Genomic DNA, 144,179 nt, shown 5'->3' on the forward strand with positions numbered 1-144,179 from the left:
AGAAGGCAGGCTTAGCTCTCATCAGCCAGGGACTTGGGCTGTCGCTTTCTGACAGTCCTCCCTTGGTCTGTTCTGTTCTTCCACTTACAGCTCCTGGTCTCAGGGGCTCCCAAATAACAGGTGCCAAGAAGGAGCCCCTTCCACCAGGCAACCAGGGGGGCTGGCGGCAGGTTCAATGAGGGGAGGAGCTGCTGTCTGAAACCATTTTTTTTCCCCAGAGAAAAACACAGAGAAGAAAAATATCTTCATTCAATATAGTGAATGTTCCCCAAGGTACCAATTGACCATCATCTCAGGTTCCACCTGCCAGGTGTGGCCACACCTGACAAAAGGCCATCTTGTCAAAGCCACCCCATGCTGCAAAGTGCAATTGACAACCTCCAGGAGAGGAGGGCACTGCACATGCTACTCGGATGGTAAACAGGTAACACATCAATCCCTGTTTTTACAGCCTTCCAGGGAATTCTGAAGCAGGTCTTGCTTAGGAACCAGAGTGTATGGGGCTGGGGGGGGGCAGCCTGATACTTAGGCTTTAAAGAACAAAACGAGTTGTGTCATAGTAGATCAATGGGCTCTCCTGAGGGATTCCTGAAGGTGGGGCTGGACCTCAGGAAGGGGGAGGGGCGAGACTCGCCAGCTCTGAAGATCAGACCCCACAAGCGTGGGCACTCAAGGGCCCACCCAGGGGCAACAGCAGCACAACCACTGGAGGGATCAGCCAGTGGCAGGGATATTGGGAACATGGGACATCTGATGGTCTGTCAGGCTTGGGTCATGGGAACAAGAGACCTTCCAGAACATTCTCACAGAAGGCTCAGGCCCCACTCTCTCCATTACGTGCTGCTCCTCTCGAGGGCTTGGGCCTTACAGGCTTTGTCTCCATTCCCAGTGCTTTCTGTTCCCCTGTAAATCTTGTGTGTCTTCAACAGCCACCAAACCTATCTTCCTCCTAAACGGCCCTGGCCTCTGCACGTGCCTCTGTGCATGGCTTCTGGCTACAGGGGAGAAGATGCCTGAGCTCCAACCCAGCATCTACCTCCCCAGCGCCTCCTCGCCCTGCTCCCCCTTCCAGCCCCTGGGACTGGGAACCTCTGGGGAGAACCCATCCTTCTCAGACATCGGTTTTCATATTTAGCAGTAACATGCCTCGTACTAAAAATCCTAAACTTGTTACCCCCGCGTCGCTCTCCTCTAAGCTGGATTATTTTTTCCAGTTACATTAACCTGCCTGTTTTGTTCTTTTATGAATCCGCATCAGGGCCAAACAGGGGTTGAAAGGACGACTATCCTAGGAAGAATCCTTGCAGAAGGACAGGAAAGCCCCATCACGAAGGGACTTCGCCACAGAGACAAGGACTTGAATTGGGTCTGCAAACCCCTGTCCCTGTGCCCTGTTGACAAGGTGACCTACAGTCCCCTCTGACAGGACTCAGGGCTTCCCTGGGATAAAAATGTTTGAGTGGTAAAGCCAGAAATGTCCCAGACAATCTGGGACCAGGTGACCGTCCTTCTGCATTCAAAGCTGTGGGGACAGCAGGACAGTGGGGTAGAGGAGGGTGGATTCTGCGTGAACCTAAAGGCTGTGTTTAAAGTCCAGTTTTCCTACCGCTTAGCAAGTGACTTTGCTTCTCTAAGACTAAAACTGCTGCATCTTCAACATGATATGCCTGCGCTCTTCCTGCTAGGTACCATGGTGAGGAGTAAATGGACCTTGAATAGGCCTGGCCCAGCATCAGCCCTGGGCAGCTTCTCCCTGAGCCTCATGATCAGTGCATCTCATCAGCAGCAGCTGGGGAACAGCAGATGCTGGGATTGGCAAGAAAACTTGGGCTTTCCTTGAGACACAGTAGTGAAGGGGTGTCACAGACACTAGCAATCAAGATCCAGGTCATTATAATAAATGCAGGAAAAAAATCCATGATGGACAAAATGTCAAAATGTCAAATAAGGACAAGGTGAGGTTCCCTGTGGGTCGTACTGAAGCCCGAGACCGAAGGCACTGTATATGCCTCTGCATGTGTGCTCCATGGATGTCTCAGTGACCAAAGCTTTAACAAAATTGATTTTGATGATTCAAGAGGTCAAGAAAGCAGTTATAATAACATCTGTGTGGGGTATAAGTGAAGTATTTGAATTTAAAAATATTATTACGACTTTTAAGACACCTACTTTTTAATTTTTTTGATTTTTTTTTCAATTAATAGAATGTTCTGTGGAAAACTAACTGTGAAAAAAATCATGGAAATATCTACCCTTCGGATCTGGCTTCTTAAGCTAGCTGGGTGTTCCCAGGTTTGCCCATTCCATAGCACGGGTCTGAATTTCCTTCCTTTCCAGGGCTGGAGGACACCCCGGAATGTGGACGACTACCCTTTCCTTAGCCATTCTTTGGCTGAGGGATCTTGGGAAGGTTTAGTCCATGGTGACCAGCACTGCCTTGTGAGCCCCTATTTCTGACTCTGCCTGTGTGAAATGTCTAGCATATGTGAATCCAGAGGGAAAGAAAACAGACCAGTGAGGGTCAGGAGCTGGGAAAGAGGGAAGGGTGCAGAGGTACTGGCTTCCTGCTGAATGATGATGGGTCCATCATTTGGACTTGAATCCTGATTTGGTTTCATTGGGCTGATTTTTCTTTTCTGAGGCCTCAGGCACCTGCAGGATGAGCTGCTCCCATTGCTGAGTCCTTTGGAAAAACACCTAAGCCGCCCTCTGAACAAGGGCAGCATGTGTGTGGCTGAGGGCAGCATCTTACATCTCCAGATGGTGTTGGTCACTGGTCATCATGTGGCTGTGCTAGGTATGAGCACAGTATGAGCCTTTCTGACCACAGTGATGACCTAGTCATTTAGCACGAGCAGGGTCCACTCATGGGCGAGGCTCGATGTTTGTTCAACTTCAGGGCCAGTAGTACAGGAGGAGGTGGAGATTTCCTCTGCTCCCTAGAGTTGGTTGCCATGGCAACTGATGGACCATCGCTGCACAGTCCTGGAAGAACTGGGACAGGGGAATCAGTAGGTCTCAGAACACCCCAACTTTCACCGCGCTTCAAGGTCTGACAAGCCTGTTTGCCTCCCTTTGTTTTGCTGTCCTGGGAAAGGAGCCCAGGGCCCGTGCAGGCCTCCCTTCCCTCTGACAGATGAGGAAACTGGGGCTCTGGGGGGCAGGCAGCAGGCGGGGAGCCACTCAGCTGCAATCAGGCAGGTGAACATGCTGGGGACCATCAGAGCCCTCAGGGAGCTTGGGAATGCAGCCCCAGAACACTGCTTGGCTTCCGTGGAGATGGAGAAGAACAGGGAGGCAGGCCAGTCATTGCTACTCCAGTGTGCGAGTGCGCTGGAGAGCAGAGAGAATTCCTGGGGAGGTGTGGGCATGTGCTTTGCTTCTCAATTCACATCGTTTTCTTGTGAACATGAAATAAGAACTTAAGTAACAGCAGGGTGAATGTGCTTATGGCCCTCGCCGAGTTTCTACAACTGAGAACACCTTGTTGTATTCGCTTCCAAGCCTCCTTTTTAATTGCTCGCCATTTTCTAATTGTAGGTTGAGGGGGAAGTATAATTAGCACATCAAATGCATCCTTTCATGGGACAAACCATGAGTAAATATTTAAGTCAAGAAAACAAGTCAACTAAATTAAATGTATGAAACTGCAGATGGCTGCGTACCAAGGAGCACAGGGCCACCTGCTGAGAGCCATAGCTGAGTTGGAATGATGCATGGCATTTTTGCCAGAATGGAGTGGTTGAGACGTGAAGCCAGGGATGGTTATGTTAAGCTGTGTATACAATTGTATATTAGACCCCTGCTGTCCGCCTCAGGTGCTGGCTACTTGGGAGTTCTCGTGGGGATTCCTGGGGAGTTCTCATTGGTTGGAGAAGTGCCGGAGGAGGGATTTCCAGTTGGTATGTGGTGTGTCCCGGGAGAAGGCCATGTGGGTGGCATTTGAGGGAGAACAGAAATAAAGTTTGTTCCTTCTTGAGTGGCTGGTGATTTGTGCCCAGCCAGACTGTGGCAGCCACCAAGGCATCCTGACTGAATCTGCAGGACACCTGGGGTCACTAGGGCCATAGGCCAAAGGCTTTAGCTCTTGCTGTGGGTGTTCTCCAAAGTCTGTGGGAAACTGTGGTCCGAGGTGCCCAGCCCTACAGTGTATTTTATAAAACATGAAAATCATTCCTTCCAAAGGAACAACATACGATGTAATGAGCCAGCTGTTCTGCTCCGGGGTCAGGATGTGAGGGTGGCCTGCTGTCATCACTAGGCAGCTCTGCACTGGTCCTGGTCTCTGCCTCTTCTCCCCTGCCTGTTCTCTGTCATACTCACCTGAGCAAGTGAATGTCAGCAGCAGGAAATTTATGTTGCTCTACCCTAGAGGCAGGGCTCAAGCAGACTCTGTGTCCTTGCCACCTGTGTCCTTGAGTCCCCTGGGGCCAGAGATTTGGGTGCCTGTTCCCTTGCTAACAAGGGATCTAGAGCGTGGGTGGAACAAGCCTGGTCCTTGAAGAAGCTGGCCGTGCTGCAGCTCAGGATGACCTGCAATTTGTTCCCAAGGCCCCACAGTGACACCCTGAGACAGGCATGGGCTGTCAGAGGCTCTGCAGCCTCCACCTGTGCCTACAGGGGCAAGAATCTGGGTGCTTCCAACCGCCTGAGTGACCATAGAAGCACGCACAGAAAACTCAGCCCACATCAGCAAGGTCCAGAGCAAACCTGAAGGACCTTTCCAGAGTCCCCTCCCAGCAGGGTCCCACAGGATGAGCCTCGTTCCTCCAACAAGGAGCTGTGACCACTCGTGTTCAAGTTGCGTGTCAGGCTGCGCTTCAGAGGCTCAAGGTCCAGGGCTGTCCTGGACGTGGGTCACTCGGGCACCTCTGGAAGCAGGTGCTCAGCATGAACCACATTGTCAGTGACAGCAGTAGGGTGTACTACACCATCCTGCACAGAAGGGGTGCCACACTCTAGAGAACCAAGTCCCACGTGTCATGGAAGCCTCTTTCTGAGGGTGGCAGCCCCAGGCCTGCTCTATTAACTCCTGCACAGGATCCAGCACGGGTAAGTGAGCCATCAGGTCCAGAGAAACCTCAAGGACAAGGTGTCCTGGGAGTGGAGCCACAGCAGGCCTCAAAGTCACCCTGGGGTGGGGAGCATTGTGAGGCTGGGTGGTTCATGGGGAAGACATGTGCTGTAGTGAGCCAGCGGTTCTACTGCGGGGCCAGGACAACAAGGGCAGCAACCCCAGCACCTGCTGGGCAGCCCTGCTGGGCCCCCATGGCAGTCTGCTATGGTCCTGGTGTGTGAACAGCTCAGGACCCTTTGATTCAGGGCTGACCATCGCTCCTCTCAGCTCTTCTCCCCCTCCAGCCTCCTCCAAGGAGGAAGCCACACCTCACAGCAGGCCAGGGACGCTCAGTGGGTACACCTTGCCCCCGAGGCTGAGGGCAGCAACCCCAGCCTGCCTTGCCCTGGGCAGCACTCTCCTCCTTAATTCTGGGATTCCTGCCAGGAAGGTCTGACAACACCCACCTCCATTCTCAGATGGCACCACTGGACTGGAGACAGGGGGGTCCTGTAAGGGGGCCATTAAGAGATGACTGTAATTTAAGATCTCCTTGATCAAGTGTGTCAATCATTTGGAAGGTTCTAGGCCAGGGAATGTTTTGGATTGTAAGGGTCCGGCGGAGCGTCGGAGAAAGAGACCACAAGTGACTGGCTTCATGAAAAACACACAAGGGGATTTTTTAATTTAGGATCCAATTCAGTGCGCTGAGACTCTAGGCCCACTCAAGAAGCAAGAGCAGCCCAAAGCCCAGAGCAGGAGTTGAACAATGCTTAAGTACACCTTTTGGGGAGGACTGGGGGGGGGCTTTGCATACATCACAGTCTCCTTTAACAAATCACCTTACACCTCGGGAAAATCAAACAATAATTCTTAGACTTGATTAGTACATTTATTGGCGGGAACAGGGCTGGCTGGAGTGATAGGTCTTTCCTAAGGAGGGGGTTACATTTAAACTGATTGGTTTGGACCCTGAATATCTACGTGAGGAATTGCACAGGACTCCAGGCCATAATTCAACTAAATGGCCAGTGGAGCCTTGTCCTAACTGCCTCAGGAATTAACCCATGCTTTGCAGTTTATAAACTTTACCCTTTCAGGATTAGCTATCAAAATCTAAAGTTGGGGGCTGGGGCTGAGGCTCAGTGGTAGAGCACTCGCCTGGCAAATGGGAGGCACTGGGTTGGATCCTCAGCACCACATAAAATTAAATAAATAAAATAAAGGTATTGTTTCTGTCTACTACTTAAAAAAAATTAAAAATCTAAAATTCAGGAATCCTCATAGACCAAATTTTCAGATCCTCCTAATTCAGGCAGAACTGTGCCCTGTGGCCATGCCCCCCAGCTGCCATCCCCGGATAGTAGCAGAACCACCCCAGGGCCACCTGTCTGGCCTGTTCTCCACCAGCCCCTGCTTCCCTGGCTCTGAGGCCCCCTCGAGAGGGAAATGTGGGAAGTGCATTGCTGATCCCTGCTCTTTGGGCCCTCCAGTCCCAGCCTGGGCTGCTGACCCAGCCCTGTGCCACCAGGCTCTCCTTGAGTTTCACGAGCCTGCCCCACACCTGCCTTGGCATAAGGGAGCCAGCAGATGATGCCTGCTGAGACCTCTCCTGTCTACTCACACCCATTTCCTTATTAACCACCCTCCCTTGGGCTACAGGAGTCGGGCTAATGTGATTTCCTGAACATCTATCACATTAATCCACTGGCTGTCACCTTGTTTTTTGAGCCAAATGAAAAACATAAACTAATCTTTAATTTATAACAAACTAGTGACACCTGAATTTCATTAAACCACGTGGGACTGAGGACACCTTTGCCTTCATTCCAAATGCATGGGGGCAGGCCCACGGGGCACCATGTTTTCTCAGCAGGTGGGATGCTGGCCAAGCAGCTGTCACCAAGGGAGGAAAGTTGGTCATGCCCTCTAAAATCTCTCATCTACTCCAGCTTTTATTTGAGAAAACTTTTCTCATTTTGGAAAGAAATACCCCAGTACCCTTGGTTCTGGAAATACTGTGACAGCCCTCTGGGAACACCTTCCATCACCAAGTCATCTCTGCCCCTTCTCCTTCCACAAATTATTTCATCCGACTCCGGTAGGTACTAGGAACCATAGTAACACTGGTCACCCACCTGGAGCACAGGTTGTGCATAGCCACTGCCACAGCTGGTCCGCCTGCTGGCAGGTTCTGCCTCCTCACACTCAATCCTTGGCAGAGACAAAACAAAACCAAAATGCACTTTTGACTTTCTTTTTTGACTTTTTTTGACTTTTTGACTTTCCCTAAACAACGATTTATGTAGCACATGCATCGTAGTGAGTATTATAACTAATCTGATGCTTTGAAGCCCACGGGAGGATTTACACAGGTCCTGTGCAAATACATGGCCACTTTACATAAGGAACTTGAGCAGCCACACATTTGGCTTTCTGAGGGATCCAGAACGTGTCTCCTACAGACACCGAGGTGGCGGGGAGGAATGAAGCCTGAGCTCATGTACCCCTGCGTCTGTCATTGTGCATCACACACACTGGCCTGCATGGCCACAGCTGGGAGGAGCATGTCTCTGAAAAACTCTGAGCTACTAGAGCCCCATGTCCCCCCAGGTGCAGGTAGATAGAGGGCCTAGAGGGGACATCACCTTGAAAAGGGGAGAAGCTCATCAGTTCAGCTGTGACAACCACTCCAAGCCCATCTGCCAGGGGATGGGGACTAGAATGTCCCAGGCAGGCACTAAGAGCAGGTGACCAGTGGGGGTAGCCGAAGGAAGATGGGGACAAGAACACTGGGCCATTAAGCAGCTGCGGTTGCATGGCCTCCAGCTAGATCCCCAGGGGCATGGCCTGTGTTCCCGCCTGCTGCAGTCACTCAGTGGATCATAGCGTGATGCTGAAGCCAGATTTAAAGTTAGGTAGTCAGTGTAGTTAGGTAAATTGGGTCTAATATCGAGTGAAATCCAAAATGGAGGCCATGCTGGGAATGACTCAGGGAAAACACAGGACAATTCATGGAATGTTAATGAAGTCCCAAAAAGGCCCTATGCCAAAGTCCATCCCAAAGAAGTGATAATGAAGTCCTTCCTGATCAGATTACTTCTTTGGCCCACCTGTGTCCCACCCCTTGGGCCCTCCAACCTACATTCCATCACCAAAACTATAAAAAGGGGAGACAACCGCACTTCCACAGATTCCACCTCTTCAGTCCCCTTCTTCCTCCGGGAGAAGTCTTTTCTGCTGTCCTTTAATAAACTTCTAATTTCTACTCTGACCTTGCCTCGGCATGCTTCTTTGGTGTTATTCTTCAGGGAAGCAAGGACTCGTCACCGGCCAACAGTCACCGGTCAACAACACAGGACCTGTATACATATGCACAGGACCACGTGTATACATATGCACAGGACCACCCCTCTTTGTCTGCAGGGCCCCTGAGATGTCAGTGACTGTGAGCTAATCTTATTCTGGGTTCTGAGCACCTTCTCCAGCCATCGCACCTACCATTGCAGTTTCCAATCTGGTGAAGGGAAAAGAAAGACTCCTGTGGGGGTGTGGGTAGCAGAGGGCTCTTGTCATCCAAGACCCTTTGAAACAGCCAGTTATTAAGGCTATGGCAGTCCAGAGGGGGACAGAAGTGTGACTTCAATGCCCCTGCCCAGAGGACCCCTCAAGCCCCTCCTCAGACCTGGGTTCTGTATCATTAATTAGTTGCATAGCTTTGAGACATTTCTCTATGGATTTAAAAAAAAATGCATTTGTAAATTAAGGAGCTTGTCACGCTATTTATTTATTTGTTTATTTTATTTTTGGTGGTGCAGGGGATGAACCCAGGGCTTGCTTGCTGCCACTGAACCACATCCCCAGCCCCAGTATCAGACTTCAAGAAAAAGTAGAGCTTTTTTGATTGAAGTCCAGGGTAGGAGCAGGGGCAGTGTCCTTTCTCCACTTTTACATAGTAGCCCTGCCCTTCACAAGATCCTGAGGATTCCTGTAGAGCAGGGTTTGAAAACTTTCTTATTTATCTTTTTTTTTGTGGGGGAGATGGTACCAGGGATTGAACTCAGGGGCACTCAACCACTAAGCCACATCCCCATCCTTTTTTATATTTTATTTAGAGATAGGGTCTCACTGAGTTGCTTAGCACCTTGCTTTTGCTGAGGCTGACTTTGAACTCATGATCCTCCTGATTCAGCCTCCCAAGCTACTGGGATTACAGGTGTATACCACCAGGCCCAGCTTTATTGTTTATCTTAAGGTACCTATTTATCCACATTCTATCTCTGCAAATAGCCAATTTTTTTCAAGCCTGGATCCTGTCCTAACTCTGAATTTACTTCATTTGTGTTCATTTAGCTAATTCAGCATTTCATTATACATAGCCTTATTTTCTTCTCTGGTTAATTATATAAGTAAATCTTGTCTCAAGAACCTTGAGAGCAGAAACCTGCTTCTAGAGACAGAATAGGCATTTAGGGTTAGGATTAGGTTGGGTTAGGGTTAGGGTTAGGGTTAGGGTTGTTAGGGTTAGGGTTAGGGTTGTTAGGGTGAGGGTTGTTAGGGTTAGGGTTGTTAGGGTTAGGGTTAGAGTTGGGGTTGGGGTTGGGGTGGTTAGGGTTAGGGGGTTAGGGTTAGGGGGTTAGGGTTAGGGTTAGGGTTAGCATGTATTATGATTTTATTCCTTTTTATTGGTGAATTTACAGTATTACATTGTATGGCTGTCTCATGTTTTATGTGCCTATTCACTCATTTGTTGGTTGACATTTGAATTTTGGTTATTATCAATAAAACTGCATTGAACATTCATGTCAATATTTTATGTGGACACATTCTTCATTTCTCTTGAATAAATACCTATAAGTAGAATTGCTGAGTCATATGTTCAGTTTGTAACTTTTTACAGTAGCTGTCAAATTTTCCAAATTGGGTGTACCATTTTATATCTCTACCAGCAGTATGAAGGGGTTTTCTGTTTCTCTGTATAGCAGCATTTATTATTATTTTTTTGATTGTAGCTATTATCAGTATACTTAACTATAGGTTTAATTTACATTTTTCTAATGTCTAATAATGTTGAATGTCTTTTCATATGCTTATTTTTCCCTCTGTAAATCTTGTTTGTGAAATGTCTGTTCAAATCTTTTACCTATTTTTTAAATTGAATTATCTCTTACCTATTGAGTTGTAGGTGTTCTTTACATTTATGTGGTGCTGAGGATCGAACCCAGTGCCTTGTGCATGCTAGGCGAGCACTCTACCACTTAGCCACAACCCCAGCCCTGATTATTAGTATTTAAACAGGAGTTGAAAGCTATACTTTTTTTTCCTGACAAGAATCCTGCTTAGGGGCTGGGGCTGGAGCTTGGGCTTATTGGTAGAGTACTTGCCTAGCATGTGCAAGGCACTGGGTTCCATCCTCAGCACCACATAAAATAAATACATAAAATAAAAGGTATTGGTTCCAACTACAACTAAAAAAATAACAAAACAAAACTATTTAAAGAAAAAAAAGAATCCTGCTTAGGTTGATAGCCACATTAAGCAAATTATATGTAGAAATATTCAAATAAAGAAACTATTACACTATAACTTCCCTGAACTCAGGGATGTATAGTTGACATTGCTAAGGGTGTATAGACCATGAATTCCTTTAAGAGTCCACATAGGTCAGCAAGAGTTTAAAAAAAAGAAAGCAAATCCAGAAAAAGGACAATGGGCCATATTTATTTGTACCTTCTTCTGCATAAGAATTCATAAAACTGTGAGACTGTGAGTAAGTGAATGACATTTTAGGAAAATATATTGTGTGGTTTCTAGCTTTGGAAGCAAGTAAGTAAATGGATGAAAATTTGACTAAGTAACATGGTGGAGCTATCTTAGCAAATGTTAAGATTTCTTGTAAGAATTTATTGCTTAATGATAAAGGATGCAGACTTTTCATAAAGAGGATAGAGACCATTGAGAATACTACTTGATCTTTAAGGATATGATTGCATAGAGTAGAACTCTTATCTAGTACTTGTTTTTTGGAACTGTGATAAACTCTCTTTTTTAATTGCCTTTTTCTAGCTAGCACTTGCTGCCATTCCTACTCCTATACCTCAACCAAAATAGCAATCTTATTTTCAAAATCTTTTGCTAGCTTTTTTCTTGCATTTTTTTAGCATATACCATAAAACTCACTATTTTAATGTGTACAGTGAAGTGGTCTTTAATGTATTCACAGTGTGTTATAACCATCACTATTGTAATTCCTAAAAATTTCTCCTACTCCCAGAAGAAAATTCATACCTGGTGTCAATCATTCTAAATTTCTCCATATCCTGGCAACCACTCATCTGCTTTCTTTCTCTATGAATTTACCTTTCCTGGACATTTCATGTAAATGGAATCATATAACATGACCATTTACATCTGACTTCTTTTATATAGCATAATCTTTTTGAAGTTCATTCATACTGTAGCTAGCATATTATCTGAGTTTCATTCCTCTTTATGACCGAATAATATCCTACTGAATATATGTACCACGTTTTGTTCATCCATTAATTGATGGACAATTTGGTTGTATGACTTTTTGATTATTACAAATAATGCTGCTATAAACATTTGTGTACATGTGCTTTGTGCGAACATTTATTTTTAGTTTTTTGGATATATCCATCTAGGAGTTGATGGAGCATACAGTTCCTCTGTATTTAACTATATTAAACTTTTCCACAATGGCTGGCACCAATTTACATTCCCATCAGCAATGCATGAGGGTTCCAGTTTTTTCCGTACTCTCCCTACGCCTATTATTTTCTTCATCTCTATTTTTTTTAAATTATATCCATCTGCATGGGTGCTAAGTAATTATTTTATGATTCTGATATGCATTTCCCTGATGTCTAATGATACTGAATATCTTTTCATGTGTTTATTGGCCATTTTTATATCTTGTTTAGAAACATGTCTAATCAAATACTCTGTCTAAAATTGGTCTTTTTTTCCCCTCTTTCTTCATAAGAGTAAATTTTTGCCTTTTACTGTCTCAGAAATAGCTTTGGATCTTCACTGTTGAGCTTGGACTAGCATCATAAATTCATCCTGGAAAACTCACTCAAGGCCTACCTGCCATTTTTAGATATGATGATAACTGGGCAAGCAGTATTTTCTGTTTTTGATTGGTGGACGGCTTTTCTTTATTTTCCATTAAAAATGTTTCAAAAGCATATTTTGATGGAGTTATTGTCATGGCTGTAATTTGGATTTGGGCAAATCTTATTGGGAAATTAATTATGATAGAATGATAACGTATCTATGGTTGATACTCTTATCGGTGCTCACTGGAAGTGTTAAAGTAGAATCTAGAAAACTATTTATTGGTTGTTTATAGAAGAAATTAGTGCATAATAAAGAAAGTTGAATTATGTGCTTTTTGAGATTCTTTTCAGCTTTAAGATTCTGAAATTTGTCCCAGTGAAATGGTATGAAAAGTATCTTATTGCATCATTATTTTGTACAAACTTTTTTTTGTAAAAAGTTTGATTCTCAGGGTAATGTAGATTTGCCTTGAAAATGTGTAATTACTTCAAAAACAGAACGAAGTATTATGTACTTTATTGTTTTTAAGAGATTTAATTTGTTTTACTTTGTTGCAGTTGAGATAGTTTGCTTTCAGTCCTTTTAAAAAAAATGTTTTCTTACAGATTAGCAAGACATCTACAAAAAGCGGCCCAAGCTCAACACAACAATTCTGAATTCACAGAAGAGCAAAAGGTACCATCAAATAATATCTAGATATATTCAATTCCAAATGAAATTGCTCTTGAGTCCATTAAGCAGAAAAATAAACAAAAAACTGTTATATTTAAGTAAAAAAAAATCAGATTGATCATGCTTTGCCTAACATTAAGTGAACATTTATACAGATATATAACTTATCACTTAATGAATTTCTTTTCTTAACTATTTAGGCCTTATTTAACTCTAACGGAAGTCATCCACACTTTAGTTGAAAAGCATGGGTAACCCAAAGACTGGAGTTTGTTCCGAGTCACTTGGAAAAACAGAAGGATTGGGAATAAGTGCATTCCACCTCAATGCTTAACTCTGAATTTTCATAACTCTTTATGTATCACCTCTCAAAGCAAAAAAGAAAACACACACAAAACCCCCCAAACCAAAAAACAAATGGAAAAAAAATTAGGTCAAGTCAAGAACTTGGCATACAGACCTGTCAGCTAAATAAACATATAAGATTGCAAAATGTTTCACTACTGTTCTTTCTTCCTTGAATTAAAATTTTTGTATGTCAAGTTGATTCCCTGATAGAGATTATGTAAAAGGGGATACTTTAAAGTAACTTATTCTAAAAGAAGAGAAGAAATGGGAGGAAACAACACCCATTTTCTCCTGGTTCAGAGTAAGTAGTGTTAAGTCAATTTTTAATCTTGTAGATAGTGAAAAATATGTGTTAGTCTTTTCTTCATCTCTTTTTTTTTGAATAAATTTTATTTTATTTTTATTTATTTATTTATTTATTATTGGTTGTTCAAAACATTACAAAGCTCTTGACATTTCATATTTCATACATTAGATTCAAGTGGGTTATGAACTCCCATTTTTACCCCAAATACAGATTGCAGAATCACATTGGTTACACAGCCACAATTTTACATAATGCCCTATTAGTAACTGTTGTATTCTGCTACCTTTCCTATCCTCTACTATCCCCCTTTTCCTCATCTCTTAAGAAAAGGCAGTGTGAAAACCCTGGTGACCTAATTCAGTCTTATTAATACTTTTCTTTTTTTGCACAAGGGGAAATGGGAGTAATTTTTTGCATAACTTTTTAATTAAACTTAAGCAAGTTTTTAATCCATAGGCCTGTGTTTATTGATTCTTAGTTCCAGGAGTTTGGGGAGAAAAAGCCCCCAGAGGGTTAGCTGTATTTCTTGCCCAAATATATTTGTATTTTTAAAATATTTAAAATCTACTTAAAAAAAATTATGTTACTACAATTTGAAAGGGTGTTTTTCGTTTTTCCTTAGTAAGTGCTAATATCCACAATAGATTTAAGAGACTTAGGATGTTAGTCCTGGAAAATAATTATCACAAAGGAAATAGCTGATATGCTTAAGGAAAGGAACAAAGACTATACACTATCCCACTTCTGTAAGATTTGTGAAATCTATCTAGGAACTGATTAGGAAGTGATCAGCTGGCATCATTGAATTAAGACTTAAAATATCTAAATCTTGATGAATAGAATCTTAGATATCCAGGTACATAAATTAATAGTTAATGAAGTATGTTATGAATATGAAGACAATAAAAAATGTAAAAAAGTTTTAATGATCCCATATTTTAGTCACCTATTTGCCTTCAATTAGTTAGATTTCTCCAGCATTTGTTGCTTAGGAGTAGAACATGTGAGCCACATGGCCTGAGATTAAAGTCTTTTGACCTCCTAAAACATTTTAAAATTACAAAACAAACAGGTTAATATCAAAAAATGAACCTTGTTAAGTGATGAGGAAAAAATTAACTTTTTCTTCATTTTCTTTATTATTCTGAGACTAGAGTTGTTGTTGATAATGCTATTGATTCTTTAATTTATAGCTGTCCAGCTTGTCATTGGTTATAAAAACCCCCAGATCTTGTACTCCAAAAGATCCAGGAGGCTGCAGGACCTAGGGGAGAGAGCTGAGACCTAGAGTCAGAAGACTTAAGTCTTGCATCCTGGCTTTGGATCTGGGCCTGGTTTTCCTTATATAAGAAATGAGAGATTAGAGAACTCTTAAGTGACTTTAAAAGGTCTTTCCTTCCTAAAACTCCAGTGACCTCTACCTGTGAAGTGGTCTGTACCTCCTCCTTTCCTGGAAGCCTGATTTCTGAGGAACATATTATTTATAATACCTGCCCAGGAGGCATTTCTGGCTGCCAGGTGTAACTGCAGACCATATCTAATTAAATTATATATAATTAAATTATATATAATTAAAATAATATATAATTAAATTATATATAATTAACTCATATCTAGACCTATCATCAAACCAAACTTGATTTAGAATTGGTTGTGGCATATTAGTTTAGAAGAGAATATATACTCATCTCTCTCCCACTTCTCAGCCCTTTGTCTTCTGATTCTCTTCTCTAAAATCTGCAAGGTGCTAGAAAAGGAAGATTAATTTATTTAAAGAAGTATAGATCTCTTTTGTAAATTTTTTAAATTGTAGATGGACACTATATCTTTGTTTTATTTATTTATTTTTATGTGGTACTGAGGATCGAGCCCAGTGCCTCACACATGTGAGGCAAGTGTTCAACCACTGAGCTAAAATCCCAGTCCCTATAGATCTCTTATAGATAAAAATTCTTGATTTTAGTAACTGACAGTTAAAATTATCTTGGGATTTATAGCATTTTTTTCCTACAGAAAACCATAGGCAAAATTGCAACATGCTTGGAATTGCGAAGTGCAGCTTTACAGATAAATGGATTTTTTTAAATGAATTATTCTAAATTATTCTGATAAGATATTAGACATTCATGCCCAAAGCAATATTATCTCAGAAGGGTTTTATAACAATTGGAATTGATCAGTTGAACTCACACTTAAATGATTTAGTTCATACTTTGTAAACGGTAGAAATAAAAGATATGATTCTAATTTTTTCTGTTTCTATTAGCTTGAATATTCCAAAAATCAGTTTGGAACTTTTCATTTTCTATCTTCAAAACAAGAAATATATTTATTTTAAATATTTTATTCTTACCATTTAAAAGACATAGGGTGCAGTGAAATCTTTGTAATGAAAAGATATAATATGCATATTTTAAATTTACTCCACACAGTCCCAGGAAGAATTTAAACTGGAGGACCTGAAGAAGCTAGAACCAAGTAAGTTTTGTTTTATATTTTTAGTGATATTTTTTTAGGAAGAGAGTTTTGTCTGTTGTGAATATTAAGATTGTTTAGCACAGAAAGTGATTGGATTTATTTCTCTTATTTTTTGGTGCTTTTAAAATTCCTACAATATTTGTATTTTTAATTACCATTTGGATTTAATCTTTATTATAGAATATATATGTTGTACTTCATCTAAATATCCAAATTAACCTTTAATTTGTCTTAATGGCTTTAATAAGATTATAATTATTTTGATAAACATTTTCAGTAGAGTCCAGTAGAGAATATAAGGTTACAGTCATTAATGCCCATTCACATTACATGTTATTGAAAACTACAGTCTGAATGTTGGGAATGCATTACAAAGTGTTTTTTTTTTGTTGTCTCCATTTTTTCCCTTCTTCAAAATTTTAAAAAGTAAACAATTCCTTCAGTTATCTTGTTGGTTAGGATATTCCCAAATAAAGCCTTTCTGCTGCTTCAAATGATTGCTCTCTTAGAACTGTCTGCAGTATGGGCAAAGGCACAGTGTGAATAACTGAATGAATGTAAGTTAATGTAGCCTTTTTAAAAAAAAAAAACTTTTTTAGTTGTAGACAGATACAATACCTTTATTTTATTTATTTGTTTTTATGTGGTGTTGAGGATCGAATCCAGTACCTCACACATGCAAGGCAAATGCTCTGCCAACTGAACTATAACCCAGCTCCTGTACTCTTTTTTTATTGAGATAAGATTGCACATCTCAGTGCATTTATGTGACTAGGAAATAGTAGATTTTATTTATCCAACTAAGTAAGATTTTTAAGTAGGGAATCATAAAATCAAAGCATTTTCAAACAGAAAGGAGTCTCAGACTTGTGATCACATTCTCTATTGAGGAAAGAAATGAAATGATTTGTTTGTCCTGTTTCACTTCAATCTCCAGTAACTGAGCAGGGCCTAAATCTCAGAACATTTGTCAGTGTATCTCAGTTCACACTAGTGCAATCCTTTTAATGTAAACATGCTTTGAGTAAGAGATAAAATATTAATTTAAGAACTAAAGAGAGCCTTGCACAGTGGCGCATGCCTGTAATCACAGCCGCTCGGGAGGCTGAGGCAGAAGGATATCAAATTCAAATCCAACCCTAGCAAAGCAAGGCACTAAGCAACTTAGTGAGACCCTGTCTCTAAATAAAATACAAAATAGGGCTGGGGATGTGGCTCAGTGGTCAAGTGCCCCTGAGTTTAATCCCAGTACCCCCTGCCAAAAAAGAACTAAATAGAATGTTCCTATAAATTCCACAAACTGCCAATATCTAATTCATTATAGCAATTCTAACAAAGACATATATTATTGAGATAGCTGAAATGTGATTGTATTGCAGATCCAGGATAGAAAAAGGATTCTCAGAGTATACTGAAGGGGATCTGATTTTCTGTTGTTTGGGTTGGAAAAGAGAAGTTAACAACAACAACAGACAACAACAAAGGAATGCATAGCAGATTTGTTGTGATTCTGGTGGCTTTTCCACAGTTTTAGATGATCATATTTCATTTCTTCAGAACACCATTCTTCTGAATATGGCAAGAATTCTGTCATTTTAATAGTTTTGGTTTCTTTATGTAATCCAGATCATAAAGTTTTGTTTTCTTTGTGGTTCTGGGGATCAAACCCATGACCTCACACATGCTAGGCAAGTATTTCACCACTGAGCTACATCTCCAGCCCTAGATCATAAGAGTTGGAGATGTTATAAGAGACACAACTTATATTCAGAAATAGTTCTTATGCCTATATCCAATGTATATAAGGATACTAATCAATGTAATATTTCTCACAAATTTTGGGGTTTTTTTGTACCTAAAACTTTATTTCTCAAAAGCATTAATAAATACTTTGTATAAGATTGAGATATAATTTATATAAAGCACAATTCACCAATTTAACGTATCATTCAATTTTTTTAGTAAATTGGAAGAGTTATGCAGACATCACCACAATCAATTTTAGGACATTTTCATCACCACAAGAAGAAACCCTATTCCCATAAGCAGTCATTCACTTCTTGCCATCCCCCTAAAATCCCTTCCAATTCCCAGCCCTATGAAACCATTAGTTTGATTTCTGTCTATAAATTGTCCTATTGTAGACATTTTATTGAAATGGACTCATATGATATATGATCTTTTATGACTGACTACATATAAGATTATTTTGAGAAAAACACATTGATGGCTTTAAATAGAAGATTGCAACAGTTGTTTATATGGTGGTTCTACTGAAAATTATGTTTGTGTGTGAGTGTGTGTGTGTGTGTGTGTGTGTGTGTGTAGAGAGAGAGAGAGAGAGAGAGAGAGAGAGAGAGAGAGAGAGAGAGAGAGAGAGAGATGATGCAGGGGATTGAACTAAGGGCTTTGGGCATGTTAGACAAGTGCTTTACCATAAACTATGTCACCAGCCCTCAGTTTTTTATGATAAAAATTATTAGGATTTTGGCTTCTTATTCAGTCACGATTTCCTATTAGTTGTTTGTTTCCAAACAAAATTTAAGAATCTTATAGATACACAGAGTGGCCGTAAAGACTGTGGATGTTTATTTCATATATTTATTATCTCTTCTCTTCCTCTGAGCATACTCAAGTACTTCTATTGCCTCACAAGATCTTTCATTAATTGCCTTTTTTTTTTTTTTTAGAATAGCATCTATATGCTAAGCACTCGAATCCTCTAAGTAACATTCTGCTAAGGACAACACTGACACTAGCTTGTAAATCCCAGCAATGAGTTTTAGGGTCACCTGGATTGGTTCTTTCACTATGCTGTTAGTAATATCTGTAGTGGTGCTGTACTACATCATTCCTAAGTACAGCTCTCCAGTTCAAATTCCTAAGAAATTATTGACCCATGTATTAGTCGAAGATCAGGTTAAAATCTATTACTTTTTTGGCTTTTTAAAAAAGATTTGGAATAGAAATGGAAAGAGTATTTTGGAGATTCACTTTATTATACTTTATATAATGTTTTTCATTTGTACTTTTCCCTTCTTGATAGTTATCTTTTTAGATGATTTTAATTTGCTGTTGCTTCTCAAAGAAACATAAGTGAGTATTCTGTATTTCAGTAGGGTAGACTCTGTAATTTGGAATTTATCCAAGCAGGGCACTTGTTGTGAGTAAATTATTGAGTTGGAATTAAATATTTTCTACAAATTGGTATTTAGTAATATTTCAGATTAAGTATACTTATTCAAGCTTTCTTTTTAAAATGTTAAGCCTCTTCTAAGGAAAATAGTGAATTCTAACTTTTAATATGTTGAACTTAACTGGTTTCCTTTCTTTTAAAAAAAGGTTTTTTTAAATTTAATGCGTGTGTGTGGTGCTGGGGATCGAACCCAGGGCATTTCCCATATAAGGCAAATCCTCTACCACTGAGCTACATCACTAGCTCTTGGCTGGTTTATTAGGCTGATGTATTCTTTACTTGAACATTTTGAAATCTTTTAAATTCTGCTGAAAATACTAAAACTATGATTGTGAAAGTCTGAGCCATTTTTTCTTATGTTAATTGCAGTAATGTACTGCTGCTTACTCAAGCATATCTCCCCACCACCACCCTGCAAAATTCCCTTCTGTTAAGCCACCCTTCAAGGCTTCACAGAAATCCCACCTCTCCCTGAAAGCTTTCTCTGCTGTCTCTATAGAGGCATAATTAAACTCTGCCTCCTCTCCTGTATAGAATCATTTTAACTATCCATTGTCAGATTCTCACATGTGTTATTTTCACTTGTATTTGTTTTAGTCCTCAAAGAGATTTGAATGAACTCTTCCCCCACCCCAGAGCCTATTGAATGCTTTAAGTGTAGTATGAACTTGGCAAGATTGTGTTGAGTTAAATAGATTTGAATGTTTTGAAGGAATCTTTTCCTATAATTTAAAAAATAACCTTTCAAAATTGAGGCAGCTGCCCATTTTCCTACCACAAAAATGAAACGCGTCAGTCACCAAAAGCAAAATGCATTTTGATATTTGCCTGTGTGTCATCTTTTGAGGGTTAGCTTCAGGAGGTTGGTAGGTCTGTGCTCCAAGAGAAAGGCTGGGAGTGCTGAATTTTCCATGGTGGAGTAGCATCAGATGTCTGCCATGTAGTGATCCAAAGTGTGTAAGTCCTACCAAATCAGCCAATGAATCTCCAACCCATGACATGCTTCATACTTATGATAATGTCTTTTCTAAAATTCAAGCTCCTCTTCAATTCCTCCTAAGACATCATTGCTAGTATTGGTATAAAGAAAACTCTATGTAAAGTTTAAGCTATTTTAAAAGAACAATAGAATCTGTTATTCCATAGTTGTTGAAAATGTAAACCTATAATACAGTTATAGAAAGTAAAACAGAATTTGTTTTAAAGCTATTTAAATTTGTTCTAAAGCTATTCACATAAATTAAATGTTTCATAGTACTTTAACTTGTAAAAATAATATAACAAAGCTATTATTCTAAAGCAAATACTTCCTCTTCAGAGCTTTGATACCAAAGAAATGAAAATACTATTTAATTATTCTGTTACAATACAAATGCAAGATAACCACTGAGCCACATCCCCAGCCCTATTTTGTATTTTATTTAGAGACAGGGTCTCACTGAGTTGCTTATGCCTCACTTTTGCTGAGGCTGGCTTTGAATTCTTAATCCTCCTAAGCCTCTGGGATTACAGGTGTGCGCTACCACACTCAGCCAAGATATTCTTAATAACCAAGATATTTTTCAACTTTTTTGTTTGTTTTTGACGTACTGGGGATTGAACCCAGAGGTGCTCTACCACTGAGCTATATTTCCAGTCCTTTTTATTTTTATTTTTTAAAACATTTTTAGTTGTAGATGGACACAATACCTTTATTTTATTTATTCATTTCATGTAGTGCTAAGGATTGAACCCATTGCCACATGTGCAAGGCAAGCACTCTACCACTGAACTACAACCCCAGCCCTTTTATTGTTTTATTTTTATTTTGAGACAGGGTCTCCCTACATTGCTTAGGCAGATGAACTTCTAGTCCTCCTGACTCAGGCTTTTGGTACCTGGGATTACAGACACATGCCACCATAGCAGGATCAGCTTTTAAAAATTATTGTTATATACATTTTTAATGGTTGATTTTTTTGCTCATTTCATTAAACTCTTATTGCAATATGATCATTTCTGTGTGTTTGTTTCTGGTATGAGTGAGACATGATCTTTTTGTTACCTGCTCCCCATTCTTGGTATCTATTCCATTGTTGTGTAAGTGATCAATATTTATTAATATTACTTATTAATATTGAGTTGATTTAATAGTTTAGTAACAATGATCATGCAGAAGTATAGAAAATATGTTCTTGTATTAAAAAATAAACAGTACTTCTTAGTGAGATAAGAAATATTAGGATTCTAGTCAACTAGATCAAAAAGGTCATGAAGAGAGTGAATGTCCATTTTAGATTTTCCCTTGCCATTTTGTATACATTTATTTAGGCTGTAATTCTCTCAATAGCCTGTAAAGGAAGTAGCATTCTCATTTTAGAACTGGGAGATTAGAGTATTTATGTAAATGTTCAAGTTATTGTTGTAATTGTAGGGCTAGGTTTTGGTTTAAACCTTCTACTTTGATCTCCTGCTGCTTCCCCTTTGCTTGTCAGACTTAAGTTCCCACAGTCCTTTCTGTGCCTTGAATAAGGCAAACTGTTTCCTACTTGGAACCTTTGTTGTTGCTCCAGCCTGTTCTTTAATACCTGGGAAGCCTTATGCTAGAGCCACTTATGGATGATTCCTCTCATCTCAGGTCTTGGCTCAAATGTCTTCTTACAGTTTAGTTTTGAAAGGCACCCTGTCTACCTTAGCTACTCTACCAGGTTCTCTCTGCTTTTACACAGCATCCTGCTTGTATCCTTCATACCACTAATCACATCTTACATTATCTTGTTTATTTGTTGGCATATTTATTGTCTACTTTTCCTTAGTAAGGTCTAAGGTCCAAATATGAGTTCTTGATTACTGTGTATCTTTAGCACCTAAAACAGTGATTGGAACATTGTGAGTACTCGGTATGCATTTGTTGAGAAGAAGAAAGAGATAAAGAATGAAGAAGAGCTAAAGGGAGAGAGAATAAGAGTGAGTAATGAGAATCTGGGTACAAGTTTCCAACTTCTTTCTCACTGTATGATTGACTCCTATTGGAATAAGTTATGTAATTACAACCTGTTCTTTTTGAATTTCCTTATTTAGGAACCCAATATGCCATACTCCTTTTAACTGAAATCTGCAAGACTCCAAAATTAAAGTCTGAGTAATTAGAGTAAAAACCATGGGTTGCCCAATTAATAATGCTAAATATTCACCTTGAAATAATTGCAGGTAGTCACTAGGAACCCATAAATTGGGAAATGAAACAATAAATTTCATAAAATACTTTTCCAGATACAGATAGAATTGTAGAACATCTGTCTGTAGGCTTACATGCCAGAAAGTAATCAACCAGGACACAAGAGGTGATAGCATTATGTTGTTTGATGACTTCCCTGAGGAGAAAGTCTGCTGTGTGTGTGTGTGTGTATGTGTATGTGTGTGTACACACGTGTAAATATATATATATATATACAAACACACATATATATATGCATGTATATATGTGTGCACACATATACAATAAATTTCATCATAAAAGGAATATTGGAATTATAACCTTGCTGCTACAAACCTTACCAGTGTGATAAGTATTGAGGGAAATCTATTTAGGATAAAGAATAAGATGTGATTATCTATTTCTCTTTAATTAATCATCTTCAGTATCAATCTTTTAATTAAAATACTTCAGGAGAAGAGGTATTCTCTTTCACTGGTACCCCATATCACCTAGGACCTTGTACATTGGAGAACTATTTTATGGTTCATTTTCTATGAGGGCTCTGAGACTTTCCTTGGAGATCTTACAGTACTCTGAAAATACTGGTACCTGCAGTCCACTATGGACATTTTTATTTTGCTAAGACACTCAGTAGTCAATTGCAGAGTCTTAAAATGATAGTGAAGCTCAGAATTTAAAATACATATATTAATGTGTGCTTAATACACTATAAAATAGATTAAAAGTATCAATTTAAGATATAACATATAAGACTAACTAATATATAAGACTTACATAACATGTAAGACTAAGATATAAGACTAATGTTTGTCTATGTCTTTATTCTAGTCCTAAAAAATATTCTCAAATATAATAAAGAATTTCCATTTGATGTTCAGCCTAGCCCATTAAGGTAAATAAATAAGCATCCATATTTTGTCTTCTGATTTTATTATCTATTTTATGCCTGTTTTTCAAATATTTATGTATTTTTTCCCTATCAAATTTGGTATTGGTGATATGACTGGTAGCAATGAGATGATTGACATTGACATTTATATCAACATCAACCTAATAATCAGCATCTTATCTGGGAAGTTAGTGGCTATGAGGGTTAGCTGGTGTATTAAGTGGAGTAGCTCACTAATTTTTCTGTCCTTTTTTATATAGGAGAATTTTAGCCCCTGGTGAGGAAGAGCATTTGGAATTTGAAGAAGATGAAGAAGAAGGTGGTGCTGGAGCAGGGTCTCCTAATTCTTTTCCTGCTAGAGTGCCTGGTGGGTACAAAAAATGTACATTATATAATTCAAGGTCAGGTGTTTGGAACTTACTTTTGTACTTGTTAGTGGCGGGTAAAACATCTCCAGGTTTGCCAATCTTAAGCAAATTATCATGGCCATTCTGTTAGCGGTAGCTATCGGTTTATTGTGAAAGTATCTTACTATTTGTGTCAGGGATCCTCAAAACATCCCATTTTAGTGATTGGCTAGGAATACCCACAGGACTCAGCATATAGCTGTACTCACAGTTGTATTCTGAGTCATTACAACAAGAAAACACAAGAACAAAATCAGCAAAGGGTAAAGGCACACAGGCAAATTCCAGAGGAAACCAAACTTCTAAGAGTCCTCTCCCAGCAGAGTCAAATATGTATTTGATTCTCTCAACATTCTTTCACACCTGTGAAATGAAAAAATATTGTCTATTGGGGAAGCACTGTAGAGATTCAGTGCACAAGACACTTATTGGGGTTAGCATGAACCAAAACTACAGACTCCAGGAAGAAAGCAAGTGTTCAGCACAAACCATATTGTTTGCATGGACGGTTTAGGCACAGTGATCTTCTTAACAGGGCATGATGGGACTCCTGCTGAAATCCAGGTTCCCAGATGCTAGCCATAGACCAACATTGTAAGTAGGCTTTCTAGAGTAACTGTTTGCTATGTTAATTCTTTTCTTTATATATCTAGCTGTTCTTTAAATAATCATATATGATTGTGAAACCTGGACCTGGAGGAATAGATACTAAACAGTTGCCCTTAACAGGGAAATAAAGAATACATAGCAAGTCCTTTTGATTTTTGGAAGATCTTGACAAGGTTGTAAAATACCCTAGTCAAGCACCCTGAGTAAATTATTTGCCTCTTCTACTTCTATACTTTCTTCTGTTCTTATACAGTGCACAGTTTTTACTTCTGATGAATTAGTTCATTTTTGGAAGTGTAGAAATAGCACTGTACTATTGTGATGCATTTTTTTAAAAGACTCTATGCTTTATGGTATAATTAAATATAATATACATATCATCCAGAAAACTTCATAATTAAAGTCATATTTCAGTAATTTAAATACTCTTTGGTAGAAGACGTTTGAAATATAAACAGTATAGGCTTAGACCAATAACATACCTGCGCTTTTGAGTCTAACATCTGCCAATCAGTAGTTAAGTGACTGTACTTAATTCTTTATAAAAAGAGATGTTGACAATGTCTAATTCATAGGGTTACAATGAAAATTAGGCACCACATACAAATCATTTGGCATTATACTTTTCATTTGCTGGGGTAGTGGTGGCTACTGTATTTTCATTATCACCTATAAATGATGCTAACAGTCCTACACCATAGGATTATTAGAAAAATTACAATCACTATAAAATGTTATTGTTAGTGTTTCTTTGGTACAAGGTAATTATTTCCAATATGCTTGTCTTTATGAATAAAGAGCTATATTTTACTTGTTATATTTGTAGGAAATTCAAGATTGCTGAGATGATGTGGTAAATAAATTTGCTAAAATTTTTCTGCATTTTTTATTTCCTTTTCAAACCACATGCTGTAATTGAAATAGATTCCAGTTCTATAAATTTCTGGGTTTGGTTATTTGTTCACTAGTTATACTTCTGTAGCAAACAAGATCCTTAAAGCAGATGATGTAAGTCATGAAATGGACAGGTCTTTATGGGGTTCAGGTTGCTGAGTTGAAAAGAAACTCTGTAAATTAAGTCTATTTGCTATGAAAGATTAAGCCCAAAGTAATTACATTTTTTTATTCTGATATAGCATTTTGGTATTTTATTTCAGAGATACAGAAAGCTAACTAAACCTTTCTATTCCATGAATTATTTTCCTCAAAGTAAGAAAGAGTACATATAGTTCAATTGGCTATATTTGATTTTTGATCATATTTTCCAGGGCCTGTGTCATTATAAAATTGAAAATGTCATTGAAGAACAATTTGACCTTTAACTTAATTATAGAATGGGAAAAAAATTGTTATACTGTGGACATCCAAGATTTCATTCGTGATAAGGCTGTTGTGTCTACATTATCATGGCAGGGTGCTTCTAAGAATTATAACATTTTTATTACCTTTATTTTATGTAATTTATATAATTGTAAGTTTGTTGTACTTTTTTTTTTTTTTGGTACTGAGGATTTAACACAGGGGTACTTTACCAGTGAGCCACATTCTCAGCCCTTTTTATTTTTTATTTTGAGACAGGATTTCACTTAGTTGCTTAGGGCCTCACTTAGTTGCTGAGATTAGTCTTAAACTTGGGATCCTCCTGCCTCAGCCTCCCAAGTCACCTGGATTCCAGGCTTGTGCTATAGCATCTAGCTTATTGTGATCTTTTTAAAAAAAGATTTATTAAGGTGTCCCTTACATATATAAAAGGCATCTTTTTTAATGTACAGCTTTATAAGTTTTGACAAACACACATGGTAAACACTACTACTGTTAAGCTAATGAGATAAAGTATAATATATGAATATGGTATGATCAAGAGTAGTTTATTCCCATTTAAAATCAAAAATGGATTTTTATCCAACCTTTCTTGAAAAGAATAAAAAATTGTTGAACCTTTCTTTGACATTATTATCATTTTCAAAGCCTTCAATTCTCATAAGACAGTAACTTTTTTGTACTGCTTTAAACACTAACTGGCTTAAGTCCAAATAGTAGTTTAATTTTCTTAAGGTAATCTCAGTAGATTTCATTTAAATAGAGGATAAACATTTATAACCTATTATTTATTACCTGAAAATTTATTTATCATGTTGAATATTAAAGCTTCTAAATGATAAACCAAAGTAATACAAATTTAAAAAAAATAGCTGGCCAGGATTATATGCTTATAATCCTAGCTACTTGAGAAATTGAGGCAGGAGGATTGCAAGTTTGAGGCCAGTGGGGGCAACTTTGTCTCAAAATAGAAAGAACTAGGGATGTAGCTCAGTGGTAGGGTGCTTGCCTCACCTGTGTGAAGCCCTACATTCATTTCCTAGTACCACATGCACAAATAGCCATGTCACAATTTTAGACAAAATTTAAAAAAACGTTTCTGAGTGACCTAAACATAAGCCTAGCAATCTCAACATTATTCTAGATTTGTATTGGTTATTCATCTTTTATATAGTCTTAGATATGTACAAAAAATGTTTTTTTGAAACTCAAAATGAAGAGTGAATTTAACTTCTTTAATATCAAACCTGTACTTGTTTCTTTCCTGCATAAATATTCAATTCTGAGTTGAACTTGAGAGTTAAGCAAATATGTATTTCATTTTCAGCTAAAGTGCAGTTTTTTTCTTACCCATGCATATAGGAAGTTGAAAACTGCAACAAAATATTCATTGCTGTTCCATGAATATTAGGGCATCCTTATTTCACAGAATTTCAGAATATATTTAGGGTTAAACAGTAAATACCACCAAAGTGTGCAGATAGACTCTGGCTCTCCGAGCACATCCTTTCTCTCAAAGTCTCAAATTCTCAGACTGAGCCAAACAGTCAGAGCCAGAGTCCCTCATCCAGTCATGTACTTATATTGAAAGGAAAGGAAAATACCATTCAATGTTATCTGGTAGTTCTCCTAGCTGTTTTTCAATAGTTTTAAGGCTTATTAATATTCTATTACTCTCAAGCAGTTTTGAAAGATTTCTTTTTTATAATTTGTTTCTACATGTTTGTTTGTAGTACTGGGGATTGAAGTCAGGGATGCTCTACCACCTAGCTACATCCCCAGCTCTTTGATTTATTTTTTTATTTTGAAACAGGGTTTTGCTAAGTTGCCCACGCTGGCCTCTCTTGCCTTAACTTGCCAAGTTGTTGGGATTACAGGCATGCAGCACTATGTCTGGCTCAGTTTGTTTTGTTTTGTTTGTTTTGTTTTTTAATCCACGAATCTTGTCACTTGAAGTCAAAAGGTTTTCTCCAGAGCTTTGCAGAAATTGGTTCATAGGAAATGTCTATTGAGTAGGCTCTTCATCAAAGCTCTAAGCAACATCTGGCCTGCTTTTTCTTTCTTTTTTTTAAAAGAGAGAGTGAGAGAGGAGAGAGAGAGAATTTTAATATTTATTTTTCAGTTATCGGCGGACACAACATCTTTGTTTGTATGTGGTGCTGAGGATCGAACCCGGGCCGCAGGCATGCCAGGCGAGCACGCTACCGCTTGAGCCACATCCCCAGCCCCAGGCCTGCTTTTTCTTGAAAGTCCTCTGGCCACTCAAATTTTTAACCCAACACCTGTAGTAACTCTTCCTTGCATGCTAAATGGCATCTGTGTATGAAGCATATACCCACTGATTCATCTTAGGTTTTGTGAGAGTATTTATTATTTTTTTCCAGATATGATGGTGACACTTAAGAATTCAGCCATTATCCAAATCACACATTTCTGAACACAGAAAAATACATATTTCTAGTACCAGTCAATAAAGAAAATAAAAACAAGAATATACTCATATAACCTATATACAAACAACTTTAATAAAGTATAATTTTTGACAGACCTAGAAATATTATTGTTTGAATGCTAATGACCCCTAAGATTTTTATCAAACTTTTAATATAATTTCAAAGTGAATAAACTTCTTATGATTTTACTCTTTATCTTGAAAGGTTGGAGCAGTTCCTCAACTACTAATCAGTTACCAACCAAAAGAAATTGTGCATGTGTTTTCATATTTTCACACAATTTGTATGTGTGTACAAATTGCAGATGTGCAGTACAAATTGCAAAATTTTTCTCTTGCTAGATTTTTAAGACCCATTTCATGTTTTGTGCCATTTACAAAATGTTATGACCAAATAATGATTTGACAATACCATTATTTTAAATTATGTTAAAATTATCCCAAAATAATAGAAAATATTATTTTATATATATCCTTTTTATTGGATTTTAAAATTACAAAGAAATGTGCACTTAAAAAATGTGTGTGACAGACTTTGAATTGGTAGTATCAAACATCTGAATTTAATTGCAAGTATGATAAATCTAAAACAAAGAAGACATAAATATATAATCACACACATATGATAGTGCTTAGTTTACATTTTAGATATCATGTCCATCTCTGTCCTAAAAGTATGGACAACAAATTTTGTACTCCTTATTCATGACATTTAATTCACCAAGCACCAAGGCAAAATGAAGACTGACTCACCTCTTATTGAAGTAAATTCCTGTGACAAACATTTGTACAATATCATGTAAAAAGCAAATTCAAATCAGTGTTTTAAAAAAATATAATCTTTGGTAATTTTCCTCTTTTAATGTTCTTACCTAGACAATAATGTACTATTTTGGAACAAAGACTGTCATGCCATTTCCAATTTTGGACTAGAAATTGTCCTTATGGTATGATATGAAATATAAACAATAGAAATTTTTAAAAAGCAAAAATAAAAAGTTGAAAGAAAAGAATGACTTCCTCTTCTGCATGTGAGGACAGGGCCTTAAGGATCCCACTGACCTTCATATCCATGTCACTCCAGACTCATCCTTGGGTTGGTGGTCCTTTTATTGTCTGATTCTCCATGATCTCTATGGCTACACAGAGACTATTGAATGTGAGGCCATCCTACTTGATACTTAGACCTTCATTTTTCTCAGCACCCTCTTGGAACAAAGAAGTTATGTGCGGGGGGGGGTGAGGGGCTTCAGATGTTCTCCCATTGTTTTTCTGTACCTGTTGCAGGTACAGTGGTGTTTCATTGCTGGGTCTGTGTCAGTGCTGTTGGGTGCCCAGCAGAGGCAGAGGCCTTACTTGCACAATTCCCTTTCCTCTCCACAGTGGCAGAGGCTGTAACATTCTTGGCTAGGTCAGATGTTTTTACACAGTTTTTAAAACATTCTTAAGCAAACTTGTCTATGTTTAACAAACAGCCATTTGGGGGATCCATAGCTACCTTCATAAATTATTTTCCACAGATGAAGCACAATGAAATAGAGCAACCTAAGTTTTTACCCAAGTACCACCTGTTAATAAACAGTTTCCATCAACAAGATGGACTTTTTGGTATCCCCTATTACAGTAGTGTGGTAAAATGGTTCCAAACCTTCCAATTCATTGTCATTATTTTATCAGAGTTGTCTTTAGGTTTAGGCTTAGAATCTCCCTCTCACAGAAAATTACACTGAATTCAGTAATTCCTTCCAACTCTTTTTGACACCAGTGAGAGCATGCTTACTCTGGTTGGTGCATAAGAGGTGGTTGGGGGCAGATAAGTCAGAAAAAGACGTGCTTTCTGTGTTCAGTACAACTTGGGGCTCACCAGCTACCAATGGCTTCCTTTGTCTTGCAGTAAAAACTGAAAGTGGAATTAACCAAATGAACACAGTCCTGCTGCTCACTGCTATATGAGTGTTAAAGACCTATCATATTGCTATCTGGGCTACTCAGTCTCTGTCCATTCCTGTGAATGTGCACTGCTCAGTGTACAAAGTTCAAATGTTACTATTTTTTAATCAATCCCTTACTTGGGAGTTCTTAGTGACAGCTCAATAACATCCCTGGGATGTTATTGAAAACTTGGTTTGGACAGCTGTAGCCATTTAGAGTTTTCCATATTTAAAAGTATGAGGCACAAATAGTGGCCTCACAAAAATGTCTATATTCTAATCCTGGGAACCTGTGACTGTTATGTTTACATGGCAAAAGGAACTTTGCAGAAGCTTGAGATGGGGAGGTTCTCCTGCAGTTCCTTTTAAGGCTTTAGGGACAATTAAAATAAAAATGTTAAAATGAGACATGATGGTTAAAAGCATGGACTCTGTAGCCAAACTGCTGTGTGATTATGGATAATTTGTTTTTCTATGCCTCACTTTTCACCTCTGAAAAATAGAACTAAACTATTGTTGTGAGGATTAGATGAGAGGAGTAGGATAGTATGTAGCACAACACAAATACTCACAAGTGTTAGCTATTTCTTATTTACATAGCAGTTCCATTTGGAAGAACATTTCTTCTGATCTTTGCTCTAGATCTGAGAGCAGATGATCTAGCTGGAATAGCACAGTTTACACTGGATTGTGTGTAGTTATTTCTTTCTTATCCTTGTTAGTCTTCGAATTTTATGAATGTAGTTGACTTGTTCTCATATTACACTATGTAATTGGATATGTTAATTCTTCACTTAGAAATCTTCCTTTTAATGCATTGGCTCAATTTACAACTATCATGGTTCTATCTTTGATGCAAAAACATGCACCCTTTTTCATCTACCTGGGAGCTATAGATGGTATGGTATTATTCTAGTATTTGATCTTCTTTTATGTTTATTATTTCTTCACTCATTGATATAGATTCTCTAGCCATTTGTTTACTAGAGCATGATAACCTCTAGAACTGGAAATTCAGTCATTCATTCAATAAAATATTTCTTCAACAAAGATCTGTTTATTCCTTGTGCATACCACAAAAGGAACAGTTCCCACACCTTTCAGGATGCTTATTGTGTAGTCAGCAAGACAGAGCCAAAAGCACATGATTATGATTAGAGATGTGCACCAATGTCGTAGGTTGGCAAAAAAGAAGGGCTGAGGGAGTTCAATAAATCTGGCCAGATTTAGGACTCACTGAGTATGTAAGAGTTGACCATGTAGAGAGAGCACATCATAGAGCATTCTGAAACACCTTAAATAGGCACCTTTCTATGTAATCTATGATCTTAATTACAGTCAGCTTCCTTCATTATGGAACACAATGTTTGACATTCTACCTTGAATTAAACAAGAAATTCAGACTTGAAATCACTGCCTCCATATTAAATTATCTGAAGCATAATGATTACATTAAACCTTACTGTGTAGTCTCAGGCAAAAAGATTGTTGGTAAGGAATATAGCATCAGCCCTATCATTTCAACTGAAAGATCTAGATAATGACAGCTTATAAAATTGACTCACCCCAAAGTAACAACAAGTTTAATATCAACTTGGCAAAAAATAATCTTAACATCAAAAAGACTTTGAAAGTTGTAAAGCAATCATCTTTTGAATGTCAAAACAGGTAGTAAAGAGGTAATACATAAAAGAGGTAACATTCTTGGGGGTTTTTGGGGGTGGGGTGGGGTGGGTTCTTTTTTGTCTTTTTTAGAACTGGGGTTCGATTCCAGGATTTTGCAAATGCAAGGCAGACACTTTGCCACTGAGCTACATCCCAACCCAACATTCTTAATGTATAAAGAAAAATGTTAATTGTAATAACCAAAGCAGAATACATGAGAGGAACAGACAATATGAGCAAGCGTGTGAGCATGCACACACACACACACACACACACACACACACATTTTAAAAATACCCGTTAAACATATAAAAAGATACTCAACTTTATTTTTAATAAAAACATAAATTAAAGCTACTGTTGGAGAGTCTTAGGGGAAATAGATACTTATTAATCACTGGTGGGAATAGAAAAATGGTGCAGTTCCTTTGGAGGGGAATTGAGCATTCTCTAACAACATATAAGTACATATTTTTTCCTTAGCAATCCCATTCCTGAGAATTTACTCTGAAGATGCACCCCCAAAATACAGGAAAAAGAGGGGAAAACATATGCAAATACACAAGATTCTCTGTTTAGGTGTTTTTTATAATGATAAAAAGTTAGAAATAATGTAACTGCCAAATGAAGATTGACTGAATAAACATAGGATGCTGTGGAAAATAATTCAGAAAATCTCCCTGAACTAATGAGTGATTTTTCAAATTATTGTTAGCAGAATTTATCAAGGTAGTTCACATTAGCAGATTAAGGGGAAAGATTTCATAAAGTTGTCAACAATGCAGAAAAAGTTTTCAGTTAAATTTGAAATACAGCCTTGATTTTAAACAATTCTTGGCAAAGAACAGAAAAACATCCTTAACTTGATAAAACATGGCTACATGACATTTACAGCCCAAAATCATTTAATGATGAATTTGAACAAAACAAGATTATCTATTACTTCTTTTCATCAGCATTGTTTTGGAAGCCCTAGCTACTGCACTAGGACAAGAAAATGAAATATAAAAGGGGGGATGTTCTTTATTTGCATATTTATGAATATATAGAGAATATATGCAAAAACCTATTCATAACTCATTAATAAGATAATGCGGTTCCTGGATATAAAATCTGTACAGACAAATCAATTCTATCTCAAACAAGTAATAGTTGCTTAGAAAATGAACTATTATAATATTTATAGTAGTATTAAATAATATCAAGGACCTTATTATAAATTCAACAAAAGAAATATAAGAATTTTATGTAGAAAATAAACCTTTGTTGAAAAAATAAAAGAATATCAAAAGAAAATGAAACTGGAGCCATCTTGAAATTAGAGAAAAAGATGGAAGAGTGACTTAATAATTGTTATGGTTTGTGAGATGTTGAATTATACATTCTCTTTTACTTTTTTTCATTTCTCTCAATTGAATTGTTTATGAGAATGCATTTTATAAAAACAGTGAAGTCATTATTCTTTTTTTCATTTGTTCATAATAGTTATTCTTGACATTAGATTCATTTGGACTAATTATAAATGCATGGAATATAATTTGCTCCAATTCAGTCCCTTCACCCTCCTCATCCTCCCTCCCACTGTTCCCTTTCATCCACTTTACTGATATATTTATTTACATTTTTTAAAATTAGTATCTTATAGATATTCAAAATGATGAGTTTCATTATTGTATATTCACATATGTGCATTGGAAAGTTAGTTTGGGTTCATTCCACAGTTTTTCCCTACTCACTCCCCATTCCCTTCTTTTTCTTTTATTGATTTTATTTTTTTTAATACACGACAATGGACAATTCTTATTACACATATAGAGCACAATTTTTTTTATCTTTGTATAAAGTATGTTCACGCCAATTCACGTTATTCATGTACTTGGTTTTTTTTGCATTACAATTCTTATTACACATATATACCACAATTTTTCGTATCTCTCTATATAAAGTAGGTTGACACCCAATTTGTGTCTTCAGACATGTTCTTTGGATAATGATGTCCATCACATTCATTAGGAGGCTAATCCCCTGCCTCCTTTCTTTCCCTCACTCCCCTCTTCCCTATCTAGAATCCATCTATTCATCCCATGCTCCTCCTCCCTACCCTATTATGAGTCAGCCTCCTTATATCAGAGAAAACATTTGGCATTTGTTTTTGGGGGATTGACTAACTTCACTTAGCATTATCTTCTCCAATAACATCCATTTACCTGCAAATGCCATGATTTTATTCTCTTTTAAAAACGTTCATAGTGTATATATGCCACATTTTTTAAAATCCATTCATCCACTTAAGGGCATGTAGGTTGGCTCCACAGTTTAGCTATTGTGAATTGTGCTGCTATAAACATTGATGTGGCTGTGTCCCTGTAGTATGTTGTTTTTAAGTCCTTTGGGTATAGTCCAAGGAGAGGAATAGCTTGGTCAAATGGTGGTTCCATTCCCAGATTTTCAAAGAATCTCCATACTGCTTTCCAGATTGGCTGCACCAATTTGCAGTCCCACCAGCAATGTATGAGTGTGCCTTTTTCCCCACATCCTCTCCAATACTTATTGTTGTTTGTCTTCATAATAGCTGCCATTCTGACTGGAGTTGTATCTTAGTTTTGATTTGCATTTCTCTGATTGCTAGAGATGTTGAAAATTTTTTCATATATTTGTTGATTGATTGTATATCCTCTTCTGAGAAGTGTTTGTTCAAGTCCTTGGCCCATTTTTTGATTGGGTTACTTGTTTTTTCAGTGCTTAGCTTTTGAGTTCTTTCTATACCCTAGAGATTAGTGCTCTATCTGATGTGTGAGGGGTAAAAATTTTCTCCCAGGATGTAGGCTCTCTGTTCACCTCACGGATTGTTTTCTTTTGCTGACAAAAAAACTTTTTAGTTTGAATCCATCCCATTTATTGATTCCTGGTTTTAATTCTTGTGCCATAGGGGTCTTATTAAGGAAGTTGTGGTCTAACCCACATGATGAAGTTTAGGGCCTACTTTTTTCTTCTATTAGACGAAGAGTCTCTGGCTTAATTCCTAGGTCCTTGATCCATTTTGAGTTAAGTTTTTGTGCATGGTGAGAGTTATTAGTTTAATTTCATTTTGTTGCATATGGATTTCCAGTTTTCCCAGCACCATTTGTTGAAAATGCTATCTTTTCTCCAGTGCATGTTTTTGGCACCTTTGTCTAAAATAAGATGATTGTAATTTTGTGGGTTAGTCTCTGTGTCCTCTATTCTGTACCATTGGCCTACCAGTCTGTTTTAGTGCTGAAACCATGCTGTTTTTGTTACTATTTCTGTGTAGTATAGTTTAAGGTCTCATATAGCAATACTCCCTGCTTCACTCTTCCTGCTAAGGATTTCTTTAGCTATTCTTGGTCTCTTATTTTTCCAGATGAATTTCATGATTGCTTTTTCTATTTCTATGAGGAATGCCATTGAGATTTTGATTGGAATTGCATTAAATCTATATAGCACTTTTGGTAGTATGGTCATTTTGATAATATTAATTCTGCCTATCCAAGAGCAAGGTCGATCTTTCCAGAAATAGTAAATGAATTCAGCAAAGGAGCAGGATATAAATCAATACCCATAAATCAAAGGCATTTCTGTATATCAGTGACAAAGCCTCTGAGAAGGAAATGAGGAAAACTACTCCATTCACAATAACCTCAAAAAAATGATACTTGAGAATCAATGAAAGAAGTCAAAGATCTATACAATGAAAACTACAGAACCCTAAAGAGAGAAATCAAAGAAGATCTTAGAAGATGGAAAGATCTACACATTCCCTTCTTAAAAGGAGAAAGGGAGGAGGAGGGAGAGAGAGAGGGGGAAGGTGGGTAGGGTCAGATCAGAATATGATAGCCCAAAGGGTGAGGTTTTTGCCTGCTGAGAACTTCTAACTGAAGGAGATTGGAATCCCAAAAGCAACCTCAGCAGCAAAGCCTCTGCTCTCCTCCTGCCCTCCTGTCCATTCACCCTTTTCTCCCAAAGCCAGTCATAAAACCTAGAAAGCGCTCTTTCTCTCTTTCTCTTTCTCTTTCCTTCCCTCCCTGCTATTCCCTTACTGTCCCCCTACCCTCCCTTACCCCTCCCTTACAAACCCTCATTCCAGACAGGACCTGCCTTAGGTCCAGAAGGAAAGAAAGCTATACAGAGAGGCCAAGAAGAATCTGACCAGACAGGGCTTGCTGGGACCCTGGCAGCCTTTTACCATTAGCTCACACCCCCTTTTCCAGTCATTTCTACATGGCCATACATTCTTCATGGAACATAAACAAAAAAACAGGAGTTTTCCCTGGATCTGTAGGTCTTTATTTCTGAAGGCTTTTAGGTCAAATAAAATTCTATTAAATAATTGTTATGATTTTTAAAATGTAAAGATATATACTAGTTCATAAATTAGAAGAAGCAGTTTATAAAGATAGACTCTTTCTGAAACTCATCTGAATTTTTATTGCAGTTCCTGGACCTTTTATACAGCTATAGAATTAAGATACTGTATTAGTGATAAGAGGATAAACAGTCCGGTAAGACAGAATAGAAAACTCAGAAAGTGATTGCCACATGATTTATGATTGAGTTGGGACTGCAGATCAGTGGTGGAAAATGTCAGTCTTTTTAATGAGTAGTGCTGAGACAATTGAGTATTTATGTGAAATTGAATAAAATTAAAGCTCCTACTATACACCGTAGTCAATAATTCTATGTGACATATAGAATTAAGTGTGAATGGCAAAACTATGCTTTCAAGATAATACCTTTATGATTTTGGAGTGGGGTAAGTTTTCTTAAATATGACATAAAAAGTACTGATTGTAAAGGAAGATATTAAGAAATTTGAATATTACTAGCAGTAATATAATAATATCTTTTGGAAGAGTGAATTGGATAGGGTGGGGGGAAGGACACTCCCAGGAGGCTGATCATATCTTTCCTAGATCTGATACTAGTTATACAGGTGTATTCACTTTGTGGAAGTTCAGCAAACTGTACTAACAATTTGTGCATTTTAAAATGTATATGCTCTACTTCAACAAAAAGTCTTTATAAAGGAAAACTACTAAGAAGCTATTTGTAAAACATTTGTCCAGCAAAATAATAGAGACCTCCTACAGCTCAATAAGATAGACATCTCAATAGAAAATCGAGCAAAATAATTGAACACACTTCAGAAAAGAGGAAATCATACATTTGATTTATTCTAAAAGGTGCTCAACCTTATTAATCTTCAGAGGAATGCAAATTAAAATGATTGATCTCTTTATACCAAAATTGGCTAACATGAAGAATCTGAGAAAACAGTACCTAGTGAGGATGTAGAGCAATGGGAACACTACTGCACTTGGGCTAGGAATAAAAGTTGGCACAACCACCTTGGGAAATGGATTGTCATTACATAGTAGGTATGGAGGTAACATGCCAGGTGACTTAGTGATTCCCCTGTTTCAGAAATGGGTGCTTATGGGCACTAGAAGATGTTAGAAGAGTATTTATAATAGCCTGTTAACTATATCCAAACACTTGAAGTAATTCAAATGTCTATCAACACAAGAATGTGTACATAAACTGTAGCATATTTATACAGCCATGTACTACATAATAGAATGAACTTTTCTGCAGAAAAATTCATATATGATATACATACATATGAATATGTATGTATATATATAAATATAAATGTATACATATTCACATTTTTCATAAAATTTCAGAAGTGTTTCTTAACTTTCTGAAGTTCATCCCAGATGTCCAGGTACAAGCCCCTCTTCTAAAAGTACCTTCACTTGTCAATCAAAGAACATGCATAAAAGGTATTATGTATATATTTAATGATATCAGCCTGAGCCCATTTAGGTTTGTTAATGCAACAGTGGAATGCAGCCTCCAGGCCTTCCTATTATTGCATTTGTCTGTATTGTCTTCATATTTGTTTAAATTAGAAAGTAATACATTTTTAACAGCACTGTTGAGGTACAATTTGCATTTCATAACATTTCCCTTCTGTAAGTATAAAATTCATCGATTTTTGACACCTCTATAGAGTTTTGCATCTGCCATCACTATACAAGTTCAGAACATTCCCATCACCTCCCAAAATTTCCTCAAGCCACATTTGCCATCAATCAAATGTGTATTTTCAAATGTAGTGTGTTGATTACTTCATGTATTTCAAATAACTCATCATTAAAAGTAGCATAACACATTGTTGAATAGAAACTTGAAAAACATCAACCAAAATCTTTTGTTAAGTGTATTTTGAGGTTCTGTATACATACTTGATTAAAATCAGCTTATTTGCATCTGTTCTCTATTGGTAGTTTCAAAAAAGGGAACATACTGAACAGTTGATTTCTTCCTTCATATGTTCTTGGTGGGTGAATGTTGTCATGTTGTTCTGGTGGGTTTTAGTTTTAAAAATTTTAGTTGGTTTTGGAAAAAATGTTCAGTTATACAAATGGCCATTTTATATGTCAGTCTGTATAGTACTAATTTCTGAGGGAATAAATCATACAAAATAGAATGAAGAATAGAAGTTAGACTATATAGTTAAATTAAAACATAAATATCAAATTGTAAATTATTTTCTTTATTAGGAGTAACTAAAGAGAAGAATGTATTGATCAACTGTGATATTAAATGTCTCAGACTTTAGAACAGTATAACAAGTATTTTAAAAGCTTTTCTTGTCTTTGTTCTACCACTTCATATTAAGATGCTGAATATAATATAGAAGTACATATTGAATATAAATATTATGTGAGCATATTATACTATTATGTATCATTGGGCTTCCTCAAGTGATGTTTTTAACATACTTTTATTATACATACTATATACTATTATTATAGAAATTATTATTTCTGCTTAAAGGTGATTGTATGGGTGGGAAATGCAGATATATTATGTGTAAATTTAAATATTTTTCTAAAAAAGTATAACATCAGATGTTCATGAATTTTGGAAATAAAAATACATAATGCCTAGCTAGTTCCTAAGAGGTAGGCTATATCTTCTGTTTGTCAAAGTATTTACTCTGCATTATTGGTGGAGCTAACTTTTATTGAGGTTTCTCTGTTGCCAGGTACTTTATTACCAAGGTTGCCATCAGAACCGGGAATGACATTACTCACTATCAGGATTGAGAAAATTGGTCTGAAAGACGCTGGACAGTGCATCGATCCCTATATTACAGTTAGTGTAAAGGGTAAATAACTGGCAAATTGCATTATGTTTTTTCTCATATGGGACAAAGTTTTTGACAGGGGATGATCTTGTATATGTGACAACTTACTTTAATGCATTCTATAATGAGGCAAAATCCTAGAAGAGATCATAACAGAACATAGTTCGAAAGACTTACAAAAAATATTTCCTACTTATACACTCACTTTTGCTTTTGAGTTTGTATAGATTTTTGCTCTTCAGATTCTATCTAACGTGCAGACTAAACATACACATTGTCCTTAAAAGCAGCTACAGCCTTCAGGATGTAGATTAACAATAGCACCCCTCACCTTCTCCTACCCAGTCTATATTCATTTCTCTCCACAAAGCCCCATGTCCTGTTTTCCCATCTCTCCTGCTTCAACCCCTTCTTCTTCCTGTGCTACTGAGGTATCTACTTAGGTGAGTCCTACAGAGGCAGATGAAAATCAGGGGACAGGGAAGTAGGGTGCGTCCATAACATCCATGCCCTGAAAGCAATCCCGTGGGATGATGATGTGATTAAGGAATAAATTATACCATTTTACAGAAATAACTATAGTTAGTACAAACGGCTTATTTTAATCTATAGTTTTGCACCAAAGGAACAGATTGGTGCTGAAATTAAATGGAGGAACTTTTATCAATTGACCACAAAGAAAAACATTTATTTAAAGAACAGAATCCACAGCACTAATACTGGTACACTTTTAAATTCCGATGTTACCAGTTATCAAATATATAGTATACTGGAAAATATTTACATTGTTTCATAGGCCATTTGTAAAACTGCATACTCATTCAGAAAGTATACTTAAAACACAAAAATATTTAATGATGTTGTAAATGTTAAATTACCTTTGCATATGTTAAACTGAAATATTTTTATGTAAATATTTTTTAATTATTAAATGTACTAAATTGTTTTTGAGCTTTTTGAGACACATAAATGAATAACACATAAACACTGAGGAGTTATTAAATGAGTCCATGTTGCATTTGACTAAACTGAGATTTTAAAAACCAGAAAATTAAAACTATATATAACGTACCATCTGGTTGTTGTAAATTCAGGGTATGTTGTAAACAGTATAACCAGAATTTATATATATGAAAAATTATTCATTAACAAAAGGTTTTTTGTTGGCTGTTCTCATCCATTTTTGGTTCTTAACAGGGAAATTATGATAAGGTTAGGTTTAAAGGCTTTTCTAAATAAGTCATACTTGATCAAAGTTAGAAATTGGTGGCAGAGCTCCATGTGGCAAATTAAATACTCCAGATTTTTTTTTTTTGCATAGAAAAATATAGTGGGCTATTCCCTAAGAAAAACATGTTTGTTCTTTTTACCACTTTACTATGAAGATCAAGTTTTGTCCACTTGGCCATGTAAAGGCTTCCTTGTCCCCTTCATGAGGTCTCCTATCCAGTCTATATTCATTTCTCTCCACATACCCCATGAACTTCAACAACTGTCACATACTTGCTCACACCAAATAGGAATCTCTTAACCTGAGAATCTCCTCTCAGCTCTTTCCATGCCTCTTTAGGAACTGTAACCTTTGCAGTTTCTATATTTTCCGTCTGTATATGTGAATGCTCATAAGCAGAAATTTTTCTCCAGATCTGAATGGCATAGATTTAACTCCTGTGCAAGATACTCCTGTGGCTTCAAGAAAAGAAGATACATATGTTCATTTTAATGTGGACATTGAGCTCCAGAAGCATATTGAAAAATTAACCAAAGGTTTGTAATTATCAGTTACTGACTTCTTAAGGACACAGTACTTATCTGGGTTTGTGTTCATAGTGTACTTAACACAAGATCTTATGTCACATAGTTATGAATATTGACTTAAAGTCAAATCAATTTTTTTAAAATATGAGAATTAGCAGTTGCATTATCTAGTTGTGTAATAATGTGGTTAAATATTATTTGATAGGGAAGTTTTTCTCATAATACAGAGTTAAGGAAGCAGGTTCCCTAATAATTACCTTAAGTCCTTTTAGGAACCTAATGATTACTTTCTAACAGTTAAATTATTTTTTTTCTTTCAATAAGATGCATTGGGTAAAAAGATACTATAACTGGCAGTTAGTTTGTAAGAATATGGAAAGGACAATCTGGGCGTGGTTGTTTCAGGAGGGAGAGAAATGATATAAGGTAGAATTTTTTTTAAAGGAACTCTTAAATTTCTATTCTATCTAATATAGGTGCTTATTGAAACCATTTTTATAGGTACTGCTGATACTTAAGTAACTTCTGTTTTTCTTGTTGTATTTAATATTTTATATTCTTTGGTAGTTTATGATTCTACCTGTGCACATAACTTACATTCTTGCTATACAATTTTGTTGTACTTTGTAGAATTAAATGATATGGAGAAATGTCACTCAGACATGCTAGTACCAGAGCTTGGAGTGACAGCCACAGTGAGTTATCAACAGTTGTGTCATCAGACTGTTTGACACGTTACTTTGTAAAATCATAGGCTTCTGGTGACACATAAGAAATGTGTGGTCTCTGGCTTATGTTGTTTGTTTTAATTCCTTAGGTGCAGCTATCTTCTTTGAATTCAAACACTACAAGCTTACAAAAAGGTTTACCAGCACCAAATGTTTTGCTTTCATGGAGATGGATGAGATTAAACCTGGGCCAACTGTAATAGAACTGTAAGTGATATACATATAGGATTCATACTTTTCTAATGGTTACTAGTTCATGTTTCTTCTTAGTCCCTCTTATCGAGAATGTAACATTGGAGTAGATCAATCATCAAAGTATTTTAAATCTATTGTGGTTACAGATACAAGAAACCCACTGACTTTAAAAGAAATTGCAGTTATTGACCAAGAAACCACTTTATCTTCATCTACATCAAACTTTGCACAAGGAATGATTCTGACATGAGTAATGTCTAATTTCTGTGAATTTTACCACTCAGTAGAAACCATCATAGCTCTGTGTAGCATATTCATCCTTCAGGAGGCAGGAAGTGAGCCGTACCTATAGGCCAGTGAGTCCATTGCAAAGCTGTACCACAGAACTAAAGTCCAGCACCTCATTGTTATGACTCCTTTGGATACAGGTTTATTGTAGATTTTGAAACTTGTTTTTACTTTCCTATTAATTGTGCAATTAATAGTCTGTTTCCTAATTTACCACTGTTCCTACCCTGCTTCCTGGAACAATACTGCTGTGGTAGGTATGCTCATCTTCAAACTTAATACAGCAATAAGAATGTGCTAGGATTTACACATTTGCTCACTTTTGCTCCAATATGGTCTTTTGATTTGAATTAACTTCAAACTTTTGAATTGAAGTGGGTAGGATAGTACCAGATTGCTTTGAAAGGAAATTGGATCAGTTATGGTCTGTCTTATAGGCTGTTCCTTAGAGCTGGCCTAAATTCACCCTCATCTGATAGTTCTACTTAGAAATAGTGTGCCTTGATCAGATCAATATCCTATATGGGAGTGTTCCCAGATTGTAGCTGTGATTTTTTTTCCAGATGACCAGATTGTTTTTCTGAAAGTGAGCACATTTTTAGTCATGTTGATTAGTTGTTCTACATCACATTGCTATTGTTTCTAGGGTTAACATTAATGATTCTAGGGTTAACATTAAAACCATCTCTCTCAGAATAATTACAAATTTTGGGGTGGGTTTACGTCTTCTAAATCATGTCATCTAAAAAATTGAGTCAGATGCTAATGAGATACTTTAGGAACAACTGCTGTTTTTCTGACAACTGATTGTGAAACCTTAAAACCTGCATACCTTGTCTTTATAAAGTGATGAGTATGAAAAATCTGGAAAGATATATATTTTTTTAATATAGGTAGATATGACTGCCATTTATTTCCTATTTAGATATATTGACATTCATATAAAAATATGCAGGTCATTAGCCTATTATAATTTCACTATTTACATTACTTTTAACTTGATGAGACATAAATAAAACTTTCATAGTACACAAGGTGCATATTTGATACACAGAACATAAAGATTTGTGAGGAGCTTTTTTGTGGGTTACATGTAGAACCCACGTATTTTAATATTCACTATTTTAAATGAACAATGCATGAAGGGAATGCAATACTTGGCCTATTTTTAAACTAGTGTAAACCCTAATCATACCATCTGTTTGCTTTTAAAAACAAATAACAGTTGTTTTAGCCCTTGCACTTCAAGAGATCTAGTCTTTAATTTTTCAGTTGTCTGTTAGGTCAGTTTTGTTTACTAGACTCATAAAACTATATGAGCCTGAAAGAATTATCAACCAAATTTAGTCTTTTCTTTCATCTGGATTGGGTTAATTTCACAAGTGCAAAAATAGTTCAGTCTACAGTAGTTCTAGGAAATGAAGAATTTGCCTTAATAAAATGTTCACTCAACTGAAACTCCGAGTAGTCAAAATTTCCAGACTGTAAACTTCTCAAGAGAAGGGCCTCATCTTCTCCATGTCATGTAAACTTTCCAAGGTGCTTGGCAGCACTCTGTACCCTGTGGAGTACTCAGTACCTTTTTGTTTGATGTTACTGATGTTTGATGTTGCTCCCTTAAAATCTGCTATTAAAATGTAGCAAAACGGATACATTGTTCTTTCTGTTCTCTCATACTATAAAACATGTATATCAAAGTGTTAATTTAAAAAAAACAAACCTTTTTTTTTTGGTTGTAGATGGACACAGTACCTTTATATTTATATGTGGTGCTGAGGATCAAACCCAGTGCCTCACATGCAACCCCAGCCCCTCAAAATGATAATTTATATGAAGAAACATTTAGCATCCTTCACATAAGAATGCTTTTTTTAACCTCTATTTATTTATGTGGTGCTGAGGATTAAACCCAGGGCCTTGCCTGTGCTAGGCAAGTACTCTACCACTGAGCCACAACCCCAGCTTCCACCAAAGAATGGGGTTTTATGAAAAAAAAAAGAGGATGCTTTGTATGAATGTCTTTCATCAGCATTAAACAAACTTAAATTGAACATTGTCATCAGCTTAGCTTTAATTCAGACCTGAATGACCAAACCTCACCCCCCCCAAAAAAAGGTGATTTTATCTTGAAGCAGTTAACACAAAGCAATCTGTATCTCACAAATTAGTTGTTTAAATTTACTTTCTAGTGTTGGAGGGGATGAGTTACTGGACAATAATTATAACTATAGCAATAATACTTTCAGGTTGAAACACTACTGCTTCACAAATGAAATGATTTTAGTAACTAAATTCAAACACAAGTTGCTGGAGAGGAATTCTAAAACTTTTGAGATACAAAAGTATACTTGAATCAAGGGACAGTATTCTCTACACAACCTGTATATGGGCAGCTACCTTGGGCTTTGTTACAGAAGTGGTACAATCAATCAGATGGATGTAAGGAGAGGCAACTATGGGTGGGTTCAGAACTGCTCAGATAAACTACATAGAACGCATTATAACTTACTAATAGAATAAATACAAAAAAGGCTTTAGAGGGAAAACTACTGTTGCTTTGAATAAAATAATAAATCTGCCTTTTCTTGAAAGTCTATCTTCCTAGCTGACATCACCTTTATTTAAATGCTATTTTAAAATTAGAAGTTAAGTAACTTCAGCATTGCCTTGTGTCCTGTAGAGGTTGAAAGATACATTCAAAATGTGTTTGTGACTTAAATTTTATTTTACATGGTTAAAAATGGCATAAGCTATTATATGGTTTTCCTCTTACACACAGCTGCTGCTTCTAATATTAAATGGAGGTTATATAGATAGAATTTGAGTCCTTTAGGAAGAATTCATTTTTATTCTGAGTTATCTTCAGTAGTTTAGAGATTTTGTTTCACAGAGATTTTGTTTCACACTGAAGCTTTTGCCCCTATTTTGAGAATACTTAGGGGACATAAAAAAACAATGATATGTTATGTTCTAGGTTTCAACAATCCTATTACTTTTTAGAATTTAAAAGAATGGAAGAATATGGTCTAGCAGTAAACAAAAGTATCAGGATTTTATAATTTTATTTAAATCTTAAACCTCTTAAAATGTACTGTTAAAATTGCCGTAATTAAAATTACAGTTCTGGAGAGCTAGTTCTTAGAAACATTGTTTTAAAGACAGTAGTTACAGATCCAGGACTTGCTTTAATTGTTTTTTAAATAAAATATGTTTGAGTATCTATCAAAAAAAAAAGAATTTAATTCAGCCCGTAGTTGCTGAGTAAAGACATTATAAGCCTTAGAGTTTCATTCATTCTTAGAGGATTATACTTTTCTAATTTTTTTATCATATTCCTTGAAAATCAGTGGGAAGGTATGGGAAAGAGAAGAGTGTGTTGTGTACATTTTTAAAAAGAAATTTCCTTATTTTTTATAGACACAACATACCACCTTATATGTTACTGTTACAATGCAATAATGGCAAAAGCAGTAGCTCTTGCTACTAATGTAAACTCATTCTCAGAAAAGCATTCTCACATGGACAGTGGTTAGAAAAAAGTACATGAATGTGCTACAAAAATAGAGCCACAAGACTTCTCACAAGTAAAAGAAATCCTCTGTAGAAGTCCACAGTTGACCAAGGTCCAGCCTCCTTAACAGTGAGCAACAGGGAATATGCTGCCAAGTCACTATCTTCAGTTCTGAGAGTGCGTTTACATGCTTCCCCAATGGCACAAAATCTCATGACGATCCAATGAATCAACAGACACTTGGGAAATATTAATAAACAATTTTTATGAACTATTACAACAAAGAACTTCAGCAATAAGGAAAATGATGTTTATGATCTTTGAGTAAACATTTTTAGCCCAATAGTCTCTGCGACCAGATATTGAAAGAGAAAAAAAATCAAGCTTATAAAACACCATTTCTCTGTTATCAACTGGAATACACTAATAATAGGATAATGGAAATACATGTTCTTAAAGCATTTCCACAGGAAATGTCCATAATTATGACATTCTAAATCATTTAGCAATTGTATATGCTACATTAACTAAAACAAAGGTATTCCTTATTGCACATTTTTAAATTGGAAGGATACTCTAGCTTAAGTGGGGGATATTTAGGGAGAAAATATTTTGGCTCAAAATGTATGTATACTGCGCCAAGGCAGCTTCATTCTGAAAACATAAACCATTTAAAATAAACTTTTATATTTTGAAGCCAATAATCCTTTAACTCTGACTAAGTGTCAAAGGTTAATTTTATGGGCCCTGTTTTTAAGGCCTGTGAACAGCCCTCACTACTCTTGAGAATTAGGTGGAGTTTCATCTTTAAAGCCTGAAGGCATTAAGTCTTTTGCAGCAGGTGGTGGCCCATAGTCTTGGGGACCATGAGTTGGAGGTGGTAATGGGGCACCAGGAATGAAGTACTCTCTTGGGCCAAATGAGCCTAAAGGTCTAAATGGTGCTGGTGCAGGTCCTGGAAAAAAATCACAAGGGTCAAAAGGCAAATCCCATTTTCCAGGTGTAACACCTGGTGCATATTCTCTGAAGCCTATTGGTGGACGCATACCAGGACCTGGAAAATAAAAAGGAAGTTATGTAACTATCAGAAATTTCTGAACTAGGGTGATTTCAAGTATGTTAATATAGTCTTTAATTTCTCCCAAGCCTAGAACATCAGCTGGTGAACATCCTGACTTGCCAGATGAGGCAAACTGAGATGGAACAAGTTTAGGTTATAGCCTTTGACCAACCAGCCATGAAGCAACATATTAAGGATTTAACATGGCTCTACCTAGCTCTAGGCTTGTCTTTTTTCTTTCCCTACTATATAATTGCAGAATTATTTCTATCTCACAAGAGCTCCATTTATATTTGGAAGTATTACCATGACAAGATGATAGATTATGAAATAAGAACTTTACTACATCAAAGAAATTTTGATAAAAGGAAATCTCACTATCTATTACTGTATCCATTAAAAATTCATGAAGTATTTCAGCATGGACTTTACACATGCCATCAGAATCAAAGTGCACGCATGCCCTCCTGGAAAAGGCCTTCCACAGCCACCTAATTAAACCAGGAACATTTATTAGGTCACTGTTAAATCCTCTTTAACACTTCCCTCTGACTTTTTTCAAGGTAAGGAGGGTTTGACTTTTCCTTTTCTATATTCTATAACCTACTGCTTATGCTTCCATTATGGGTGTTTACAAACTTTATGTTATAGGATTTTCATATCTGTGACAAAATTTTAAGTTATGGCATGCATCTCATCCACCTTTCCATCTATTGCAGTGCATATCAACAGATTTTCAACAAACATCTGCAGAAGTAATATTTCTGGCTTTTCTATATATAGCCCCTTATCCTTGTCTATGAGAGATAGCTATTGCCTATCTCAGTATAAGATTATGTAGTGTCACATATGTCCCAGAAAACTGGAGGAAAAGTTAAAATGTACTCAGCTTTATCCTTTCATTGTTAAGACCTGAGATAGCAACCAACTGTTTTAGCAAGCAATAGAAGTGGAAGATGAATGTGATTTATAAGTCAATCACTACTTTTCAGATCATCATACAAAATGGTGGAGGAATTGGCCGAGGCCCAAAAGGCCCACCGAGCTGAAGTGGCGGTCCATACCAAATGGGAGGTGGTGGAGGCCGTCCCATTGGGGGTCCCATAAAGGGTACCCCTGAGAAAGGAGGGGGCCCTTTCATAGCCATATGAACCTGCAATTTAAGATTTGAAAGCAGTTAAAAGTTTTAAAATTCCTATGTATTAAGACAAAGTACCAATACCTATAAAAGCTAAAACCCAAAACCTGTCCAGAGAACACCATCAGTGCAACAAAACTCTACCCACCCCTCCTGTGTATTCCCACTGACAGCTTACAGAAGTTGGAAGGATGCCACAAGAGGGAGCAGTTTGTTACTGATTATATCTGCACAGGAAAGGGAAAGGCAAGAGGACTGGCAGGGGTTATTAACAGAGGTGATTTCTGACCAGTATGTCATGCTGTATTCACTACAATCTATTTCAAAGGGAGTCCCCCCATCCCCATCACTTCCCTTTCATCACAATAGCTCATTACTTCCATATTAAGAATGAACAGAATAAAATGAAAAATCCATTCTCTACTCATGTAATAATAGCTACTATTCTACTATATCTTCAGTAAGTCTTTCATATATTATTCAACCTCTGAGATCTTTAAGTAGACTGTCTTGTTTTAAATAAGAGGGAACAAAAGCAAATGGGATATCATAATTTGTTGAAGGCCACACTGCATATTAAAGAACTCAATCCCAGGTTTGCCTCCAAGCCATGTTTTCCCACCTCTATTCCTCTCTAACAATGGGTCTTTGCTCTCTTTTAAATCTTCTACTACAAAGGGGTTTGGGGTCTTATCTAAGCTGCCCTTAGATTTCTCCAGAGATGTATATTCCTGGAATATATATACACTGGAACTTGAGAAGTATTTTCCATCACAGTGCTATATACACAAATTAGGAAGACAAGCCTTTAATATTTACTTTCATTTACTGTACACCATTTGAGATATTGATTTATCATTTCCTATGAGTAGTGGGTTTGAAACTAAACAATTAGAAATTTATTTTATTATAGAGCTGCAGAAGACCTACCAGATATAATAGCAACACAGTTACAAGAGAATACACTTATGTGAACAAATGAGACCATTTCTTGGGACTGGCTCAAGAGGTCATTTCAGATGATCATTGTTTCACAGAAAATCTGATACCAATCTAATTCAAATCACTCAAAATAGGGTTTGCACAAATGGAGGAATTCTTAAATAACATTCTTCCAAACAAAAATAAAAATGATGAATTATATAATTTATAATGAATTTACTTTGCCTTAGAACATTCAACACAAAACACCATATAAAGTTAGAGTGATAACTTTTCACATTCTGTAGTTCATTATAGTTGTACACACTTAAGCAACATTCCCAAGTTAAAGAGAAAAGTAAGCTCAATATTGCATGCAGTTTAAAGCAAACAAGATCAGTGTCATGCTCTGAATATCCTTCCCATAAATGCACAGAATAAAACCCAATTCAGTTCTCAACCTCTAAGTACTTACTCCAACTGGATGCTCAGTCAAAGAAGTAAGGGTGGAGACTGAGGGGGTCTCAGGTTCTTGGGGAACAGTTTGCTTTTTAAAAAACAAATGGGATAGTACAAATAGAACACAAAGAAGGATAAAGCAAAGAGCAAGTACTGTAGGAAAGCTACATGTTCCTGCATGACCACATGATTCACAGTAACTACAGAACTTACCTTGCCCTCATTCGTCACCTTAGCTGGAGAAGAACTTCTGGAGCTGCTGTTCATGTGAGCTGGACCACATTCTGAGTCTGTTAGAGATCAAAGAATGGATTCAGACTATTCTAACATGAAAAGAATAAAAATCCTCCATCCACAATTACAGATTCTTTGAAATTACTTGGTCCCTTTACCAGAGGCAACGGGTTTCCCAGATGCCTCAGAAGACCAGTACGAGGTAAAGGTCCATCCATTGACCTTGGGAAAGAAAGATCAGAGCCCTTGTATGTATTTTTCAGAAGAAATAAACCACTGGTGGACAGGTCAGTGTTCAACAATAACTAGAAAGCAACATGAAAAATGGGTTGCCCAGGGGTTGGTGTCATAGCTCAGTTGTAGAGTTTTTGCCTAGCGTGTGTGAGGCACTGGGTTTGATTCTCAGCACACATTTAAAAAATAAATAAAGATATCATGTCCATCTACAATTAAAAATATTTTTTAAATGGGTTGCCCAATACGTAAATCACAATTTATGAAGAGACTTAAGTAAAATAAAGAACTGCCTTGGGTTGATAGAACAGGAGATTAATAAGTACTGGTCCTAAACTTTAAGCTATAGACTTGAAGTATGTGTAGGCTGGCTTTTCTTTAGTCTGTATAACCTGACTTCCAATCTTACCAAGACTACAGTCCTATTTAGAATTTGAAATAAGATTCAGTATTTCATGTTGGAAATATGTATGCTACATAAAGTTTAAGGCTACTTTTATAATATTTGGGAAAGGAACACCATAGAGATTTAATTTAAAGATAAAGGTTTACACTTCGCAGTGTAAAATTTAAAAGAAAAAAACAATACAGGGACCTCCAGGAAAAAAAAAATGTTTTCTATACTAGAACAGATTTTCCAGAAAACATTCACTAAGATAAAGTAAGAAATTATCTTCTATATATTGTACAGGCCCAAATTCAATGTTTTCATTAGAATATTCAAAAGGGGGAAAAAAAAAAACCTTGAAGCAGTTTACTATAAAGCAACATGTGAATGCTCACCAAATCCGTTTCTAGGCATATCTTTTTGATTAAGAGTAATAGAAGGAGGTCTCCCAGCTGGCTCTGCTGTCAGTGGAGGGGAACATTCTCCACCATTCATGGGGGATGGACCAAAAGAGCCATTATGGATCAGTGGACCTAAAGAAAACAATGCCGTGTTACTACTTTAAGGCAGCCTTCTCCCTGACACCAACCCTCACCTCCTGTTTTAGCAAATCATTCAGATTATTTCATAACCATTACACACAGAAATAAAAAGTAATTTACATACATTCTGCACCAAGAAATAAAATAGCTCCTTTTACAAAGTGCCCCCTACCTCTCTGAGGAGGATTTTGTAAATCTGGTCTTCCCAGCATAGGTTTTACAATCCCGGGTTCATCTTGACGCACTGCGATCTTTTGGGTCATTTCCAATAGTCTTGAATATTGAGAAAGAATGGACTGAATTATGAAACAGCAATCTATTCCTTCATAGATAATATCTAGCATAACCTTAAAACACTATAAAACATATAGGAAGATACCAAAATCACATACTTCTGTCTCAAATTAGCAACTTCCCTTTTCTCTTCAGCTATAGCTCTTTCTGCAGAATGAGCTTTGAGCTATTAAAGAGAAAATATTCAAATTCAGTTGTAGTAGGCTATGCACAAAATAAAGAAAAGGGGGAAAAAATCTTACCCAATTATCATGAGCTTTCTTCTCATGCATAGCAATCTGAAAAAGACAATACATTAAAAAATATGTTTTTAGGGACTCATTATAATAGCCTATAATTGTCTGTATTAGATATCAAGAAATTCTGCAACTACAGGACAGTATTAATTACTACCTGGTTTTTAAACGAGTGCTTGGTTTTCTGTAATGCTTCTTCCATCTCTTCAATTCTCCACCTAAGAATTACAACAATTGAATAACATTTGAAACATTTCTGACCATTTTCCCTTTATTCCATCAGCTATACTTTTAAAGACTTTATCATACATAAGAAAAACATTTCTATAGTTATATGAATCCAGTGTGATCAAAACTAATACTACAGGCCAGGTGCAATGCCACATGCCAGTAATCCCAATGATTGGGAAGCTGAGGCAGGAGGATCACAAGTTCGAGGTCAGTCTCAGCAATTAAGTGGGAACCTATGCAACTGAGACCCTGTCTCAAAATAAAAAAAAAAAAGGTCTAAGGATGTAGCTTAGTAGTAAAGCACCAAAAATAAATAAATAAATAAATAAAATAAAGACCCAATACTAATAACTTCTTTATCATTTAATTGCTAGAGATTCTGAATGATAAATTATAATTTCCTTAACTGTTCATCAGTGTGTTCTCAAGTAATTCTGCTAGAAATATCTTCCTCCTTAAAACTTTTTTTCTTTTTTTCAAATTATATCCATAAAAGATTTCCAAGGTCTATCAAATGCCACACTTTTGTGGGTCTTGATACATCACACAGCAAACTGATTTCTTAAAGAATTACTACAACATACAAAACCCCCAGAACTGTTTGCATTGACCAAGTTCCCTATGGTCTTGCCCATTGGCTATAAGTAAATTTTTGTCAACATTTTTCATTTGTAAAGTTGAAATTTATTTTTTCTCCTGTGTGAATTGAATGTATTCATATCCTCTCGTTATTTATACTTCCATGCTATTTTCTTCTATCTACATAATGTAAAAAAAGATTAAAAAAGAAAGCTAACACTAGTTTATTAGACATTGACACCCTCCTTTAGAAACTGAACTCACTTGTAATTTTTAACTTCCTGTACAGCGGAAACCACCTTTTCATCTGCAGCTGACAGCCGCTGCTCTTTTTCTAGTCTCTCATATTCTTCTTGGCTCACTTTCCTAAAATAAAGCCAGTTATCAAATCAAAAGTTTCTCTCTGTGAATATCACTTCCCACAATTCTATAAAATGCTTAGGCACATAAAATAGGAATTCAAACCTGCAATTTCGTAAATCAAACTCTGGCAAATCACTTACATTTTCTAATTTTTCCTCTTAATTCTCTATTTACCAGTAAATAAAATAAATGTGAAAACAACATGTGCCCCAAGGGCAAGTCTCCTGTGTGTAAGATAATAAAAACTCACTTTACTTCAATGTGGAAGATCAGGACTGATAAACCTAACATAATTAAACATATTAGGATAAAGCAAGGGATAATTCTTTTCTCATTTCTGCCATGGGTAGGACACTAAGTATATCTTTGTCATGGAGGAACTCTTTTCTCAATCCAAGACTGGTACCATAATAAAGATATAGTCACAAAGAAAAAATCTTCTAGAATATGTCTTTTAGCTATGCAATTAGCCACAGAACATTTTTCACACTTTAGATATATATTTCAAAAGAATTGCAATTAAGCAAAAAGACAAATCTGAGTTTTGATAATGTCTGTCAACCAGAAAAAGAAGCCAAACTGACCCACGATCAGAGTATTATCTACTGACAAGTTTTAACTCTGATCATGAAACTCAAGATGTTCATCTACTGAGACAAAGGTAGCCAAATTTAATGATTTTTAAAATACTATTTTCTGCTATCCTTGTACTACTTTAGCCATAGTTCCAATTCAAAAGATAATTAACTTGAAACTTAATTTTCCATAAATCAGAAGAACTATAGTAAAAAAAGATTATTGATACCAAATAGAAAAAGGGGATTATATATTCTTATATAGCTTCTCATTTAATTCTTCAGCAAGTATTTTATGAGTGGCTATAATATACTAGTTACCTTGTAAGATGTTAAAGAATAAAAGAGCTCACTGTTTCAGGTATAAATGACGCCTAAAGGAATATAATAATTTTCCCCACTGGCTTAAGAAGGAATATGGAGAAAACTGAATCTTGAAGGACAGAGAGAATTTTGTTTCCAATTACCAAAGAGTTAGTCTGAGAGCACTAAGAACAATCAAAACATCTTTATAAGAATATAAAATTGTGTTTGAAAGGATACAAGCTAAAAAGGCAGTGAAGATATATGTATGTGGCCAAGATGCATTAGAAAAAGGAATCTCAGAATTACAAGTAAAGCTGGCACTTTAAGGTACTTTTCTCCTAGGTTTACCCACATATTGAAGATAACACAAAGATATAATGAGTCTGAACTAAGCCTTCATCAAATTCCTGGGCTTAGAGGAAAAAAGAAGTGTTTGGGGCTACAAATAAAGGGACCCTTAATAAAAGCCCTAGCCTTTGAGTTTAGACTAGAAAGTACTGCACACTTAAGTGATGAACAGGCAAAAAATCCAAAAGGAACAATACTGAAACATTGAAAAGACAAGTCATTTTTGAATTATCTTAATTGCTGACTAAGTTTGAAGTGACAATCTTACTCAAGTAACCTCAACACTTTTCTATAAGAAGATAACTTCATCTTAGTCCTCAAATTTCATGTATAATTATCACAACAATGTTAGCCAATCAAAACTGACCAGGCACTCCATAAGACAAAATTCTGTGAGAAAAAATCCCACAGAAAAGGAAACCACCTAATGGGGTTAACCGCACATGTTTTAAAATCACTGTGCTTTATATAGTCAAAAAAGTAAAGTCAAGATTATGAATTTCAGGTCTGGGAATATAGTTTAGTTGGTAGAGTGCTGCCTTGCATGCACAAGGCTCTGAGTTCAAACCCCAGCACCACAAAAGAGGAAAAAAAAAGATTATGAATTTTGTCAAAGGATTAGAAACTATAAAACCAAGAAATAGTTGGGTGTGGTGACCTACATACAGTCGAAGATACTTGGAGGCAGAGGAAGAATGATGAGATTAAAGATAGCTTGGAAAGCAGTAAGACACTAGTCCCTTATGAGAAAGAGCAAGGAGTCTGGGGAGGTAGCTCAATAGTAGAGCACATGGCTCAAGGTCCTGGGTTTGAGCTGTAGTACTGAAATAGGACTGGGGTTGTGGCTCAGTGGTGAAGCACGTGCCCCACATGTGTGGGGCACTGGGATCAGTCCTCAACACCACATAAAATAAATAAAATATTGTGTCGGGCTGGGGATGTGGCTCAAGCAGTAAGGCGCTCGTCTGGCATGTGTGCAGCCCGGGTTCAATCCTCAGCACCACATACAAACAAAGATGTTGTGTCCGCCAAAAACTAAAAAATAAATATTAAAATTATCTTTCTCTCTCTCTTAAAAAAATCCTATAAAAAATAAAATAAAATATTATGTCCATCTACAACTAAAATAATATTTTAAACCCTGAACTTTTTAAAATCCTAAACTCAATGAATGATTTTAACAACAGATTTGGGAAGTAAAATAAATCCTACCGCTTTTAAGACAGGTCAGAAGAAAATATCCAGAAGAAGTAAATCCAGAATGTAGGAGGCAGGGGAAATCAAATTCTAATATGCATTATTATAATCAGAAGAGAGAATGAGGTAAAATCAACATTTAGAAAAAGACTCGAAAATTCAAGAAATGTTTAATGGTCCCAAGCAACATAACTGCAAGAGGAAAAAGTGGGTGGGGTGGGGAAAACTACACCTAGGCACTTCCCAATACAACTGTTAAAAAAAGAGAGAAATGACTACAGGAACTAGGGGAGGGAGATAAGACCAAACAACAATGATAATGGACTCCTTAAAGAAAAAAAATTAAAACAGATGGTAATTAATTGGATATTTTCAAATTGCTAAAACTAAGTAACAGTCAAAATTCAGTAGCCAAAATAAAGATCCTTTAAAAATGGAAACTGGTTTTAACTCTAATCATGAAGTTCATGTCAACCTAATACAGATTATAAAGGTAGCAATATTTAGTGGATAAAATACTATTCTCTGTTTATCCTTGTACTACTTTGATACACTAATCAAATCTATCATTAAAGGACAATGTTCAAATAGAATGAAAATAATTTCAAATAAGAAACCAACAGTGTAGAATGCAGAACTACAGAAACTTTAAATATGTGTATAAATTGAATGAATGTCTTGTGGAGTTCACAGTATATGAAGTACTAACATACGATGCCACAACAGTTATCTGATTCAGGAGCTACTTAAAGCCCATAAAAACAAGTAATAAACCTATTAATCTATGTCAGGTTTTTATTAAATCCAGAATATATACCAAGGCCTTTAAATTATGAGAAGATGAATAAAATTATAATTATAATTATATAATTATAATTCCATTATAATTTATGATTACATCAAGCTTATACAGGTGATGAGGAAAATAATTAAAAATATTTAAACTATTAAAAAGATACAAGGAAGAAAAAAAGAACAGGTCATCAAATAGAAAGCAAATTCTTCATAAACCACAGGCACATATTGACATGGACAGACTTATATTTTAGAAAGTCCACTCAAGCGGCTATAGAGAAAATTACTAAGAATTTGAAATAAATTATATAAAAATATAAATAATGGAGAATGAAGACAGATGACCTAGGTTAGAAACAGAAAAGATGACACAGGCATGAACTAACATAGTACCTGGGAATGAGAAAAAAAGAGTACAAACCACAGATGATGACTGAATGAATTTTGGAGGAGTTGAGGAAAATAGTGCTACAATTTAACTGCATTACAAAGAAAATTAATTGCCATTTAGGTCATTCATATTACTAGTAGGGACAGAGAAAACAAGTGTTCTTTTGAAAAAAAAGTGATAAAATGAGAAATGTTTCTTTGAAACAGGCCAGGCATTTAGAACTGGCCTGAACAAAAATTTGAGATTCTAAAAAGGTCGCTTGGAGATCACAGAATTTTAGAAAAGTAAATGGAAAGGTTTCAATATTTAATGCATTAATTAGGCAACAGAAGTCAAAATACCTAAAAATAGTTAGGTCTATAAGAAGGTCTGTATTTGCTTTAACAAGATATATATATATATATCTTGTTAATAAATCAGGTGCAAACAAATAAAATCTGACACAAAAAAAACTATTTTTAGAGAATTCAAGTATTTTGTGGATTAAAAACTTCAAATGAACTTCCAAAAAAAAACTAGCTCCACACTGAGAAGATTAATATATAAATATATACTACAAACAAGTACTTCTGTAATCGTAACTCCTAAAATCCTTGCCACAGTTCAATTTTTACTGTGAACATCTGAGATACTCAAGTCCAAAACTTGTACCATCAATAAGTAAATATTCCTTTTTGAAGTTTTTATTCTACTAAAACATGCCATTCCAAAACACTCAGTATTTTTAAAGGTCCAGAGTTAGAGATACAAGTTCAAAATATTAGAATTACATAACTGATCACAATGAAAGGAAATTAAAATAAATAGTGGGATCATAGAAAGGGTCTAGATCTTTGAGAGGTATTTCCACATCAGTGACTGTTAATACCAGTTTACCACTTCTTGCCTTCATATGAATTTGACAATTGATTATGATGTCCTCACAGCCTTAGTTTATGGTTCCAACTACCTCAGGACTCTTAAGACTGATGATGGAAAGAAAAATGCAACTTATAGAAAACAAAACACAAAGGAAAAAAGACAAATATCTACTAGATAAAATTATCTGTTAGTTCACACAATGATAACAATAACAAACAATGGAAATCTTACTCTTTTAGTGCCATCTCATTTTGCTGGTAGAGTTCATTTAAAATCTCCACTTTCTGCCTAAGAGTTTTGCATTCCTCTTCCAGTCCAACTTTAGAAGACCATAGTGAATTGCAGTCACTTTCTAATTTCTTTATTTGGTCTGTAAAGGATAAAACAGCTTATCTCTATATGTGTACAAGGACTTAAGAACTTGTTTGAGGGAGTAGTGCCAAGAAAAGTAAGAAGCATGAAAGCAAGAAGCCATTCTTTATCTTTCCAATAAATTTTTAAGGCTTTCCAACATGGCAATTTCTTCTCAAGAAGAACCCACCTTCTAGATTACATTTTGTGGACATCGAGGCTCTTAGCTTAAGTTGTAAAAGTTTTAGATCCTCTTCAACTACTGATATTGTAGTTTTTGTCTAAAAATTGCAGAAAAGAGAGGTATTCTTAAAAGTGAGGCACAGGAAGAATTCACAGGTACTATGGGACTCTTACAAAGAACTATACCCGAGAGACATCCATCATCTGCTTAATTTGATCTTTGATCTTCTCATTCCGATCACCTAAAAAACAAAAGACTTTAGCTTTTTCTTTCCTTACTTTTAACTCTATATTCTCCTAACTTCCCTAAACTAAAGAATGATTGTTTTCAAACACTGGAAGAAAAAAATCAATTAAATAATTAAACTGATTAGACTAATGACTTTTAAGAGAATTGCAAGCTTAGATTTAAAAAAAAAAAAAGAGAGGTGAATTTCAGACTGGGGTTGTGGCTCAGTGGTAGAGTGCTCACCTAGCATGTGTGAGGCACTGAGTTTGATCCTCAGCATAAAAATAAATAAAAGTACTGTGTCTGTCTTAAAAAAAAAAAAGGTGAATTTCTAGTTTGCACAATTAAAATGTTATCTATGCTATTCTTGTAAGATAAAAGCTTTTCTTCTCTCTCAGATCTATCTTCACCTGGGCAATAAGTGTCTTGTTTAGAAAGATTCAATCCTCTATTTTCTCCCTGAATCTACTACCAGGTGTGGTTTGAAATACTTGCTATGTAAGCAATATCCAACTTGGGAGAAAACATCTGGAAATATTTTCCTCATCAGTAAACACTGTTACACTCCCTCTCTAGCTTTCTGATAGTCTCTAGCCTCTGTTCTCACAGCCTTAGTTTATGGTTCCAACTGCCTCTGGACTGACTGTGGACCTTAAAATCACAGAGCCATAGAGATGATGAGTATCAAAATCAAGTATCATCTGCATAAGTTAAGAAATAAATTTATCTTACTGTAGAATGTTCAATACTTAGAGGTATAGGATATGACTATTGTAGCTGCAGTGTACTTACTAGTTTTCAATAGGATAGAAAAAGTCAGTGTTCTTCACATGCCTATTGCTACATTATACCCCAACAACCCACCTCTGCCAATGCAACAGACATATCTATAGATCCAGTGATATGTGTCTACAACCCTGAAGCTTAAGAAAAAATTAAGCCAGCTGAAAAGTGGCATCTGTATACTTAATTAAAGACAGGAAAGCAAAAAAGGATTCAACCTCCCTGAGACTGATCTTACCTGCTAACTCTCCATTGGTTAATTCATCTGACTCATCTCGACTTTGATCCTCAGATTCAGATTCACATTGAAACCGATTCAACTGTGTAATGTGATTAGTCAAAGCCTAGAAAAGAAGCAAAAGGTTGGAAGACTCTCGATTTTAATTCAGAAGATTTCAGGAGAATTCATGAGATGAAACATGTATTTGGAGTATAAACTTACATTAATAGTATCATCTTTTTGACTAAGAGCTACTTGTAAATCTTTCTGGGTCTTCTCAAATGATTTCATTTGTTCACTGAGCTCAGCGTGTGATGTACTCCAGTCTTTTACTTCCTGCTGCAACTGAAAAGTCAAAACACATGAATTCCTATGGGTTAGGGAGGGGTTTCTGCACTGGATATATCAGGACTACAAGACTTAGACAAAGAAATAGAGAGCCATACTCCTCGGTGGCCTGCCTCAATCGAGGGGGTTGAGACCTTGGTTAAGGAAGAGGGCAGAGTGGCCTCAAGTCTCACAGCTGCAGTAAGAACATCAGAGCTATCAGGAAGTTGACCCTGTTTATTGCATTCCCCAGAAAATTGCTGCCAATTCAAATAATTTATCTCCAGCAGGAATGGCTGGGCACATATGACTGTCTCCTAAATTTAGATTCCTTATCATGTAATCTTCCCTTGGCCAGTGAATCAGTAACTATTCAAAAGAGGATCATAAAATACTTAATTTTCTGGTTTAAAAAGTTTCTTTGAGGCTATGCAAGTTAATAACTGATTGACATTTGATAAGAAAAGCAATAATCCAAAAATCCAAAACAGATGGAGACCATATATATGCACTCAATTTGGGGAGCATTGTTTAAACTTTGCATATCTAGAAAAGGTCCTACATGAAAATTCCTTACCTCAGAAACAGATCCAAGAAAGATACATGATAATGATATTCACTTCTCTAGTTTACATTATGTATGACATCAAATTTTCTTTACCTGCTCTTTCTCCTTCTTAAGCATGGTATTTTCTTTCTGAAGCTGACAGCATTTCAACTTCACCTTCTCTTCACGAATCTTAGCTTCAGTAAGGAGAATTTGAAGCTAATGAAAAACACTACAATTAGTGAATTAATTCCAAAGAAGAAACAAAGTTATACTTTCCCAAACAAGACATCATATAGTTCTCATTTTTTGCACATTTTAGCACACCTCAAATTTTTGGTCCGCAACAAAACTAAGATGTAGTACTAATATCCGTTAGCAATAGTTGGCAGCTTTACCTCTGAAAGTTCAGAAGTATTTACTGAAATGACATCTTTAAGCTTCTCTATAGATTTCTTATTTTCCATTATCTGCCAGGTGAAAACAGAACACAAAATATGCATTAGGATTTCAGTAGAAATACTGATATATATGTGTATGTGTGTGTGTGTGTGTGTGTGTGTGTGTGTGTGTGTGTGTATGTACACATACATATATACACTAAAAAAGATAAACACAACAAAATTTTTGTCAAGCCATCCCATGACATTTCAGGTAAATGCAGGGGATCCAGCTTTGGACTAAGCAAAAAATCAAGAACTGAAAGAGATGAGGGAAAATGAAGTCATCAATATTTCATGGCATCCACAACCTTACTGTTTATGAAATAACCAGAAAAAAGTTCAAAGTATAGAAAATCATAATGCAATAAGTAAATAAAATGTTTTAAAGCATAGAAAATTAACTAATTAATTACTGTTTCAAGTAAACCAGTTCAAATTAGTAATTTTTTTTCTAGTGATAGAGAAAAAATTTCCCAAGATCATTTTTAAAATTTTCTTATCTGAAGTAAAAAATGATAAAATTTAAGGAAGAATAGACTAATCTCACATACAGAAGAATTCCAAAAAAATTATAAAGATACTTGCTCCTTAAGGAAGTGGAATAAATCTGCAATCTTTGTTTGCAATGCCTGGGATTGAATCCTGGGCCTCATGCATGCTAGGCAAGTGCTCTACCATGAGCTGCATCCTGAGCTTGTAACTCTTCATACTTTAACTGTGGGCTGTGCATGGTAACTTCCAAAGAATACAATATGAAAAGGATTGGAAGGAATTTTTACAGTGGAGAAATCTGATAAATACTACCTCAGCTAGGTGTTCAAGCTTACTTGGGGGTAGGATATTTCAGAACACACTCTCTACCATCTTTTGCAACTTTTATGTAATTACAGAAACTTATAGAAATTGAAAATGAAATATGTAAGTAAAAAATTTTTAAGTTGTTGTATCAGTACTTAAAAGTTCCACAAAATGGGCAGAAGTGGGTTCAACTTCCTTGACTCCTAATCTTACTTTAGTTAACAGCTGGACTAAGTTCAACTTAACCAATTTTACAAAATATTTCAAAAGCCAAATTGCAGTAATACTTAGCAGCAAAACTCTTACCAAGTCCTGATTCTTAGCTTTCTGTTCTCTCTCAGATTCTAACATAACATGAAGACTTTTAGCTCCCTCATCCAGAAGTTCTTTAGCTTTTTCAAGAAGCTTCATTTTATCCTGGAAAAAAAAGGTGTCAAGATTACTCACTCATTACATTTACTTTTGAGTTTAGAATGTAATTCCCCCCAAAGAAGGGATTTTTACCTTATAATTAGTTGCTTCATCAGAAAGAATCATATTTTGTTTCATGGTCTCTTGGACCTGTTTCTTTGATTCCTTCATCTATGTAAATAAAGCATTCAGAATTAAGATACACAAATTATAGTGCTACCATACAAGTTACTTCCAAACAAGTGACCCTTTCCAGAAGAAAGCAGTACTTAATACATATGACTGTTTAGAATTTGAATGATTTGTAGGAAATAATGAAACAAAAATTTTAAAATATGATTTTTAAATTAAAACAGGTAGGAATGATTCAAGCTAGAACCAAGGGAGAAAGAAACAAAAAAATAATTATACCTTCTGTTCATAATTTGACAATTTCTGCATTAGTTCTTCATTTTCTTTCATGAAATTGTTCACCTTTTTGGAAATTTGCTGTTCATTGACTAAAAGGGGGAAATACACAAGATTATTACAATCACTAAATGAAATTCAATTACTCAATCTACTAAAAGCAAAGACATGTTATATGGTACTATGAGGAAATACTTCTTAGCATAACTATTATGCTTTTAAAAAGCAATCTATGCTTATTAGCAATAAGAGTATAAAAATTATTAGAATTTAAGAAAAATATAAGAACAATGATATTTTGCTGGGTGCAGTGGTGCACACCTGTAATCCCAGTGGCTCAGGAGGCTGAGCTAGAAGGATTCCAAGTTCAAAGCCAGCCTCAGCAAGAGCCAGACACTAAGCAACTAAGTGAGACTTGGTCTCTAAATATAGGGGGTTGGCGATGTGGCTCAGTAGAGTGCCCCAGAGTTCAATCCCAGGAACCCCTCCCATCCAAAATGATATTTCAATTTAAGCTTATTTCACAGATGGGAAATACAGTAAAGTGTTGTAGCTTGATATTCCCCCCTTCTCAAAACACTTTCTTTTCCGAAAATGGAATCATTTAATTCTTTGCAAAGAAAAACAGAAATGAAAACATACTGATTCACATTACCATTCTTCAAATTATCTACTCAATTACTTAATGAATGATTAAATCATTAAAATAGAAATACTCTTCAAATGTAATACATCTGCATTACATCAATATTCAAAGTTAATCTGCCCCAAATTAAAACTTATCATCATTTCCCTATCCACAATTTGTTCCTCCTCTTTATCTCCTATCTCAGAGTTGGAACCATCATCATCTACTCTATTATCCATGCTAGCAACCTAGGAATAGTAAAATTTTCAGGAGGTAAAAAAGATAATAGACATTAAAAGTCACTGTATCTACTTCTAACATACATAAAACACACATCAAACACCAATACAAAGGGTTATTACAAGTTTAATAAACCTAAAAATTTACCTTGATATACTCTATCTTTTACCTAGAAGAGAGAAAAAAGATTAAATTTGATGTCAAACATCTGCTCAATAGAAACAGCATTCCTAAAACAACAGTCAGAATCATAACCAAGTGAGAATTTAATAACATTCTGGTTCAGGATAATAATTTATAGGATTAAAAATAAGTAAAGGTTAACAAGCCTTTTAAATTTAATTGGTAGTGATATTTCATAAATAGACTCTGACATAAAAACACTAAGATATGTACCTTATTTCACAGCAAAGATGTGTGTATGTGTGTGTGTGTGTGTGTGTGTGTGTGTGTGTGTATACTCAAAATCATTTACTTGACAATTCTAAATAACCAGGATAAAGTCTAGAAACAATGACTATTCAAAAGAAATCTGAGGAAACAATATTAAATGCATAATCTTTGTACTAAGATATGCCACTTTCACTCACCAGAAAACATCTTAGAACTCCAATTTAAATTTGGCTATTGGCTGAATTTAGAAACTAAGAGGCTACATCATCTTATTTCTGCAAACCACTAAATATATAGCAAGAAATCTGAAAGGAAAGACTGCTTGAAGAAAATGCACAAGCAATAAGAGAAATGACAATTAACATATTCTGGAAAGGACAAAAACAATCGTTTCCAAAAAACAGCAATAAACTACCTGATAATAAAACCTAAGCAGAAATTTTTTTAAAACATCACTAAATTTCTTTGTAACTTAGCATATTACTTGTCCTTTCAAATGTTATAAATGGTGATGGGATATTCAGATGTGTCCACGGATCATCCAGGGGATCTTCGTAACAGGAAATTGCATTCAGAAAACTCCAACACAGAAAAAAATGAACATTTCTTTAATGTCATAGCCTTGCTAACCTTTTACTCAAAATGACAACAGAGGAAAATGGGAAGTAGCATAAAAGCAGTCATCTAAGGTAGGGAGACTAAAGTTTTAAAGTCAAATGCTGAAACTGAGGAGCAACAAGCTAGGAACCACATCCCACATAACCTAGTGAAAAGAGAAACAGGTACCAGGGTTCTTGAAATGAAAGAAACAAGAGAGAGAAATATAAAATGTTTTCATGTTTTTCCCTTCTCTTTATCCTTCTATTTCCTTTTTACTTTTAGCTGAGAAAAAGTTCATTGAGATTAGAAAATTCCTCACAGGAATCCAGGCAAACAATTCTTCTATTTAAGAAGGGAATACTTTTTAAGAGATTTTACACTCAATTGTACAAGGAGAGGAAACTTATCTTAACAATGATATGTCTGAAATAATTAAGAAATCAGAAAAAGAACACTCAGATTTGAAAAGATTTGTATCCAATGCTTTTGGCCTCTTTAACTGTTAGGCTTTTCATATGCAAAGTCCATTTACCTAAAATAATTTTCTTCCAATTATGTTAAATAACTATGAAACAGAATGACCTACAGTACAAACATAAGTATGTATAAGCGCATATATATACCTACAGTACAAACATAAGTATGTATAAGCGCATATATATATACACACATATATATACACATATATACACACACACACACACACACACTTATACATATATGTACACACATACACAGAGATAGACTAATTCTGCTCAGGAAAAAAAAACCTTAATGAACAAAACATTTAATGGATTTTTGGACAACACATAATCTATACTTCCAAATAAAAAGGTATTTTCTGTACATATGATCAAATCATAAAATCTGGGAAAAATTTATATAAAAGACTGGAAAAATTATATCATCTCCTTTTTCTCACTTTACTGTATTTCTTTGCAGCATTTCCCCCTGTTTGTATGTTTATATTAACATACAGTTCATCGACATTTAAATCTTAGTTTCTGCTTTTTTTTCCCACTTCACATTTAATTGTGAGCATTTTCTGTACCTCAAAGCTTTGAAATAAATAAATCTGCCTACTATTCCACTAATCGAACATACAATAACCCCTAAATGAATTATGTTGTGCTAAGTCTTCAATCTAATACACTGTTCCATTGAAAAACATTACCAAAATCTTCAAAGCATAGTTATTTCTTTAAGATAGATTACTAGACATATATGCTACATAAAAGGATATTTATCTAACCTATCCCATCTTTTATCCCACTTTTAAGACTTCTGATACATATGAAACTACTGGTCAGGATGGCTGTAAGAATTACCAGTTCTACCAACTGCACCCACACTAAATTATTTTATAATGTTAGTTTGACTTAAACCACTATTTTGTGTTTTAGCAATTGAAAAAGAAAAAAAGGGGGGGCAGTGACTATATAAAATAATCCTTGTGCTTATGTGCTAAGGTATAAGTAAGTTAATTTACTCACAAGAGCAGTTCTCCAAGAGAAAATGACAAAGGATACAATCCCAAAGAAAACAGCAAATACTACAGGCTTCCATGGTAGTCCATAAAAATCAGGCCCAGGTTGAGTATCATCAGGCAATGTAGTAAACAGCTGAAACAGACAAATTAGAAGAAATGGGAAACCTTAAATTTATAACAAAACAGTCACAAAGAATCATGGCAATTCTAAACCAACTTCCTCATCAGAAATCCACCTCCTCAATATTTTCCAATAGCTTCTTCAAGAGAGAGGATACTGGCAGTCTCATATTTTTTGTTCGCTTCCAGTGTTTTCAAGTATAATGAATCTAAATACTTTTTAAAAATATTTATTTATGTATCTTTAGTTTTAGGGTGGACACATTGTTTTGTTTTTATATGGTGCTGAGGATCGAACCCAGTGCCTCATGTATGCTAGGCAAGCGCTCTACTGAACCACAACCCCAGCCCGAATCTAAATACTTTAAATTGAGCATACATTTCCAGTTTGTAACAGGCCCTATATCATCACATAGTCTAACACCTGGCTAGAATCCCTCTGGATCATTCTTTTCTCTTAGATAACCTGGTTTTTATAATTTAAAATATTCATTTAAGACAAAACTTAAATACATGAAAGAACTAATTAATTTTATGGCAACAAATAAAAACAATGACGATATATGTATAAGATTTTAAATCTTACTTCCATTCCACTCTTATATACAGATACGTGACATATAATTTCAGACAACTCTTGAAAACTGGCTTGGATAAACTTCTCTGAATTTAACATCCTTCTATAAAATTCAGAGCCTAATTTTAAATGGTTGCTCAAAGGCAGTGCAGTAAACACCTGCCAACTCTTCCCTGTTTTCACCACCCTCTACACGTAATACGAGATAACTGTCACTTGGGCCCAGTTCCCCAGCAGTCTCCTTAGGGAAAAGACCTGTAGTAACATTAGCTGTTTGGATTGTTGGCTGCATTTCAGAACATACCATGAGGTTGTCACCTCTATTCCGTCAAAAAAAAAGTGCAAGTGGGGAGAGCTCAAGTACACTCTCACCAGCCTCGCTTAACCATACAGTCACGTCCTGCCTGCCTTGGGCCTGACACACTCCATTTCTCCGTCGCCACGACAGTCAGTGCACCCACTCCGCCAGAACTCAGCCACCCGACAGGGGTCCCAGGAGCTCTGGGTCCCCCAGGGAAACAGTGACAGAAGGCACAGTGGCAGGTACTGAGTCCATGGTGTAGGGACGGCTGAGTGGAAGCGACGCTTCCCTGCAGAACAGCACAGGACCCTCTCTTTCACCGTTTCCTACTTCAGTAGGACCCAGCGCAGGGGGCGGGTACTGGGAGTGAACTTTGCCTTCCTCCACCACAGGCGCTTTCCGCCCAAGGCACGTAAAACCAGTCATCAGAGGAAGCCCCTGGGTGGACTGCAGTGAGCAGACAGAGGATGCTGAGGGGCGTGGCAGGGAGCGGGAAGAACCAACTGCGGAGCCCAGCGGGGGACAGCGCCAGTAGAGCCAAGTGGAAGAGTCCAAATGAAAGGACTCCAGAAGGAAAGAGGCTCACCTGTCCCCGGAACTTGGAGAGGACCGGCGATTTAGAAGGCCCTGGAGGAAGCCAGGGAAACTATCAGAAGGGGATTATAGGCAGAGACTAGGAAAAAGGAGAAAGTCAGGCCTCCCAGCCCCTCCCAGAGCAAAACCCTTTTGTCAACATGTTGAGACACCAGGTACCTACCTGCCCCCAAAAGTGCAGACAGAAGAGGAGAAGCTTCTCCTGCTCCCTTCTAAAGGACTACTGCTCGGACTGGGCTTTCCTTCCCTGCTCACTCTAGTCCTGTTACTTTCTCCAATTGTGGATGACACTCTTTTTAAAAAAGCCTAACCCTAAGGAATCATGTCATTATCACCCCACACTGGTGGCTTCATTTCTGGATGCCACATTTTAGGGTTGCATGACTTGTGGAAAAGAACAGAATCATGAATAGCCCAAAAAGCACGTGCTAAAAATTGAAGAAACTGGGGACATTTAACTTGGGGAGGAAATGAACATCTGTGGATCTTTAAAAATCTGTCGTCAAGTTGAATATAGTCAATTCAAAAGAACAAGAATAAGCAGGAAAGCACTGAAAAAAGAAGAGCAATGAAGGGTACAGGGAGGGCAGACTATATAATTAATTCATGTACCCTTGTCCAAGCCCAGGAATACATAGAGATTGTGGGACAGAATAGAGAATCCAGAAACAGAACCAACTGGACATTTGGGGTACAATAAAAGTTAGTTTGGGGAAAATAGACTTTCTAATAAGTAGCGTTACCACATGGAAAATTATAAAATTGGATTTTTCTCTACTTATTCAAAAGATAAACTACAAATGGATAAGAAACATGAATGTAAAAATAGAAAATAAACAAGTACTAGAAAATATTAAGTGAAAATTTTCTATGTATTATGAGTGGGCAAAACCTGCCTCATTGAAAAAAATCTTTCCTGGCTGTATCTAAACCTGCTACACACACACACACACACACACACACACACACACACACACGCAGTTTGACAATGACAAACTGAGAAAAAATATTTGCAACATATTATTGTCCAAAGAATCATGTTCCTGAAATATAAAGAACACTATAAATAAAATGGCCAGCAAACCTATACAAAAATGGGCTGAAGAAATAAACAGATCTCAGGAAAAGAAATGCAAATAGCTATAACATATGGAAACATGCTCTGCTTAGCTCATAATGAACAAAATACAAATTAAACCACACCAAGACACCATTTCTCACTTGCATTGGCAAGATCCAAACGTTTGACAACATAATCAGTAGGTGAGAGAATGTGGGGGAATACAAATTCTCAGACACTGCTAATAAGTATACAAAATGATACAACCCTTATGAATGAGATTTGACAACATCTCCCAAAACTGCTTATATATTTACCTATTAACTCAACAATCCCACTTTTTTTTTTTTAACTTTTTCAGTGCTGGGGAAGGGTATCTTGGGCAAGTGCTCTACTGCTGAGCTATAGTCCACTAGCCCTAATTTCTAAAGATACTGGGAATACAACAACAAATGTTTAAAACTTGTATTTACAAAACTATGTTATTCAAGCATTAATTATAACAATACAAGATGGTCACAAAAGGCTGAAACAACCGTCATCAATGAAAGTTGTTGAATAAACCAAAGAAGAAAGAAAATAATTTTAAATACTGCTAAGAGCTGGTTTCCGGAATACATTTTTTAAAAATGAAGTAGAGAAAAATATTTATAGAATACTATTTGTATCTTAGAAAGTGAAAAAAGATGAATATATTATTTCTTATAGCTTTGAGGTAAAACTGACATGCAATAAATTACATGTATTTAAAGTGTGCAATTTGATGAATTTTAACATGAAATTATGAAATCACCATTATAATCAAGATAATATACACATCCTTTACTTCCAAAAATATTCTCATTCTCTAGGTAATTTTGCCCTTTGTCACCCTTCTTTCTTGCCCCCCACTTTCCCATTCCTCCAGCAAAATGTGTTATCTTAATAGATTGCTTTGTATTCCTCAAGTTTTATGTGTATGGGATAATATATTGTATTTTCTATGGCTTCTCTTATTCAGCATAATTTGAGATTCATCTACATCAGTTTATCTATCATCTATTTTTATTGCTGAGTAGCATTTCATTACATGTACATACCACAATTTGTCTATCATCTATTGATAGACATTTGGATTTTTTTCCAGTTTGGGGCTTTTACAAATAAAATAGCCAAGAACACTGATATAAAATTCCTCCTATTGCTTTATAACTTATCTTTTCTTTGGAAAAGAATGGTTGGATATGACTGGTGTATGTTTACCTTTTTAAGAAGGTGATTCTACCACTTTATATCCCCACCAGATGTGTACCCATCCAGTTCCTCCATCTCTTCTCCAACCACTTAGCACAATTGTCTTTAATATTAGATATTTAATAAGTGTGTAGTGGTAACTCTTATGCTTCAAAATTGCATTTCCCTGATAATTATGTCAAGCATTTTTAATGTATTTACTATCTGTTTATCTTCTTTGATGAAGTGTTATTTTACAGGACTATATTTTTTTCTAATGCGTTCTAAGAGTTCTTCATATATCCTTGATGCAAGTCTTGATAAATGCTTTAGAGTAATTTCCTCCCAGCTTGTGTTTTGTCTATTTCATTGACGTCAAAGAGTATTTTGAATTACAGAGGTTTTAGTTTGATGAATCCCACATTGTCAAATCCTTTTTAATGCTTTTGTTGTCAAATTTAAGAAATCTTTGCCAAACCTAAGTTCAACAAAAATTTTTCTCTTATTTTTTTTCCTAGAGGTTTTGTAGTTTTGAGTTTAATATTTAAGTCTGTGAGTTAATTCAGGTGTCTAATGCAAGGCATGGATCAATATTTTGCATATAAATATGCAGTAATTTCAGTACCATTTGCTGAAAAAACTTTCCATTCTCTACTTGTCTTTCCATCTTTGTCAATGACTGTTGCCATATATATTGTGTATCTATCTCTGAATTCTTGGCTCTGTTTCAATATGTTTTGTCTGCAATCCTGATTACTGTAGCTTTAGAATATTTTTTTTCCTCTTCGTATGGTACTAGGGATTGAACACAGGACCTTGCATATGCTAGGCAAGTCCTCTACCACTGAGCTACATCCCCAGCCCTAGATTAAGTCTTGAAGCCACGTTGCAATCAGCTTGTCATTTTCTACAAAACTCTGCAGGGATTTTGGTTGGAATAATGTTGACTCTGGTGATTAAACTGGGATGAATGGACACCTTAGTCTTCTGACTCATAAATTAGGTATATCTCTCCATTTAGGTTCTCTTTAAATTCTATCAGCAATATTTTATAGTTTTTAATATATACATTTTAGTTTTTGCCACGTTTATGTTTAAATACTTCATATTTTTATTCTATTGTACATGGAAATCTTTAAAATTTCAATTTCTAATTATTCATTGTTAATATATAGAAAATATAATTGCTTTTAGATGTAAATTTTATCTGTCAACCTTACAATAGCTTTTTTCTAGATCATACCAGATTGTATCTATATATATTCATGTTATCTGAAAAGAAAGAGAATTTTATTTCTTCCTTTCCAATCTGAGTGCATTTTATTTCTTTTTCTTGCCTTAGTATACTAGCTATTTCCTTACTGCACCCCAGTACAATGCTGAATAGATGTAATGAGAGTAGACATCTCTGTTTGGTTTCTGATCTTGGGGAAAAGTATTCAATTATCAACCATTAAGTATGAGGTTAGCTGCATTTTTTCAGAGGATGTTTTAAGCTCCCTTCTATTCCTAGTTTGTTGTTTGTTTTTCTACATCAATAATCAATGCTGAGGGGCTGGGGTTGATGCTCAGTGGTAGAGCACTTGCCTAGCATGTGTGAGGCAATGGGTTCAAATCTCAGCACCGCATATAAATAAGTGAATAAAATAAAAGTTAATCAACATCTAAAAATTTTTTTTAAATAATAATCAGGGCTGATTTTTTTTTACACGTTGATGCGATTTATTGTCACCTACTTGTACATGCACACAAAATAACAATATAATTTGGCCAATATTACTCCCCAACATTTCCCCCCTCTGCTATATTTTTTAAATGCTTGTTTTGTATCTCTCGAGCTAAACACAAAGATTGTGCTTTTAGGTACATCAATGTGGTAAATTTCATTGATTTTCAAATGTTAAATAAATTTTGGATTCTTGACATAAATCCCCATCATCCGTCTAGTTTTTGTCTATGATGTATTTTCCTTTTACATATTGTTGTATTTGACTTAAATTTTTGTTTAGAATTTCTGTACAGATTCATTGGAGATCCCATGAGAGGTATGTGGTTTTCTTTTCTTATTATATCTTTGTCTTGGTTTGGTGTAGTGATAACACTGGATTCATAGGAGAAATATTTCCTTGCTTTAATATTCTACAAGGGTTTAGTATTACTACTACTATTAGGAATTAGTATCATTTCTTCCTTACAGGTTTAATTGGATCACCAATAAAGCTATCTTGGTCTTATATTTTTTTCTTTGTAGAAAGGTTTTTACCTATACCTTCAATTTCTTTAATAGTCAACAAGGTTTATGAAATTGTCTGTTTTTCTTGAGTGAACTTTTGCAATTTGTGGCTTAAATAGAATTTCTTCATTTCATCTAAATTGTCAAGTTAATTAACATAAACTGTTCATAATATCCCCATTATCAGTCTAGTATCTGTGAAATCTGTAGTGATATCCCTTCTCTGATTGCGAATATTGGTAACCCGTGTCTCCTCTTTTATTTCCCTCACTAGATGTTGATCAATTTTATTCATCTTAAAGAACTAGCTTTGGGTTTCATTGATTTTCTCTTATTTTCCCTTTTTTAAAATTTTACTGACTTATGGTCTTTATTATATCTTTTTTTCTTGCTTACTTGGAGATTAACTTATTTTTCCTTTTCTAGTTTCTCATAGTAGGAACTAAGTCAATGACTGGAGACTTATTTTTTAATAAAGCTATCTTGGGCCTGGTAGTGCTATAAATTTTCCAATAACACTTTAGTGACATTGCACAAATGGATATGTTGTTTTCAGTTTTATTCAACTCAAAATATGAATTTCTTCTCTGATTTATTTGACTCAAAAATTATTTAGCAGTGGGGGCTAAGGTTGTAGCTCAGTGGTAAAGTGCTTGCCTCACATGTGTGAGGCACTGGGTTCGATCCCCAACACCACATAAAAAATAAATGTACTGTGTTGTCCATTTATACCAAATATATATATATATATATATATATATATATATATATATATATATATATATATATATATGATAGATAGATACAGATATACATATAGATATAGATAGATAGCAGATAGCAGCCTGGCACTTAAGTTTTCAAATATTTGAGAATTTTCCAGATTTTTCCATTATTGATTTCTCATTTTATTGTGTTCAGAGAATAAGCTTTGCTTGACTTTGAATACTTTTATATTTACTGATAATTTTTTTAAGATCTAGAATATAGTTTATCTTGGTAAATGTTCCATGTGCACTAAGCTCCTTGGGGGTTTTCTATAAATGTCAATTAATTTCAAATGGATGGATTGATTATGTCATTCACACTTTCTACAACCTTACTTTTATTTTTCATTTTCTGCCAATTGCTGAGGAGAGGATATTGAAATCTCTAAATGTAATCTATAGGATTCATCATTTTCCTCATAATTCTATCAATTTTGATACTTCATGTATTTTGAATTTCTAATATTAAAAGTACAAGCATTTAGGTTTATTATATAATCTTGACTGATTCGTTTATCATTAGGAAATAACTTTCTTTAGTCCTGATGATATATTTTGCCCCACAACCTCTTTTGGTTTAATGTAGCTACTCCAGATTTCCTTTGACTAGTGTTTAACATGAGATACCTTGTTCAATCATTTTAATTTTGACTTCTTTGTGTCTTTCTTTGTGTCTTTACAGTGTTATTCCCTTAGACATCTATTTGGGTCTTGCTTCTTTAGGCAATATGACAATCTCTGTTTTTAACTGATGTATTTAGATACTTTCCACTTAATAGGATTACTGCCGTGCATAGGTGTAAGCTTAATATAATCTTCTATTTGTTCCTTCTGTTCTTTGTTCTTTTTCTTTTCTTTCTGTCTTCTTTTGCAGAAATACCACTATCGGTATTTTTAGTGATTCCTCTATTGGCTTATTAAGCTATAACTCTGTTTTCTAATCTTAGTGCTTCAGGGTTTAGAATATACATCTTTAATTTGTCACAATCTACCTTCAGATGATACTATATTACTTCACATATTCAATAAGAACGTTACAATAGTTACTACCCTTCTGAGATTTATACTGTTGTCATGTATTTTACTTTACATGTTTTCTAAGTCCCATACTACACTGATATTTGTCTTGAAACAGTCAATGACTTTTTAAAATGTTCAAATAAGAAAAATTATTTTAAATATTTATGCACACAGTCACCATTTTCAGTGTTCTTTACTCCTTTATTCCATTATTTCCATCTGCTGTCTTGGTGCAAGTGTAGGTGAATTCTTTCAGCTTGTATGTCAGTACAAGTCTTCATTTTAGAAAGATATTTCACTGGGCATGATATTATCGGCCAACATTATTACTCTTCAAATATATTAAAGGTATCACTCCACTATATTCTCTTATGCCTAATTTCTGACAAGAAATCTGATGTCATCCTTAGTTCTTCTCTACATAAATGTCTTCTCTAACTGCTAAGATTGCTCTTTATCACTGGTTTTGAGCAATTTATTTATGATATAATATACCTTGATATAGCTTTATTCTTGCTTTTTGTACTGTAGTCCCATTTAATATCTTGGATCTGCAGATGTACAGTTTTCACAAATTTTTGGCCATCATTTCTTAAAATATTTTTCTGAATACCTCTCATAGCTCAACTTGAAACTGTCCCACAGCTCACTGATGCTCTGGTTCACTTTTCTTTAACAGAAGAAATTTTCCCTGTTTCATTTGGGGTACTTCTCCTGCTATGTCCTCAAGTTCACTAACAATTTCATCACAATGCTTATTCTGGCATTAATCCCATCCACTGTGTTTATCATATATTTTCAACTCTAGAAGTCTGATTTTCTTAAAATATATCTTCTATATCTCTTTTTACCTTTTTAACACACGAAATATAGTAGTAATGACTTTTTAAAAAATGCCATTACCTCATTCTAACATCTCCGATAGTTCTCAGTTGGCTTTGATTGGATGATTCTTCTCCTCATCATTGTGGATTGTATTTTTCTTGCTTCTTTGCATGCCTGGTAAGCTTTGATTCGATGCCATACATTACGAATTACTATTCTTAATAATTCGTATACAATTAAATTACTGGAAACAATTTGATTCTCTTGGGTCTGAATATTTGTTAGGTATGACATAAATGGTAATAGTCAGTCCGAGGTAACACCCTTCTGATTATTCTACCCAACTTCCTTAGATAGTTTTTTCCAGGTGCTATTCTGGTCCCTGTGTTAAGACCTGTTCCTTCTAATCACTTAAGATGGTTTCTCTGACTTGCTAAGCAGTTTCATCACACTTATGTGCAGATCAATACCCTGCTGAACACTCAGAGAGCCTTTCACAGATTTCCAGAATTGTCTCTCAATGTAGCAACCTTCTTTTGGTACTCCACCCTGTGAATTCTAGTCACTTTGGTTTTCCTGGAATCTCAGCACCATCTCTCAATTCATGGTATCCTCTGGTTCTGCCTGACTTCCCCTTCTTTGTCATGGCTTGGGAATCTCTTAACATAGTAAAAGCTGGGGCAACTAAAGAGCTCATAGCATTTGTTCTTTATGTTTCCAGAATCATTCTTTGTTGCTTGATCTTCAATGTTACTGGATCTTAAAATTTTATATGTTTGTGGGTTTTTTTTTCATATTTATTTTAGTTGTTTCAGTTGGGAAGGTGAAGCCAGTACCTATATAAAGCTATCATAGCTAGATGTAAAAATCATTTGCTTTTCTTTTTCTTTTTATGGTGCTGGGGATTGAACACATGGCCTCATGTGTGGTAGGCAAGTGTTCTACCACTGAGCTGCATATCCCTTTTCTCATTTGCTTATTTTTTTAATAGCAGAATGCATAATGAAATAAATTTTAAAAGTTAATTATAAAAGAGAGTAATATCAGGGTAGACAGAACTGGGACAAAAGCTAGAGTTCTTTCAAAATCAGGCAGGAGAATCACAAGTTCAAAGCTAGCCTCAGCAACTTAGCAAGTCCCTACGCAACTTAGTGAGAACTATCTCTAAATAAAAAATAAAGAGCCTAGGTATGTGGCTCAGTGGATAGGAGCCCTGGGTTCAATCACCAGTACCAGAAAACAGAAACAACTTATTTTCACAAATTAACTTTGGCTCTTCTAAATATTTAAATAATTGTAAAATAAATAAAAAAAATCTTTAAAAATTAACACCTAAATATTGAAAGCAAAAATGAAACAACCTGTGATATCATGTTGGTGACAAACCACAGAAATGAATTATTTCAAACATACCTTAGTGGGATATAGCTTAAAGACAAGAGAATTTCATCTCATTTCAGGAATACATTCCTGAAAGTATTTTAAACAACATAAATTCGTGTGTTGCTTAATAATGGGAATAAATTCTGAGAAACACATCTTAGGCAATTTCAGTGTGTAAACATCATTGAGTATACTTATACAAACCTAGAAAATATAGCCATTTCCACACGTAGGTATTCATATATGATATATCATCGCTTTGGGGATAAAAACCTATAAGATATTATTATACTGAATTCTGTAGACAATTGTAACATTGTAAATGTTTATATATCTAAACATATCAAAACACAAAAAAGATTAAAAATACTAGGTGTCAAGAATTTTTTACCTCCATTATTATGCACTAATGACCAAAATGTCATTAAGTGGCACAAGACTGTAAACAATTATATTTATGTCATTGAAAACTGGAACTCCAACATCAGAGAAAGAAAACACAAATCTAAGATAGATGAAGTGAAATAAAATCTCTCTAACATCCTGAATTTTCATGGGAATTATCTAAATGACATGATCAAAAATCCCCACATATTTCTGAGCTTTGTTCACTAAAAAGGCTTACAAATGACAGTCAATTTGAGCAATAAGCAATCCTAGTACTTGGAATGTAGCCTCTAAATATCATTTCCTATTGAAAGAAACCAAAGTTCTTTTAGAGAAATAGTTCCTTCAAGGTCTGGACAGGGAATGTTTAAGATGAACTTGGAACATCTCATAGTTCAAAAGCAAGGGAAACAGGTAACAATGACCACTAACCACTAGGTGGTGGCAAAGGGTCCCAGGAGCCAAGATAAAGAGGCTTCTACAAGGCAAAAGGGGGAGAAATTGAGCATCAGATAAGAACAATTACTATTCCTAACTGGATTAAACACACCAAATATTTTTAAATGCATGACATCATATTGACTCTTAAATAAAAGTTAAAAAGATTTCAAAAGCCCCTTTGGGTATCATTTGATAATGCTAGAATAATACCTTACTATTCTGAAAAGTGTTTAAATGAAGAAAAGGAATCAAATGTTTATCTCCTGCCTTAACTATACAAACCGAATATCTGTGTAAAGAATAATCAATCATAGCCAGGCGCTGTGGCACACACTTGCAATCCCAGTAGCTTGGGAGGCTGAGGAGGAAGATAGCAAGTTCAAAGTCAGCCTCAGCAAAAGTGAATTGCTAAAGCAACTCAGTGAGACCCTGTATATAAATAAAATACAAAATAGGGCTGAGGATATGGCTCACTAGCCAAGTGCCCCTGAGTTTAATCCCCAGTACCAAAAAAAAAGAAAGAATAATCAATCATAAATTTTTATTTGTATAGGCATCCCAGCCTTTAAATGAAGAAAGAAAAATCCCAGCAATTCAGACCATTGCTATTTTGCAATCTGTAATATATTAGCGAATCTCACCAAGGTCACTGTTGACTAGTAGTCAACATCAAAGGAGAGGACATGCAGATGTCAATGCAATATTTCCTATTAAATTTTCATAAGAAACAGAATTGAACCTAAACCTGACTACCAATTTCCAAGAAATATAAAGCAACAGAGAGAGGCTGAGGTTGTTAGCTCAGCACTTGCCTAGAATGCATGGAGCCCGAGGTTCAATCCCCAGCACCACCAAAAAAAAAAAAGGCAATAGAGAAAACAGGTTAAATTGTTGTACCAGGGGGATGTCATTTATTCACCCAAACTACAATATATCCTAGAAGTCCCACAAACATATTTTTTTCAATTATTGCAAAAAGTTACAACAAAAGGAGAAATCAATAGAGAGTAACTTATATGAGACTTGTTCTCCCACTGAACGCAACCAGAAAGTTGGAATATATATATTGGTACCAGGGATTGAACTCAGGAGCACTTGATCACTGAGCCACATCCCCAGTCTCAGCCCCATTTTGTATTTTATTTAGAGACAGGGTCTCACTGAGTTACTTAGCACCTCACTTTTGGCTTTGAACTTGTGATCCTCCTGTTTCAGCCTCCCGAGCCACTAGGATTAAGGCATGTGCCATCATGCCCAGTCAAAAAAGATTTTTAAAGAGCTATTTTTCAGATAGAAAGCCACAGGGAACATGCAACTGTCACCCCTAAGAGCAGGAGAACAAATAGGTGAGCATTCTACCTGGAGGCACCCTCTAGACCTCAGTTTGAAAATGGGAACACAAATGGGGCACAACAGTCTCACTGAGGAGAGAGAGACCAGAGTTCCAGGAGATTAAGCAGCCAAAAATATGTAGAGAAAACTACCAGAAACATGGGAGCCACAAAGAAAAAGAGTTCCAGAAATCTGCATGGAGGTGGTCTTCAGTTTGGGGCTACATTCTAAGCAGTACCTGTGAGGGCCAAGAACAACTATAAGCTAACCAATCCCACAGTTGGCACTGAATTGGGAGAAGTCTGGATTCCAGCTAGCCAGAGAGAGTTGACGTACAAAAACAGTATGGTCAACAAGATCATGAAGAAGTATTTGATCCTGGCATCATGGCACATATCTGTAATCCCAGCAATCAATCCCAGGTTGAGGCAAGAAGATCCCAAGTGTGAGGCTGGCAACTTATCAAGGGCCTAAGGAAGTTAGTGAGACCCTATCTCAAAAGAAAAAAAAAGTTCACTCAATATCATTAATTATCAGGAAATAAACTCACAAAGACATACCCACTAGAATGGCCCAAGTGCTAGTGAAGATGAAGTCAAGTGGAAGTCTCCTAAATTGCTGGTGGAAGTATAAAATGATTGTGGTCATTTTTTAGCATGGCTTGACAGTATCACATAAGACAAAAACATACATTAAACGTAGGAGGCAATTGCACTCCTAGATATGAGTCCACTTATAGTGGCATATATATGAAACAGTACTGTAGGAAAAATGAATCTATAGTTTAAAAAAAAAGTTATCAATGGTTCCCTGGAACAGGTGGTGAAGGCACTCACTGGGAAGGATCCCAAGGAAACCCCTTTTCTAGTGAAAAAAAAAACTGTTCTATATCTTGATTATGGTAGTTTTTACCTGGGTATCTACATTTGTTAAAAGTCAGAGTGTGCTTGCTTTGGCAGCACATATACTAAAATTGGAACAATACAGAAAAAATTAGCATAGTCCCCGAGCAAGGATGACACCCACATTTGTGAAGCATTCCATAGTTTTGTGGAACCAACCCTTCAGCAGATGAATGGATAAAGAAACTGTGGTACATATATGAAATGGAATATTACTTATAGCATTAAAAGAGAAAAAAATTACGGCATCTGCGGGTGAATGGGAATATCAGGTTAAGGGAAGTAAGCCAATCCCCAAAACCAAAAGCTGTATGTTCTCTCTGAAAGTGGATGCTGACCCATAATGGGGGTGAGGTGGGTGGTAAGGGGCATAGAAAGAATGGAGGAACTTTGGGCAAAGGGGAGGTAGGACAGGTGAGGGGGCAGAGGGATAGGAAAGATGGTGGAATGAGATGAACCTCATTACCCGAGGTACATATAGGACTACACGTGTTGTGTACAACTAGGAAAAGTTTTGTTCCATTTATATACAATGAATTGAAATGCATTCTGCTATCATGTATAACCAATTAGAACAAATTTAAAAAACTCACTGATATTGGCTATCAAGGAATTACTGTTAAGTTGTGTGATGGCCCGTGGGTTCATTATACTATTCTCTATGCTTTTCTTTAAAGCTTTTCTAATTAAATTTATTTTTTAACTAGTACATAGAAACAAACATTATAATTATTGAATTAGGTAACATGACATTTTGATGCATGTATACACTATGTAAAGTTTAAATCAGTTAAATATATCTACCTCCTCAAACATCATTTCTTTATGGTAAAACTTTCACAATCTTTTCTTCTAGTATTCTAAAATATACAGTATGTTATGGTTACCTATAGTCCCCTACTATTCTCTCTGCTCTTATTTGAAAGTTTCCATGATAAAAATACTAAAAATAATTTTTAAATTAAGATATAACTTCAAATATTTAAAGGATTTCTATGTAGAAAAGAATTCAATTTTATAGAGGAAATCATGTGGAGGAAAATTTGGAGTCAATACAAGGATGAACTAGACAACAGAAGAACATATAGCCTTGTAAGAGAGTGACTCATGCTAGGAAATACTGGTGTACAGGCCTCATAACTATTCGTCAGGGCCACAGTAAAGAAAATAACAGCAATGAGTGAGAAACTAGACTAACAGCCTTCCAAGGTTTCTTCTAACACTAAGATTCTGCTAAGATTCCATTGATCAATGAATCTGATTGGTGCACATCTCCCAAACACATCAGAGTCTATTATTCTCCAGTCCTATCAGATATCATACTACTTGTTTAAGATTTTACATTGACTTGTTCATAATTTTTGCATATATTTGTTAAGTCCTTTTCTTAAGGCTTTCAAAAATCACAATCATGCCTTACACCTGTTAGACTCTTTTAGTCCTCGCACAATGTCCTGTACATACTGGGCCATCAAAATGCCTCTTTGAAATCTCCTTTCAAATCAGTCTCCTAACATTGTGCCTCTTCTTTGCCACTCACGTCTATGTCTTACCTATCACCGTACAATCACTGACCATACCTGCACCACATTCATGTCCCCTGACCTAGACCTAGAGGAGGGCTCTGTGCATACCTAAAAATATGAATAAAGAAATCCTTCCCATATCGTGAGGCTGTTAACTTTCCAAGTGATGCTGATTCATTCTGATAATCAAATTATGACTGTGGAAGACTGCTTTAATCACTGGAAATATAATTATTCTAACTGCCTGGCTCGTATATACCCCTTACCCAGGTGGCTGCCACCATCATGAACAAACATGGAGCCAACTGAAAAATAGTTTCTCCCCACCACATCTTTTCCACCCTGGTGGTCTTTCCTCCCCAGGTATTCATTGTCTTTATACCACCTCTGACTGTCTACATAAGAATTAGGGCATGTGTAGGGGTAAAACCCTTCAAAATGCCAGACACCTCACCAGACATTTTACCTTGTCAAATCATTTAATTCTTATGATTGGAGTAAGCATTATCTACATTTTTCAGATGAGGAAAACTTTTTTCAAAAGTTTAGTTATTTGCCCAAACGTCTAAATGATAACCTTGGGATTTGAAACCAGATCTACCTGGCTTCAAAATCTATACATTTTACAAGGAAAACAACAACATCATCTTTCTTACACAAGCCTTGAAATAATACAACCTACAGGAAACAACTTCAGTTGAGGAGGATTACTGTCACAATGGCCCTAGGACCATCTTATCCTCCAACCTCTAAAAGCTTTCTCATTCCTATAATTAAACTCTATATGTCCAATATCAACAAATACCAATAGGGGGGAGGTAAGTCCTAAAATGCTTAGATAAGCTTCTAGACAGATTAAATGTCTTATTTGGATCATGATTTTCTTTAGAAAGATCAGCCTTAAGTGACTCTTTCTAAGAAACAGATCTAACCTAATTCCTTTCATTCTTAAAACTTTCTAAGGATCCCCACTATTAATGGTCTAATGCTACTTTGGCTCATGACTTCCTTTAAGATTTGCTGGCCTCTCCAACAGGCCCATCCCCCTCCAACTTCACACTTTACAACACCAACTATTCACATTCTCCTGCCCTCCCCAAATATCCTTTCTTCGTGTTTCCATTTCTCTGAACACATTTCTTCTGACTGCCAGCTTCCCCCACCACCCCAGCCTGTCTAATCAACAACAAACCACATGTCAGACTCCTGTTTGCCCTTTGCCTGTGCTTCAAACACATCTCAACCACTTTCTGACCTTACTGATCACCCTTCCAACCATAATAAATGCATTTATGGACAATAATGTTCTACCATCGAATAAATACCTCTCTTTCTGCCATTATCTTACTGTGTTTCAAGTGAATGCTGTTATCTCCCTGCCAGAATGAAGGGTTCTGAGGGGAAGAACCAAGTTTTTACAGGTGTGCAAATGTCTAGCCTTGGTAGACAGCAAATCTTCCTCATGTGCTAAACCAAGTAACCATTAAAGCCACACCCCTATGGCTTTTGTTTCAGGAGCTATCTACTCAAAGGGTCAAGAGTCATTTTCATAAAGACATTTTAAGTTTTTCACTTCATGACCAGAAGCCACTTAAAAACTAATAAATAATCAACATTCTAATTGAAGAAACTATGTCAAACTTACCATCTTAGACAAATAAAGCAAGAATGAATATAACAAGAAAAGTATGTTGTCCAAAAGGGTGGCATCTGCTGGCTCTTCGACCTTTATCTCTAGTTGGTTTTCTGTATCAGCAGCATCAACAGGAGTACCTTCTGTTATAAGTAGCTCTAAAATTGAAAGGGGAAATTGCTATTTTATTTTATGCTATAGAATAAGAATTGTCTCTCTTCAGTTTCAATATTCATCGAGTGTTTCACTAAATATATGAGTCACAGTGCCTAGAATATGTGGCTCTCCTAAAGACAATTAACACAACAGAGAAGAAAACTTCAAAATCCTAATTAGAGCTGTCAAACCCTTCAATTATAAAATGAACAATCTCCAATCTACTCTTCACTACTTCCATGGCCATACAACTGCTACCAGAACAATATTTACTCAAGGAAAATTTTTAAAACCAGAGATATATAGACAGGGTCACATTCAAAAAACATGGATTTAGTGCTGGTGAAACTTTGTGTTTAAAATTTTAGGAAAGCTGAAAGAGAGGGAGTCTTGGTTTGCAGATTTGCAGGTGGAATGGGCCAAGGCTTAACATAGTATCTGGCACCTGGCAGAGATACTCAACAATTATTTATTGAATGGACAGATGACAGCTATTTAAAAAGAACACAGTAGTACCAAGAGAGACTAAAGGGAATTGGGTACAGACCTGCATTGAGGCTCTGTGAATGAGGTAGAATTCCAGTTAGACCTGAGAGCTTGTAGGGGTGGAATTTCAGTATGAGTTACATGAGCCTGGGGTATGTTTGATTAAACAGCAGGAGTCCAGCATACAGTTATTAAGAAGTTGGACCAGTTGCCTCTAAGGTCTTTCTCAACCCTGAGATTCTATTCACTACTATTTTTTTAAGCTTTTTCCTAATTTTTTTTTAGTTTTTGATGGACCTTTATTTTATTTATTTGTATGCAGTGCTGAGAATCAAACTCAGTGCCTCATATGTTAGACAAGCACTCTACCACTGAGCTACAACCCCAGGCCCTCCATTCACTATTGGTCTATGAATTTGACTGCTGGTGAAGTCTGCCCCATTGGCTCAGCATCTCAGCACCTGAGACACATTAAATGACATTTGGGAATATTTTACCTATTAAAGGTCATTGACATCATTTTGTGGTGGAACTTAAAAGGCCAGGGAAATAATTCATTCTTAATTTTGTAAGTCAAGTTTTCCCTATTCTTGAAAGTTTTGGAGCATGAAAATAACAAATCGTAATGATGCATGATTCATTTTCATAACCTTATAGAGTTAAAGACAGTTCAGAAGTCAGTAGTGTTCATATATAGATGCAATGTCTTCTGGAAAATGGGAGAACTCATATGTTATTCCTTCTCAAATTAACTGAATCCCCCCTTGCTATGAGTTCTCCTACACTCTGTGTGTGCAGATGGTGGGGGGGAGGTTCAGATCAGTGCTGCCAAGCCCTGCACTGGTGCAGGATAATGCTTATAGCTATGCTTACAGACCAGAACCTTTAAAAACACAAAATACAGTAATTATGGCTTCATAGCACCATACTGGATGGATTAAAATAAACAATTAGTCATCATCTAATTTACTGATAAAATGAGAGTGAGCAACACAAAAGTAGAATGCTGTTGATGCCATTATTGGGGATTTTTTTGAAAAATTGTTTCTCATCTCCCACTGGATACTGTGCACTATGATGAAGTATTCGTAAGTGTCAATCTAAAATCGATTGCAGTTCTGTACTGTTTGCTGTAAGTATATAGTATAAAGATCTGGACCATTGATTGCATTTGAAAAAGTTTAATTACCATGTCCAGGAAGCAAGTAAAAACAGGACTTGAGCTATATTATATTCCATTTAGAAGAAAAGGGAAGAAAAACACAGAATTTATGAGACTATGAACAGTGATTATTCAAGCTAACTTGTACTAGGCCAGACTTTCCTGGAAGGCCTGCTAAACACAGATTGTGGGTCCCACCCCTAGAGTTTCTGGTGCTGTTGGTCTAGTTGAAAACTACAGTTTTAGAGCATAAGGCCTTTGAAGAAAAATATTTTAGTTGTAAATGGTTACACAAGCTAGTCATACCTAAACATTTGCTTTTAGGTGAGTTACAGTCTCTGGCCTATTTTTGATTTCTAGTCATCTTTATTCTTGCTTTTCTCTCACTTAAGATATATTTTTTTTTTTGAACTCACATGTACCTATATCACTCTCTGCTCTATTTCGTACCTTTGGCAACAAATATCCTTGAAAGCCTTCATTATGGTAATGCCTCTACTTTGTAGAGAAAAATTGGCAAGCTTTACCTGGGTCTACTTTCTCAGTATTTGGGATCTGAGACACTTCTGAAACACCCATGTCCTCAGTCACAGGTTGATTCAAGAGGCTGGGCTCTTCAGGATGGTTCATATTAAAATGATGACGCAGGAGGTTTGGCTCTTCATGAAGATTTCTATTAGGACGATTTGTGTTCTCTTTAGGAAAATCATCTTCATGGGGTGGCTGCATCTCTACAAGGGAGAAGAATGCATTGAGCCAGATGGATGACACTATCTACCCCCACTTAAGCTCAATGATCAGCACTCCCCCTCAGCACACAGTTCCAGATACCTCAACACTGCCCTCCATGTCCTGGCATGAGCCCATGAGAACAACTGGGCAAGGATACGGGAGGGTTAATTGTTTTCATCCCATTTAAAGGATGACTGAACTATACAGTCAAATTTATAAAGAAGCCTTTAATCCAAAGTATTTAATCCAAAGTATTTCATAAACAAATACATTTATGATAGAGGCTTCAATAACTTACCTTCCCTTGGCAAACCAACATACACTCACATGAATAAATGTGCAGAAGAGAATTCTGGTCCAGAACAAAAGTGCAAAATGTCTATTCTGCTCAGAAATAACAGGAACTCTTTCATCTACAAGTGTGCTGGTCTCAATGAGCCAGTATAGAGAAGGGAATTCCATAAGTCTAGCTTGCTTAATGTGCCTTTCAAATATGTTCAAAGTAACCTAGGAGCCAAATGGTGAACCTATCTCCTTCCTGAGCTCAGGACATAGACCAATAGGATCCAGAGCAAAGATTATCTCTTTACAGGTTCATATTCTACCCTGAACATTCACTTGCACTTTGCATTCTTATCCAAAATATATCTGCTTTGATTAAATGTACAACTGTTTTCTTCCCCAAAAAACTTTCCTCCTTTCCCATTTCCATATCACCTCGTTCCTTGTCCATCATGTCTACCCTTTTGGCTGTGGTTTCAGTTTTCTTTAAAATCTTCCAAATTATACTCATTTCTTGTTTGTTTTCTTTGGTTTCTAGATAAGGATTGATTTCTTTTTTCAAAAGTTTATAAGCATCAGTCTTCTCCTGTTCGTTTGACACCTGAGAAATGTCTACCCTTTTGGCTGTGGTTTCAGTTTTCTTTAAAATCTTCCAAATTATACTCATTTCTTGTTTGTTTTCTTTGGTTTCTAGATAAGGATTGATTTCTTTTTTCAAAAGTTTATAAGCATCAGTCTTCTCCTGTTCGTTTGAGACCTGAGAAATGTTGCTGGTTTTGTTTTTTTCACTTTCTGGCACTTTCAATTTATCTGGTAGTATTTCTTCAAAAAGTTCAAGTGAAGTTTGTTCACCCTGAGCATTATCTGTTTGACTATCTGCATGAGGATGGTTCTTCTGAGCCAAAAATTGTTCCTCAAGATCCACAGTGTTTTCTGAGAATGCACTTTCAATTTCTTGTGAGTTTGCTACTACTGGTTTAGGTTCAGGTTCAACATCCTGGGAGACTTCAGGAAATTGTCCCACTTTTTCTATAGCTTTCTCAGAATCTTCATTTGCAGAATCATACAATTCCAAAAATCCTAGAAGTTCTTCTACGTTATAATTATCAAAATCATCTCCTCCAACATCAAAACAAACAAAATCTTTCTCCTGTAAGGAAAAGAAAACCATTAATGTGTCAATAACAAAGTATCACAAAAGCAAACTCATCCATGCTCCCAAATTCAGGATTGGTTCTAAAGAATCTTTGAGGTCAACCACATTACCCTCCTCCAACCCCCACTGCCTAACTCCATCTATGGCTGAGTAAATCTTTTTCTAGACTACAGTGTTAGAAAGTCTATTCTTTCTTTCTTTCTTTTTTTAACATGGGTCATATTCTTTAAAAAGCATAATGAGTAAAAATGGTGACAATTTGGTCTCCAACTGCCTGACTCTTGGGTCTCTCTCAATTTGCTCTGAACATAAGTAGGGAAAGGCAAGGTATCACTTATAGGATCCTCCAGCTCTTAATATCTACACCTATGTTTCAGAAATTTAACTCTTAATCATTTGCTCGGGAGAAGCTGGAAGATCCTGCAGCATTGAGAAAAATGAATCAGTTTTAAAGTATCTTACTGAGATACAAGTACATTGGATGGAATAAAGAATGATATTAAGGAGGCTCCTCACATTATTATTACCACAAGAACAAACTGAAAACAAGATTCAACAAGGTATACACCTTTCTCTTCATCAGGGTTTCACAGTCACTAAGATCTCTCTCAGGATTATGTGTATATTATCTAGTCTTCCTTCTTGCTACTAGTAAGCAAATTGATATAAAAGGAGCCATAGTATGAATGGACATGTTTTTAAAAAATTTCCATTCCTAATTAAATCTTCATAATATTCTGCAGGGGTTCCGGGGGTGGGGGAGGCAGTTCAATGTAGTAGGGATGAGTGATTTCCTCTCCTCATCACATGCATTTCTAAGCCATGAGGGATGCATGTAATGGGAAATACAATGAGAAGGCAGAGTTCAAAACAAATGAGTTCTCTGTAATCAGTGAACTGCTGTCACAGCTTAAATCCCAAGAACTCTCTTTACCAACAATGAAGTCCAACAAGCAACAGAAGTGATTTTATGGCCCCTGAGATTATAAAGAAATTTTAGGAACAGCAACAACAAACAGGATGACTTTATCCATTCAGTCCATCTAATCTAAGAACTGTCCTAGCCTAGCAGTTTGCATATTCTACAGCCACTACAAAGAGCTGCCCAATGATGTTTCAGTGTTGGTGGGCATCAATTACTATACAATTTAAAACTCTAGAAAATAATCAGCTGAAGTGAGAATTCTAGAACACGAAATCCTTTCAGTCACAAAATCAATTTAAGTCAGAGCACCATACAGGAATGTTGTATAAAGGAAGCAGTTCTGGCCTTAAAAGATCTGAGACTGAACATCACCTGAAACGCTCAGGTCCCCTTTTCCAAATCTATAACATGACTATGATCCCGTATATGACTAAGAATAAGAAACCTTTGTAAGTACATATTTCTAGCCTAGTATAAAAGTTAGAGTTTATTAATTTAACCTAAATATACTTAAAATGTCTAATAACTATCCAATGAGTTTTGCCTGTAAAATGAAATTATTTGCCTCTTAGAATATCTGTTTCAATATATTAGACAACTCTCAGATTATAATATAATCACCTTTGAATGCCTTTCAAACTTTTTTTTTTACAGGTAGTCTGATTTCAAATGAAAATCTGACACACAAATGTTAGATTGCCCCCCAAACACATTATAAAACATTCAGAAGCAGTTAACTGAATATAACTGATGGATTTATAAGCCAGTTTACAATTGAGAACAAAAAAGAAATCCATAACTTACATCTGTTGGAATTTGTAGCTCTTCTTTAGTATATTCACGAACTACCTTGATGAAATCTTTTGGAAAGTATCCAAACATACGGCCAACCTATAGTGCAAAAGAGACAAATATCAAATAAATTCTGTACAAGGAATATAAATAAGAGATTTCTCAGAAGTGGCAGGAAATATACACATAATAGATAGGTATATGGTATAACCAAGAAAGAAAGTTGCTATAACAATTACACTGAGATTATTATTCCAAATAAAAATTAAGTACAGAACTATTAAAAAGCAACATTTCCAACCACTGAAGTTTTCTTTTTAACATTTAGCTTAATTCTCAACACAGAGCATATAAAGTTAAGACTTCTGAAGTAAATAAAAGATCTGCATAGAAGATTATTGGATACTATATGGTTAAAACTATGTAAATCAAAGCTGGTTATAAATGCAATTCCAAATAACCTCTAGCAAGAATTTACCTGTACATTTTGTAGCATTGCTCATAAACCAATATTTATGTCTTTCTTAACCAATACACAACAGTCATAAAAATTAATAAGTAAAAACAATACAAAAATCTCTAAAATGTTACCACTATAGCAGATGTATTGATAGTATATGCTTTCCTAGCTTTGTCCAAATCTACTTTTACAAGTACTTGGGGAGTGCTGAGGGCCATTGTCAAGTAGGAATGAAGCTTCAAAATTTCCTTGCCAGCGTACCCCATGTTAAATGGATTTCACTGTTGACATTGCATGTAAGGTGACCTTGCTCAAGGACAAAGGCAGATCCGGGTTTAGAGCTGATCAGGTTTGAGGAAGTATCCCACTCCTTAGGGTGTTCCCGGTTTAAGACAAAAGAAGTTTTAGGGAAGTTGGAAGTTGAAGATTATTGCTGCTGGGAGTAGGGCGTGCCTGCAGGATGAGTTCCCGCTGAGTTCTCCTGGAGAAAAAGTTTTTAGGAGGTGAATTGTTCGGGAGATTGGATTGCCCCCGAACCTGTGTGGAGGCGGTGTGAGTCGGGAATAAAGAATTTCTGTTTGAATCTACAAGGCTGTGAGTGCCTTCTGATTCTGTGCCCAGCCAAGACTACGGCATTATGGTGGCCCGTACGTGGGATGTCTGAAGCTTGGGGGTAAGTGAATTTGCTCGCTCCTGAAAGAGAGCAAAAAAATGGGTGACCATTTCAAAAAACAATGTGTTCTTGTTTTGATTTATTTTGTTTTCATTTCAAGTGGCCTGTTCCTAGAACTTTCTCAGGCAAACTAAGGAAAATGGTTGACTCAAGGTTTGAAGTTGTTCGCCTCTGAGGAAGAAAAATTGTTAGAGGAAGGAGGTACCCCAGTAAGACCAAGAAAAACTATGGCATATGTTGATACAATACAAAAATGTAGCCCATGGCTTTATAAAGATGAGTTATTAAGTATATCAATGGGACCATTATGGTATCCTGTAGAAGGATTTTTCTTCAACAAGAAAGAGATGACTAGTTCTGTTCACTATACTTGTCTTGGTTTTTACAGACAGCTGATTCATTTACAAAGCTAAAATGTTAAAATATCAACCACTAAATATGAAATCAAGTACTCTTTACTTATTAAGTTCCATAAGGTAATATATTTAAACATTATGTGTGTTTTCATAAATTGGCAAATGGAAAAATGTTTAATATTGCTTTGGTCTGTGTCTTTGCTGAAACAAGGTTACTAAGTGTTAAGATTCTATCATGTGTAATTTATATACAGAGAGTATAAGAAGTTTCAGCTGGGTTTCAATTACAGTATAACAGTACCTTAAAAACATGAAAGTATTTCATCTTATTAAAGTGGAGTAATTTTATAAGGGTTGTTTTAGAATGTGAATTTATAAAAAGGGTTAATGGTTAAAAAAGAGGTATAAAAAGATTCAAGATGTGGAAATATATTTTAATATAAAAGGTTAAAGGAAAAAGAAATGTTTCTAGTTGAGATAATCTCTGTGTGGTAAAGTGAAAATTTGTAAAATGCCATTTAAAAAGATTTTGAGGAAACTAGATTTAATTTAAAAGCTTGAGAAAGGTAGAAAGAAAAAAAAGGTATTTGTACATGGCAGATTGAGACAAAGCTTCTTAATGGAGTAAAAAAGAGCCTTTGGTTGAAGGGCAGCCATGTAAACTAATATTAAGCGATTTAAACAAAATCTAAGCCTCGTTTAAAAGAGTGAAGCTGTAGGTGGTGAAAAAGTACATTTAATAGTACAGTATAGATGATAAATGAAATGCTTTAAATGGTTAAATTGAAGGAAGATTGCTTTACTCATCAAACTATTAAAATGTACTTATTAAACTAAAAAGAAGGAGATGAGATAATCTTTGTTTGGTAAAGTAAAAAGTTGTAAAATGTCTAAGTACATTGCAAAAAGCTTTAAAAGGTTAAATTGAAGGTGGTTAAGATGCCTTCATGATGGAGGAAAAAAAATATAACCCATGAAAATGGGATGATAATAAGATAAAAGATTTAGATAAAGAAGATTAAAAATTTGAAGTGGAAAACTTCAAAAACAGAAGTACAAAAAGGTAAAAAAAAGGGAGAAGATGTAGAAAGATAAAGATATAGGAAGATAAAAAGATGTAGAAAGACAAGAATTTTATACCCACAATATAGGAAATGAAAGAAAACTAGGAGAGAAGAAAGCAACTAAGGGTAAATATAAAAACCTTAGAAGAAAACTAGAAGATAGAAATAAGATGGAAAATGGTTAAAAATGTCAAGTAAAGGTATTTCAGATAGAAAATACAAAGGGATAAGACAACTATGGTTTCAAACCACATCTAAAAATTAAAAGGACTAAAGTAATTCTAAAAACTAAGGCAAAATGCTTTTGAAAGACTTAAATTTAAAAGGATCTTAAAGGGGTATATATCCCCCAAAGATAAACTTAAAATAACCCTTTTTTTACTCTAAACTTTTTAAATTTGGATTCATCAGGACTTAATGCTGCGGAAAGACATATGTATCCAAAAAATGTACATAAGCCTAAGGTACTTTGGAAAGATATTCTAACAGGACATTGGAAAGCTCCTGACCCAGTGTTTGTCTGGAGTCGGGGTTCTGTTTTTGTGTTTCCACAGGGAGAACAGCAGCCGATTTAGATTCGAGAGACACTAACTAAAACAATTTCTACAGACCAAAAAGAAGATAATTTGACTCAAATCCATAACAGCTGATATCCAGAGCTCCAGCTTGGCTATTCTTACATCTGCAACAGTGATTAACCACGGTGCCTTTTTTCAATATCTATTTTATTATTGCATTTTTCCCACATCATAAAGTTCTATTTTATTTTTTGAGCTCATACAAACCTAGGTTAATGTTTTTCTGATCAGCTTTGTTTTTTGACTGTTTTATTTTTTGACTGTGGAGTTTATAAAAATTGCAATGGAGATTTTACCTAGGTAAAGCTACAAGGCTGTTATTATTGTCTTACGTGTTGTATGTTATGAGTGCACTGTTTTGTGTTGCATGTCAGTATGTGTGTATGTCCATATTTTTATATGAGGAGTGCTCATGAAAAAATGGATCCGAATTTTCTTTTTTTTTATTCACGTGATTTAAGTGGTTTAATCTAAATTAGGTAAACAGCTGTTAATGATTGTTTTCAAAGGTGGTTAACAGATCTGTTTGCTTACTATTGTTTTTAAAGGTGATTAACAGATCTGTTTGTTTACTTTCACTTTTCCTTTTCATTATATTTAATAATTCTCTTCAGGATAATGTCTCTTTAACATCATTGCCAGAATTCCCATCTCCATCCCAGTGCCAGTGAAGACTAAGAAAACCAAACTTCAGCTTCTATGATAGCTATCACAGTAAACTGTATAAACTGATGCATCAATGAATATAACTCAACAAGTAATGCTCAATCAAGGACTTGATTTACTTTGAAAGGAAATGAACATATTGATAGACTCCTCCGATTTGAACTGCTTGCAGAACTTGCTTGGACTATATATGAGTTGCATGCATTGTGAACTATCGTCTGGTGCAGCGAATTGTGGTACTGCTGGCATATCCTTGCTGATGGTGTCACTAGTGATGCAATTTCCTTGCCAGCGCACCCCATGTTAATTGTGGTAATGCTGGCATCTTTGCTGATGGTGTCACCAGTGACACAATTTTTCCAAAGGAGCTGTCAATTGGCTTGGTGTCCTGGCATTTCTGTATCCTCCTCCCTTCTACTAGTGATGGTCTAAAATTTGGGGGCCAACAGAGGTGAGGCAAGAACCTCACCTCCCCACTGGCACCAAGGTTAAATTTGGGGGCCAACAGAGGTGAGGCAAGAACCTCACCCACCCACAATGGTGCTTAGGCCTATCCACAAGCATGGCTGAATGCTGGACCGGTAGTCAGTGACGGGTTGATCTGGTTGCAGTGGATTCAACCCAAGACAGGAAACTGACGTCTAAAGGTCAGTTCTCCCATGACGGGTAAGAACCATATGTTGAATTGGACAACCTACCAGGCACGGTCCTTTAGCCACATTGCTTGTTGTTTAATTAATCAGAAGGGGGGAGAAAATTAATGCTGCAGTCTTGGCTGGGCACAGAATCAGGAGGCACTCACAGCCTTGTAGATTCAAACAGAAATTCTTTATTCCCGACTCACACCGCCTCCACACAGGTTCGGGGGCAATCCAATCTCCCGAACAATTCACCTCCTAAAAACTTTTTCTCCAGGAGAACTCAGCGGGAACTCAGGCTGCAGGCACGCCCTACTCCCAGCAGCAATAATCTTCAACCTCCAACTTCCCTAAAACTCCTTTTGTCTTAAACCGGGAACACCCTAAGGAGTGGGATACTTCCTCAAACCTGATCAGCTCTAAACCCGGATCCGCCTTGGTCCTTGAGCAAGGTCACCTTACATGCAATGTCAACAGTGAAATCCATTTAACATGGGGTACGCTGGCAAGGAAATTTTGAAGCTTCATTCCTAATGGCCCTCAGCAGGGGAGAAAATAAAATTACAATATAATGCATATGAAACCACATATCAAGCTTCAGTTTCACCCAAAATAAATCCTCTGCAGAAAAGAACCCCATTTATTTTCAGCACCAACAGTTAAATTATATGAAGTTACATAAAGTGTACAAAAGGTATATAAAGTTCCCCTTGAGAAAGACACTCCTATTACTAACTACTGACTAAAAGGAACAGAAGATTCTTGCCAATAATTAAAGGAAACTGATAGGCAAATCAAATGCACAAAAAAGAAAATTAAAAAAGGCATCTTATCACTACCTCTAAAATATCCCCATTCATGAATGTTCTTGTTATATCTAGAAACCATCTGAGAGCCAGTATTAGTGGTAGAATACTGCCATGAAGATTAGATAAGACGGAGCAATTAAAAGTTTCATCACTGCAGATAAAGTCTGAGACTCTAGAAAACCAACAACATTGCAGAATGAAAACTGAAAACTCAAAAGGAGAATCATTTTGAAAACTAAAGAGTTTTTAATTTCTTAAGTATAACACTTATGACATGAGAGGCGAGTCTGAGGGGAAATATACTTTTCCCTTCTGATGAAAATTCTATTAAGGTTAAATTTGGAAAAGGGAAAGAAACCAGAGATGTATGGAGAAAGGGAACACATTTATCTCTTCTTAATCTGTGTCAAATGAGACCATAGATTATATAAAGCTCCATAATTACACACTTGGTGGTATCCCATTTCTTGTGATATGAAAAAAATGATGCAGAATCATGGAGGCTCATTACTGGAAATAATTTTTATATCTAATTTTGCTTCCATACATCATCCCTGCTAAGGTGCTGCTGATTTGATTTGTGGGTGGGGAGCCAAGAACTGCCACAAGAGAACAAATTCTGCATAAGCTACTATCAGAACAAATGTACTTAAGTGCCACTGCCCTGAAAGGAAATATTCAAAAGGAAGATGGATTAGACAGGGGTCCTTTCCTAACTGAGTTTTTCATTTTATAGGGAGCTAAGATAAAACACAACCTGACTGAAGGCAAAGAGGACAAATGAATGCCAGAGGAGCAATGCAAACAAGGTGCCACCCAAACACTCATCAGTCGGCAAAGATCCTTTCTGGTCAGGTGCTGAAAGCAGGGCTCCTCAGGAAGACAGGATGAGTGCTGCCACCCAGAATGGCAAGAGTCCTAGGGATGAACAGAGTTAACAGGCTACAATGTGAGAGGAGAAAATGCAAATCAAGCCCATTTATCCAAAAGCTCAAAGAAGGAAAGAAAGACGACTACTACATGAAAAATGCCACTTAGGTACATGGAAAAACAGTTCCAAGTTTAAAGGTTACCAATCCTATTTGGTATACTTGAAAGAAACAATAGATGGTTCTTTATATGGAGTACTGCAACTGGGACTCTGTCTAAATATAAAGTTTGTACCTAGAAGCACCATGTTTCAAGATCATTCCCTAAGAGTCAGAAATGGCAACAAAATGAAACTAGTTTTCCATAGGGATTACTCTTATTTTCTGTCTTATTTTCTGCTGTGTGGTGTTTTATTTAGGGTGAGAACTTTCAAGGATGCAACCCGGAATGTCTCTAAACTAGAACATTCCTACAGTCATCAAAGACCCTTGCTACTGTTTTACGTAAACAATACACATATCACATTTTTTTAAATGAAAAGGACAATACTCATAAGCCACTAGGAGGACACTCCTAGTGAATCTCCCCATTTAAAATATCAAAGCATGATATAAACAATGTCATGTCTTTCATCAGAAGATCCATACAACTGGCTGGAAGTAGAACCCCTGGGGGAACCTTCAGGCATAGAATATAGGAAAAGCAGGAAATGGATGACCCAGAAGTTGCAAAAAAGAAAAAAAGGGGGGGGAAAAGCACACAATGGACATAATATTCTGCTTTTTTAGAGTAAAAACAGCACAATTGATTAGGTAAAATACACAAAAAATCAACTTTAAATATGCATGCCTGAGTTACTATCTCTGACTTAATTTACAGGATTAACTCTAATGTCCATGAATCCTTCCCTTTTGAAACAGCAAAGCTAAGAATTGTCATGTTTTCACCATGACGACCTTTATGATGTGTAGAGCCTTCTGGAACTTGATGTGAGGGGTAGCAACCACAACCAGTTCAGTTCTGTTTCAGAAAGTCTCCTGACTTTCTATGCTGTGCCAGGCCTTAGGTGTGTTAGGAGCACAGGGCCTGGCAAAGAGGTCAGGTTAACTCTACAAAGACCCCAAGAAATCAGTCATTTAAATCTACACTGCTACCCATCAAAATTAAGAATATAACACCTGTCAAACTTTTACTTACACTTCCGGCCCAAAGTTCTGGTGATACCTCTGCAAGTTTATAGTAGACAAATACAGGGTCACCTTTTTTAAAATTTACAAAACGACAATCTGGTCCTGTGAAATCTTCAACAGCTTCACCTCGATACATTAACACTGTATATAAACATTGAAAAAAGAAAAAAACAAACATTAGGATTTGATTTTTCACAGTCCATATTGACTCATCAGGAAATATGAATCCCACTATGAACAAAAATCAAGTTTTTCCAGTACTCTCTGGAATCACTTTTAATTCACCTGCTCAAAGTATCTAAAATCCTTAGAGATTTTATTGCTATAAAATACAATATTCCCTGCAATTAGACGAGGGAAAAGGAAGCTTCTCTATTTTTCTCTGTGCTGAGAAATAAAAAGCAAAGTGGCTACCACCAACCATAGCTGGTTTCAGTGAAACTCTTGGTTCTTGCAGGCCTCCTCAATTTTTTTCTGTTTCATAATCTTAGAAAGCTTCATTTTGCAAATATGTAAATCCAAGTGTAGACATGGACAGGCTTAAGTATGGCTTCATGCAGAGGTAATAGGGAAGAGGTTAGAATATCCAGGAACCCCCAAGGGGTTAATTAACTTGAACTAACTGCTAAAAGACATTACCTTTAAGTGGCTGCAAGTGCTACCATGCAGCCGTAAACACTGTCAATTTCATTTGCAGCAGAGTTGCTGTCTCTGGGTTCAGGATCTGGGTAAATAACCAGGAAATATATTTTCTCTGAGCAAATATTGTTGACTATATCCAACATTAAGATTGTTTCAAAACATCCTCATTCGTATTTTTTTTAATAAACAAAATCAAAAGTGGGTATCCTATCTGACAAGGAACAAGTTTAACCACGAGAAAAGGTCAGGCAATACCTTCATGCTTAAAATGCAGGACTAGGATCACAATTGATCTAGAAACTGGTAGAAGCAACATTTTTCTTTTGGTTGACCAAATAGACAGTTTCTGATTTAAGATGAAATGGACAATAGATGTATGTAAAAAGCACAAAGAAATGGAAATAACACTTTTTCTAAAAGCCAATTAGCAGTAAAATACACGAGAATGTTTGTTTTATAAAAATATATGTCTGAGGAACAAACACAGATTTGGAGAGGGTAACTTGTTTTTTTGAAGCTAAAATAGGACTATTTTCAGAACTGTCAGCATCCTAATTCATATGTAATTAAGAGGCCAAGTTGAAAGTGAGAGACACTTTAAGGTGGGGAATTCTCATCACAAGTGGAAATGGCAATGTTTCTCTTGTTCCCCCTTAGGTCATAGAGGATTTATAAATCAGTAATATATTAGGTGACAACATAATGCATACTATGGAGCACCTATTTAGTTCTTTTTTTTTTTTTTTGGAGCACTTATTTGGAAGGCACACAAGGACACCTTACATACACACCTCACTACTTCCTACAACGCAACACAGACCCACCTGTTGTTTTTGGTCACATCTGTTTGGACACAGGCCATTTCTCAAGTTATGTTACCCCACTGAACCTAACCAACACCATGTCTTAGTACTGACGAAGCATCAGTGATGAGATTGTCCAGGTATCCCACGTAGGATAGCGCTCAATAGCAAAGAATAGCAAAAATGAAAGAAAATATCATGGCAGCTGCTTTGCTTCTCTGAGTGTTTATTTATTCCAGCCTTAGGGTTACCTCTAGGAACTTCTTAACATATATTGGAGACATCTTTTTTCTTTATTGAAGTGGAACAAACAATTCAAATTACAAAATTTGGTTTTGGTAACACCAATTTAGACATAAAGAGCTCAATGGTAAACTTCTTGGCCTTTTTAGCATGAATATTTTAAAATATGTACTGCTTACAATTTATGGACAACACAGTCATCAAGTTGCAAGGTTACTAGAAACCAAGCGGGAGTCCATAAGAAGTATTCTGGGCCAGTAAATATATAGAGGAAAGAGGTTCCAACAACACTAGTGACTGAGTCTAAAACTGAATTGGCTTATAAAAATCTTGGAGTATTTTTTATTGTTATTGCAACAAACCTCTTCATCTGAATCTGAATGGCTACATCCTCCCCACTGCCCACCTCCAATCCAGGAATTCTGTCCGCTTCCTGCACACAGAAGAGGCTGCAGTTCCCAGGTGGCTGGTGCAGATCCTTGGCCTCTTTCAAAAGCAAAAGATTATTGGCCCACCTGCTACCCTACCTCAAATATGAAGGGAGGCTTCTATGCACAGAAATGACAGGATTGAAGCAGAGTCGGGGCCGAGACCTCGAAACACATTGCGTGCCTGGACTCGGTGCTCTTCCCAAGCCTAAACTCTAGTCCCTGTTAAAAGGCAAAACCAGCCCAATCCCCAGTGCAGCAAAAGGACAAAGGGGCCAGTGAGCCTTTCCCAAGGAGCCCCACCATCAACCTGCCGCGGGAATTAGGGCCACCGAGCCCTGGAGAGCATCTGCCCTGATACTGCACCGGCCCAGGTCCCTGTAGAGGGGGCAGAAAAGCGCTCTGCTACAGCGTGGGCACAACCCCATCACCCACTGAGATCCTAGGCGAGTCCTGGAAGGGAATAAACTGAGAGCTGTCCTTGGGGAATCGTGTTTCCCAACCCCCGCCTCAGTCAGTAGAGAAAAATAAAACGCTGGCAACAAGTGGGAGTCGAAGCCCCCCACAACCCGAGCGGGCTGGCTGGGGCGCCAGCAGAGCCAGAGGGGACACACGCAGGGTCCCGAGGCTCTGTCACTCCTGCTCCCCACCCGTCATCCTGCGACCCCCCTCACCCAGCCCTTGGGGCTGGGGACGAGGGAGATCGGAGCCCCATGCGGCCCCAAAGAGCCACAGTGGAGACCCTGGGCTGCCCACCCGCCTGTGCACTCACTGCTGCATTTGTCGTCTGCACAGAGTTTGTGTTTCGACCAGCGCTGGCCGGTGCTCAGGTCCGGTTGGCCCGGCACTCGCCAGTTCGGCCACAGCACGAACAGCCAGAAGAGCACCATGAACAGCCAGAAGATCAGCACCTGCGCCACAGCCATGTTGTGGTCACCTGGGTGAGCCGGTGAAGTAGGCTGTGGCGGGTGTCTGTGGGCGCGTAGGAGGTGGGGCTCAGGGGGCGTGTGGGTAGCCAAGCGCAGAGGGGTGGCGCCAGGAAAGGCTTACGCCTTTCCCGGGTGACACTTCAGCAGGGATATCTGGGGGTCAGTCCACAGACTCTACTGGAGAACACACAGAGCTGGAGCTCCGTCCTTCTCTAGTCCAGACCTTCTCCTCAACTGAAGACCTTCTCCTCTAGTCGCTGCCTTGGCAACTAGGACTCTCCTTCTCGTCCAATCACCTGCCTTTGCTTCTGTGCCCTCACAAGCGACCCTCCACATGATTCTAGTAGTCACCCACCCATCCCCCCCCCTGCCAACTGGTCCTTTCTGGCTTTCCTCAACGTCTCATTTCTGGTTCATCCTGAACTAGCCCACTCCACCATCACTCCCATCCCCCATTCCTGGTCTGGTACCTCCTTTTCTGAACTACCAAATCCCACCCCTGACTTGTCACAGCTAGTCTATGGTTCCAGGCTCCCTCCCCTTCAAACTCCTAGAGGTTCCTTGAAGCCCCACCCCAAGATCCCTCTGATTAGGAAAGGGGAAGGTGAATGGAACTGTGAGTGAGGGTGTAAACTGGAGACAGTGGCCTGCTTTTTTTTAAGGCGGGGACAGGTGGGGGCAGAGAGATGGACATTAGTCTTCAGGCTAAGATCTTGAGATTCTTATCTTTATCCGTAAGGGAAGAAATTATTTAATTCAAAAGCATATTTTTAACTCTCATTTTGTGCTACCATTCATGCCAGACGCTGGACGAAGCCCTAGCATGGTGTGGGAGTGAATGAAAATCAAAAGACAAGATATCTGGTCCTGGTCCAAAAAAGTCCACAACTTAGTGGGAACCAACTGACAAAACCGATTGTCAGAGAAGAAAGCTAGTAGCTAACATTTCTTGAATGCTTTCTTTATGTCCAGTTGTTATTCTGAAGGTTTTATACATATCAATTCATTTAATCTTCATAACAATAGTACCTTACAGTAGTAGTAGGTCCTATTCCAATCCTTATTTTAGAGTAAATTGAGGCAGTCACACATCCAGTGATTAATGGAGCTAAGTATCAAGCCCAAGGAGTAGACTCCTTTTCATCACAACCTATCAACTAACAAGCAATTGTACTTTCTGACAAGAGGAGCAAAATCTGATTTAAATCATAATATAGCTGAATTACTGATATGTACAGTTAAGGGGGGAAAGGCACAAGCTAGCCAGCCCAAGGAAGAGTGTCTGCAATGCTCCCATCCTGGGTGGAGCCATTCTCGTTTGTCTGTGACCAAGGGCTTGTTACTATAGTCTCTGCTAAGGTTATTCATCAACCTCCAACAATGAACCCATCAGTTGTTTCTCCAAATTAACTGAATCTTTAAAACTTAGAAAAAAGAATGTAGTCCACCATGTTCACAATGTTAAATAAAGAAAACGATGGGAAAAAAAAGGTGTGCACAAACATTTGTCTACAGGGGCCATGAGAGGTCCCCGTTGGTCCAGTGTACTTCTGCGCTTTCTGGAGAACCAGTGGATCATACAGAGAAACTGTCTATCTGAGTCATTCTTCATTTCTTTTCTACCATGTATTTATTATGTTATAAAATGTATCTAGTAGGCATCTCTAACAACATGTTGAAAACTGAACTCATTTTTCTCTCAAAATCTGCTTTCAGTCTTCCCTATCTCAGAAATAAGAATGACAATTTAATTCCCATTATCCAGGTGCTCAAAGCCCAAAACTTACAAACCACCTTTGATCTCTTTTCTCTCACATTCCAACTCCAGTCCATTAGACAATATTATGTCTTTATTTTTATAATTTTATTGAGATATAGTTGACCTACAATAAATTGCACATTTAAGGTGTAGGATTTGATATGTTTTGACATGAATATACCCATGAGACTATCACCAAAATCAAAAAAGTATTTCATCCTTCTTTGTAATCCCTCCCCTCTCCTTTTCTGGGCTGTCTCCAAACATCTCCTGTCATCATAGATTGTTTTGCATTTTCTAGAATTTGATATAAATTATAAAGCATTTTATTTATTTATTTTTCTGACTTCCTTCTTTCCAAATAAGCATTTGAAACATGCCCAGAATCTGACCACTCCTCTGCATCTGCTAAGCCAATATACAGGCCAAACCCACATCATAAGTCAACTGAATGATTCCCATAGCCTTCTTCTGTCCTTGCTTCTGCCCTCATTTTCCCCAATATCTATTGTCCTGATGGCAACTAGAGTGATATTCTTAAATATAAATTTGATTGTGTCTCTCTGCTCAAAATCTTCCTATAGCTTCCCATTTCCAAATAAAAGACAATGACTTTAGCCAGGCCTGGTCGTACCCATCTGTAATCCCAGCAGCTCAGGAGGCTGTCAGGAGGATCCTGAGTTCAAAGCCAGCCTCAGAAATGTAGTGAGTCCCTAAGAAACTCAGTGAGACCCTATCTCTAAATAAAATATTTTAAAAAGGACTGTGGGTGTTGCTCAGTGTTTAAGTGCCCCTGGGGGTTCAATCTCTGGTATCAGGGAAAAAAAAGCCATGATTTTATTATGGATTGCCCTGCCTTATTATGGACTGTTCTTATTCAATGTGACTCCCCTCATCCTCTTCTCCCCATTTCCTAACATTCTTCTCTTGTCTGTTAGTTCCATTTAAATACACCAATCCCACCCCTGCTTCAGAGCATTTACACTTGCAACTTTGCCTCAACCTTAACTGCCCAAATCATCTAACTAGCTAACTACCCCCTCACTTTATCATGTCTCTGTAACAGTGGCATTTCATGTGATAAAGACTTTTCCTGGTCATCCTACACAAAATATAGCCTCTTGTCATGACTATCAAGCCCATTACCCTGCCTTTCTTTCTCTTAAGACTTGCCTTACCACTTTAGACTTCTCTTACCACTTGCCTTACATTTGTTTATCTACTTGACTGCTCTGACCCAACCTCAAACACAATTTCCAACAGGAGCAGGAAATTAGTTATTTTGTTCACTACTGTTACATCAGTGACTAGGGAAATGCCTAGAATGTATGAGAGAGTTAACAAATGATTTGATGGATAAACTCATGGTTCCAATAATATTATAAATATACTACACTATTAACCTAAACACATATATTAACTATTAAGCCCCCATATATAAATAGTACTGAGAGGAAATAAGCTATGAGAACAAGGCATTTAAGGTCCACCTCTCAGCAGCATGCATCCTCAACTCCAGGAATGTACCCCTGAATGTGTTTGTTGAATAAAAACATACTTGTGTGGAGAGTAGTTGTTTGGTTACATGATACTGGAATATTTAAGTAGATCTTTTAAAACTAGTTTTAATTTTTTCTTATTTTTCTTATTATAGAATATGGTATGTTGTAGATTTTTTCTTATTGTAGAATAGAAATTAATGATAATTCATTGGTGGAAAAATCAGAAGAGCAAAATGATCTAATTGCATATTACCTTCTTGATATTTACTTTGACTCATAATCAGATATACTTTTATATGCATAGTCAGTGCTTCCAGTTACTGAAGAACTAGCTGCTTAGTTTGTAGAGTTTTCAATATTTTGATTTATCAGTATTATTTTTTAAACTTATTGCCTTAAAGACATATTAACTAGTCTGGTGGATAATGAGAAGAAAATTTCTCAACTGGCCACAATAAAGTAGTGGTGGTTCTTTCTACCAGGATACATACAATTAGTGGATGAATCAGCATTCACTTTTACTCATAGCATTTAAATATGTGGAATTGATGTTTAACATGTTTAATATAAGGTTATATTAAAAACCTTCAGAAAAGGAACAGGATAGAATGTGGTGGTGATTGTTGGCATGGAGATAAATAATCTCAAGTGAATTATTCTTTAATACCTCAAAGGGAATTCTTACGGGGTAAGGGTTGAGTAATTGTTAAAGGTAAATGTGACCAGTTTGGGTGGAGGGGACATAAAATTCTAAGATATAAAGGGTTCCTAAAGTCAGAGTACAATCTAAATGAGACAAAAACATATCTGAAACAAATAATTGGCAGCATAATAACATATACCATTGGAAATTTGTGAAGGCACTTGCCTAGGAGCATTCAGTAGGCCTACCGCTGCTGTTACCAGGAAGAACCTCATCTATTGTAAATGATGTGCCAGAGAATAGTGTTAAACATTTATGGAAGACTAAATCTCTCCAAGAGGGGCAACAGATTTACCCTCGCATATGAAACATTGGAAAAAAAGTGGACAAAATACAAACAACAGTTCTCAGATATTAGATAATAAGCAGCATAAGAGTGACCTCTAAGATAAAGTTAGGCATGAGAGATGAGTGCTAGGATTATCCCAATTTACTCCCTGGAAAGAATTTTTCAGGCCACATCCAGAGAAGGAAAACTCAAATAGAAAATCTCCTGAGTTGAAGAGATGGATTTTAAAGTCTGAAGAGACTGACGCAGCTAGAAGTCCCAGAGCAGAATAAAGGAGAGAGTAGAGAACTGCAGATGGAGGGAGAGTGTGTACATGCACTAGCTCTCTAGACATCTATGGAGGGTTCCCCTGAAGTCTGCGGCTATGTAACAATGGGCTCACATGTAAGGCCAGAGAAAGAACCTTCAGAAAGGAACAGAATGGAAGGTGGTGGTGATTGTTGGCATGCAGATCAATTTTTGTAATCACCAGCTAGAATGGAAAATCTATAATAAAAGGGCATCAAGTAACATAGTCAGTAAAAGGGACAAAATAGCCCAAGATTTAAGGTAACTCCTGTCTAGAAGAATCTTAAAAAGATAAAAATGTTTCCAAGATAGTTCAGAAAAAAAGCTGTACACAGCTCAAGAATATTTAAAAGAATACAAAATATCCAGTACAGAACAAGGTAAATTCACAATGTTTGGAATCCAATAAAAATGTATGAGGCATGCAAAGAGCGAGGAAAATATAACCCATGTTGAAAAGAAAATTAATAAAAATGATCATTAATTACACTGTGATAGAGTTATTATACAAGGACATTAATACAGTTGTATACCATATGTTCAAGATGCTATGGAAAAGCATAAGCATGTAAAGGAGAAAAAGAAGATATAAAAATGTCTGAATTAGATAAAACAGATAAAATTAGATAAAATCAGATAAAACAATGGCTAAGGTGAAAATTACACTGAATGAGATTAACAGCAGATTTAACATTGAAGAAGTCAATATCAGCAAACTGAATATGCAGTGATAAAGACTCCAAAATCAAACACGGAGAAAGAGACTGAACTGAACAAAGCATCAGTATGCACAGCTTCAACCAGTCCAATATATATGTTATGGTAGTTCCTAAAAAGGTGGGAAAAACACATTTGAAAAAATAATAAATAAAAATGTTCTATATCTGATGAACACTCAGATTCAAAAAGCTCAATGAATAAGAAAAATGATAAAGATGACACAAATTTACACTAAATGCTTAAAACCAGTGCTAAGAAAAAAATTGAAAAGCATCTACAGAAAACAGATACCATTATGTACAAAGGAGTGAAAGTAAAATGTCAAAATTCATTCAAGAACCATGCAAACCAGAAAACAGTACATCAACATTTTCAAGTTCTGAAAGAAAAAAAAAACTGATATCCTAGAATTGCATTCCAAATGAAAATATTATTTCAAAATGATATAGTCTTTAATGCAAAAGAATTAAGTTAAGCCCTACCCCACATAAAAATTACCTCAAAATGGACCACAGACATAAATGTAAGAATTCAAAATGGACAACACATATATATGTAAGAACCAAAACTAAATGTAAGAAAGCATAGGTAAATCTTGGGGTAGACAATGACTTTGTATTTAAGACACCAAAGGCCCAAGTACCAAAAGAAAAAATAATAAAGTAATGAACTTCATCAAATTTAAAACTTTTAAAGGCTACCATCGAAGAAAGTGAAAATACAATCATAGAAGTAAACATTTACAATTCATATAGTTAGAATATATATAACTACCTAGAATATACAAGCAATTATTATTGTTCAATATGAAAAGACAAATGGCAAGAAATTAGAATAGACATTTCTCCAAAGAAAATATGCAAAAGCAAATAAGCAAATGAAAGGATACCCAGCACCATTAGGGAAATGTACAACCTCAGTGAGATACTACTTCACATCTATCAAGATGGTTATAATCAAAAAGATAATAATAAGTTGGCAAGGATGTGGATCAATGGGAGCCCTCACACACTACTGGTAGGAATAGACTACAGACCTAATTGTAGCAGCTAAACCTATACAACTTCTGGAAGAAAATATAAAAAGCTGCTTGGCAGAGGCTTTTAAAACTAACTAGCTCTCTCTGCCTCACGCTCTCTTTTTTCCTCTCCTCAAAAACTTTGTCTCATGCTGGGCGTGGTGGTGCATACCTGTAATACCAGTGGCTCAAAAGGCTGAGGCAGGGGGATTGCAAGTTCAAAGCCAGCCTCAGCAAAAGTGAGGCACTAAGCAACTCAGTGAGACCCTGTCTCTAAATAAAATACTAAATAGGACTGGGGATGTGGCTCAGTGGTGGTATGACCCTGAGTTCAATCCCCAGTACCAAAAACAACAACAACAACAAACTTTGTCTATTGTATATTCATTGTTATGGAAATGGAAAGGTAAGCTGACAGACTACGAAAAAGTACTGGCAAAACATATCTCTCTCAAGAGAATGATATCTAGGATATACAAATGATTCTTATAACTTATTAATAAGAAAAATCACCCAATTTGAAAAGATGGGCAGAAGACTTTTTTTCTTCACCAAAGTAGACACAAATATGGTGAATGTGCACATGAAAGGATATCCAACATAAGTTGAAATGTAAATCAAAACTGCAATGTTATTACACATACAGTAGGATGGACAAAATTTAAGACTCATCATAACAAATGTTGACAAAGATGAAGACTATGGTATCTCTTAGAACTGCAGACTATAATATGTAGTACAAACAATGGCACAAACTGTTAGAAAACTGTTTGGCAGTTGCTTTACAAATTAAATCAAATCTGTCGAGATATTTACTCCAGAGAAATAAAAGCATACATCCACACTGAGACTTTTGCACAACTATTCATGGTGGTTTTATTTGTAATAGTCAAAAAATCTCCAATGTTGGACTGTGGGAACATGTCTGTCTTACATGCCTCAGAACCCTTATACTCATATTAACCATATAATAGACATTTGATTACTAACTCTTACATGAATGTAGAGATTGATTTTTTTACTGTTAATAGAGCTTCTCTTTTATTAAATATAACAGACAAAAGAAAATCACGTATAGCACAATGAATTATCACAAAGTAAACATATCCACTGAACCCTAACCCAGGTCAAGAAATTGGACATCAAATGCACTTTCATGAGCCCTTTCTCATTGCTCCCCTAATTATTCCCTCCACTCCCCCAGACCTAGGCACTATTTTAACTTCTAATAACAAGGATTAGATTTGCCTGTTTTGTTACTTTATACAGTGTAATCATACACATGTGTTCTTTGGTATGTATATAAGATGTTGCAGTTTCTATGTAAGTTGACCTAAGTGTCTCTACCACTATTGATGGGCAAAGATAAAAGTAAGTTAGTATTTTTACTTGAAACTGTAATAGATCTAATGTACTTGATTTGTTTTCCTGACACAAAAGAGTATAAAACTAGAAAAACTAAACATTTTCAGGTATTAATTTCAGACATGACTGTAGGCCTGGTGCACAAAACACAATTAGGGAGATGAAGCTCAAGTAAGATGGGGGTCATACTGAGTTAAGGAGAAAATTATCAAAGTGCAAGATTATCATAGTGGTTGGAATTTTGTGGACAAGAATGTCTGAGCTATTTATGGTGGGTGCAATGTAATTATGTGTGTGTTAGAGAGAGAATACTAAAAGCCTGGAGGAAATTCATTTTTGATATGAATGTACCAGATGAGACTCTTTAAGGCTTAGCAGAGTTTGACTACTATAAAGGAGACTGAAGATGATGCTAAATGGCAATGTTGGAAGAAATGGTTTCCAGCAGAGTCAGGTTGCAGCAGCTTCATTAATATATCAGGTACTTAATTAAGAGTTCAGGAATAAGCCTTAGCAAAAAGAACCACACACAAAAGAGTAAAGGAAAAATGGTAGACCTAAATTTGAAATCAAAATTGATTCATGCTGAAAATGTATGTGGCAGCCAGAAAGAAAAAAGGAAAAGAAAGGTGTGTGTGTGTGAAAGGAATCTGACGACAATCAAAGGGAGATCAGTAGAATAGAGGAAAGGGATCAGGGGAGAGAGGAAAGCAGGCAAAAGAGAAATACTCGAGAATGATATTGGCTGTTTTATCACTATATTGTACATATGTATGAAAACATAACAACAAATCCCACCATTATGTACAAGTATAATGCACCATGAAATATGGAAATAAAGAAAAATACCAAACCTAGTGAGGTGAGGTGGAATATGCTTATAATCCCAGTGACTCAGGTAGATGAAGCAAGAGGATCACGAGCTCAAAGCCAGCCTTAGTAAATCGAGGTACTAAAGCAGCTCAGCAAGACCCTGTCTCTCAATAAAATACAAAACAGGTCTGGGGATGTGGCTCAGTAATTGAGTACCCTGAGTTCAATCTCTGGTACCAAATAATAATAATAATATTAATAATAATACCAAATCTAATATGATCAAAACAATTCACCAGTAATTAGCCTGCATGACACATAAAACAGAATATCCTTTATAGGAAGACAATATAATCCAGACTTCCTATGATGTATCATCTATAAATGACCAGAATATAATTTAAAAATTGTTTTTTGGTACCAGGGATTGAACCCAGGGGTGCTTAACCATTGAGCCACAACCTCAGCCCTTTTTTGCATTTTATTTAGATATAGGCTCTCATTGAGTTGCTAAGTGCATCCCTTAGTTGCTGAGGCTAGCTTTGAACTCTTTTTTTTTAACAATTTCAATTTTTAATAATGGAAACATTTTGCTATTCCAGAAAAAATTTCAGGGGAGAAAAATCTTCCCTATAAAAATAAACTCATCAAAATTATAAATATTATAACTTTTTTACTTCTGCAATTTAAAATGCTCCCCTGCAATACCACCCCTTCATATAACACCTTTCCTGTACCATCACATTTTGAAGAGAAAACAGTATTACAGCAAAGCTCAGGTTTAATTTAACGTAACATTTGTAAAATGACTTTTTAAAATCTTTGGCCTTCAGAGCCTTTATTCTTATTTTACAACATTAAAAATGCTGCTGTAGTAACCAGTGTTTGGGAGAGAATATCACTCTTCTAGAACCATGAACAGACAGAATTTTAATACAGTAACTTCCAAATTGTAACTTGTAGTGCACATAACAGGGAGGTTTGGATAAACACAGAGGAGAATATGCCTATTTCAGACAATCTACTTCAAGTAAAAAAAAAAAAAAAAGAATTCACAGATACCCATCAGCTACTACTTCAGGTTCTAACAGTGTCATGAATCTGAGAAACAAATGCTTCACAAACTATAAATTTACTGGGATGAGTAATTAAAAGACCAGGTGGTTGATAACAGTATATTCAAACCCAATCCACAGTCTGAATAGGAAAACCAGTATTAAAATCATGAAGGCATTCCCTGAACAACAAAGGCCAAGTGTTGGGTGACAATGTCACTAAAACCTCATTGACACACTAAAAAGAAGTTACATGCAAAATTAAACAATGTGTGCCATGCATAATTTATTAGCTTTGAACTCTTGATCCTCCTGCCATAGCCTCCTGAGTCGATGGGATTATAGGCATGTAGAATATTATTAAATTTTGCCAGAATGCAAAGAAGATAGAAAAATGAGAACCACAAGAGAAAATGTCACATATAAAAAAAGTTCCGTGAACTGACCCAGATGTTAGGATTAGCAGAAAAAAAATTTAAAAAGTTTTTATAACTAATTTCAAGGAATTAAAGAAAAGCTTAATCATAATGAATAAGTAGATATGGGTGTCAACATATAAATGAAAAATTTCTTTTAAAAGAAATAAAAAGTATAGTATTTGAAATGAAAAATTCATGAAACAAATCTATCATCAGATTATATAGTGCAAAAACAGCAAAAAGTTAACTTGGAGATAGACCAATAAAAATTATCTGGTATAAAAATCAGAAAGAAAAAAAATAGAGACTTGGTTACTATCAGGACAAAGTGACCTAACATACATATAATTAGATTTCTAGAAGAATAGAGGCATAAATTGTACAGAAAAAATATTTAAGACAATGATGGCTAAAATTATCTCAAATTAACAAAAAAGATGTTAACAGATTTAGGAAACTCAGTGAATACTAAAGTTAGTTACAAAGCAAATCACATCTAGATGCACCAGAGTCAACTGTAAATAATCAATTAGGAGAAAAAAGGTCTTGAAGGCAATTAGAAAAAAGTGGTGTGTTACGCATAGGTAAAAATGACTAAAATGATAGCTGACTTCTTATCAGAAATGAGAGATTAAAGTTAACGGAAAGGTTTAAGGTGCTAGAAGACAAAAACTGCTAATCCAGGATAAGTACTCTTCAAAACTGAAAGCAGAATAGACATTTTCAAATAAATAAAAAGTAAGAAAATTCAATACCAATAGATCTCTACTATTAACAATGCTAAAAGAACCTCTTCAGGATAAAAGGAGATGATCCATCAGGTAGAAACAGATGCACTGTGTGTTTTAGTTCACTGTGTAATAAACTTAATGGTTTAAAATAAAAATTCTTTGTTATTTCTCCTTATTCTATGATTTGGCTTTACATAACCTGATGGGTCCTTTGCTCTAGGTATTTATTAGTGCTTATGTGGTTTCCTTTAGCAGGGATTGTTTAACCAAAGGTAGAACTGACAAAATAGCTTTGTTTACATGTCTGCTAGCTCAACTGGTTGGGTCAGGCTTATCTCCTCAAATGCTTTTAGTCATTCAGTCATTCTAAAATTTTTTATTTGTTGATTAGATTTCTAGAGGATAAAAGTAGAAGGTATATACCTTCCCAAGGTGTTAGGTCTAGGATTGGCATGGCATCACTTTCACCAAAAATATATTTTGTTCATTAAAACAAGACAAAAGACCAACCCAGACTCAGCGGGTGGGAAAATAGATATTACTTCATAATGAGAGAAGCAACATGATACAGGAATGTGGAGAATTTGGGGTAGATATTTTTAAAGACAATGCACCATAAACAGAAATGAAAAGTACTAGAAATACTAAAATGTAGGTAAATATAAAAGGCAATATGTATACATATTTATTCTTGTAATTACTTGGAAACATGACTAAGGTAAAAAACATAGGGCATACAGCTGTAATATGTATGACGACAAAGCACAAAGGACTTGGGGAGATGTGAGAAAGTATCACAATTTAAATTATGAAAACTGTGATAAATTGAAGAATGCATTTCATAATTCCTGGAAACATTGCTAAAACAATAATGTAAAGCAATAAAGCTAAACGCTAATGGATAAATTAAATAAAATTTAATTTTTATTTAATGTAATTTTATTTAATTACATTAAATAAAAATATGAATAGAACAAAAACAAGAAATAGATAAAAATACATCATGAATAGTAAGCCAAGAAGAATGTAGATGCTATACTAACATCAGATGAATTTAATTCAAGATAAAGAGTTTTATAAGAGATAAGAAAGACATTTCATAATACCATAATGTGTTTTTAAGAACACAGAAACACGACACCATACAACCAAACATTTATATGCCCCAAATATATGAAAGCTGACAAAACTGAAGAGACAAATCTATACTTTGAATTTTTAACACCCTTTTAACAACTGATAGTAACACTATAAAAAAATCACTAATGATACACAAGAGTCTGAACAAAACTATCAACCACCTTAACCTTATTGACATTGACTGACAATGCCCAAAAACTCCAGAATATATATTCTTTTCTAGTCCTCATGGAAACTTGCAAGATAGGTTATATTCTTGGCAAAAAATTTTAAATATTGAATTTCAGTTTGTTTGCTGATCACAGTAGAAATAAATGGGGTATTCTTTAATAAAACTGGTCATTAAATAAAAGCCCTACAAATCATCAATAAACAGTGTTTTAGTTATCTATTGTTATATTTTTAAAAATTCCAAAATTTAGTGGCTTTAAAAAATAACCATTTGCCGGGAGTGGTGGTGCACACCTGTAATTCCAGTGGCTCAGGAGGCTGAGGTAGGAGGATCGAGAGTTCAAAGCCAGCCTCAGTAATGGCGAGGCACTAAGCAACTCAGTGACACCCTGTCTCTAAATAAAATACAAAATAGGGCTAGGGATGTGGCTCAGTGGTCGAGAGCCTCTGAGTTCAATCCCCACTACCAAACAACCATTTTATTTCTCATAATTTTGTAAGTCAAGACTTTAACCAAGGTTCTGCTCCAGTGTCACCTAGGCTCACCCATACAGCACACGCCTGATTTAGACTACAAGGTCTGAGATGGCTTTGTATGTCCGGAACTAAGGTGCTGACTGTTGGCTTTATGTAGTCTCCCTTTCCATGTGGTCTTTCATATGTCAGGGGCTTTCTTCAAATGGACTCTCCCTCCAGCAAGATAGCCTGGGCTTCTTTACAGTGTGGCACAGGGTACCACAGAGAAGAAAAAATGAGTTTGTGCCTTTAAAGGATACAGTCAGTCCTTCCTCAAGTCTCAATCTTGGGTAGGATCTTGGTCCATGCATTTTGGGGGAATTTATAGTTGGATGACATTTTAATCTACATTACTATGTGAAATGTCTTTGTTTTCATGATTTCATTTTTGCTACATTGTTTCTTTTCCATACAATTAACTACAATATAGGATAATCTATAATGTCTCTTCAATTGGTTGTGTGAAGCTTGCTCTATAATAATTTATATAGAAAAAACTTATGGGAATAATATTCTCTAAATGACAACTTCCTGATTTAAAAACAAATAATTTGTAGCCAGTACAATAGTGCATGCCTATAATCCTAGCTACTCAGGAGGTTGACAAGTAGGAGAATGGTAAGTTTGAGGAGAGCCTGGGCAACTTGGTGAGACTCTGTCTCAAGAAAAATAAAAAGAAAACAAACATTAATGACTGCAGATGTAGCTCAGTGGTAGAGCACTCCTCAGTTCAATCCTCAGTGCTGGGGGTTAAAAAAGGTCATTCATCACCATACTAAGACACTCCTTAGAGAAAAGTAATTGCAAGAACATTGTTCTCCTTCCTTGGGATATGTTTTTTTTTTTCTAGATTAGAATCTAGAAAGCCTTTTGTGTGCTTTGTGCTCTCATTATGGTTATGTGGCTTTTTAAATCTTGTTCATGCCATTGGATGTAATATCAGATTTTGGGGTTTTTTTGGTGGTGCTGGGGATTGAACCCAGAGCCTTGTGCGTGTGAGGCAAGTACTCTTCCAACTAAGCTATATCCCCAGCCCCAGTGGATTTTTTTTTTTTTTGGAGGGGAATCTCTTCTCAACACATTTTGTGCCAGATTGTACTTGAGAAAGGGAAGTGATATGTACAGCATGGAACGATATTAGTTTCTGATTTTCCCACTTTTTAAAATCTTTTTTAAAAAAATTATTTATTTTTAATTCTAATTTGTTATATATGACAGCAGAATGCACTATAATTCATATTACACATATGGTACACAATTTTTCATATCTCTGGTTGTATACAGAGTCACATCAGTTGTGTCTTTTTTGAAGAGAGAGAGAGAGGGGGGGAGGGAGAGGGAGAGGGAGAGGGAGGGAGGGAGGGAGGGAGGGAGGAAGGGGAGAGAGAGATTTTTAAATATTTATTTTTTAGTTCTCGGCGGACACAACATCTTTTTTGTATGTGGTGTTGAGCATCGAACCCGGGCTGCATGCATGCCAGGCAAGCAAGCTACTGCTTGAGCCACATCCCCAGCCCCTAGTTGTGTCTTTATATGTGTACTTAGGGTAATGATGGTAATCTCATTCCACTGTCTTTTCTATCTACTATTTAGATGTATTTGAGAACTTTAAGAAAAATCAGAAATACTCTTTCCTATTTTCATGAATTTTTAGCCATATAAAATCTGTCCTGATGGGTTTTGGTTATATTTTTATACCTCATGAAAAGAGAAGAAATGTTCGCCAGGGCAAGCCTCTAAACTGGAAGCTAATAGCCATGTTATCTTGTGTGCTCTCTTCCTCCACATCATCACTTAGGTTTGAGTGAGGCCAAGAACTAATGACACAAAGAACAGAAGGAACTTTTCTTGTGATTACTGTATATTGTTTAAAGACAGCAAAGAATCAACTCTTTGTAGCATTTTGAAAAATCCACATATAAATTTTTACTAGACTTTAAAATTTCTTCTTTGATACTCTGGTTCTACTCAAATGGTCCACTCTCAGAGGGAAAATTCAGAGAATCCTGGGAGAGTCATTATTTGTGAAGTCATAGTTATGAACAAAATCCTTTCTTGCAAAGACTTTCAAGCTGCCTCCCTTTAGCTTTCACTCATTAGTGCTGGTTGATACCTGATGCTATTAAAAAAAAAATCTGATCCTTATCTCACACATCCCTCTCACAAATATTGTAGAAGTACATTGTGATCCCACAAATCTTTGTCCATGGCCATCTTTCACAGAATTCCCCAACTGTCTCTCATTTCACAGGGTTTAATCAACCTCCTTCCATCCTATTTCATATAAAGTAATCAACATTCCTTATAAAAGCTGACAGCACTTGGGTCCCCAGAACAATCCTTGTTGAGAAGGAAAAAAAGAAATTCATGACCAAATAGTAGAGAAGGCAGCCGAGTCACTTAAAAGCTAAAATTGTAATAAAAAAGAATGATCAAGGAACCAATTAAAAGACTATTCATGTATTTTTCTCCTAAGAACCATCAGCCATGCTTCCGTTTGCACAGGACGTTGGAAAGCGAAGCAAAATCCAAAGGACCACCAGGAAAAGTAACATCTTACTCCCCTAGTCCAGCTGCTGACCCCTCTCCACAATCTCTATTTGCAATGGAAATCTTACACCTTCTGGATGAGACAGAATGATGTAAATCGCTAGCCAAACAAATGAAAAGTTAGCAGCCTATTGTTAGTTCCTGGTTCACTTCCATTAACCAGTACAGGCTCAAGGGGCGGGCAACTCCATTTCCACCTTCAAAGGAGGAGTTGGGCGGGGCTAGGTTTTGCACATGCTCCCAAGGCAGGTTTCTGGGCATGCTCACCTTACCATATAACTGTGCTTTTTAAAAAACTTGGCATTAAAGATAAAGCAACCTTACTTTATACTTAATTGTGAATGGGCTGCTCTAACTACTCCTCTTTCATATTCATTTGTTATTTTTAACCATGCTTTATGTCTTCACTCTGTTTCGAAGAGGCAGCTGGAGCCCACAGGTCTAGACCCTCATCTGGGTCCTGCCAGAGGAACCATCTACCACAAAGAGAATCAAGACAGTCATCGAAGACAACATTCCAAATTTTTATCCAAGTAGAGAATCCAACAGTTAAACTGTCTGCAAAAATGTAATTTTTTTTTGTAGGTAGACTGAGATATATAATTATCTTTCTGAAAACACTGCAATTTTATTTTGTTCTAGTAAATAAAGTCAATCTAGATGAGTACAGAAAAGGGTGGAAACTTGGTACTAAGGTAATCAAATACAACTTAAAAATATGACCACACACATCTATTTTTTCTCTCACCCAAAACAGCTAAAGGACAATACACAGATTTCTAAAAAGATATATGAGGCAATGGTAGATGAAACAGTGCACGAATTCTTTGGAAGATAAAAAGTGGATAAGAAGAGGACAACAGATTCAAAAGAGCTGTGGAACCAAAACACTGGTATCTAGCTGGGGCTGACTGCAGGAACTGAAACCCTTTCAGTTCTCCAAAAACTCAGATGCACAAGCACAGGCACCACAGTATGGAGGAACTGAGAGGATCCGCACACCAAACACCAAGAGTACCACGTGCCCTCAGCTCCCTGTCTTTCCAATTTAAACCACCAATTTCACTGTAATGGTATAGGACTCGTCTTAGGATACAATGAGTTTTCCAGTGAAATCTTCAAATCTGACTCCCCCAGTGCAAAAGCTGGCTTGCCAACCAGTGCTGTTGGCATGAGGCCCAAAGGCCACCCACCTGTTCACAACAGAGCTGCCTGTCAGCTTTGGGGAATTTCACCAGCACAATGATCAGAGGACACCAGATGTTTCAGATAAACTGCTAACAAGAACGAGAGACTCCAAAACAAAACTTTTAAAAAGAGGAGGAAGAAGGAAAAGCAAATAGAGGAAAAAGAGATAATACAGTGGGCAGGGTAACACTTTCTGAAAAGATATAATAAATATCCTCCCTGAGATATATTTTAAAAAGCTATAATAAATGTCCTCGGGGAGGATATTATATCCTTGAAATGGGAATAGGATACGATTAAAACAACAAGCTGAGAACAAGAAAGAGTTCTTGAAGAATATAAATGTGATACTATCATAACAAATTTTAAAGATAAAACACAAGAATAAGTCCAAGAACTGTGTTCTGTAAAATAATGCCAATTGCCTAGATTTTGAATTCTCCATATATTCCATAAAAACCACACCAGTCAACAAGGATAATCAAACCACCCCTAATCTAAGCCTACCACAAAATTAGGAGTCGGGAACTAGTATAAACTTCCACTTGAAGGTAAACAGAGAATGAACATCCCAAACCAGCTGAGCTCTGAAGCCCTCACTGGTCTGGGGAGGCAGACAGAGACTGCACAGGAGCAGGACAGTGGGGCTCCAGCAGTGCCAGACAGATGAAGTTCATCCTCCAGAATGAGGTCACCCCAGGATGACTGAGATTGGTAGTTCAGAGCAGTGGCTGCTTAGGAATTCAAAGGAAGGGCTGGAAGGAGACGCAGTCAGACATCTAGGGACGCTCTGCTCTCGGGTGAGAAAGGGGTAATGCAGACAGCCTTCGACAGTCTATGGCAGGGAGAGAGAGAGAAGCAATGAAAGAAAATTCAGAAGGACAAAACCAAAAGCCTCACCCAGCCCTTTCCCTACTAGTAAAAAAAGAACCCTACTGAAGCCACTGTGCTTCTCTGTATTGATGAGAGAAAGAACTCTTTTTCGGGGCGGGGTGGGGTGGGGTGGAGAGGGAGGTACTGGGAATTGAACTCAGGGGCATGAACCACTGAGCCACATCCCCAGCCCTATTTTGTATTTAATAGAGACAGGTTCTCACTGAGTGCCTCGCTTTTGCTGAGGCTGGCTTTGAACTCATGATCCTCAGCTTCTGGAGTCACCGGGATTACAGGTGTGCACCACTGTGCCAGGCTAGAAGGAACTCTTGAATTAAGAATCTCAGTAAGGGTGAAAGATCTATATAATGAAATTTACAGAACCTTAAAGAAAGAAATCAAAAAAAGACCTTAGAAGATAGAAAGACCTACCTTGCTCTTGGATAGGCAGAATTAATATTATCAAAATGACCATACTTCCAAAAGCGCTATACAGATTTAATGCAATTCCAATCAAAATCCCAATGACATTCCTCATAGAAACAGAAAAACAATCATGAAATTCATCTGGAAAAATAAGAGACCCAGAATAGCTAAAGCAATTCTTAGCAAGAAGAGTGAAGCAGGGGGCATCACTATATCAGACCTTAAACTATACTACAGAGCAACAGTAACAAAAACAGCATGGTATTGGCACCAAAACAGACTGGTAGACCAATGGTACACAACAGAAGATACAGAGACTAACCCACAAAACTACAATTATCTTATATTAGACAAAGGTACCAAAAACATGCACTAGAGAAAAGATAGCATCTTCAACAAATGGTGCTGGGAGAACTGGAAATCCATATGCAACAAAATGAAATTAAACCCCTATCTCTCACCATGCACAAAACTCAACTCAAAATGGATCAAGGACCTGGGAATAAAACCAGAGACTCTGCGTTTAATAGAAGAAAAAGTAGACCCTAATCTCCATCATGTGGGATTAGGCTCCAACTTCCTTAATAAGACTCTTTTGGTGCCAGAATTAAAATCAAGAATCAATAAATGGGATGGACTCAAACTAAAAAGTTTCTTTCTTCTCAGCAAAAGAAACAATCTGTGAGGTGAATAGAAAGCCTACATCTTGGGAGCAAATCTTTACCCCTCACACATCAGATATAGCACTAATCTCTAGGGTATATAAAAAACCTCAAAAGCTAAACACCAAAAAAAAAAAATAACCCAATCAATAAATGGGCCAAGGACCTGAACAGACACTTCTCAGAAGATAATATACAATCAGTCGACAAATACATGAAAAAATGTTCATCATTACTAGCTATTAGAGAAATGCAAATCAAAACCACTCTAAGATTTCATCTCACTCGTCAGAATGGCAGCTATTATGGATACAAACCACAATAAGTGTTGGCGAGGATGTGGGAGAAAAAGGCACTCATACACTGCTGATAGGACTGCAAATTGGTGCAGCCAATATGGAAAGCAGTATGGAGATTACTTGGAAAATTGAGAATGGAACCACCATCTGACCCAGCTGTCCATCTCCTCAATCTATATCCAAAGGACTTAAAAACAGTATACTACAGGACACAGATACATCAATGTTTACAGCAGCACAATTCACAATAGCTAAACTGTGGGACCAACCTAGATGCCCTTCAATAGATGAATGGATTAAAAACTGTGGGGTGTGTGTGTGTATGTGTGTATACACACACATACACACACACACACATACAATGGAATATTACTCAGCAATAGAAGAAAATAAAATCATGGCATTTGCAGGTAAATGGATGGAGTTAGAAAAGATAATGCTAAGTTAGCCAATCCCAAAAAACCAAATGCTGAATGTTTTACTTGATATAAGGAGGCTGATTCATAGTGGGATAGAGAGTGGGAGATGGGAGGAACAACAAGCTCTAGATAGGGCAGAGGGGTTGGAGGGGAAGGGAGGAGGCATGAGGTTATTAATGATGGTGGAATGTGATAATTATTATCCAAAGTACAGGTTTGAATACAGGAAGTGGGTGTGAATATACTGTGTATACAATCAGAGATATGAAAAATTGTGCTCTATATGTATAAGAATTATAATGCTTTCTGCTGTCATATATGAATAAAAATTTTTAAAAAAGGTCAGTAAAACCCTCTCACACCAGCCCAGATTGACTCCCTCTTGCTGATACAGGAGAACAGTCATTTTAAAAATAATCATGAGGAAAAAAAAAACCCTTTCAAGTCTGAAATTCAAATATTTCAGAACAGAAAATGGACAAAAAGATAAATATTGGGGCTAGGGTTGTAGTTCAGTGGCAGAGTGCTTACTCAGCATGTGTGAGGCACTGGGCTCGATCCTTAGCCACCACATTAAAAAAAATAAAATAAGGGCATACTGTCTATCTACAACTATATATATATATATATATATATATATATATATATATATAGAGAGAGAGAGAGAGAGAGAGAGAGAGAAGGGGGGGACACCAAATTTGAGAAAAAAGAAAAAGGAAGACAAAATGATCTCCTACACCTCATGGGTCTTTTTTTTTAATATGTATTTTTTTAGTTGAAGTTGGACACAATGCCTTTATTTTTACTTTTGTTTTTATGTGGTGCTGAGGATTGAACCCAGGCCCTTGCACGTGCGAGGTGAGTGCTCTACCGCTGAGCCACCACCCCAGCCCCCCACCTCATGGGTCTTAAACGACCTAAAGCACATGACATAGTCAGTACTGTTGATGAACACAATAAATGTCCATAAATATCAGTTGCAATTTAAAAAACATTCTACTATTGAGAAGAGGAATCACTGTGCAAAGCACCACCATAAAGATAGGAGGTTTACCAAATAAACTCCAGAGAAGATGTCTGCGTCAAGGGAGAAAAGGTTCAAATTTAATCCTTGAGACTGACAGGACCATAAACATTAACATCATCACTTGGATTCAAAGTCCAGCTTCAAGGGAACAAGGATTACTCTGGTAGTTCTTGGACCAGGAAGCCTTAAGAATGTCATCAGATGACTACAGGGCTGGGTAGGAAAGAAAGGTCCCAGAGCAGGACACAGGACTTCCCGTGGGGACGCATCTCACTCACACCCTACCTTGAGGTGATGAAGTCACTGGCTTACCTAACCCCAACTCACTTCCTTCCTCCTGTTCTCTGATCCCTCCTCCAGCTGCAGGCAGGGCATCAGAGGCCCACTGGCTATTCTCTGTCTCTCCCAGGATGGACTCCAGGTCTACCTCCTCCAGGGTGCTCCCCTCAGAGGACAGCAGTTTATCCAAGCCAAATTTCAGTATGTCACTCAACTTGAATGAAGAAAACGAGAGATCCAGTTAGTTCTCATGAAAACACAGATGAGGATGTGTGACTTGCTAAGTGTCTAAATGATACCAGGTAATTCTTTCCCTGATGCACTTTCTTCTCTTCCATCACAAATGACACCTGCCAGGCTGTTTTGAAGTTGGATGAGGAATAAGCAGAGAGGTGATAAATGATGATCAGAGATGTTGACTTTGACAATTATTTACAATACCAAAAAAAATTTGGGCCTCCAATTTTTTTGAGGAGTGGGGGCAGATAAAATGATTCCAGCATCTTCTATAGCACTTCTCACCAGCATTTTTTACAGGCACTTCCAGCAGTCCTGAGAGAACTCAGAGAACCTGTTGGCTACCTTCTTACCTCTCCCACTGCCAAACTCTTATAAAGAGAAGGTGCCACTGAATACCTCATCTCACCATGAGCTGCCACCTGTCCTTGCCAAGCCGCTTTGCTACTACAGTGGTTTATGGGACCCACTTTGGCAAAACCATAACCACCCTGATCACCAGACCCAAAAGCCCTTTCTCAATTTCAATCTCCCTGGATAGTCCTGCGGCACTCCCCATCCTGCCCTCTTGCTCCCCCTAGGGGATATACTCAGCCTACTTCCTATGGCTACAGGAACCAGAATCTTAGATAGTGTTACCTGGCTTTCATTTGCTACTTGCAACTCTCCACCTCCCTAAGTACTATCTCTTAGGAATTCTGAACCAATTGGGATCCAGATCATGGGACTTCATTTTCATTTTGCCCTTTTAGATTTGGTTAATTATCTCTAGATTGCCTATTCTGTAACTTGGAAACTTTAGCTTGAAAATACCCGAGATGAAAACTATGACAAAAACTAAGCAAAACCATACCTGTTATATTTATATTTAACTTTGGTGTACATATATATAACCAAGCCAAATGGCTTTGGCATTTAGTACCCAAAACAGAAGAAAGCCAAGTATTTATGATGAGGCTCAGTCCATACTGGGACCCTTCCCTCTTCCACTCCTTGGACTATGTCTCCTGGCTTCCCTCGCAAATGCTCACTCACAACATGTCTTTAAGGAACTACCCATTTTTTAAATGAAAACCACTTTATTATACTAACTAAGAGAATGTAGTTGGAAGTTAAAGAGTGCTCGGATTAGAGTCATGAATCTGATGTTTGGAAAATTTCTTAAGATGGAGGTAAAGACAACATCTATCTCATTTTTTTGTTATTCTTCTAAAACAACTGGAAAAAGTGCATGTCACACAATGCTTAGCACACAGTACGCATTCAATAAGTGTTCACCGCATCTTTATCTGTTCTCTGTTTCTGTTGTGTTCTCCTTCTAAAACAAGGAACCTGCTTTCCTTTTTCAGGACTTCACTGCTCTATACTGCTTAGATTTATCAAACCAGAACCATGTCTTTTACTATTAGATTCTTTTAATAACTTAAAAAAATGTCCTGCTGTATTTTGAGACAAGGCAGTGAGTTATCACCCTTGTTCCTGGCAACCATAAATAACTCACAGTCTGATGGGGAGGAAAGAAACAAGACAGAACCAGAGTGTGATTTCTTGCCATGGCTTGGGCAGGAAGTCCCACCGAGGTCCTCTCCACCAGCCCATAGTTTGCACTGGCCCCAGGATCTGGTCCCATGGCAGAGTTTTTGCCTGTGCATTTCACAATGATGTGCTAGCAGCCAATGCCACAGGGAAACCCCTGACTGAATGTCTGGAGCTCCCTCCACTGGGGAAGCATCTCCTCTAACTCCTGACGCCTGTGCCTTCACAACAGCCCATGATGAGCTCCTCTCCCAAGGTCCTGTGAAGAAGTATATTTAGACACCTACAGTGTACACGCACCTCTCTCTCAAGCTTTCACCTTCCATTTGAAATTGCCTCTTCAATAGTGTGAAAATAAAATGCACAGCCTGCCCGGCCACCATGACAGATGAGCATGCAGAAGACTCAAAACACAAAAGGCCAAAGACTCCAGTTACTCTCTAAGATAAAGTAAAGTCAAGCAAACAAACAAAACCTAGGGTTCTTCTTTCGGGTTCTAGTACCCCCAAATCTGTGACCCTTTCCTGCAGGTGAGTGACTCCCTAACAAAAACAGCACCTTCTCTGTCTGCAATGCTGATGATGTGTAAAGATACAGATGTGAGAAAATTGCCATTTTTAAACTCATGCTTGGGCTAGTTGTAAATTTGATGATTCTGCTTGTAATACTGTGTAATTTTTTCCCTTTCATATACCTCTTGAATTTTTTGTTTGATAAGCTGATCCTTTTAAAGCCTGGTTTTTCTTGCAAATTTTTCTAATTCCTTTCTTTTCTGAGTCTCCCTCTAACAATAATGTATATTGATTTTTACTACAAATTCTGTTGACTAAAGCCTACATTATCTTCATCTTTCTAATTTCTATCCCTGTCTTCCTACTTTCTACTCTCATCTTTCAGGCTTAAAGGCTTAAAGCCATCTTGGAACTTGCTCTCTCTCACTGCCTGCCTCAAAACAATAGCCAACTCCTGTCATTTCTCTGCAGTTTCCTACAGCAGACTTTACCACAGCTACTACCTTTTCTCAGACATTTAGTACTCTCTTCATGCTTGAATCATACTATATACTAGGGGTTGATCTCTCTGCATCTAATCCCTCAGAAGGACTTGGGGTATATTATAATATAGGTTCAATTTTATCTCAAAGGCTGCTGCTAAGGAATAACTCTAAACCTCCTACCAAAAGAGAGCTCTCTAGGATATTCTAAGCCAGCATTTGACTCCCATCTAATTTTTCCTTCTTCAACAAATTAACTCTAGTGCTTTCATCCCTATATCCTATGGCATAATTTTGAATTCCTAATCTTGTTCACTCATCTCTGAGTATGGAATGAGTACTGTAAGTCACTACTCAAAGCATCTGGGATTAAGGAGGAGCTATGGAACTAATCATCACTGATTTTAAAAAAAGGATGAAAAAAAAAGAACTTAAACAAATTCTCTCTGAGGTAACTCGTGGCACACTCATCTTTAGAAGCCATAAAGAGATTAGATCCATGATGTTCAGTTACATGCTCAAAGTCATACATCCAATAAGGGATAAGATGTGAATTTCAATCCAAGTTAGATGGTTCAAAGCTCATTCTCTTTATTCTATTTTCTCTGCCTTTAAATGCCACCCTCATTTTTAGCTTGTATGGCACCTTGCATGTAGTTAGGTACTGAGAGGGTAAGAATTAGTCCAATGAAAAAAATGTGTAATTTGCAACAATGGGTGGTTAATGCTGGTCCTTTTTATTTGCATTCTCATCCAAAGATAGTACTGGTTATAAATCATGAGACTCTAAAAGGAACACATTTTACCTGGAGGTCAGGATCAGCCAAAGGTTTCTGGGCTCCCAGAGTAAAATGGTCTCTTCTATGATCGTGTTGGTGAGCTGCAGTTTGGAGGCTGCTTTCCTATAAACTATTTCTTCCACAGTGTCTCGGCCAATCAGCCGGATCACTTTCACAGCCCTGTACGGGAGTCAAATGAGAGCAGTGTTAGAAGTCTGCAAAGCTGGGGAAAAAAGCATGCCAGGAAAATACACCCAAAAGGAAGCAAAACCAAATGCCACATTCAGGGAACAATGAAAAGGACACTGCTCATTGGGACCTGAGCATTTGTTAGAGAAATCTGGCCTCAACTTCTTCCTGAACTTTTCCCCAAAAGAGGAAGAGGAAGGAAGATGAAGTGACCACTATTGGGCCTTCATCTGTAGCCAGGATAACCCCTGGCAGGAATGTTACCTCAAGTCAAAGGGTAGCTGAACACAACTTTGTTTCCTCTTTGTGATACTGGGAACCCAATCCAGGAGAGCTTTACCATGAAGTTATAATCCTAGCCTTAAAAAAAAAAAGTTTTGAGACAGGGTTTAGGTAAGTTGCAAGGTTGGCTTTAAACTTGATCTTCCTGCTTGAGTCTCCCATGCTGATAATGATTACAGGCATGTGCACCCACTGGCTTTAACTTCATTTTTAAACTGAATTACGATCTAACGTGAGAAACATGAACTAAATAAATTCTAAGTTTCTTCTAATCATTTTGGAATTTAACTCTTCTTTTCAACAAAGTGAGTCTGAACTGATCATGGGACCACTGATCCCCCAACATGACTCTACAAGCCAGCAGCACAACGGGGTTCAAACCCAGTGGACTCTAACTCCAACGTGGCACTGTTGTCAGCACTACACGGTCTACCTTCCTCCCCAATCCACAGCTGCAAGCCAACAGAGCAGAAAGTTGCCAATGACTAACTCACTCACTTGTTCTGGCCAATTCAGTGAGCTCTGGCAGCTGCCCGCAAGTCATTTTGAGGATTAAAATCACTGTCAGAAAAAATAACAGTATCTGCTGCTTTTAAGTTCATGCCAACTCCACCTGAAAACCATAAAAAAAAGGAGCATGATCAGCAACACACAAATAAGGAACTAGAAAACACACAAGGCAGGACTGGGTCCTACTGAAAATCTGAAATCAGTCCAACTGACTGGTTTCATCCTTCAAACTGAAATTTCTGCCCCAAACTTCAGGTTTTGACCACCGTACAGTGGTCAAAAGTGCTACCTCACCTTTCATTGTGTGAACTGGGAAAATTTAATTATCAAATATAACAGAATGAGAGGTAAGCAGAAGAAAAGGATGCTTAAGTTAATTGCATGAAGACATTTAATATTTGTTTGAAAACCTTGATTGGATTTTGCTTCAAACAGTCTGTGAATAAGGACACAAGTTCTTTCAGAAAACAGCTCCAAAAATAAGAGGTCTGGGGGTTTCAGTTGTAGCTCATACAATATGATAGGTCCTAGCTTAAGTAAGTTCTCTCGACTTTGTGATCTTTCATCCAATTTAAAAAAAAATTACAGAAATGTCTTAGATGCCAAGGGCAAGGGTGGGAAAAAACAGAAGGTGTTAGACTCTACGGGGGAAAGGGGTAGATTCTCGACTTTCTTCAAAGGAATTCTCAAGAAATTTTATTCTAAGAAGAAACTAGGAAGAAAGGAGAAAAAGGCACAGGTGGAAAACAGTTTGATTTTTTTTCCTGAAAGGGTAGGTGTATCAGGAAGCCCATGGGCACACAGTTTCAGGGAAGGGAAGAACCAGTCTCACATCATACCATGGGAAGACGCTGAGAGCTAAGGTTCTATAAAGAAACTAGAGAGTTCCCGCTGGTCTTTGACTAGGTTCTGAACACACACCCATTTTCTCCTTATTTTTCCATTAAAATGGTGAAATGTTTCATTTGTAAATGGCAAACACAGTAAACTGTTTGCTTTGGCATATGAGGGAAGAAAACTTCATTTGACAAAGAAAAGAAAATACTTTGAAAATGCTTTGAGATTTAATTAGCAAGTGACCTCACTCAGCACAGCACAGTCATTTGTCAGAAGCTTCCCTGGCTGTCCTTCCCCACCCCATCGCCACCCCTCCAATGCACACACTCTGTGTTATAGTGTGTTTTATGTTACCAAAAGGGCTCTTATATATAAATGTTTCCTTTCAAATACAAATAACTCTGACATGGTTAAAGATGTTTAGTTTCCAATTAGCAGTAACCCTACACTCAAGAATGCCCCTCCTTTTGCTCCTGACCTTTTGCAAATGATGATTTCCCAAAGGAATCTGGCATCCATACAGGAGAAAGAATGGAAAGTGGGAAAAGTGCCAGAACTTTCTGCTTTCAGATACCCTATACTAGGGTACTCTCTAAACCCCATAACCAGGTTAAAAAGCAAAACAGAACTGCTCAAAAGGTAATGTAATTGCCAAAGAAGAAAGAAGCCATTTTTTAAAGTAATATTTAATTAAATGACATTAATTATAAAGCAATGATTAAATGTAATTTCAAATTTCCTTCTAGTACAAATTGTTTAAATGGAAGGTTAGATGATAGTTGGATTTACATATATACATATATATATACACTAAGCAAAAACACATTTCCAGGTTACCATTTTGCAAGCTATTGAGAGGAGGGAGCTGGAGTAGTGAGAAAATTTAGAACCTAGTGACTACCAGGATAAAAAATTGGAACATCTGGGTTTTCACTCTGCTTTGGACACTGAGTTTTTTGAGTTGGCAAGTCCCAGTAACCTCTGAGTCTCAGACCAGTTGAGAGGCGTGCAGTAATCTACATCCAGCCCTTTGATGTGCTCTCCAGGAAGCACTCCAAGAAGGTGCTTTGGAAACACAAAGTTGTTTCGATGCACTGTGCCCATGGCTTGCCAAGTGCTCACACTGCTGAACTGCTGGCCTCTAGGTAGCCCCAAAGAGAGATTTAAAATCATGGGGTAATTCTACACTGTTTTAAAAAGATATGATAATAAACTGATGACATGAAGACAAACAGGTTCTTTCTTTGTCCTCTATTAACAATGATGAGGAAGAGTTTCCAGCCTCTGTTTGTGCTGCACTGCTGGGGGTTGAACTCAGGACCTCACACCTGCCAGGCAAGTACCACTGAGCTATATCCCCTGCCCATCTACAGCCTTTCTGAAAAAAAGAATACCCTCCATCTCCCAGACTCCACTTCTTCTGTAAAGTAAAGCAAACAAATTGAGGTCTTGAAGGTCTTATAAACTTTTATCATTGTCTGCAAATCATTTCCTCAATAGCCCTGTGTGTACTCTAAGACCGTTCTGGGCATCTACAAAGCCTACAAGACATGCAGATACTAATGCCTTTCAACTTCTAGTCTCTCACTCCAATAAATTCATTCCATGTTCACTTTATGTATTTATTTAAGATGTGGTTTTGCTATGTTGCCCAGTTTGGCCTTGACCTTCTGGGCTCAAGTGATCCTCTTGCCTCTAGCCGGGAACACAGGCCTGTGCAACCACACCTGGCCCAATGTTCATTTTAATCACATATTTGTTATCCTGGCATTGTGTGACAAGAAAAATGATGTATTTTTAATTACAATACTTGTATTCTGCAATTGTATAGTTCTTGGCAGTTTATGAGATGCCTGTATACCTGTAATCTCTTTACAATGCAACATTCCTGTAGGACAAGAGGGAATTATCAGGTGAAAAATAAGATAAAACTCAGGAAGATTAGGTAGACCCCCTGCCAGGATGTGTAAGCAGCAGTGCCCAGGACAGAATTGTGATCCATGGCTCCAAGGGAGAGTTCCTTGGCTACCCCAAGCTGTTGCTCACAACAGGAATTTAAGGAAGCATAAAAGTATCTACCAGATATAAAAACACACGCTCATGCCAGGGGCAGTGGCACTCATCTATAATCCCAGCAGCTTGGGAGGCTGAGGCAGGAGGATCCAAGTTCAAAGCCAGCCTCAGCAACAGCAAAGGACTAAGCAACTCAGTGAGACCCTGTCTCTAAATAAAATACAAAATAGGGCTGGGGATGTGACTCAGTGGTCGAGTGCCCCTGAGTTCAATCCACCTTCCCAAACACATACACACACATTCATTTACAAGAATATGGAAAATCTCCAAATAAGTTCAGTTTTTTATAAACATTTTCAGGATTATGAAAACACACTGGAGCCTAATATAAACTATGGACTTCCTCAAAAGAGAGACTTATGAACATGTATATGTACACACACACACACACACACACACACACACACACACACACACACACACACTTTCCTATATAGTTTATCCAGGTCAAGAATCCCCAGATTCTTTGGCACACACTGGATGGCCACACAGTGTGGCAGTCAGGTGTGTGCTCTATTTCATGTGATATAAAAATGGAATTAGGACACTGCTCACGGGGAACCACTAGCTCAGGGAATACATGCTGGTCACAAATCTGTGGTACCCACAGAGACACACATGCTATGGAGAAGGATAACAAAGGGAAGTGGGAGAGAGAGTTGGAATGGCTTTCTGGAGGAGAGAGTACCAAGGTATATATCATCCTTCCAACCTTTGTACCTAACACTTCAGATACCAGGCAAGTTTAGAATGCAGCATTCTGAGCACAGGAGAACTATTCTGCAGAGACCATTCTAATTTCCCCTTTCACAGGGCACAGCGGAGTACTTATAAGGTGTTTCCCCTTGTACATTCACCCTTTGAATTGTTCCTTTCCTAAAGAATTCAAAGGTTAAGTGGCTGCAGAGCACCAAAAGTGTTTCTGCCCACCCAACCTATAGGGAGATCCGCTAAGTACCCACAGGAACCTCAGTCTTTGAAAGTCTTAGTTGGTTTCAGGCTCTAGCCAATATCCTCTTCGACTCTTCCTCACTAACATAATTATTAATGCTCCCCTGGTTCCTCCTTAATCCAAGACCCTACCTCCAGTGCTGAGCTTTGATTTTTAGGCTATACTCTCTATATAGTAGAGGTCCCCAAAGTTCAGATGATGATGGACAGGAGCCCCGACTTAATCAAAGTTAGCACTTTGGGAGCTGAGCTGAGTTCAAATAAGCTGTGTCTGACTACCCTCACGATACCTACTGAGGGAATTCAAGAATGCCTGACCATTAATATTTCTTATATGGTATGGCTGCCTGGTTTTGGGAAATGGTCACCCACTGGCAACCCACAATTGGGATGACCCTTTTGCTGAAGGTAGGGTAAGACTAAGCAGCCTCCTGGTCATACTGCTCATTTTGGTTTTTGTTTGTTTTTTAAAAAAACTTTCTTCCTATATTTATTTTGTCAAGCCAACTACCGTTTAATCTGTAATTCCCTGAACACTTGCAATGAATGTCCTTTCACCCTTGCATCCTTGGGAAACATCTCATCTGAATTCTGCTAAGGAATGACCTCAGAGTCAATCACTGTGCAGGTACTGCACTTGAACAGTTGGCTTTCAGAGCAGGGGAGGACCCATCTACCTTTCCCACAGTATCCCTCGGGCCATCATGTCTACTAGAATGAAATGATCTTGAGAGCAGAAACAGGATCTTCATAGAGCACACAGGACAGGAGTCAAGAACATGTTCTGGAATCCAGCAGACCTAAGTTTAAATCCAAGTCCTACCACTTACTACTGTGTGACCCTGTACAAGCGAGTAAACTTTCTAAATTCTTCATATACCACATAGGGCCTTGTAAAAATTAAATGAGATAAAGCATGTAAAACACAATGCCTATCAGACAGTGATCAAAAAGTGGTAGCTATTATCAAATCTAGTAAGTGGAATAATGTGAAAACTTAAAACCTCCATTAACATATATACACTCTCTCTATTTTTCTCCAGTGTTCTGTCTCAACAACTGTCCAGGAAACAGCCCTGCCTGTACCAAAGAGGTTCTTCATGCTTACTACACCTACCCTTCTCCCTCCTCACCAAATGAGCTGCAACAAGGGGCAGGAAGCTGGGGTTTCTTTGGCACCTACTGACTATTCTCTGGGTTCAGAGTCCAAATCTATTTTCTGTTGATTCTGGTGATATTCCACCAGACTTCTTTTTCATGTGGTTTAAATCTTGTATTGAGGAAAGCATGTGCTTTTAAAAGCATGTGTATATACATATACATGTATAAAAAAGAGAAATACTAAAAAAAATAAGTTTGTATCTAGTGAATGTGAAAAGGCAGTCATTCTCTGTGTTTTGGTACTATTAACCATGTTGCAATTCCAGGCATCCCTAAAACCATTCTCTGCATTCTTGGAGAATACAGCAATGGTCAAGGTTGCCAGATTCTCTACTTGTCCTTCCTAGACCCATTTTCAAGTCATCAAAAGATCTACCACCACCTGAACTAATTGCTCCTTTCCTGTAACTCAAAAAAGTTGCATTTACTGTAATTGTGCACTCTGCAAAGCTCATGAATTTCTTTATTTAAATATATTTCTTAGAAAAGCAGTGGGTTCAGAACTTTTCAAGTTTGATTTTCTAAAGTCCTTCATTTGGGTATTAAGGGGAAAGTAAGAACAGTAGAGAGTACTGAGCTAAAAACTGTACATCTCCAAAAGTCTGGGTGGAAAGCCTTCTAGATCTAACAAACAAAATAAAGCAAAAATTATTATGCTTTTGGGGCTGGGATCGTGTCTCAGTGGTAGAGCGCTTGCTTAGCACAGGCGGGACCTGGGTTCGATCCCCAGCACCACATAAAAATAAAGGCATTGTGTTGTGTCCATCTACACCTAAAAAAATAAATATTAAAAAAACAAAACAAAACAAAAAAAAACCTATTATGCTTTTGAGGTAGAATGTTTAGTGTAAATCTCTGGACCTACCAAGTAGCTCAAAAGTAATACTGCTCTTTAAAAATTAAGACTCTTCATCATGTTAAAACCTTTCTAAAGTATACTTTTATGGCAGTGACATTTTATGCTGACAATAATAAGCCATGATAGAATATTTTAAAACTTCAGTGCATGACCAAATGGGACAAGCTAAACAGCAGCCTGGGCCTTAGCAGATGCATGATTTTGAGGCCAACATGACTCTGGCTCTCAGTTACCAAGGCTTTTGTCCAGGCTGATCTGCCACAGAATATAAATTCTAGGCTATGAAAATGGGAGCTGCCAGGAGCTGGGGAGTGGTTTCCATCACCTTGATATATCTCTCTCTTTTTTAAAAATTAATTAATTTATTTTAATTGGATATATATGACAGAAGAATGCATTTGGATTCATTGTACACAATTGCAACACAACTTCACATTTCTATGGTTATACATAATGTAGCAAGAACTGGGCACAGCACTCAGCCACATAATGTGGCAAGGACACAAGGTCACAGAGATAATGGCTGCTAGCATTCATGCCATTCCTTTTAGTGCAAGAAAATAAAGTAAGGGAATTTTTCCACCAAAGAAAGGGAAAGGTTTACAGTGTGGTAGTTATTTTTAAAAGCTTTTGGAAGAATGTGTTTTAATTATTTAGAATTACAGCCAGGGGCTGGGGGTGTAGCTCAGGAGGTAGAGCACTTGCCTAGTATGTGCAAGGCCATGGGTTTAATCCCCAGTATGGGGGCTGGATAAAAAGCCACAAAACAGAATTACAACCAGGTATAGTGAAACATACCTGTAATCCTATCTATTCAGGAGAATTATGCAGGAGGATAGCAAATTCAAGAGCAGCTGAGGGAACATAGAGAAACCTGTCTCAAGCTCAGTGGAAGAGCACTTGCCTAGTATGCCAAGGCTCTGGTTTCAACCCCAAGTACCCACCCCACACACAGAAAATCAGAATTACTAATATTCCTTCTCCTCCTTCTTCTTCCTTTTTCTTTGTGCAGAATTGGGAATTGAACCCAGGGGCACTCTACCACTGAGCTGCATCCCCAACACGTTTTGTTGTGTTGTTATTGTTGTTTTGCAGTAAGGGAGATTGAACCCAGGTATGTCTTACCTCTGAGCTACTTCCTTGCTCCTTTTTACTTTATATTTTGAGACAAGATCTCACCAAATAGCCCAGGTTGGCCTCGTACTTGTGAACTTCCCACCTCAACCTCCAGAGATCCTGAGATTATAGGCATGTGCCTAGCATGATGCACACTGTGTCAAATATTTCTTAAATAAATGAAAGGATGCATGATTTCTGTATATTAATCCCTTATTACTTATTCTTATCAAAACAGATGAAGTATGAAAATTATGTTTCATTTAAATTTTTCATCATTTTTTGCCTAGACAACAACAAATGCAATTTTGAAAATAAATCCATTGGTTATCATGGGGTGATACTTTTAAGTATTTTATCCCACTTTTATACTCAGATAAACCCTATACAACAAGTACACAACATTATATAAATATTTGTTGGTTTTTCACTTTAGTGGGAACATGTACAAAATGATGAGTCCAAATAAAACATAACTACAACCAAATAAAAGGCCTTATACTGATTTCTTTCTGTCATGACTGTGGATGTGGAATCCTTTACAAGCAATTTAGCCCACTAATTCCAATGGTTAGAATTTGTATTTGCAGACCCCATTCACAATGAATTGACAGCCTAAATATGTTTTCTAACAATCCAATTAGTCTTTAACAAAACAAAGTCTTACCGCTTTATAAAGTACTACCTTTTAAAAGGCAAATCAGTCACAGGACTTTGAGCCAAAGGCATCCACCAAATTGTAATCTTTCTTCAAAATATAGAACCCATATCATACTGGGCTAGGTTCCACAAAGGATTTGGCAATGTCCCCTGCTGTCCTCTATCATCATTGATCACTTCAGGTCAAATTACCCTTCAGTCACTTGAAGTATCATATTTATTTAGAGAGAAGTTCAAAATGCCTGAATAAAAATCTTTAATATTTTTAATGACAAGCAAAGATAAACATAGGTCAGAATCTTCATGGGCTTAGGAAAAAATAATAAGTCATCAGCTTTAAGGGACTATTTTGGTCATGTGAAACCTTTTCATGAAGCAGAAACACATGGTTTCCTTTGTGTCTCTTTTAAGTGAGATTACTTTTGCAACATCCTAAAATTAAAATATTAGTATCTAACAATGTAGCCAGAGGCAAGTTACATAATGTCCTCTCATATTCCCTTCTGTAAAAGGTTATTTTAGGAGAAGTGATCTCTACAGTTTCCTTCAATAACAAGATCCTATAAATCAATGGGCATTTAAACAGTCCAGGCAGATGGCTATCTTTTTTTTTATTATTATTATTCTCACATATCTTCATGGTCTCTCTTGACTTGTTCCATTGCTTAATCTCATAATAATATTGATGTTGATAATAAAAATTTTATGCCTAACACTAACCATACTCAATCTCCTTATAGTTGGAGCCAACATCCTCCAGTTTGGGCAATCTGTGGAGTTGGAGAACAAATGACCAGTGTTTTCTACATACAGGAAAACCTTTCATTAGCTCTACTGAAATCCTGTCATTAAAGCACCCCTGACTCTTCCCATCCAAGGGCCACAACAACCCAAGTCCTTTAACCACAGAAAACCTCCTCTCTATAATCTAGTTAATTATTTTACCTCTACATAGAGTTGAATTAATCTGTCCAATACCATCAGCAAAAACAATGATTGGTGCTACTGCTGGATGAGAGAAATTTGAGCATTTCTTTTAATATGATTGCTCTGTAGAGATTGCAATTGTTTTTACTGAAGTTAATTAATGCCCCGAATGACCTTCCTCATATTTTGTAGCAACACTTCAAGCTAAAATCAGAAAGAATGACTTTTTAAAAATCATAAAGTACAGGAAAAGTCTTGAAAAATCCCAAGAAATTGCACTTTTTTTTGCCTGGAAAAAATAGCACAAAACTGCAAGGGATACTAAGATGTTAGCAAGAGACCCATCCCAGGGAAGATATCTTCTCTCAAATGAAAACTTCAGTTAGGTAAACTGAGTCATACTTCTGCATGCCTACAGTATCCCAAATAGACTACAGCCAGCCCTTTTTAAAATAAGTCCAGGGAAAGTTTTACATCCTCCTTTGGTTGACCCATGCCCATGTTTAGACTGCCACAGTCAAAAAGTACTTCCTTCTGTGTAAGTAGACTCCTTCTTGCTATAATTTAATTTTGTTTTTCTGGTTCTACATGCCAGAGAAATAAATGAATCTAAGCCTAAAAGACTTGGTCCCAGAATACACTCGAAATAACAAAACAAACAACCCAGTTAAAAAAAAATGGGTCAGGGGCTGGGGATGTGGCTCAAGCAGTAGCATGCTCACCTGGCATGCGTGCGGCCTGGGTTCAATCATCAGCACCACATACCAACAAAGATGTTGTGTCCACCGAGAACTGAAAAATAAATAGTAAAAATTCTCTCTCTCTCTCTCTCTCTCGTCTCTCACTCTCTCTTTAAAAAAAAATGGGTCAAAGCTCTGAACAGACACTTCAACAAAGAAGATATATGGATGGCACATAAACACATGTAAAAGATGCTCAAGATCCCCAGTTGTTTGGGAAGTTCAAATAAATACCCCAAGTAGACATAACTACATACTCACTAGAAAGGCTAAAATGAAAAACATCGAGCACACGAAGTGTTGGCTAGGACATGAAACAACTGGAACTCTCATACTCTGTTGGTGGGAATGTAAAATAATACAATCAGCTTGGAAAACAAATTGTTCAATTTCTTAAAAAGTTAAACATACATCAACCATATAGTTCACCCATTCCACTTCTGTATATTTACTCTAGAGAAATGAAAGCACGTCTAGAATATGACTTGTACATGAAATCTTCATAGCAACTCATTTATAATGGTCCCAAATTGGATACAAGATAAATGTCTAAAATGGTTGAGCACATAAATAAACAGTTGCATACATAAATAAATATATGGTAGATCAATATGATGGAATTCTATTTGATGATAAAAAAGAAAAAAAATTCATGGGTACATGTAACAAATGGCTGAATCTCAAAATAATTAGGCTGAGTGAAAAAGTCAGACAAAATAGAACGCGTACTGTATGATTTAATTTACATGAAATACAAAGAAGTGCAAATTAACTTAGAGTGACAGAACCCGGAACAGCCAATGCCAGCAATGGAGTGGCTGTGTAAGGACTACAAAGGGTGAAGGATATGTTCACTATCTTGACGATGGTGATGGTTTTAGGTTGTATATAAACTTATCAAACTATACATTTTAAATATGTGCAGTTTATGTCAGACCTCACTGAAACTGTTCTTAAAGAAAATCCTATCATATCCACTAGAAAAGTTGAGGTATAATCCTGTCTTCTTTTCTCTTCTCTTCCTCTAGCCCTATCTCTGGAACATCCTGTCTTCTCTCCCTCAGATTAAACAAGTCCAGTTATTTCTTTTAAACTTTTCCAACCAGAATTAACTTTTCCTTGTGCTCTCTTAAAAAATCAAATCAATAAATACTTAAGTCCTAATAATCACATAAGAACTAAAAACCAAAAATGTTTTTAGGACAATGTTCTGAAGCTTCCACATGCTCTCTTCTAGACAATCTCAGAGAGATTAAGTAACTTGCCCAAGCTCATAAAGGAAGTGAGTGAACAAGCTGGATTCAAAGTCAGGTGCCTCTAACTCAAAAGCCTACACTAGGAACTGGGGTTGTGGCTTAGCGGTAGAGTGCCCGCCTAGTACATGTGAGGCCCTGGTTTCGATCCTTAGCACCACACAAAAATAAATAAATAAAATAAAGGTATTATGTACAACTAAAGAAAGAAAGAAAGAAAAAAAGCCTACACTAATAATGAAACTGATGCACTCCAATTCTAAGGCATTTTTACCAAAGAATTGAGCAATAATATATATTAAAAGAAATTCAGCTGTATTACTTTTAAGTGTACATACAACTCAAATTATTCAACCAAGAGATGCCAAATCTGATGGACCGTCTTCAATAAACTCATCTGCATTTGGTGGTACAATTTTCCATGTGAAATATTAAGGTAAAACAGATTTTCTCTTCTTCTTGAGTAGATTAAACCAGTTTTATATATTAAATATCCCCCAAAGTTGCCTTTTCCATAGCAAAAAGGTAACTTTGATTCAAACCAGTTTGAATCATCCCAAATTCTGAAAAAACCAAGTCAAATCAGTGACTGTCCTCACTGGATATAGTCCAAATGAATGCACAATGGAACCAGCTGTGCAAAGTCCAAAGATGAAACAAAAATGAGCACACACACGTACCCTGCCACTAATTAAAAATGTACTAGTGTTACAAGTATACAGTTTCAGTGGTGGTGTTATCTTTGTTCAGAAGCATGGTACATTATTGTAAAGCTGAAGCTATCTAGCATTTAATTAGGTTACTAATTCTGGGGAGACTCATATTACCTTCAAGTCTTTTCCTGGATTGTGACCATGCCTTAATGTATTAATTTCATGATGACTATATTTTAAGATGGGGCACATTTAAATGCAGAGTACTGGTCACATTCTCCAAAATGTCCACATGATAAGATTTTAGCTATGTATAGTTTGAGACATTTATTAGAAAAAAATCACTGTTAATTCTCACTCCTAATTTTAATAGTCAAGAGATATTTTATATTGCATTTTAAGTATAAGTTAGCATTTCACAGTCTTCACCCAAAGTATACATACAAATATCAACAGAAACAAAAAAATCATTAAGTGACATTCTGTATTTCCATTTGTGTCCAATCAACTAATAAATTCAGCCTTAATGCACTATCTTCTTACTCCCTAGCTCTCATTTATGCCTATCAGAAATAAAATAAAGTCAGTGTAAAATGTATGAGTCATTATTCTTCAGTCATGCCAAAGCCATAACCTTTAACCTAAGATTACAAATAAAGTGCTATGTGTGAAATTCAATACTGTTTTAACTTTTGGGTGTTGAGGTCTAATAAATATAACATTTCGGAAGAAAATTAAAACATTCTGGATCAATTCCATTCATTTTCATGATTTCCTCAGTAGATTTCTACGGCTTTGACTAAGCTTGCTAGTGTGCAGATCTGGGATAAACTGATGAAGTTTGGCATCATTTAGTTTATAATCTGTATCACCAGTTAGTACAAGACACAGAAATGTTCATTCCCCTATGCACTTCAAAGTACTTCATTTATTATCTAAACAGTTATTCTGACAAAACCATTAGTCAAGAAGAAAGTAAAGATATATTATTTTTTAAATGATGCAACTTTCACACCAGACTCCTTTAACCACCCATGCTATTTCTGGCAAAGTTTTTATTTCCTAAAGAATACATCCCCTGTCGCCATTCCAATTTTTTTCTTGCCTATGAAAAGGCCAGGGCTTGTTTTTAATTAGTTTTCACTCAAAGTGAGCTTTTATATATCTCAAGATTTACCTTAACTTTTCCCTAAGTCCCTCATTTTTCTAGCCTCTTCTGAGGAAATACTAAATTTAAATATGAGCAAGCGCCTGCAAAAATCAAATTGACTTTATCAGCTAACTTCAAGTGATGACAGCGATGAACCAGGAGACATGCACACAAGGTAAAAACAAGACACTTTACATTGGAGCTCTGAGCGAGGGCTTTTGGAGTTAATAAGAACTAAGTTTCATGATTTAGAATGAGGTATATTCTCTTATTCGCTTTTTCTTTCTTTTATTCTTCAAATTCGTACTGCAGGTATATTACCAGATAACATGCTTGTAGGATTTTGTCTTATGAAAAACACAATGTTCTGGTCTTCAGAAGCCCACATCACCAGTGAGCTGAGAGGGTGGGTTGAATTATGTCCATAGTCTTGTTAGCAAAGATGAGTTGGGCTGCAGACCAAACCAAATAAAACAACATGAGGTCAGATATGAACTTGTTTAGTAAAGAAACATAACTTTGTCAACCATTTTAGCCATTTTTAGGAATACAGTTCAGTGGCATCAAGTATATTTACTAAAACTACCTAGTAGTATTACTTTAGATTCAACTGGACTCCAGCCTCAATGTCTGGATATACAATCACTGCTTGATGCTCATGGCTTCACAGAGATAAATGCCATTCTATTTCCAGGTAACTTCCTCAATATTCAGAGCCAGAGCTCAATCAGCACAGTATAGTTGTCTACTGAGGTGAGGAATAGGCTGCCCAAACCAAGCATTTGTCTATTTCCTTCCAGATGAAAATAGAAACTTTGATCTTCTCTTCCTTGCCATTAAGCAAAGAAGAAACCCACTATTTCCTGACCTTTGGGAGTTTTGCAAACTTCAGACTGCAGTTCAGAACACAGACAAGAAACTGTCCAAGAAAAACATGCCCCAAATGAACAGGATATAAACAAAGCTGTAATTAGGTAATTAATGGTAGGGACTTGACTCCCCTCACTTTGCTTCTCTGATAACAATCTGGCATTTTATCAGCATCCTCTTTATCTGGAAGGATTCACTATGTTCTGCTGCCTGGAACTATTCTGGGAGGGGACAAAGACATGCTTTCATCTTGGAAAGGAAACAGAACTACATCTAGAAGGGGTAAGGAAGAGTCAAAGCCGTAAAAAGACCTCCAAGTCTTTGTTTGACAGAAGGGAGAAGTAAATGGAAAATAGGATGCCCTGTTTCCCTGAAAGCATAGAAGCAAGTTCTAATGGGAAAGAAGTCACAGAGTCCTCAGCCAGGCCACAAGAGTGATGACTGTGCTTCCCGCCTTTGTTCCAATTCTGCACCTTCTCCCCATTGTCATCTAATTATCTTTCTTTCAAAACCAAAGAAACTTAAACTAATTTATATCATGGCATAAGTGACTATAATAACATAAAAGTCATTTACCTCCCACTGTGATGTCCATTTTCTTAGAAGGGATGAAATCCAAATACTAAAAGAATAAAAGCCTACCTGAGTCTTTAAGACCTGGCTTAAGATGAAGGCTGCATTTGAGATATCTGGGTGGAGAGAGGGCACTGCCTAAGATTTCTCAAGTCATTTCACACAGGTTGTTACTACATTGGGCAGGGTGTGTGATAAAGCTGGCCCTGGTCAATGACTAGAGTGGGTTTGATCTGGCCCCTCTAATGGTTTCACTTCTAAGAGAAAAGGGAACTGCTATGGGAGAATTAATTTATAGTAAAGAATGACGCCTTGTTTCCCCTCCAAAACATGGCCTCTCCACTTAAATCTCACAACAAGCAGCCATGGATTGGTTATGGAAGAACTTGGGAAAAATAGGGCTTTGAATTCCCTATCCTATTTAGGCCTCAGGAATATTTATTCAAGGTTGAGCCAGGGTATCTGGCCAATTCCAAACCCACAGCCTGGGGTTTCTAAATCAGAGTGTGGATTGCCCAGTGACACTAGTTCCCTTCTCTCAGGCTGAGTAGCAATCCTGTGGAGTCACTTATGTTCATACTCAGGGCCCTGGTGACAATTCACAGTGCTTCAGGTAAGGAGTAGGGCATAAAGAAGTGGCTCTGCTGGCTGGCTTTCAATAGGGAGTTCTATCAGGACATGGTATTCTAAGGCTGCCACTTTAGAGATGTGTTCAACCAGGTAGCAGAATGCTGATCCTTCTCTAGTCTTTCTCCTATGTCCAGTTTCAATCTCTTATGAATTAAATTCTTAAATATCTTAAATCATGTAGTTTTTAAAAAAAGGTTAAAGAAAATAATTGTATTATATTAATTATATAATACTGAAGCTTAGCAAGAAAACCTGTTTCTCTTCACTAGATTTATACAAGTTATAGTAAGTATAAATGAATTCTACTTTTTGTTTAATCTACACCGAAATGGAGCTGCACCTTCAACTCTCATTTCACAGGAAAGAAGGAGTCTTTGTGGGAAAATAAATAAATAAGTAGCCCGGCAAGAACCAAACCAATACTACTCACCCATCACCCACACAGACAGCTCAAGGGACTCCCTAGATTCATGTTTGAAAATAGTTTCCAGCCACTGCTTTGAAAATTATTTCTTTTCTGTGTGACACATCCTTCAGTAACAATTCAGTTTTTCCTTGGCTACCTAGATATATTTCCATAGTTTGTGCCAAAACAGATGACTTCTTCCTGTACAGTTCTAATAATCAAAAAAGAGCAGATTTATTTATAGAGCAGCACCTTTCATACAAATATATACTTTATTAATGCTCTCACTTTATATACTGAGCAGGAAAATCTCACTACTGGGGTCATGCCTAATTTTCATTCTAAGGCTGAACTAAAGTTTCCCTATGGGGGCTGGGGTAGTGGCTCAGTAGTAGAGTGCTTGCCTAGTGTGAGGCCCTGGGTTTGATCCTCAGCACCACATAAAAACAAAAGCATTGTTTCCATCTACAACTATATATATACACACACACACACACACACACACACATGATATTTATATAGAAATATAAAGTTTTCCTATGTGTCTAAGAGTTTTCATCTACAGCTGAGAGAAATCTTTGATTTCTTGTAGCTGGTAGTCGGGGCACCAATGGCCTAGCCAAGTGTTCTCCCTGCTGCCAAAAGCCTCAGAGGAGCCTACCTCGCCCTCAGTGTGCCCTCACCTCAAGTTGGTGAAGGAGGGAAGTGGGACTAAGCACAAGGAAAACTCAAAACTAAGGAACCAAAGGAGGTTTTAACCACTTCATAGACTTTACGGTCAGCCAAATGCTCCTGTCATGTATCTGTCAGAGAAGTTCCTCAAAGTTACCACCTGCAATTTGGAGTAACATTAGTAATTTAAACACATCACTGATTCAGATTTGAGTTTTTCCAAATCAGTTCAGAATTACCATGTAAGAAAACATAGGTAATTTTATAAATTTTCATTGAAAGCCTTGTGATTCTATTTTTTAAGAGAATAAAAACAGGGATGATCAGAAAGGTTACTGTATGTGAAAGTACTTTGTAAATTTCAAATTCTACATAAATTTTTGTTACTATTGCTTTTTTCTTTCCTTTTAGCAACTCTGGAGATTCTCAAAAATTATGTAAGATTTCAACAGTGGAAACTTAACATGACACACTGAAGACAGATAGGAAACATTTTTTAATGGTTTAAAATGTATGCATAAATAGCAACCCACAAATAATCTCATTAAGATTTTATGCTTCTTAGCCTCAAGCCACATTTTCTATTTACTAAGACACTTATAACTGCAATGACCCATGATTTCCTATACTAAGGAAATTTTCTTTTGTAATAAATTCTCAGAACTTCAGTTAAGCCAGTTTTATTTAGCAACCTGTCACAACCACTTGGACCTAACTGCAACTTTTTCTTCTTTTTCTGTGGATTTCAGATTAGAAAAAGAGACCACTGCCAATGCAATGCCCAAGGGGGCAAGTGTTTCAAGAAAGAAAAGTCTAAATATTTGTTATTCAAAACCACAGGTTAACTCTGGCACGTGGAGAACTAGCTTGTCTTACATCACAGAGCATCATGGGTAGCTAGTGGAAGGACTTGCTATGGGGTGAGGAGTTAGGATAGCCAAGACAATGGCAGATGGGTTCTGGAGTCAGATCACCTGGATTCAAATCCATGCCTTATCACTTACCAGCAGACTGAGGTAGGGCATATTTCTAAATTTTCTTCTGCCCAGCCTTTGCCCTCCCTCAGTAATAATAACAATGATAATAAGCTCACAGTGACTTTTGTGATGATTAAATGAGTTAGTATGCGTAAGGTTCTAAAACAGTGCCTGGCCCATGGTAAACATTTGCTAATTGTTATCATTAATCACTAATTAGGATGAAAAAAATCAGAGTACAAAAGATAGGGACAAGAATTGTCACAGCACATCATGACAGAACCCTGGGTCTGACTCAACACTGCATTTTTCTAGTGCCTGACACTTTGATGTTCCCAATAAATATCTGTTGAGTGAGTGACTCATAGTCCCTGACTCCTTCCACAGTCATTTTTTCACTGTGGACACATTAGATTTATTCCTTCTGGACTCTGGAGTGTCATCTTTTTTTTTTTATCTCCAAAGAAAGTTACCAATGCCTGCCACTTGCTACCTCAAACTGATGATAATCAATATAAGAAAAAAAAAATCATTTCACACTCCCTAAAGGGCTTTGGGAAGAAAGTGATATATATATTTTTAAAGACAAATGTTCCTTTGTTATTGAGTAGGCAGGAGGGCTGGGCGTATAGCTCAGTGGTGGAGTGCCCCTGAGAGGTACAGTGCCTAGCAGGCATCAGGTCTGGGTTCCATTCCCAGCACTAGAGGGACAAAAAATGAAGAAGAGAAAGAAGAAGGAGGAGGAAGAGAAGGAAGAGAATAAAAGAAAAAAAACCAAGCAAGCATGAGCAGTCAGTTACGGTGGAGAAGCCTCTGTGAGTCCAGATTCCATCATTTTCTTTGGAGAAGGGAACTTCTGCCAGGTGGATGGAGTGTGATGTCAGGCATTACATGTGACGAGGAGAGGACTGGATGTTCAGCCCTCAGTGTGCCAAGGTAACTGAAACTGCTAACTTATGGGTGCCTGTGGCACAGACAGAAGAAGCTGTCCAATAGGTGGTACATCACTATAACCCCAGTGATTTGGGAGACTGAGGTAATAGGATTTCAAGTTTGAGGCCAGCCTCAGCAACTTTGTAAGATCCTAAGCAACTCAGTGAGATCCTGTCTCCAAAAAATAAATAAATAAAATAAAAGGGCTGGGGATGTGGTTCAGTGGTAGAGTACCCCTGGTTTAATTCCCAGTTGGTGGGGGGCAGGGGGGGTGGGCAAGCTTCATTTGATTCTATGAGTTCCAGATCTAGAATTGACTTATCAGTGTAGGTGTGTGGCAACTCCAGAGTGCATAAGATCGATAAAGAAGTGGGCTGAGGGCAGGACAAAGAGGTGCATCAATGTCTGAAAGGCAACAGGAGGAAGCAGAAAGAAGTGGCCAGAGAAGGTCACTGAGGAAAGAGTATCATATGAAAGGAAGTTTGCAATAGTGTCAACTCCAGATACAAACCAAAAAAGATGACTGCAAAGCATCTAATGGATTTTTTAACTAGGAGGTCACTACAATTTCACCTTTCTAGATACAGTTTCAGCGCAGTGGTAGAAGGAGTTGGCTGCAGTTGTCTGAGGAATGATTAGGAGGGGAGGAAGTAGGAGCCTATGAACACAGAACTTTTTCTAACATCTGACCACAGAAGATGGACTGCAGACCTCTCTTCTCTTTCAAACAAGAGATGAGACCCAGGATGTTAGACAAGGGCACAGAACAGGCCCTCAGTAAATATATTTAATGGTGATGAAGAATTGTCACAAATTCAAGTGATATGAGAACACATGGTAAAACAAATGCTTATTAATGCTGACCTATGACCATTTACTCTTTTCTCTCTTTCATGAGAGGGGCCCATCCAATTTCATATATATTTTACATATTTTCAATTCATGTAGTCATGCAATAGTGCAAACATTCTCCAATGCCAATAAATAAACTTCTTGATCATAAACATAAAAAAGAGAACATATACTATAAAAAAGAGGATGTCTGTAACTGGCTTGGAGGGAGCCAAGCAGCGGAATGTCTCAATGTTCCAGGTGAGTGAGAAAAATAAGCTAAGGAGGAACAAGCAAAAGCATGCAGGTCACAATGCATCTAGTCCAGCCAATGTGACTAATGAAGCTTGTTTTAACTAGATTATAAATGAAGGAGTCCCTGCTTAGCTGAGGTTTTGCTTTCTGCAATTTCAGTTACCCATGGCCCAAAAATACCACATGGAAAATTCCAGGAATAAACAATTGATACGTTTTAGTTTGTGTACCATTTTGAATAGCATGAATAAATCTCATGCGACCCTGCTCTGTTCCACCAGAGACGTGAGTCAGCCCTTTGTGCAGCATATCCACAATATAGATGCTACCCACCTGTGAACAGCCAGCCACCTCACTTATCAGACTGACCATGGCAGTAATGAGTGCTTGTGTTCAAGTCATAAAAACAGTGATGCTTGAAATTCAGATATGCCCAAGATAAGATGATTCCTAAAAAGTAGAAGTTTTCAACTTAATAAGGAAAGAGAATAATAAGGTTGGTGGTAAGATTTATGATAAGAACAAATGAAGTAGTCCCTGTGAAACTTTAAAGAGAGAAAAAAGAAAGTCATGCTAGTTTTTCTGCCACAATTCAAGTTACAGCTATAGTGTGTGGTATTATAGTAACAAACATAGTACACGTAGGATCTGGTACTTTATAATTTCAGGCACCAGTGGGGGTTTTGAACTTGTCCCCTGAGAATGAGGTTGGGCAGGAGGGTGTACTATAGTCTAGCAAGGGTCAAGACTCAGAAGCAGAGTAGAAAAAAACTATGCCAGTCAGGGAAAGATAACCAAAACATACTATAATGTTATTTTTCCATGTCTTCATTTGAAGCCTACTATAATTAATCTTTGCCTGCCTATTTATTCCCTAATTCATATCTGTTTGAAAAGAAAAATATACATATATACTTCTGGACTTAAAATGATCCCTACTACATAGGATAAAAAAAACTGCATATTGTCAGCATTTGGAACTTGGTACTGTGAAATCCTTAAGTTAGAATTTAAAATGCCTGCTGAGCACCTTGTCTACTATTTTTGAGAAAATATTTATGGCCAAGAAAATGACAGTTCCTTTTGGAAAAATATTGCTAAAGCTTTTAAAAATTTTAATATTACTAAATTTAAACTTTCCCCCATTACTATTCAGTATTCCCACAAGAGTAAAATGCCGTCTTTGGGGCAAATACTGTTCTTATTCCATATCAATGGTTTCTCCTGTTAAACAATAAGCCATTTATTTTTGTGAATTTCTTGGGTCACCCATGGTTCAAGTGGAAGCAAAGCTCTTTATGATGACTTCCAAGTTATGAATCATAAAGCTCTATCACAATCTCCCCCTTGTTGGGCCCCACTGTCTGCAGAGTGCATGGCCTGACTTTGTTCTCACATGAAATCACCATGAGTGACTTCTAAAAGTCCTCGAGATGGCAAGCTGAATTTCCTTTTTTCCCCTGCTCTGCTACTTGAGGAAGCTTTCTGGACTTTCTGGAACCCACTAAGCCTTATCCTTAGGAAAGATATCCTATAAGGAAGTGGTTACTATACATGGTCAGGCCTATAGGCTGTTGTTCTATCTCACCAGCTAGACTGGATAATTTTTTTGAGGATGAAGACCTTTTTCTTTACTTAGCATTTTGCCCAAGACCTAACACCACTAAGTACACAAGGAATGTTTAGCCAACAATCAACTGATTGGATTCTAAATTTTAGAGTGAATGGCAGCAATAGGCCACAGATTATCATCATTGTAAGAAATTTCACCTAAGAATGAGATTGTTTGCAGATCAAATAACTTGTTCTAACATGACCTGAATTGGCCTGTTAAAGTAACAGATAACATTTAAGAAAAGCTCTTCCCTACAAGTTTTGTTTTTCTAGCTTGCTTTGTCAATGCATTCCATAAGAGGTGAACTCCTCATTCCTCTTGCTCAAAGACATACTTAGAAAAAGGTCTTAAAGAGATCTGTCAGAGATGAAATTGGCTGGGCCCTCTTTAGGAACCGAGAGGGGAAAAAAATTGGTGTCAGACAACAGAGTATATTTTTATGCAAACAGCCATAGAATACAAAAAATATGATTTCATTTCACATGCTGAACCTCAGCTACTGCTACATAGAATTCGGAAGGCCACAAGCACAGCTCTCCAAATAAAAACTAGGCAGAGACACAGTAAGGAGGCAGAGTAGGCAGTTGCTCAGTGTGATTCCACCAGCACTGGGAAAGAACCTTCCAAACGCTGCTTCTATGTCTTCTTTATTTAAGTCCTAAAATGCCATCACCAAAGTCTCATGGCTTTGTTTCAAATATATGTCCCTGTGATACAATCAGCCTCAAAGAAACTAACACTGGGGTCATTGACATGTCTGTGAAAAAAAAAAAAAAGAGAGGGCACAATTTAGTCTATAGGCAAAGAGGAAGAGTGAGCAACTGAAAACCCCTTGAGCAGAAATGAACATCTCACCTTGACATCTGGCCCAAAGCCTGGCCTGGTGTCACACAGTCACACTACTTAAACCAAGAGGTCAGGGTTTCCAGACTGATGAGGTAGCAGGTTCCTTCTTTCACCAACAACTCTTAGCAAATGAGGATGGTGTAGGGAGACACATTTCCTGTACCCTGTTTCCCTAAGCCTCCTGGAAATCAGTGGTAACCACAGGAAGGGTGGAGTCTGGGAATTCTATGCTGGGGGAAGAGGATATTCTACATTAACAGTACTGGGAAAGCCCTATTCTTGGGTGTTTCTACTTTTGTAATGGGCAAGGCTTGAGGACTCTGCTACTCTCTCTGCAGGGATCTCCGTTCAAAAAGTTCCTCTGGTAAGTTTGGACCACAAAGAGTTATCTATTTCAATCAATTCAGAAAAGCATCTCTAACTTCTCAAAGACTCAGATGTTTCTTATGCTTCTCAGAAAACAAATGTGGCTTAAGCCAACATCTGGAATAGAGAAAAATATAGCAACCACACACACAAAAAAAGATAATTAAATTAATAAGGAATGCTTTTCAGACATAACATCACATAGGCCAAAAAATGTTTTCAGAACAAAGTTATAGAAGTTATTTAGAAGCTAAATTTAGGTGAATTAATTCCTGGAGGGCACCATTTAGGAGCAGATCACCATAACCTTGCAGGCCACGTTAAAAACTGCACCCCTTTCTTTGGGAAACTGAAGATCCATTTAAAAATCTGCAAATATGCATCAAATATGCTTCCATTAAAGGAAGATTCTAACATGTAATTCACTGCCCATTTAGAATCTACTAAATTCCGAGTGGTTCCACTGTTTTGAAATAAGACATCCCAAATAGATGCCTTGGATAGTCATCTAACCCAAATACAGACACACTGCAGAAACCCTTCAGAAAATATTCTCAACATATGATCAGTTTTCCTCAAACACTATGGACAGCTCAGCATTAGGAAAATTTTTATGTCCTTGATGGAGAAGGCTGACTTTCACAGAACTCTTTTTTATATTAAAAGCTGAAATCTCCAACTATTTTATCGAGAAGGAAAAAAAAAAGAAAGAAAGAAATTGTGTGCCTTCTGCCCTCAAGTATGTAAAGACAATCAAGTATGTAAAGACAATCACCACGTTGCCTCTAAGTCTTCTCCATTCTAATGATTTCCAGATGTTTAGCTTCCTCCTTATGTTGGTCACCTCCCCTGGATAAATATTAGTTTATCAATGACCCTTCTAAAATGGGGATCCCAGAGCAGAATAATAAACAGAATAATGTGGGGTTTAGTTTAAGCAACAGAGTTCAGGGGGATTATTGCCTCTGCTATCAAAAAGTGGCAATTGTCACACTACAATTGTCACAGGTCACAAGGAAATCCCACTTCACAAGACTTTTTTGTTGTTTACTTTTCATAAAAACTTCCATGAAGCCAGATATCCCTCATTTTGCATGTGTATGATTTTTTAATTGAAAAAATCAGAATATGATACATATCTCTATTAAATGTTATCTTGATAGTCTCAGCCCATCAATCTAAAGCTATTTTGAATATTACTTTTCAATTATGAACTATATCAGACATATAAACAATCAAACAAAAACAACACATCACAAATT

General features: G+C 36.8%; 2 protein-coding genes and 1 non-coding gene across 8 annotated transcripts; 2 read left to right on the plus strand and 1 right to left on the minus strand.

The window, feature by feature from the left end:
• Window positions 1-12,730: 12,730 nt before the first annotated feature.
• LOC144373894 (axin interactor, dorsalization-associated protein-like) lies at window positions 12,731-43,177 on the plus strand. Its single transcript, XM_078036878.1, has 9 exons — window positions 12,731-12,814; window positions 15,480-15,533; window positions 15,890-15,944; window positions 23,168-23,231; window positions 23,489-23,595; window positions 38,688-38,810; window positions 40,434-40,556; window positions 41,365-41,482; window positions 41,617-43,177. Exons 1-9 carry the CDS (start codon window positions 12,731-12,733, stop codon window positions 41,657-41,659), a joined length of 771 nt encoding a protein of 256 aa, XP_077893004.1. The 3' UTR covers window positions 41,660-43,177.
• Window positions 43,178-45,514: 2,337 nt separating this feature from the next.
• LOC144373873 (transport and Golgi organization protein 1 homolog) lies at window positions 45,515-121,137 on the minus strand. Of its 6 annotated transcripts, XM_078036824.1 has the most exons (29): window positions 121,036-121,137; window positions 120,610-120,762; window positions 117,085-117,250; window positions 93,787-93,920; window positions 86,488-86,574; window positions 84,038-84,752; window positions 83,116-83,319; window positions 80,797-80,942; window positions 64,476-64,604; window positions 62,137-62,158; window positions 61,125-61,213; window positions 60,807-60,884; window positions 60,609-60,719; window positions 59,460-59,531; window positions 59,176-59,280; window positions 58,410-58,532; window positions 58,206-58,311; window positions 57,142-57,197; window positions 56,963-57,053; window positions 56,653-56,791; window positions 51,850-51,951; window positions 50,933-50,993; window positions 50,782-50,817; window positions 50,638-50,705; window positions 50,418-50,518; window positions 50,099-50,236; window positions 49,061-49,137; window positions 47,332-47,482; window positions 45,515-46,323 (listed from the first exon to the last, which is right to left on the minus strand). In XM_078036824.1, coding segments are annotated over exons 3-29 (3,420 nt in total). In that variant the 5' UTR covers window positions 117,086-117,250; window positions 120,610-120,762; window positions 121,036-121,137; the 3' UTR covers window positions 45,515-46,045. The 6 variants fall into 6 exon arrangements, with proteins under 6 accessions (XP_077892950.1, XP_077892951.1, XP_077892954.1 ...); XM_078036825.1 differs by lacking the exon at window positions 117,085-117,250; XM_078036828.1 differs by lacking the exon at window positions 64,476-64,604.
• On the plus strand, window positions 77,667-77,773 carry LOC144373904 (U6 spliceosomal RNA). Its single transcript, XR_013433465.1, has one exon. It is a non-coding gene; the product is annotated as a U6 spliceosomal RNA (small nuclear RNA).
• Window positions 121,138-144,179: the final 23,042 nt, after the last annotated feature.

Source organism: Ictidomys tridecemlineatus, unplaced genomic scaffold (assembly GCF_052094955.1).
Source record: "Ictidomys tridecemlineatus isolate mIctTri1 unplaced genomic scaffold, mIctTri1.hap1 Scaffold_52, whole genome shotgun sequence".
NCBI lineage: Eukaryota > Metazoa > Chordata > Mammalia > Rodentia > Sciuridae > Ictidomys > Ictidomys tridecemlineatus.

Bases quoted from the DNA above. Each gene is read 5' to 3' on its own strand.
- LOC144373894 (XM_078036878.1), top strand. From the start codon at position 12,731: ATGTTTTCTTACAGATTAGCAAGACATCTACAAAAAGCGGCCCAAGCT. The intron at 38,811-40,433 runs GTAAATAACTGG...ATTTTTCTCCAG, and splicing joins TATTACAGTTAGTGTAAAGG to ATCTGAATGGCATAGATTTA. The intron at 41,483-41,616 runs GTAAGTGATATA...TTGTGGTTACAG, and splicing joins GGGCCAACTGTAATAGAACT to ATACAAGAAACCCACTGACT.
- LOC144373873 (XM_078036824.1), bottom strand. The intron at 84,753-86,487 runs GTAAGTTATGGA...TTTTCCTTACAG, and splicing joins AGCTACAAATTCCAACAGAT to GAGAAAGATTTTGTTTGTTT. The intron at 59,281-59,459 runs GTAAAGCTGCCA...GTTTTTCATTAG, and splicing joins ATACTTCTGAACTTTCAGAG to CTTCAAATTCTCCTTACTGA.